This window comes from Melanerpes formicivorus, unplaced genomic scaffold (genome assembly GCF_026170545.1).
Source record: "Melanerpes formicivorus ecotype bairdi unplaced genomic scaffold, bMelFor1.0.p_v2 SCAF_113, whole genome shotgun sequence".
NCBI classification, from domain to species: domain Eukaryota; kingdom Metazoa; phylum Chordata; class Aves; order Piciformes; family Picidae; genus Melanerpes; species Melanerpes formicivorus.
In genome coordinates this window covers 279,389-414,189 of record NW_027142465.1, presented here as the reverse complement: position 1 = coordinate 414,189, position 134,801 = coordinate 279,389, and the positions used below count along the sequence as shown (strand labels likewise).

The window sequence follows — 134,801 nt, the reverse complement described above, 5'->3', positions numbered from 1 at the left end:
GTGCTGCCCACAGCTGGCATCTGGGATGGTGGTGGCCGGGGGGGGCAATCCCTCATGGGCAGCCTCTGGCTGCGGCTTTGCAGCCCACCTTGCACTGAGCCGATGCACTAAGGGGCACCAGAGGAGCAGTGCAGAGAACAGCAGTGCCCTGCTTCTGCTGATGTGCCCACCACGTGCCCAGGGTGTGCCTGCCATGTGCTCAGGGTGTGCCCATGATGTGCCCTGCTGCCAGGCTCTGGGTTGTTGGGGGTTAGCCGAGGTGCTGAGGTCCCTTGGGAGCCCAAAGCCAGCTCAGTCAGCAGAGGACAGAGGCTCAGTGCCATGCCCTAAGGCAAAGCCCTTCTCTGGCCCTGCCATAACAGTTCCAGCTCCCTGTCTATGCTGAGGGCTCCAGAGCTGCCCCAGCACTGCAGGGGAGGTCTCAGCAGGGCACAGCAGAGGGCAGAAGCCCCTCCCTGCCCCTGCTGCCCACACTGCTGGGGCTCAGCCCAGGAGAGGCCTGGGGCTGGGCTGGCTCCTGTCCAGCTTTTCACCCCCCCACATCCCCCTAAGCCCTTTTCCACAGGGCTGCTCTCCAGCCCTTCATCCCCAGCCTGGGCTGGTATCAGGAGGTTGAACTTAGCTTTGTAGGACTTCCTAAGACTGGCATTGGCTCAGCTCTGCAGCCTGCCAAGGTTCTGTCACCCATCACCACAGAATCCCTGAATGCCAGCATGGAGGGGCTGGGAGAGACCTCTGGAGACCATCCAGCCCAACCCCCTGCTCCAGCAGGGCTCCCACAGCAGCTTGCCGAAGGGCACAATGGCCAGGGGGGGTTGGGAGCTCTGCAGAGAAGGAGACTCCACAACCTCTCTGGGCAGCCTGCTCCAGGCCTCCAGCAGCCTCAAAGTCCAGGAGCCTCCTGGGGTCCAGTTTGTGCCCATTGCCCCTTGGCCTGTCCCTGGGCACCACTGAGCAGAGCCTGGCCCCAGCCTCTTGCCCCGAAGCCTTTAGCTCTTGCTGAGCATTGCTCAGCTCCCCTCTGGGGCTGCTCTTCTCCAGCCTCTCAGCCCCAGGGCTCTCAGCCTTTGCTCCTCCCAGAGCTGCTCCAGGCCTCTCAGCATCTTCAGAGCCTCCCCTCTGCAGCAGTTCCCTGTGCCTCTTGAACTGGGGAGCCCAGAACTGGACCCAGGACTCCAAGATGTGGCCTCACCAGGGCAGAGCAGAGGGAGAGGAGAGCCTCCCTTGCCCTGCTGAGCACACTGCATTTGTTCTCCTGGCCACAAGGGCACACTGCTGGCTCAGGGGGAACTTGGCCCCCAGCACTCCCAGCTCCTGCTCCATGGAGCTGCTCTCCAGCAGCTCAGCAGCCCCTGCAGGGGTTGCTCCTCCCCAGGGGCAGGACCCTGCCCTTGCCCTTGCTGAGCTTCCTGAGCTTCCCAGTGCCCAGCTCTCCAGGGCTCCCTGAGTGCCAGCACAGCCAGGCAGGGCTCAGCCACTGCTCCAGCTGGGTGTCATCAGCAAACTGCCTGAGGGTGCAGCTCCCTGAGGAAGATGTTGAACAGGACTGGAGCAGCACTGAGCCCTGGGCAACATCTCTGGCACGGCTCAAGGAGCTGAGCAGCACTGGGAGCCTCGGGGCAGCCTCCCTGGCCAGCAGGATTCCTCTTGTGAAAGCTGAAACCCCCAACCCACATCCTGGGGAAAAGGAGTGGGGCTGAGCCCCCTGGGCAAGGCCTGCTCCGTGCTGAGCACCAAGCAGGTGGCCACCTACAGCCTGCAGAGATGCCAGGGATCCTCTGTGGAGGGTATGCACCATAGCTCTGGCAGGCACAAACATTGGCTCACAGCTCTGGGCTGGGCTGAAAAAAAAACAACCAAAGCCCAGAGAAACTCCTGCAGGGAGTCAGCACTCACTGGAATTGATTTTTTTCCTTCAGAAGTCAAAACATCTTTAACCCAGAGCTGAAAGCAAAGGCTTCAGAGAGTCACAGAATGTGAGGGCTTGCAAGGGACCTCAGGAGATCATCAGGTCCAACCCCCCAGCTGGCTCCAGGGCAGGGGGGGGCAAGGCTTTGTCCAGCCTCAGTCCCCTCCTCCACTGCTTCCCCTCCCTGGCTGACCTTTTTCTCCTGTCAGAAGGCTCAGGACTTTCTAGCCCAGAGTTGTGTCCTCAGGTGTTCGTCAACCAGTGCTGTCCCTAAAGCACTGCTGTGCCTCCAACCACTGCTGTGCCTCCATCCACTGCTGTGCCTCCAACCACTTCTGTGCCTCCATCCAGTGCAGTGCCTCCATCCAGTGCTGTGCCTCCATCCAGTGCTGTGCCTCCAACCACTGCTGTGCCTCCATCCAGTGCTGTGCCTCCATCCAGTGCTGTCCCTAAAGCACTGCTGTGCCTCCAACCACTGCTGTGCCTCCATCCAGTGCTGTGCCTCCATCCAGTGCTGTGCCTCCAACCACTGCTGTGCCTCCAACCACTGCTGTGCCTCCATCCAGTGCTGTGCCTCCAACCACTGCTGTGCCTCCAACCACTGCTGTGCCTCCATCCACTGCTGTGCCTCCAACCACTGCTGTGCCTCCATCCAGTGCTGTGCCTCCAACCACTGCTGTGCCTCCATCCAGTGCAGTGCCTCCAATCACTGCTGTGCCTCCAACCACTGCAGTGCCTCCATCCAGTGCTCTGCCTCCATCCAGTGCTCTGCCTCCATCCAGTGCTGTGCCTCCAACCACTGCTGTGCCTCCATCCAGTGCTGTGCCTCCATCCAGTGCTGTGCCTCCAACCACTGCTGTGCCTCCATCCACTGCTGTGCCTCCATCCACTGCTGTGCCTCCAACCACTGCTGTGCCTCCAACCAGTGCTCTGCCTCCATCCAGTGCTCTGCCTCCATCCAGTGCTCTGCCTCCAACCAGCACCATCCTGGAACCAGTGCTGTGCCTCCAACCACTGCTGTGCCTCCATCCAGTGCTGTGCCTCCATCCAGTGCTGTGCCTCCAACCACTGCTGTGCCTCCATCCAGTGCTGTGCCTCCATCCAGTGCTGTGCCTCCAACCACTGCTGTGCCTCCATTCACTGCTGTGCCTCCATCCAGTGCTGTGCCTCCAACCACTGCTGTGCCTCCAACCACTGCTGTGCCTCCATCCACTGCTTTGCCTCCAACCACTGCTGTGCCTCCATCCAGTGCTGTGCCTCCATCCAGTGCTGTGCCTCCAACCACTGCTGTGCCTCCATCCAGTGCTGTGCCTCCAACCACTGCTGTGCCTCCATCCAGTGCTCTGCCTCCATCCAGTGCAGTGCCTCCAATCACTGCTGTGCCTCCAACCACTGCAGTGCCTCCATCCACTGCTGTGCCTCCAACCACTGCTGTGCCTCCATCCAGTGCTCTGCCTCCATCCAGTGCTCTGCCTCCAACCAGCACCATCCTGGAACCAGTGCTGTGTCTCCAGCCAGCACAGTGCCCTCAGCCTAGCTCCCCTGTCCCCATGGTGCTGGTCCCCCCCCTCGGGAGGGCACTGTGGCTGTCATGGTGTGAGTGCAGCCTCCTGCCCCCAGCGAGCATGAGCTGGGCACACAGCACCCAGTATTGAAAGCTGCCAACCAGAACCTCCTCATCTTCCACGTGGAGGAGTCTGGTGGTCCCTCCAGCAGTGTGCTGCCCACTCACAGCGCCAAGCAGCAGGGCAAAGACCCCAAGACCTTCTTCAGCTGGGTTTGTGACAAGCAGGGCATGCAGGAGGTGTTCCAGCACACTCTGGAACCAGTGCTGTGCCTCCAGCAAGCTTTGTGCCTCAGCCCAGTGCTGTGCCCTCAGCCCAGTTCCCCTTTGCCCATGGTGCTGGTCCCTCCTCGCCAGGAGGGCACCGTGGCCGTCATGGGGCGAGTGCGACCCCCGGCCCCCGGCGAGGGAGCCAGGCGGCACCCGGTGCTGAGGGTGCTCGACCACCACACCCTCCTGTTCGACCCTGAGGGCTCTGCTGGTGCCGCCGGCGGTGTGCTGCCTGCTGGCCGCAGCCAGAACCCAGGGAAACCTCCGAAGTTCCTCTTGGAGCGGGTTTGTGCTGAGCAGGTCCCCCAGGAGGAGGTGCTCCAGCACACCACCCGGCAGATGGTCGACACTCTCCTCGATGGCTACACCTGCTCTGCTGGGACCTGGCAGCCTGCTCTGGTCCCTGCAGGAGCTCCTGCCCCGTCTGCCCCTGCTCTGGGTGGGCTCAGCAGAGCTGGGGCTTGACTCCAGAAGCCTTCTAAAGAGCTTCCCCAGGCTGCTCAATCCCAGCTCCCAGCTTGGCCTCACGGCTGAGGCTTCAGAGGAGCAGCTGCAGGATCCCTCCCTGCTGCCAGGCAGCTCCGAGCGGGCAGCAGCTGCGCTCCTGTCTCGCCCTGCTCCGGGCCGGGCGCTGGCACCGCAGGAGGCTCTTCCTGGCTCTCCGGCGCCCTCGGCCAGCGGCTGGAGGCTGCTGCCGCCCCTGTGCCCACCTGGCAGGCAGGGCTCCTGTCGGCATCGGCACCCAACAGCTCCAGGAGCCGCCAGTGAGGGGCAAGAAGCAGCGAGGGCTGATCATGGGGACAGGGAATGAGACTCTCTAGCAGAGGGTATCCTGCTCCGGGGGTGACACTTCAGAGAAGCTGCTGAAAGATGGGGGCAGGGAAATGAGATGAAAAAGGAAGAGGAAAGAGCTCCTGCTGAGAGCTGGGGGCACAGGGCTGCTGGGCTTGTTCAGGGGGAAGGGGACCCTGAGAGCAGGGGAGGGCTTGGGCACTGCTCCTGCCCCTGCTAAATTAGAGAGGCTGGGAGGAGAAAACAGCTTGGACTGAAGGACGGTGAAGCAGGGAGGGGAATGAGCTCTGCCTTGTCTGCACAGCCTGGCAGGGACCCTGGCCCTGGGCTGGCTGCAGGAAGCTCTCCTCTGCCCGTGGCTGTTCCCTGCTCTGTTAATGAACGCTGGTCTCAGGGCTCCTCCCTTGCTCCAGTCCTGGGGAGAGAAAAAAAAACAACTCAAATTTTTGTCTTGTCTTCTCCTTTGTACTCAAATGGCCTCCAAAAAGTCTTTCCTCCTGCCTCAGCTCCCCCAGGTCCTGCCCTGGCAGGGCTCCCAGTAGTCCCTGCACAAGGCTGGCAGCCTCCTCACTCCTGACCTGGCCTGTGAGCAACTGCAGCCCCTGGCCCCTCAGGAGGCTGCTGCAAGCCAGGAGCAGGCTTCATCCCCAGGGAGGGCTGCAGAGGTCAGCAGGGCCAGGCCAGCCCAGAGGAGCCAGCAGGGCTGTGCTGCTGAGGGTGCAGGTTTGTGCTCTCTCCTCTGGCTTAGGGTCTGATGCAGGCCTGGGGACTGGAAGGGGGGAGGGGGCAGTTGCTATCTGTGGGCACAGGGCAGGGAGAGAAGTTTCTTCTGTTCTGGCACCCAGCAGGTTCTGCCCAGGGCTGGTCAGGCCCTGGTAGCAGCTCTGGTAGCCCAGGGCATGGCAGGGGCTGTGAGCAGCTCATGTCTCAGAGGAGCTCAGCAGCCTGTGCCAGTCAGCTGGGAGGGAAGGGACATTTCTGCTGCAGGAGACCACAGCAGCACTTCTGAGCCTTCCTTTTCCTCCTGTTGGTTACTCCTCTGGGGTGCATCTGAGTCAGCCTGGCTGTAGCCTCACCGATGGCTTTCAGCCCCATGAAGAAGGGAAGAAGATTGCCTGAGATGCCAACTTCTTCCCAGCTGGCATCTCCCTGCAGCCTCTACCTGTGGGTGAGATGCAACTGGAGGTGTGGGAAGCCAGCAGAGGCTGCCAGGGCAGCACAGAGCCCCTCCAGCCCCTGCCCCCCAGCCCCTGCCCCAGCAGCCCCTGTGTCCCTGCCAGCCTGGCCCTGCAGCTCCAGGCTGTGCCCGGGGAGGCTCTCCCGGAGCTGCCTGCCCTGGGTGCCGCTGGCAGCTCCCAAGGGCTGTGCCCTGCCCCGGCCCCCAGGCCCTGACCTCGATGGCACCTACCAGGTGTGCCCTGGGCCCTTGGGCTGCAGGGGCCTGGAGCCCCCTCACTGGCAGCACAGCCAGGGCCTGGTGAACCAGCAGGATGCCCTCTCAGTGCCCAAGTGAGTGCTGCCCTGGGGCCCTCCCTGTGGGTTTGGGGACCCCTCCATGGCTGGGTGACTCCTGTGTGGATGGCTGCAGCTCTGTGGGGAGGGAGGGTGGGCAGCAGGCACAGGGCCAGGGGATGGGCAGCCAGCCTGGTGCCTCAGGAGTACCAGTGCCAAAGGCTTAACAGTGCCAGCTGATAATGGTGCCTCTGCTTGGGCACAGGCTGAGGCTGGGAGCAGCCTGGCTGCTTCCTGGCAGCTGAGGCCAGGCTCCTGAGCTTGCACTCCCCCAGCCTGCACTCCAGGGGCTCAGCACCCAGCTCAGCAAGCTCTGGCTCCCCAGTCCCACCGCTCCTCATCCTCAAACCACACTTTCCCCACCTACAGCCACCCTCCCTCCACCTGCCAAGGCCACCCCGTGCCCCCCGGGCGGGAGGCCCCCGCTGCTCACTCACGTCCTGGTCGTAGCGCTTCCGGATCTCTGGGTGGGTTTGCTCTATCAGGCAGTCGACAAAACAGGTCTGGAAAACAGCAGCCCCGGGGGCAGGAGGGGGCTCAGGTCACACAGGCAGGGACAGGCACAAGGCCTCCCCTCCAGCACCGCCACCGCGCTGGGCTGCTCCTCCGGGCCACGGCGGGGCCGGAGGAAAACCTCCCTGGGGGTGCCCAGGCCGGCAGAGGGGCGGCAGAGGCTGCTGCTGAGCCCCGGGGGGCGGTGGCAGAAGCCTGGCCCAGCCCCTGCCCGCTGCCCACCGCACGGGGGGCACCCCGGTACCTTGCCGTGGTGCAGGTGCCCGCACAGAGTCACGTTCCGGATCAGCTCCGAGTTGTCCATCAGGTCTGCCAGGAAGCTGCAGGAACCAAAGACAAAAGGCTGTTGGAGCCTTCTGCTGTGTCTAAGAAAAGGAGGTGCTGCTGCAGCCTGGCTCCCTCTCCAAGGTGCCCCCTGAGCCCCCTCCCAGCTCTCGCTCTGCCGCTGCCCTGCGTTGGCAGAATCCTACTCCCAGGCGCGGAGGAGCAGAGAGTTGGAGGCCTTGGCAGATGGCAGTGGGTGGAGGATATGGAGCTGGCAAAGATGCCAGCAAGGCAGAACTAGGGAAGCTTTTGCTTCCCTCCTAGGCAGCCTCAGGTGCTGCAGAGCTTCCACTCACACAGGGGCAGGCCCCCAGGTATGGCACAGAGCTGGGAACCAGCCCCCCCCGGGGCCGCAGAGGCAGCCACAGGGCCCTGCAGACCTGCTGGGCTCAGGCACCGCAGCAGAGAGCTCCTCAGGGGCTGCAGGGAGCAGCAAGGGAACTGACAGGCCTTAGGATCAGCAGCTCAGCTGGCCAAGGATGGCTCAGTCACTCCTGCAGGACCCTGGCCCAAAGCTCCTCAGCGACACCTGAATGGCCCTGGCACAGAACAGGAGCCTCTCAACCAGGGCCCCACTGCTGCAGCTCTGCCAAAACCAAAGGCTGCCAGAGAATCTCCTTTGACACAGCCCTGAGCTCACTCACCTGGGACCTTCTCAACGGCCAACTCTTTGATGAAGAGCTAAAGGACAGCCAGATCAATAGCAGTGCTGATTGAAAGCTTCCCACTGCTCTCCAAACAAGGCTAAATGGGAAATCGATGCCTTGCTCACAGCTTTCTGCCACAGCCTCACAAGGACTTCTCTGGGCCCCACCCTAACCACTGAGGCCACAAAGAGGACCAAGAGGAATCCATCCCAGACAGAAGCAGCAGAGGACACAAGGCTCAGGAGAGCTGCAGGTCATGAAGAGTGCAGCTGATGGACTGAGAGCCCCAGGGGCTGCTCTTTGGGCTCTACCTGGCTGTGTCTAAAGCCTCTCTGCTCAAGGAACAGACCAAGAGCACCAGGGGACAGCCCTGGGCAGCAGCTGTCCCACTCAGGTCCTCAGCACACCAGCAACCAACCAGGTGAACAACAGCTCCGGGGCAAAGATGTGGCTGCAAAGGAAAAGGACCCAAGAGGATCCTTGGGGACAGCAGAGGGAGGCCCAGGCTGGCTCTGTCTGCACACAGGGAGCTGCTGCTCTTGGCCTCTGTGCCTGGAGATGACCTTCAGCACCTGGACAGAGCTCTGACTGGTCAGCAAGTGGAGGATGGAAAGGGCCCAGGGAGCCCCGAGGGCAGCTCAGCCTTGGTCATGCCCAGCCAGAAGGCAGCACACAGAGGCACTGCCCAGGGAGGATGCAGAGCCCTGCACCCAGCAACCAGTGCAGGCTGTTCGAGGATACAGGCTCAGTAAAAGAGACACAAACCAGCCAGGGAGCACCAAACCCAGATAGGGAGCACCAAACCCAGACAGGGAGCACCGAACCCAGGCAGTGAGCATCAAACCCAGCCAAGGAGCACCAAACCCAGCCTAAGCTACAGAAGGGCCAGTTGGAACCATGCTTGGCAGGACCAAGTCCACTCTGGTCTGCAGGACTCAAACTCCAGCAGTGGGCAGAGCCTCGCTGCAGAACCAGAGCCTGGCAGGGACAGGGATGCCTGGCAGCTTGTGCAGAGCGAGGGCTCAGCCCTGCTCCCGTGGGGGCTACAGGGCAGGATGAGTCTGCACCAGCCTCCCCTGGGATGCTGCCCCCATCCCATCCCATCCCATCCGACCCCCACCCCTTGCCTCATCCAGATCTTTCAACTCTGCTCAATTCATCGTTGTCATCGCCGGGGTCCAGCTCCGGCCGGTGCAGTTCCCAAGCACATCACCCAGGTCGGTGTCCATGCTGGAGGCGGCAGGCTCTGCCCCGAGCTCCCCCTGCCCGAGACACTCACTGAGCCCAGCACCGCGCCCAGCACCGCGCCCAGCATCGCGCCCAGCACCGCACCCAGCGCTGCGCCCAGTGCCCAGCGCCACGCCCAGCACTGCGCCCAGCACTGCGCCCAGCACCGCGCCCAGCGCCCAGCACCGCACCCAGCACTCTGCCCAGCACCGCGCCCAGCACCGCACCCAGACTGCGCCCAGCACCACGCCCAGCACTGCACCCAGCACCGCGAACAGCACCCAGCACTGCGCCCAGCACTGCACCCAGCACTGCACCCAGCACTGCGCCCAGCACTGCACCCAGCACCGCGCCCAGCAACGCGCCCAGCACTCCACCCAGCACTGTGCCCAGCACCCAGCACTCTGCCCAGCACTGCGCCCAGCACTGTGCCCAGCACCCAGCACTGCGCCCAGCACCCAGCACTGTGCCCAGCACCCAGCACCGCGCCCAGCACTGCGCCCAGCACTGCGCCCAGCGCCCAGCACTGCGCCCAGCACTGTGCCCAGCACCCAGCACCGCGCCCAGCACCGCGCCCAGCACCATGCCCAGCACTCCACCCAGCACTGCGCCCAGCACCCAGCACTGCGCCCAGCACCCAGCACCGCGCCCAGCACCGCGCCCAGCACCGTGCCCAGCACTCCACCCAGCACTGCGCCCAGCACCCAGCACTGCGCCCAGCACTGCGCCCAGCACCCAGCACTGCGCCCAGCACCCAGCACCGCGCCCAGCACCGCGCCCAGCACCGTGCCCAGCACTCCACCCAGCACTGCGCCCAGCACCCAGCACTGCGCCCAGCACCGCGCCCAGCACCGTGCCCAGCACTCCACCCAGCACTGCGCCCAGCACCCAGCACTGCACCCAGCACCCAGCACTGCACCCAGCACCGCGCCCAGCACCACGCCCAGCACTCCACCCAGCACTGTGCCCAGCACCCAGCACTGCGCCCAGCACCCAGCACTGCACTCAGCACCGCGCCCAGCACCACGCCCAGCACTCCACCCAGCACTGCGCCCAGCACCCAGCACCCAGCACTCTGCCCAGCACCGCGCCCAGCACCGTGCCCAGCACTCCACCCAGCACTGCGCCCAGCACCCAGCACTGCGCCCAGCACTGCACCCAGCACCGCGCCCAGCACCACACCCAGCACCGTGCCCAGCACCGCGCCCAGCACTCCACCCAGCACTGCGCCCAGCACCCAGCACCGCGCCCAGCACTCCACCCAGCACTGCGCCCAGCGCCAAGCACTGCGCCCAGCACTGCACCCAGCACCCAGCACCGCGCCCAGCACTGCACCCAGCACCCAGCACCGCGCCCAGCACTGCGCCCAGCACCACGCCCAGCACTCCACCCAGCACTGCGCCCAGCACCCAGCACTGCGCCCAGCACTGCGCCCAGCACCACGCCCAGCACCACGCCCAGCACTCCACCCAGCACTGCGCCCAGCACCCAGCACCGCGCCCAGCACCGCACCCAGCACCATGCCCAGCACTCCACCCAGTGCTGCGCCCAGCACCCAGCACTGCGCCCAGCACCCAGCACCGCGCCCAGCACCGCACCCAGCACCATGCCCAGCACTCCACCCAGTGCTGCGCCTAGCACTCTGCCCAGCACCGCACACAGCACCGTGCCCAGCGCCCAGCACTGCGCCCAGCGCTCAGCACCGCACCCAGCACCGCGCCCAGCGCCCAGCACCGCGCCCAGCACTCTGCCCAGCACTGCGCCCAGCGCCCAGCACCGCACCCACCACCGCGCCCAGCACCGCGCCCAGCACCGCGCCCAGCACCGCGCCCAGCACTGCGCCCAGCACCGCGCCCAGCACCGCGCCCGGCACTGCACCCAGTGCCGCGCCCAGAGCCGCGCCCAGTGGCCAGCACTGCGCCCAGCACCACACCCAGCACTACGCCCAGTGCCCATCCCCGCACCCAGCACTCTGCCCAGCACCGCGCCCAGCGCCCAGCCCGCCCGGCGCTCCAGGGCCCTGCACCGCCCATCCCCCGGCCTGCCCATTGCGCCCCGGCCCCTCCGGGCACAGGGTCGGTCTCGGCAGGACGCCGGTGGCTGAGGGCAGCTCCCGGGCTTGGGCTGCACTGTGCTGAGGCTGGAGCGGGGCTGGAGCAGGGCTGGGGTAGGGCTGGGGCAGGGCTGGAGCTGGGCTGGGGCAGAGCTGGGGCAGGGCTGGAGCTGGGCTGGAGCTGGGTTGGGGAAGGGCTGGAGCTGGGCTGGAGAAGGGCTGGGGAAGGGCTGGAGCTGGGCTGGGGCAGGGCTGGGGAAGGGCTGGAGCTGGGCTGGGGAAGGGCTGGAGCTGGGCTGGGGCAGGGCTAGGGAAGGGCTGGAGCTGGGCTGGGGAAGGGCTGGGGAAGGGCTGGAGCTGGGCTGGGGAAGGGCTGGGACAGGGCTGGGGAAGGGCTGGGGCAGGGCTGGGACAGGGCTGGGGAAGGGCTGGGGCAGGGCTGGGACAGGGCTGGGGCAGGACTGGAGCTGGGCTGGGGCAGGGCTGGGACAGGGCTGGAGCTGGGCTGGGGAAGGGCTGGGGCAGGGCTGGGACAGGGCTGGGGAAGGGCTGGGGCAGGGCTGGGACAGGGCTGGGGCAGGACTGGGGCAGGGCTGGGACAGGGCTGGAGCTGGGCTGGGGAAGGGCTGGGGCAGGGCTGGGGCAGGGCTGGGACAGGGCTGGGGCAGGACTGGAGCTGGGCTGGGGAAGGGCTGGGGCAGGGCTGGGGCAGGGCTGGGACAGGGCTGGGACAGGGCTGGAGCTGGGCTGGGGCAGGGCTGGGGCAGGGCTGGAGCTGGGCTGGGGAAGGGCTGGAGCAGGGCTGGGGCAGGGCTGGGGCAGGGCTGGGACAGGGCTGGGGCAGGGCTGGGGCAGGGCTGGAGCTGGGCTGGAGCTGGGCTGGGGCAGGGCTGGGGCAGGGCTGAGGCAGGGCTGGATCCGGAGCTGGCAGAGGAGCCCTTAAGGAAGGACTGTGAAGGGCCCTGCCCGTGTGGGGCTCACGGTGGGGCAGAGCAGGGGCTGAGCTCCTGGGTCCAGCTGGATCAGGACAAAAGGGCAGCAGGGCCTGAAGCAGATGAAAGCACTGCCCAGCACCAGGGGGATTCAGGCTGAGCAGAGGGCTTCCTTCCTGGGGCACAGGACAAGAAGGTCGTTCCCCTCAGGGCCGATGCTTCTTGCACTTTTGCTGCCTGTTCTTTTAACCCTTACATGTCAGCTGAGCTCTTTCTTTGGGGAAAACACCTTTGGCACCCCCTCACCCCAGCACCACTGACCTGACCTTGGAAGGGGAGGAAGCTGTATCTCTGATTCTGCTGCTTTGCACTTCCTTGCAGCACCTCCAGCAGCTGGGAGGATCCACCCCAGCTGAACTGCAGAGCTTGCAGGGCCAGCACTGGCAGCAGACCCCACAGACTGGGGAGCACAGCACCACAGAATGGCTTGAGAGCTGGGAGGCACCTTAAAGATCATCCAGCTCCAACCCCCTGCCGTGGGCAGGGACACCTCCCCCCAGCCCAGCTTGCTCAAGGCCTCATCCAGCCTGGTCTTAAACACTTCCAGAGATGAGGCAGCCACAGCCTCCCTGGGCAGCCTGTGCCAGTGTCTCCCCAGCCTCACTCTAAGAGATGCCTTCCTAATGTCCAATCTAAATGTACCCTGCTCTGGGAGCTCCTGGTCCTGCCACTCCCAGCCCTTGTCCAGAGTCCCTCCCCACCTCTCCTGGAGCCTTTTCAGGTACTGGAAGGCTGCTCTGAGGTCTCCCTGGAGCCTTCTCTATTCTAGGCTGAACAGCCTCAACTCTCCCAGCCTGTCCCCATAGAGGAGGTTCTGCAGCCCTCTGATCCTCTTTGTGGTCTCCTCTGGGCCCACTCCATCAGCTCCAGGTCCTTCTTGTGCTGGGGGCCCCAGAGCTGGAGGCAGTCCTGCAGTTGGGGGTTGAGCAGAGCAGAGCAGAGCAGAGGGCAGAATCCCCTCCCTGTGCTGCTGCTCTCCCTGCTCTGGATGCAGCTCAGCACTCAGCTGCCTGCTGGGCTGCCAGGGACCATTGCCAGCTGATGTCAAGCACCTCCTCAACCAGTCCCCCGTGGTCCTGCTCTGCAGGGCTGTTCTCCACCCCCTCCTCACCCAGCCTGGGATCGTGCTTGGGACTGTCCCGGCCCTGGGGCAGGACCTTGCCCTCTGCCTTGTGGAACTTGCTGCCCGTGAGGCTGTGCCGAGTGCTGGGCCAGGAATTCCCAGATGAATATCAAGCCTTTGGGGTAGGAAGCAGCATCCTGAGTAACATTCACAGGCTTAATGTAACACTAGGAAAGGGTTTTTGGGGGTAGGAAGCAACACTATGAGGAACAATCTGTGCTGGCACCGACTCCCCATCCACAGGATTATCCTCTCTCAGGTCACCAAGCCCACAGAATGCAGCCATGACCTCTGAGCCACCAAGCTTGAACTCAGTGTGGTTTGGGATTTTCCCCTTGCTGGATTGCTGCAGGTGTTGACCTTTGCTGGGATTCTGACTGTGGTTGCTTGCTCTGTTTGGGTGCACTGAGAACACAGCAGCCAAGGCAAGGCCTGGGGAGCTCTGGCAGAGGGGATGAAAGGCTCTCACGGGGTCAGTGGGGGGATTTGAGGCTGGAAGAACAGAGCTGAGAAGTTTGAGGCTGAATAAGCTTCTCCTGGCCTGGTGTGAAGCCCAGCAAACAAGAAGGGAAGGTCCTTAAGCCTAAAGGCTGGGATGACCTCCAGAGTTAAAATAACCAGGAACAAGGCACAGGAATTAAGAGCAGCATCTAAATGCGGGAAGATTCTGTCAGCTGCTGTAGCTAATCATGTCTGGTTCTGGCTTCTTGACAGGAATCAGAGACAGATTGGGACACAGATCAAACCACTGAGGTGTCAGTGGGGATTTTGATACTAAAACACAGCCCTCAAGGAGGAGAATTTCAGTGGCAGTGGAGGGCCCTCCCCCCCCCCAGTGTAATGAGTGATGGAGCTGATGGAGCACACAGACAAAGCCCAAACTCATAAATGAGAGCTTCACTCTTTTATGCTGGATACAAACTGCTGCTGTTTCAGCTAGGGAGGTGCTGGGATTGTGGAACTCCCCCCAGCAGCCTTCCCTCTGCAGAGCTGGGAGGGAGAAAGAAAGATACCTCTGTCCTGAAGAGCTGCTGCACAGCAGGTGAACCACCCTGGGGTAATGCTGCCACGACTGGGGCGGCAGGAGTGGGGTCTCTGAGGACTGTCACAACAGGAGTGGGGTCTCTGGACCCTGAAAGGACTATCACAAGAAGAGCAGGACCTACAAGAAGGCTGGGGAGGGACTGCTCAGGCTCTCAGGCAGTGATAGGACTAGGGGGAATGGAATGAAGCTGGAGGTGGGGAGATTGAGGCTGGAGGGGAGGAGGAAGTTCTTCCCCATGAGAGTGGTGAAGCCCTGGAATGGGTTGTGCAGGGAGGTGGTTGAGGCCCCAGCCCTGGAGGTGTTTAAGGCCAGGCTGGCTGAGGCTCTGGCCAGCCTGATCTAGTGTGGGGTGTCCCTGCCCATGGCAGGGGGGCTGGAACTGGCTGATCCTTGTGGTCCCTTCCAACCCTGACTGATACTAGGATACTATGAAACTATGATCTCTGCTCACCTAGAGGTGTTCCTATCCCCCACAGGCTGCAAATCAATGCCAGGACTCCCCCTGCCCATGCCCCTGTTGTGATGAGAGTGGTGTCCTTGACACCCCAGGGCTGGGGCATGAGCTGCAGAGTTGCCCTCCATGTGCATGGCCTGCTAGGGCTGTTCCAACAGGAGCGGCTTGGCAGGGCAGCACAGCTGGCCTTGGGATTCCCCCAGAAGGGCACAGCCCCCTGCCACAGAGCTGAGGTGGGACAGAAACTCAGCCCTGGGTAAGGCTGGAGATGCCTGAGGGACAGGATCCATCCAGAGGGATCTGGACAGGATCCATCCAGAGGGATCTGGACAGGCTGCAGAAGTGAGGCCATGTGAACAGCATGACACTCAACAAGGGCAAGTGCAAGGTGCTGCACCTGGGTCAGGGTGAGTCCAGTGCCAAGCCAGGCTGGGGATGAAGGGCTGCAGAGCAGGGACATGGCCATGGGGGTGCTGGTGGGGGAGAAGCTGGGCATGAGGCAGCTCTGAGCACTGCCAGCCCAGAGCCAGCCCTGTCCTGGGCTGATCCCCAGCAGTGTGGGCAGCAGGGGCAGGGAGGGGATTCTGCCTCCCACCAGCCCTGGGCCTCCTTCAACCTGCTGGGCTTGCCATGGCTCCACTCCTCCAGCCTGTGCAGGCCCCTCTGGATGCCACCCGTGGCCCAAACTCAGACCTTGCCTCAGAGAAGAAGCTCAAAGCTCTGAAGGATTTGCTCTGATCTGCTTTGCTAAGTGTCAGATCTGCTGCTGGTTGCCTGCAGGAACATTGTGCTGGCATCACACCTGAAGCCCCTGCAGAAGAAGGACAAAGTGGAGAGGAGGAGGCAAGTGCTGTGGAATCCCTGCACAAGCCAGGCCAAGGCCCCACAAGGCAGCCAGGTGGAGATGCCCCAGGTGAGGGAGATGCTGCCAGGGGCTGTGCCCACAGCTCACAATTGCTCCAGAATCACTGGGGGATGATTTGGAAGCAGGAGAGGGACCCAGAGGTGTCTCTAGGTGTGAGCAGCCCTCCAAGGGCCCAGCAAGGTTGGTGCTGGGTGACCCCAGGGCTCAGCCTTGGCCCCACTCTGTCTCTGCTCCCAGCCTGCAGCAGCTGCCTCGGGAAGGCTGCAGCAGCCCCGGGGGAGCCTGAGAGCAGCTGCAGAGCCTCGGTGCACAGCTCCCAGCTCCCTGCCTCTGCTGCTGGCTTCCTGGGGCAGTGCCCTGCCTTGCCCACACTCCTGCAGCTGGCTGCACTCTGCAGCCCTTGAGCCAGGGCCCTGCAGCTGGCTGCTGCCACTGCACAGCCACGGGGAGCAGATGTGCTGCAGTGCAGCTGCTGCTGCTGCACCCCAGGGCTCGCTGGGGAGGAGATGGCCAAGTGCTGGCTGGGCTGCAACCTGCTGCCCACTGAGTGCTTCCTCAGCTCTGGGGAACAGGGACTGAACACTTTCTGTGCAGGTCCTCTGGGAGCTGGGTGCCATCTGCCCTGCCCCCTCCAGGGGCCTCTGCCCACGCTGGACAGTCCTGGGCACTGGGTGTGTGGCTGGGGATGGTTCCCATGGATGCTTCTCACAGAGCTTTGGGACACTGGATTCCATTTCCCTCTTTCTTGTGAGATCTTTCTGCAGCTCTTCCAGGCAGCTTTGTGCTTTCTTGGTCTGAGCAATCATCTCCCCTGAGCAAATCCTCTCAGAATCAAAGGATCATAGAATCACTGAGGTTGGAAAAGCCTTCTCAGATCATTGAGTCCAACCACTGCCCCAACCCCACCATGGCCCCAGGTGCCATGGCCATGTGTGCTCTGAACCCCTCCAGGGATGGGGACTCCATGTCCCAGGGCTTCACCACTCTCTCACTACAGACATTTTCCTAATGTCTGATCTAAACATCCCCTGCTGCAGCTTGAAGCCATTTCCTCCTCCCCATCCCTTCAGTGCTTGGGCTCTGCTCTCCAGGGCATCTCCATTCCTTGTTTAGTCCCAACCTGATGTTGCTCTGGCTAAGAGCCACAGCATCTGACCCCTGCTCAGCCCATGCCTCAGCTCAGGCAGCAGGATGAGTTCAGCAGCTCAGGCAGAGTCTGGGGAACAGGATTTCCCTTGCCCTGGAGATGCCACCCTGAGCTTGGCTCTCTCCAGTGCCAGCTCTGCCAGGGACCCTGAGGAGTGCAGCTTGAGAGCTCTGAGGCCCTCTGTGTGTTTCTGGGGTTTGTGTCTCACCTCTGTCAGCATTCAGCTCAGAGTGAATGGATTGGGTTGCAAGGGACCTTTAAAGCCCAGTCCAACCCCCCTGCAGTCAGCAGGGCCAGCCCCAACCAGAGCAGGCTGCTCACAGCCCCAGACAACCTCCCCTGCAATGGTGCCAGGGATAAGGCAGCTCCCAGCTCTCTGGGCCAGGCTCTCCCCACCCTCACTGTCAAACATTTCTCACTTCTCTTCAGTCTGAACCTCCCTCTTAGCTCCAAACCATCTCCATTCCATGTTTAGTCCCAGCCTGATGTTGCTCTGGTTAAGAGCCACAACATCTGACCCCTGCTCAGCCCATGCCTCAGCTCAGGCAGCAGGATGCGTTCAGCAGCTCAGGCAGAGTCTGTGGGGAAAGGAATGGACCTGAGATCCATGGGGGAGTCCTGTTCCATGCTGAGGAGAAAGCAAATGGCCACCTGTAGAGATGTCATCCTCTTTGGATGGGAAAGAACTGAGGGAAAGGAAACCTGGCTGGTATTTTGGGAGGAGAAGCCAAAGCTCACACAGTTCCTTCCCTTCCTCATCTCTGTTATCAATCAGAAGGTTTGAGGCATGTCATCAGTGACACCTGGTGTTTGACTGAGCAGCCTCTGAAGGGAGAAGGGGCTGATGGAGGTGGAAATGCTTGAGCCAGGGCACGGGGTGTACCTCAGAGATGCTGTCACCTCCTGCTCCTGTGAGCTCTGTGCTGAAGTTGCACATCAGTGGAAGTTTAGGAGCTGACAGGTGTCAGTCCCACAGAGAGACCCTGCTGAGCTGCCCAGTTCTGGGTCTGAACTGAGCCACACTCCTGTTCTGGCTGCAGACCAGACAGTTCCTCCCATGGCACAGCTCAGCACCTACCCTGTAGGATCCTGCAGCGTCTCCCAAGCCTGCTGAGCACCCTGGCTTGTGTTGCATTCCTCATACTGCCTTCTCCTCAGCTCAGGAACAGCTGGCAGGTCCATTTTGTCCATCCAGCAAAGCAAGAGGTAGAGTCACCCTGGCAGGCAGAAGGATCCTTCTCCCACCTGCTCTGTAGAAACCACACAGCACCAAATTGCAGGCTTCAGGCTCATCTCTGAGGCCTGGCTTTGTGGCATCTGTCCTGGGGACAGCTGTGTCCCTGCAGCCTGCCATGGGTGCTGTCTCTCTTGCTTTTGCAAACCTGAGGACTAGCAGGAACCTGAGAGCTGAAGTCTTAAACAAAGCAAGATCCTAGAGTTACCCAGGGCCAGGATGGAGGATGCTGATGCAGCAACAGCCTGGCATGGCTGTTACAGCTCTGGTGGGACCAGATGCAGTGCTCTCTGCAGTCCTGAGGCTCACATCCCCTGCACTCACATCCCCTGTCAAGGTTATGAGCAGCCTGCTGCACCTCCATCACCTGGGGAAAGGCCAAATCCCTATGGTTTGGGGAAGACTCAGGAGAAATGAAGTACAGAAGAGGCTGTGTGAATGTTCAGGGGAGGAGGGACCAGCTGGGATCAGTTTCCCAGTGGTTTCATCCATCATTCCCAGTCCATTGTCTGGCCTGAGCATCTGCTCAAGAAGCTGAGTTGAAGGTCCACCCAGAGTCAGTGGGGAGCCAGCAGCTCACATTGACCTCAGGAAAGATGCATTCAAGGCCTTTAGGGCTGGTTCCAGCAACAGCTCAGGCAAGGGTGGTGTGAACAAAAAAGCCTCCCTCCATCACTCAGAGAGGAGGAGTGTGGAGGGGCTTCAGCACACAAACCCTTGGAAAGCCAGCAGGGAGGATGGAGAAGTCCAAGTGCTGTGTTTGAAACCTCTGTGGGCTGTGGAGGCCTTCTCTGGGTTTGTTGTGCTCAGAGGGGTCAGGGCAGTAATTAGCACCTCCTGCACATGAGGTTTTGAAGCAGGTGGTGGTGTTCCCTTGTTCCCACCACACTTCCCATCCCTGCATGCTCCCTCCACGGCTGTGCTGCACAACCTGCCCCCCTGTTGTCCGGGACACTGGCAGAGAGGAGAGCTTCTAGAGGTTCTAGAGCCCGTGTCCCGGGAGACAGCCTGCCCTGGGCGGGCAGGGAGCACTTCCAGCAGGTACTCAGCTGGGATGGGACACTTCAGCTGCTCTTTGGTCCCTGCAGCAGGAGTTGGGGCATTTGCAGAGCCCATCTTTGGCAAGCAGTGGGAGGTGTTCCTCATCCGACCCAGCGCTGGCACCGCCACCCCCACGCGTGGGCTCCTGCCGTCCCTGCTGGGGCTGGGCTGGGGAGGCTGCCTGGTGTGATGGAGCCGAGGCTGCCAGGAGCTGCCCTTCTCCTCTGCCTGCTGGATGTTCTCCAAGCTTTTGCAAGCGAGGAGATGGGAGATGGCTTCAGGAGAGCAGCCTGCCCCGCGTTCCTCATGTTCGACAACGCCGCTTACTTGGCCGACATGACCTTCGAGCTCCCCTGCCACTGCAAGCCCCAGGAGGTCTCCTCTGTCACTTGGTACTTCCTGGAGAAGATGGGCAGCCACCGGACCACGGTGCTGACGGACTTCGCTGGCACCGTGCTGGTGGACTCCAGCCACGTGGGGGCGGGCAGCGCCGTGCTGCAGCGCTTCAGCATCCGCATGTTCAGCCTCATCGTCTTCCGGGCGCAGGTGAGCGACTCGGGGCACTACCTGTGCGGCACGGAGGAGGGGCACTACTTCTACGGCTACGACGTGGACGTGCAGCCCAGCAGCCACATCAGGGTGACCTTCGTGGACAGGGGCCAGCACGTCCGCCTCGACCACGCGGGGAAGCTCTTCAGGCTCTTCACCGCCTTCTGGGCCTGGAGCCGCTGCGACCGCTGCGGGGTGAGGGGCGAGCAGCGGCGGATTGGCCTCTGCTACCTGCAGGGCGCCGGGCTGCACCCTCGCTACCGCACCGCCGCGCCCGACGTCACCTCCTGCGGCTCCAGGGCCGTCCCCGCGCACTTCCAGCGCCCCCTCCGCCTCCGCAGCCCCGAGGTGGCCATCCGAAGCTGCCTCACCCCTTGCCCGAAGGAGCGGGCGCCCGAGGAGGGCCCCCAGGCCATCTCCAACGTCATCGCCAGCCTGGGCGAGGGGCCCTGGCAGCCGCGTGTGCCCACCCAGTTCCACCGGCAGAGCGTGGGGAGCAGCCTGATCCTCGCCTGCCCGGGGGCCCGGCCCGAGCACGCCGTGGCCTGGGACCGGGGCTCGGTGCGGCTCTACCGCTCGCGGTACCTGCGCGGCCTCAACGGCACCACGAGGATCTTCATCGACCACGGGAACCACCTGCACCTGCGGCGGGTGCGGGTGGGCGACAGGGGCACCTACTACTGCTGGCGCCAGGGCCGGCGGGTGGCCGGCTTCCGCCTCAGCATCGCCCACCCCGCGCGGCGCCGCCGAGCCTTCGACGACCCCGAGACCATCTACGCCGCCAAGGCCATCGGCATCGGCTACGGCCTCATCGCCATCGTCTTCATCGGCATCCACCTGTGCCGCTGCCTCTGGAGGGCGCTCAGGGGCCCTGCCAGCAGGTAGCAGCTCCACCGTGGCCCTGAGGGGACTCTACTCCTTGGACCATCCTCCTGTTATCACCTTCATCATCCTCCAACGTGCTGCTGGCAGCTCCTCAGGGTCCTTGCCAGGAGGTAGCAGCTCCACCATGGCCCTGATGGGGCCTCTACACCATGGACCATCCTCCTGTTATCACTATCATCATCATCATCATCATCCAATGTGCTGCTGCTGGAGGGTGCTCAGGGACCCTGCCAGGAGGTAGCTTCTCCACCATGGACCTGATGGGCACTCTACACCATGGACCATCCTCCTGTGTTCACCATCATCACCTTCATCACCATCCAATGTGCTGCTGCTGCTGGCAGCTCTGCAGGGGCCTTGCTAGGAGGTAGCTTCTCCACCATGGACCTGATGGGCACTCCACACCTTGGACCATCCTCCTGTTATCACTATCATCATCATCATCATCATCCAATGTGCTGCTGCTGGAGGGTGCTCAGGGCCCCTGCCAGCAGGTAGCTTCTCCACCGTGGCCCTGAGGGGAGTCTACACCTTGGACCATCCTCCTGTGTTCACCATCATCACCTTCATCATCATCCAATGTGCTGCTGCTGCTGGCAGCTCTGCAGGGTCCTTGCTAGGAGGTAGCTTCTCCACCACGGCCCTGATGGGGCCTCTACACCATGGACCATCCTCCTATCACTATCATCATCATCATCATCATCCAATGTGCTGCTGCTGGAGGGTGCTCAGGGCCCCTGCCAGGAGGTAGCAGCTCCACCATGGCCCTGATGGGGCCTCTACACCTTGGACCATCCTCCTGTTATCACTATCATCATCATCATCATCATCATCATCATCATCATCATCCAATGTGCTGCTGCTGGAGGGTGTTCAGGGGCCCTGCCAGGAGGTAGCAGCTTCACCATGGCCCTGATGAATCACTCTACAGCTTGGACCATCCTCCTGTGTTCATCATCATCATCATCATCCAATGTGCTGCTGCTGCTGGCAGCTCTGCAGGGTCCTTGCCAGGAGGTAGCTTCTCCACCATGGACCTGATAGGGCCTCTACACCATGGACCATCCTCCTTATGTCACTGTCATCTTCATCATCATCATCCAGCATGCTGGATGGGTGCTGGAGGATGCTCAGGGACCTTGCCAGGAGGTAGCTTCTCCACCGTGGCCCTGATGGAGCCTCTACACCATGGACCATCCTCCTGTGTTCATCATCATCACCATCTAATGTGCTGCTGCTGCTGGCAGCTCTGCAGGGTCCTTGCTAGGAGGTAGCAGCTCCACCATGGCCCTGATGGGCACTCTACACCTTGGACCATCCTCCTGTTATCACTATCATCATCATCATCATCATCCAATGTGCTGCTGCTGGAGGGTGCTCAGGGCCCCTGCCAGCAGGTAGCAGCTCCACCATGGCCCTGAGGGGAGTCTACACCTTGGACCATCCTCCCGTGTTTACCATCATCACCTTCATCACCATCCAATGTGCTGCTGCTGCTGGCAGCTCTGAAGGGTCCTTGCTAGGAGGTAGCTTCTCCACCACGGCCCTGATGGGGCCTCTACACCATGGACCATCCTCCTATCACTATCATCATCATCATCATCATCCAATGTGCTGCTGCTGGAGGGTGCTCAGGGCCCCTGCCAGGAGGTAGCAGCTCCACCATGGCCCTGATGGGGCCTCTACACCATGGACCATCCTCCTATCACTATCATCATCATCATCATCATCCAATGTGCTGCTGCTGGAGGGTGCTCAGGGGCCCTGCCAGCAGGTAGCAGCTCCACCGTGGCCCTGAGGGGACTCTACACCATGGACCATCCTCCTATCACTATCATCATCATCATCATCATCATCATCATCCAATGTGCTGCTGCTGGAGGGTGCTCAGGGCCCCTGCCAGGAGGTAGCAGCTCCACCATGGTCCTGATGGGGCACTCTGCACCTTGGACCATCCTCCTGTGTTCACCATCATCACCTTCATCACCATCCAATGTGCTGCTGCTGCTGGCAGCTCTGCAGGGTCCTTGCTAGGAGGTAGCTTCTCCACCATGGACCTGATGGGGCACTCTACACCATGGACCATGCTCCTATCACTATCATCATCATCATCATCGTCATCATCATCATCCAATGTGCTGCTGCTGCTGGAGGATGCTCAGGGACCCTACCAGGAGCTAGCTTCTCCACCATGGCCCTGATGGGGCACTCTACCATGGGCCATCCTCCTTTTGTCACTGTCATCTTCATCATCATCATCCAGCATGCTGGATGGGTGCTGGAGGGTGCTCAGGGACCTTGCCAGGAGGTAGCTTCTCCACCATGGCCCTGATGGGGCACTCTACACCATGGGCCATCCTCCTTTTGTCACTGTCATCTTCACCATCCAATGTGCTGCTGCTGCTGGAGGATGCTCAGGGACCCTACCAGGAGGTAGCTTCTCCACCATGGCCCTGATGGAGCCCTCTGAGTGCTCAGTTTGGTCCTTTGAGTTTCTCAGCTGGAGCAAAACCCCTTTCATGGAAAAGCTGACCTAATGGTGGGGAGTTTGGGGGTTTGGGTTTGGTTGGCTTTTTGAAGGAAAAAAAATGAAGTTCCAAATGAATCTGAGTTTTCTCTGAGTTTTGGTTCCCCAGGAGCCAGCAATGTGTCCTCCTGCTCCCCTGGGATAGTCCTGAGAGACATTCAATTGCCTAGAGGCAGCCAAGTCACACCACAGAGAGCCCCTGAGGACAGTGAGGCCAAAGGTCTCCCAAGGTGCAGTAAGAAGATTGTGGCCAGCAGGTCGAGGGAGGTTCTGCTCCACCTCTGCTCTGCCCCAGTGAGGCCACATCTGGAGTAGTGTGTCCAGCTCTGGGCTCCCCAGCTCAAGAGGGACAGAGAACTGCTGGAGAGAGCCCAGGGGAGGCTCTGAAGCTGCTGAGGGGCCTGGAGCAGCTCTGGGAGCAGCAAAGGCTGAGAGCCCTGGGGCTGAGAGCCTGCAGAAGAGCAGCCCCAGAGGGGAGCTGAGCAATGCTCAGCAAGAGCTAAAGGCTGGGGGGCAAGAGGCTGGGGCCAGGCTCTGCTCAGTGGTGCCCAGGGACAGCACAAGGGGCAGGGGGCACAAACTGGACCCCAGGAGGTTCCATGAGGAGAAACTTTTGGAGTTTGCAGCTGCTGGAGGCCTGGAGCAGGCTGCTCAGAGAGGTTGTGGAGTATCACAGTATCCTAGTATCAGTCAGGGTTGGAAGGGACCACAAGGATCAGCCAGTCCCAACCCCCCTGCCATGGGCAGGGACACCCCACACTAGATCAGCCTGGCCACAGCCTCAGCCAGCCTGGCTGCAAACACCTCCAGGGCTGGGGCCTCAACCACCTCCCTGCACAACCCATTGCAGGGCTTCACCACTCTCATGGGGAAGAACTTCCTCCTCCCCTCCAGCCTCAATCTCCCCACCTCCAGCTTCATTCCATTCCCCCTAGTCCTATCCCTCCCTGAGAGCCTGAGCAGTCCCTCCCCAGCCTTCTTGGAGCCCCCTGCAGATCCTGGAAGGCCACAATGAGGTCACCTCAGAGCCTTCTCTTCTCCACACTCAACAGCCCCAACTCCTTCAGTCTGTCCTCACAGCAGAGCAGCTCCAGCCCTCTGCTCCTCCTCCTGGCCCTGCTCTGGACACAGTCTCCTTCTCTGGAGAGTTTCCAACCCCCCTTCTGGCCCTTGTGCCCCTGGGCAGGCTGCTGTGGGTGCCCTGCTGGAGCAAGAAGGGTGGGCCTTGGTGATCCCCAGAGTCCCTTCCAACCCCTCCATGCTGAGGTTCTGTGATGATGGGCAGGGTCTTGACAGGCTGGAGAGCTGGTACCAACCTCAGGAATGTCACCAAGGCCATGTGCAAGGAGCTGCACTCCAGTCAGGGCAATCCCAAGCACAAATCCAGCCTGGGCAGAGAGTGAATGGAAAGCAGTGCTGGGGAGCAGGGCTTGGGGGGGCTGGTTCCTGAGCAGCTAACATGGGCTGGCACCAAGTGCTGCCACCCCACAGCCAGTACTGCCCTGGGCTGATGCCCAGCAGCGTGGGCAGCAGGGGCAGGGGAGGGATTCTGTCCAGCTTTGGAGCCCCCAAACTTGCTGAAGCCTTTTGCTATTTGAAGGGGGCCACAGGAGAGCTGGAGAGGGACTTCTGCCAAAGGTGTGGAGTGCCAGGACGAGGGCAGGTGGCTTGGGACTGGGAGAAGCTCTCTCTAGATCAGACATTGTGAAGATGTCTCCGTGAGGAGGGTGGTGAAGCTCTGGAAGAGGTCACCCACAGCTGTGGTGAAGGCTCTGCCCCTGGGGGTGTTTAAGGCCAGGCTGGATGGAGCCTCTGACAACCTGCACCTGGAGGAGCTGTCCCTGTCCTTGTCAGGGGGTCAGAACTGGGCAGTCTCTAAGGTCCCTTCCAAGCATTCCATGAGTCAATGATTCTGTGAGTGGGCCATGGACATGTGAGTGGCTTTGAGGGGGGCTTGGGGACAGGGTGGTCCCTGGGGAACACCATTGGCCTTAGGGATGTCATTGGGCCAGAGGATGTGGCTGCCCTGAGGACATGGGGATAGCAGTCAGCCCTGGGGACATCACTGGCCCTGGGGACATGCTCAGTCTTTGGGCTGTAGCCATGGCAACTCCTCCCCCATCATGGCAGGCTCCAGGAGTCCTGGCTCCTCAGCATTTGGAGGGAAACCTCCTGGTCCCTCTGGATGGGGCAGGGACAGGGAAGACATCCCCCTCCCCTGGAGCCCCCAGAGCCACCCCTGCTTGTCCCACCATCAGGTACCCCACAAGTGGCACTTGGCATCCCCAACCTGCCCCCCCAGGGACAGCCCCAGGGACACTGGCTGTGCCAGCCCACGGGGACAGGGCACCTCCAGCCCCACAGACTTCCTGAAGGCCTCCAGGGGGCACAGCCCTCACAGGGGAGGGGACAGTGGGGGGGCTTCGGGCTCCCCCCTGAGCTCCCCAGCAGCTTCCCAGGGGTTTCTCTTTGCCCAGCTCCTCCCCAGCCAGGATCAAAGCACAGAAAGGGGCACTGGGGGGGCTGCAGGCAGGCAGAGCTGGGCTCTGCCCCTCCTCAGCCCCCTCTGGAGGAGACAAACCAAGGGGGAGGGGGCTGGAAGTGCTCATGAGAAGCTGGCAGCTTGGGAGCAGACAGAGATCTGCTGCTGCCAGGCAGGGAAGTAGGGCAGGAGGAGCTGGTGAGCCTGGGGCATTGGACAGCAGCATGCCCAGAGCTGTGTCCAGCCTGCCCCTCCTGCTCCTGCCATGCTTGGGCACCTCTGAGGGTGGCTCTGAGGAGCTGGTGCAGGCAGGCAGCTGTGTCAGTGCCCAGCTGTGCCCTGCCCTGGCAGGAAAAGGGAGGCACAGGGGGGAGAGGGGACAGGGGTGGCAGAGGAGGGGAAGGCAGAGTGGAGCCCAGCCCAGGCAGAAGGGCCTGACCCAGGCCCACACAGAGGGAGCCCCAGGCCCAGGGTCCCCCAAAGGGAGGCAAGAAGCAGGCAAGAACCCTCCAGCCCTGCGTGTTCTCACTGTCTGCAAGGACCCAGCAGGACCTTGGGGTCCCCACAACCACTCCAACGCTCCTACCCCCACCACGGGTCCCCACAGCCCCTCCACACAACCCAGCCCTGATCCCCAACCCAGGCTCTGCTCCCCAACCCTGCCCTGACACCAACCCAGGCCCTGATCCCCAACCCAGGCCCTGATCCCCAACCCAGGCTCTGCTCCCCAATCCGGCCCTGACACCAACCCAGCCCTGATCCCCAACCCAGCCCTGATCCCCAACCCAGCCCTGATCCCCAACCCAGGCCCTGATCCCCAACCCAGCCCTGATCTCCAACCCAGCCCTGACCCCAACCCTGCCCTGATCCCCAACCCAGCCCTGACCCCAACCCTGCCCTGATCCCCAACCCATCCCTGATCCCCAACCCATCCCTGATCCCCAACCCTGCCCTGATCCCAAACCCTGCCCCTGATCCCCAACCCATCCCTGATCCCCAACCCATCCCTGATCCCCAACCCAGACCCTGATCTCCAACCCAGCCCTGATCCCCAACCCAGCCCTGATCCCCAGCCCTGCCCCTGATCCCCAACCCTGCCCTGATCCCCAACCCTGCCCTGATCCCCAACCCAGACCCTGATCCCCAACCCATCCCTGATCCCCAACCCAGACCCTGATCCCCAACCCAGCCCTGATCCCCAACCCAGCCCTGATCCCCAACCCAGCCCTGATCCCCAACCCAGGCCCTGATCCCCAACCCAGCCCTGATCTCCAACCCAGCCCTGACCCCAACCCTGCCCTGATCCCCAACCCAGCCCTGACCCCAACCCTGCCCTGATCCCCAACCCATCCCTGATCCCCAACCCATCCCTGATCCCCAACCCTGCCCTGATCCCAAACCCTGCCCCTGATCCCCAACCCATCCCTGATCCCCAACCCATCCCTGATCCCCAACCCAGACCCTGATCTCCAACCCAGCCCTGATCCCCAACCCAGCCCTGATCCCCAGCCCTGCCCCTGATCCCCAACCCTGCCCTGATCCCCAACCCTGCCCTGATCCCCAACCCAGACCCTGATCCCCAACCCATCCCTGATCCCCAACCCAGACCCTGATCCCCAACCCAGCCCTGATCCCCAACCCTGCCCCTGATCCCCAACCCAGCCCTGATCCCCAACCCTGCCCCTGATCCCCAACCCTGCCCTGATCCCCAACCCAGACCCTGATCCCCAACCCAGCCCTGATCCCCAACCCAGCCCTGATCCCCAACCCAGACCCTGACCCCAACCCAGCCCTGACCCCCAACCCAGACCCTGATCCCCAACCCATCCCTGATCCCCAACCCTGCCCTGATCCCCAACCCATCCCTGATCCCCAACCCTGCCCTGATCCCCAACCCAGCCCTGACCCCAACCCTGCCTTGATCCCCAACCCTGCCCTGATCCCCAACCCAGCCCTGATCCCCAACCCCTGATCTCCAACCCCTGATCCCCAACCCCTGATCCCTGGCATCTCTGCAGGCTGTAGGTGGCCTCCTGCTTGGTGCTCAGCACGGAGCAGGCCTTGCCCAGGGGGCTCAGCCCCACTCCTTTTCCCCAGGATGTGGGTTGGGGGTTTCAGCTTTCCCAAGAGGAATCCTGCTGGCCAGGGAGGCTGCCCCGAGGCTCCCAGTGCTGCTCAGCTCCTTGAGCCGTGCCAGAGATGTTGCCCAGGGCTCAGTGCTGCTCCAGTCCTGTTCAACATCTTCCTCAGGGAGCTGCACCCTCAGGCAGTTTGCTGATGACACCCAGCTGGAGCAGTGGCTGAGCCCTGCCAGGCTGTGCTGGCACTCAGGGAGCCCTGGAGAGCTGGGCACAGGGAAGCTCAGGAAGCTCAGCAAGGGCAAGGGCAGGGTCCTGCCCCTGGGGAGGAGCAACCCCTGCAGGGGCTGCTGAGCTGCTGGAGAGCAGCTCCATGGAGCAGGAGCTGGGAGTGCTGGGGGGCAAGTCCCCCCTGAGCCAGCAGTGTGCCCTTGTGGCCAGGAGAACAAATGCAGTGTGCTCAGCAGGGCAAGGGAGGTTCTCCTCTCCCTCTGCTCTGCCCTGGTGAGGCCACATCTTGGAGTCCTGGGCCCAGTTCTGGGCTCCCCAGTTCAAGAGGCACAGGGAACTGCTGCAGAGGGGAGGCTCTGAAGATGCTGAGAGGCCTGGAGCAGCTCTGTGAGGAGCAAAGGCTGAGAGGCCTGGGGCTGAGAGGCTGGAGAAGAGCAGCCTCAGAGGGGAGCTGAGCAATGCTCAGCAAGAGCTAAAGGCTTCGGGGCAAGAGGCTGGGGCCAGGCTCTGCTCAGTGGTGCCCAGGGACAGGCCAAGGGGCAATGGGCACAGACTGGAGCCCAGGAGGTTCCACCTGAGAAGCTTTCTCCAGAAGAGCAGACAGTTTGTTCTTCCCTTGTTTGTTTCCTCATCTAAAAGATTCTCACCGAGCTGTTGCCTGAGGACACCCAGCCCCAGGGAGCACAACATCCTCTCTCCACAGCTGACCTTTATTTGTGCAGAGCCACTGCTCTGGGGGACCCCAGCTACAGAGAGACTCAGAGATTCACACATCCCACAGGGACAGGCCAAGGGGCAATGGGCACAAACTGGAGCCCAGGAGGCTCCTGGACTTTGAGGCTGCTGGAGGCCTGGAGCAGGCTGCCCAGAGAGGTTGTGGAGTCTCCTTCTCTGCAGAGCTCCCAACCCCCCCTGGCCATTGTGCCCCTGGGCAAGCTGCTGTGGGAGCCCTGCTGGAGCAGGGGGTTGGGCTGGATGGTCTCCAGAGGTCTCTCCCAGCCCCTCCATGCTGGCATTCAGGGATTCTGTGGTGATGGGTGACAGAGCCTTGGCAGGCTGCAGAGCTGAGCCAATGCCAGTCTTAGGAAGTCCTACAAAGCTAAGTTCAATCCCCTGATACCAGCCCAGGCTGGGGATGAAGGGCTGGAGAGCAGCCCTGTGGAAAAGGGCTTAGGGGGATGTGGGGGGGTGAAAAGCTGGACAGGAGCCAGCACTGTGCACTGCCAGCCCAGCCCCAGCCTGGCCTGGGCTGAGCCCCAGCAGTGTGGGCAGCAGGGGCAGGGAGGGGCTTCTGCCCTCTGCTGTGCCCTGCTGAGACCTCCCCTGCAGGGCTGGGGCAGCTCTGGAGCCCTCAGCACAGACAGGGACCTGGAACTGTTAGGGCAGGGCCAGGGAATGGCTTTGCAAAGGCTGAGAGCCCTGGGGCTGAGAGCCTGCAGAAGAGCAGACCCAGAGGGGAGCTGAGCAATGCTCAGCAAGAGCTAAAGGCTGGGGGGCAAGAGGCTGGGGCCAGACTCTGCTCAGTGGTGCCCAGGGACAGGCCAAGGGGCAATGGGCACAGACTGGAGCCCAGGAGGTTCCACCTGAGAAGCTTTCTCCAGAAGAGCAGACAGTTTGTTCTTCCCTTGTTTGTTTCCTCATCTAAAAGATTCTCACCGAGCTGTTGCCTGAGGACACCCAGCCCCAGAGAGCACAACATCCTCTCTCCACAGCTGACCTTTATTTGTGCAGAGCCACTGCTCTGGGGGACCCCAGCTACAGAGAGACTCAGAGATTCACACATCTGCCAGGGTGAGGCCACAGCCAGGCTCTCAGCCCCTCCTGCACTCTGCTTCTTCTCCCTCAGCTGACCTGGTACCGTCTCATCAGCTCCATCACCATCCTGTCCTCCTCAGCTTCCTCCTGCAACCTGGTGCCCATGAGCTGGCCTTCCCTTTCTGCTCCACAGCTCTGTGGGATGCTGGGGTGGTCAGAGGCCCAGTGAGCCCTGCCCATGGCCTGCAGCTTGCCAAACAAATCCCTGCTGAGGTCCTTCTCGGAGCGGCTCAGCAGCTCCACGCTCAGCCCGAAGCGCCTGGTGCCCGACAGGCTCTGCAGGAGCTGCAGGACAGAGGCTCTGTCCTCAGGGCAGATGTTCTCTGCCAGCACCCTCAGGAACTCCCCCAGGAGGCCAAAGCCCAGGTCAGCCTGAAAGATTCTGCCCAGGGCCTCCCCACCCAGTGCCAGCAGGAATTGGTACTTCTCCTTCTCGCTCTTCAAGCGGCGGCGCCAGGCTCTGTAGAACTCATCAGAGGTCCCAGGCAGCTCAGCCAGCTCCTGGGGGAAGAGGCAACAAGGTGCTTTGGCTTTGGTCCCACCTCAAGGTTTGTATCCCCCCCCATCACCCCTATCAACCTGGGGCTGCCTGAGGTGTTCTGAGTACAGGCTCTGACAGCACAAAGCCTGGGAGGTGGCAAAAGATGGAGCACAACAAACTGAGAGGTTCCTCAAGCCCCAGAGAAGCCAGAGGCCTGCAGGGGACACTAATGGCAGCCTGGAAGAGGCAGGAAAGCTGGTGGGGATGCACAGGGAGCAGGGGTGGGCAACCCAACAACCCCAACCACAGCAACCACAGGCAGTGCTACAGGCTGGGGGCAGAGTGGCTGAGAGCAGCCAGGCAGAGAGGGACCTGGGGGTGCTGGTGGACAGGAGTCAGCAGTGTGCCCAGGGGGCCAAGAAGGCCAAGGGCATCCTGGCCTGCAGCAGGAAGAGTGTGGCCAGCAGGAGCAGGGAAGTCCTTGTGCCCTGTGCTCAGCACTGCTGAGGCCACACCTGGAGTCCTGGGCTCCTCAGGTCAGGAAAGAGGTTGAGCTGCTGGAAGGTGTCCAGAGAAGGGCAAGAAAGCTGGGGAGGGGTCTGGAGCACAGCCCTGGGAGGAGAGGCTGAGGGAGCTGGGGTTGCTTAGCCTGGAGAAGAGGAGGCTCAGGGGAGACCTTCTTGCTCTCTCCAACTCCCTGCAGGGAGGTTGCAGCCAGGTGGGGGTTGGTCTCTTCTGCCAGGCAAGCAGCACCAGAACAAGAGGACACAGTCTCAAGCTGTGCCAGGGGAGGTTTAGGCTGGAGGTGAGGAGAAAGTTCTTCCCTGAGAGAGTTGTTAGCCACTGGGATGTGCTGCCCAGGGATGTGGTGGAGTCCCCATCCCTGGAGGTGTTCAAGAGGGGATTGGATGTGGCACTTGGAGCCATGGTTCAGTTGTCAGGAGGTGTTGGGTATTAGGTTGGACTTGATGACCTCTGAGGTCTTTTCCAACCTGGTTGATTCTGTGATTCTATGATAATCAGAACCAGACATGCTGCCCAGGCTGGATCTACCATCTCTGCTTGGGAAGGCATCTCCTGGAGACAGCAGGAGGTGCTTCAGGGGAACTGGCTGAGCAGTGGCCAGGTGAGTGAACACCTCTGGAGCATCTCGAGCAGGGAGGGGAAATCAGAGCCTGTCAGAAAGCTGGGGACAGAGTTTTGAGCAGGGCCTGTTGTGACAGGAGAAGGGAGGATGGTTTGGAGCTAAGAGGGAGGTTCAGACTGAAGAGAAGTGAGAAATGTTTGGCAGTGAGGGTGGGGAGAGCCTGGCCCAGAGAGCTGGGAGCTGCCTTGTCCCTGGCACCATTGCAGGGGAGGTTGTCTGGGGCTGTGAGCAGCCTGCTCTGGTTGGGGATGGCCCTGCTGACTGCAGGGGAGTTGGACTGGGCTTTAAAGGTCCCTTGCAACCCAATCCATTCATTCTGAGCTGAATGCTGACAGAGGTGAGACACAAACCCCAGAAACACACAGAGGGCCTCAGAGCTCTCAAGCTGCACTCCTCAGGGTCCCTGGCAGAGCTGGCACTGGAGAGAGCCAAGCTCAGGGTGGCATCTCCAGGGCAAGGGAAATCCTGTTCCCCAGACTCTGCCTGAGCTGCTGAACTCATCCTGCTGCCTGAGCTGAGGCATGGGCTGAGCAGGGGTCAGATGTTGTGGCTCTTAGCCAGAGCAACATCAGGTTGGGTCTACACATGGAATGGAGATGCCCTGGAGAGCAGAGCCCAAGCACTGAAGGGATGGGGAGGAGGAAATGGCTTCAAGCTGCAGCAGGGGATGTTTAGATCAGACATTAGGAAAATGTCTTTAGTGAGAGAGTGGTGAAGCCCTGGGACATGGAGTCCCCATCCCTGGAGGGGTTCAGAGCACACATGGCCATGGCACCTGGGGCCATGGTGGGGTTGGGGCAGTGGTTGGACCCAATGATCTGAGAAGGCTTTTCCAACCTCAGTGATTCTATGATCCTTTGATTCTGAGAGGATTTGCTCAGGGGAGATGATTGCTCAGACCAAGAAAGCACAAAGCTGCCTGGAAGAGCTGCAGAAAGATCTCACAAGAAAGAGGGAAATGGAATCCAGTGTCCCAAAGCTCTGTGAGAAGCATCCATGGGAACCATCCCCAGCCACACACCCAGTGCCCAGGACTGTCCAGCGTGGGCAGAGGCCCCTGGAGGGGGCAGGGCAGATGGCACCCAGCTCCCAGAGGACCTGCACAGAAAGTGTTCAGTCCCAGTTCCCCAGAGCTGAGGAAGCACTGAGTGGGCAGCAGGTTGCAGCCCAGCCAGCACTTGGCCATCTCCTCCCCAGCGAGCCCTGGGGTGCAGCAGCAGCAGCTGCACTGCAGCACATCTGCTCCCCGTGGCTGTGCAGTGGCAGCAGCCAGCTGCAGGGCCCTGGCTCAAGGGCTGCAGAGTGCAGCCAGCTGCAGGAGTGTGGGCAAGGCAGGGCACTGCCCCAGGAAGCCAGCAGCAGAGGCAGGGTGCTGGGAGCTGTGCACCGAGGCTCTGCAGCTGCTCTCAGGCTCCCCCGGGGCTGCTGCAGCCTTCCCGAGGCAGCTGCTGCAGGCTGGGAGCAGAGACAGAGTGGGGCCAAGGCTGAGCCCTGGGGTCACCCAGCACCAACCTTGCTGGGCCCTTGGAGGGCTGCTCACACCTAGAGACACCTCTGGGTCCCTCTCCTGCTTCCAAATCACCCCCAAGTGATTCTGGAGCAATTGTGAGCTGTGGGCACAGCCCCTGGCAGCATCTCCCTCACCTGGGGCATCTCCACCTGGCTGCCTTGTGGGGCCTTGGCCTGGCTTGTGCAGGGATTCCACAGCACTTGCCTCCTCCTCTCCACTTTGTCCTTCTTCTGCAGGGGCTTCAGGTGTGATGCCAGCACAATGTTCCTGCAGGCAACCAGCAGCAGATCTGACACTTAGCAAAGCAGATCAGAGCAAATCCTTCAGAGCTTTGAGCTTCTTCTCTGAGGCAAGGTCTGAGTTTGGGCCACGGGTGGCATCCAGAGGGACCTGCACAGGCTGGAGGAGTGGAGCCATGGCAAGCCCAGCAGGTTGAAGGAGGCCCAGGGCTGGTGGGAGGCAGAATCCCCTCCCTGCCCCTGCTGCCCACACTGCTGGGGATCAGCCCAGGACAGGGCTGGCTCTGGGCTGGCAGTGCTCAGAGCTGCCTCATGCCCAGCTTCTCCCCCACCAGCACCCCCATGGCCATGTCCCTGCTCTGCAGCCCTTCATCCCCAGCCTGGCTTGGCACTGGACTCACCCTGACCCAGGTGCAGCACCTTGCACTTGCCCTTGTTGAGTGTCATGCTGTTCACATGGCCTCACTTCTGCAGCCTGTCCAGATCCCTCTGGATGGATCCTGTCCAGATCCCTCTGGATGGATCCTGTCCCTCAGGCATCTCCAGCCTTACCCAGGGCTGAGTTTCTGTCCCACCTCAGCTCTGTGGCAGGGGGCTGTGCCCTTCTGGGGGAATCCCAAGGCCAGCTGTGCTGCCCTGCCAAGCCGCTCCTGTTGGAACAGCCCTAGCAGGCCATGCACATGGAGGGCAACTCTGCAGCTCATGCCCCAGCCCTGGGGTGTCAAGGACACCACTCTCATCACAACAGGGGCATGGGCAGGGGGAGTCCTGGCACTGATTTGCAGCCTGTGGGGGACAGGAACACCTCTAGATGAGCAGAGATCATAGTATCAGAGAATCATAGAATCAGTCAGGGTTGGAAGGGACCACAAGGATCATCCAGTCCCAACCCCCCTGCCATGGGCAGGGACACCCCACACTAGATCAGCCTGGCCAGAGCCTGAGCCAGCCTGGCCTTAAACACCTCCAGGGCTGGGGCCCCAACCACCTCCCTGCATAACCCATTCCAGGGCTTCACCACTCTCCTGGGGAAGAACTTCCTCCTCCCCTCCAGCCTGAACCTCCCCACCTCCAGCTTCATTGCATTCCCCATAGTCCTATTACTCCCTGAGATCCTGAGCAGTCCCTCCCCAGCCTTCCTGTAGATCCTGCTCTTCTTGTGATAGTCCTTTCAGGACATGCTCATGTTCACCAGGAGCAGAAAGCAGATCAGAGCTCAAACCCTACCGGGTGACCTAAGAGAGCCAAAGCTCTGAGCTCCAACAGGAAGAGCTCCAGGACTGCCCCGGTGCTGACACAGCCCTTTGGGGCAGGGCAGCAGCCGACCCCCCCCCTGCCCCGGGTGCTCGTCCCCGGACCTGAACTCCTGGTAGGAGCTGACGCCCTGGCGCAGGGCTCGCAGCTTGGCCTCGTTCTCCCTCGCTCGCTGCTCGTCGGCTGCCACCGCGGCCAGCAGCTCCTGCTCCAGCGCCGCCCCCAGCGCTCCGCCTGCCTCCATCCCGGGCACGGGCAGGGACCTGCGGCCTGCAGGGGCACAGGGGGTGACACAGCGCACAGGGCCCCCCCCTGGGTGCGCAGGGCCACCCCTGGGTGCGCAGGGCCAGCCCTGGGTGCACAGGGACCCTGCTCCTGTCGTGACAGCCCTGCTGGGGCTGGCCTTGGAGACCTCTCTGCTGTGACAGGACTGGGCTCGAGGATTTCACTCCTGTCGTGACAGCCCTGCTGGGGCTGGTCCCACTCCTGTCATCACTGCAGCCCCAGGACCCCACCCCTGTGGTGCCAGCCCTGCCAGGGCTGCCCTCAGAGAACCCACTCCTGACACGACAGCTTCACTCTGTCTCAATAGTCCTGCAGGGACCTGCCCTGGGATCCCACTCTGTCGTGACAGCCCTGCCAGGACTGGCCCTGGGGGCTCTGCTCCTGCTGGCACAGCCCTGCCAGGCCAAGCACGTGGAGGGCAGCTGGGACCTCACTGCCGTCCCGAGAGTCCTGCCGGGCCCCGACACACCTTCGGCCCCGGCCGCCCCTGGCTGTATCGCGACAGCGCGGCGGTGTCGCCCCGGCCCCTGCCGCCCCTGGCTGTATGGCGACAGCGCGGCGGTGTCGCACCGGCCCCTGCCGCCCCCGGCTGTATCGCGACAGCGCGGCGGTGTCGCACCGGCCCCTGCCGCCCCCGGCTGTATCGCGACAGCGCGGCGGTGTCGCACCGGCCCCTGCCGCCCCCGGCTGTATCGCGACAGCGCGGCGGTGTCGCACCGGCCCCTGCCGCCCCCGGCTGTATCGCGACAGCGCGGCGGTGTCGCACCGGCCCCTGCCGCCCCCGGCTGTATCGCGACAGCGCGGCGGTGTCGCACCGGCCCCTGCCGCCCCCGGCTGTATCGCGACAGCGCGGCGGTGTCGCACCGGCCCCTGCCGCCCCCGGCTGTATCGCGACAGCGCGGCGGTGTCGCCCCGGCCCCGGCCGCCCCTGGCTGTATGGCGACAGCGCGGCGGTGTCGCCCCGGCCCCGGCCGCCCCCGGCTGTATGGCGACAGCGCGGCGGTGTCGCCCCGGCCCCGGCCGCCCCCGGCTGTATGGCGACAGCGCGGCGGTGTCGCCCCGGCCCCTGCCGCCCCTGGCTGTATGGCGACAGCGCGGCGGTGTCGCACCGGCCCCGGCCGCCCCTGGCTGTATGGCGACAGCGCGGCGGTGTCGCACCGGCCCCGGCCGCCCCTGGCTGTCGCCGCGGTCCCTCCGCCGCGCGCGGGCTCCGTTGCCGTAGCGACAGCGCCGCGCGGCGCAAGGCCCCCGCGGGGCTGCCCCCAGCCGCGCCTGACAGAAGCGGCTCCGCTGCCCGGCCCGACCCGGGGCCTCCGGGACCCCCGCCGAGACCGATCCCGATTCCCTCCGTCCCTCTCGTTCCTTCCCCCGCCGGGTCGGCGCTGCCCGCGGGAGTGTGGGACTCTGTCGCGACAGGCGGCAGGGGCAGCCTGGGGCCTTCCTCAGCGGTGTCGGCGGCGCCGGCGGCGAGGGGCGCGCGGCAGGTGAGAGCGGGAGCGGAGCGGGGGTAGGCCCGGGGGGGTCAGCGGGCGGGCCGCGGCCTCGCGGCGGTGCGGGACGCGGGAGGGGCGGCGCCTGTGGGGGGTCTCACGTGGGGCGACACGCGGGGCCGGGGCCGGGGTCAGGGCCGGGCAGCAGCCCCAGGCCGGGCAGCAGCCCCGGTGCGGCGCAGGGCAGCGCAGCTCTGGGTGCGGGGGAGGGTCTCGGGCAGGGGCCCAGGAGTGTGCGGGCAGAGCTGCAGCTTCCAGTGTCCCCCTGCCCCCCCCCCCCCCCCCCCAGCATGGACACCGACCTGTACGATGAGTTTGGGAACTACATCGGGCCCGAGCTGGACTCCGACGATGACGACGACGAATTGGGCAGAGAGTCGAAAGACCTGGATGAGGTGAGGGGTGAGGAGGGAAGGGATGGGATGGGATGGGGGCAGCGTCCCAGGGGAGGCTGGGGCGGCCTCATCCTGCCCTGTAGCCCCCGCGGGAGCAGGGCTCTGCAGGGCTCTGCACAAGCTGCCAGGGATCCCTGTCCCTGCCAGGCTCTGGTTCTGCAGCGAGGCTCTGCCCACTGCTGGAGTTTGAGCCCTGCAGACCAGAGTGGATTTGGGTTGTGGAGGATTCAGCCAAAGCTGCCCTCCTCTTGCTGTGGTACAGGGAAAGACAGAGTCCTGCCTAAAGCATGGTTCCAGCTGGCCCTTCTGTAGCTCCGGCTGCATTGAGTGGTGTTGTTTGTGCTCCACCAAGTGGAGGATCAGTGTCTGCTCCCCGAGGTCTTCAGGGCTTTGGTGACTTGTGCTGGTGCTGCTGCAGGATGTGGGAGGTGGACTCCTCGGTGCTGAAGGCAGAGCAAGACTCTGCAGAGGGCAGGCAGGGCATCAGGGGCTACAAGGCCTCCATGGGGAAAGCAGTTGAGAGCCGTGGGAGCCCCTCCTGGTCTCCTGGTCCTGCAGTGGTGTCTGAGCCTGCTCAGGGCTGTGGCTCTGCTGCGTGAGTGAGCAAGGGGCAGGAGTGGCTGCGAGTCCTCACTGTGGAGCTGCTGCTCATTTGGTGGTGGGCTGGGGGCTCCCCCCTGGGTGGGGCTGGGCGCTCCCCTGGTCGGGCTGGGCTCTCCCCCCTGGCGGGGCTGGGCTCTCCCCCCTGGTCGGGCTGGGCTCTCCCCTGTGGCCGGGCTGGGCACTCCCCTGGCGGGGCTGGGCTCTCCCCCCTGGCGGGGCTGGGCACTCCCCCCCAGTCGGGCTGGGCTCTCCCCCCTGGCCGGGCTGGGCTCTCCCCCCTGGCGGGGCTGGGCACTCCCCCCCAGTCGGGCTGGGCTCTCCCCCCTGGCGGGGCTGGGCTCTCCCCCCTGGCGGGGCTGGGCACTCCCCCCCAGTCGGGCTGGGCTCTCCCCCCCTGGTCGGGCTGGGCTCTCCCCCCTGGCCGGGCTGGGCACTCTCCCCTGGCCGGGCTGGGCACTCCCCTGGTCGGGCTGGGCACTCCCCTGGCCGGGCTGGGCTCTCCCCCCTGGCCGGGCTGGGCTCTCCCCCCTGGCCGGGCTGGGCTCTCCCCCTTGGTCGGGCTGGGCGCTCCCCCCTGGTCGGGCTGGGCTCTCCCCTGGCCGGGCTGGGCTCTCCCCCTTGGTCGGGCTGGGCGCTCCCCCCTGGTCGGGCTGGGCGCTCCCCTGGCCGGGCTGGGCTCTCCCCCCTGGCCGGGCTGGGCTCTCCCCCCTGGCCGGGCTGGGCGCTCCCCCCTGGTCGGGCTGGGCGCTCCCCTGGCCGGGCTGGGCTCTCCCCCCTGGCCGGGCTGGGCTCTCCCCCCTGGCCGGGCTGGGCTCTCCCCCCTGGCCGGGCTGGGCACTCCCCTGGTCGGGCTGGGCTCCCCCCTGGCCGGGCTGGGCACTCCCCTGGTCGGGCTGGGCTCCCCCCTGGCCGGGCTGGGCGCTCCCCCCCTGGCCGGGCTGGGCTCTCCCCCCTGGCCGGGCTGGGCGCTCCCCTGGTCGGGCTGGGCGCTCCCCTGGTCGGGCTGGGCTCTCCCCCCCTGGCCGGGCTGGGCTCTCCCCCCCTGGCCGGGCTGGGCTCTCCCCCCCTGGCCGGGCTGGGCTCTCCCCCCCTGGTCGGGCTGGGCGCTCCCCCCTGGTCGGGCTGGGCGCTCCCCCCTGGTCGGGCTGGGCGCTCCCCCCTGGCCGGGCTGGGCGCTCCCCTGGGCGAGTTGGGCGCTCCCTGGCCGGGTTGTGTCTCTTTCACCACCCAACACTGAGCCTTCATCCTCTGGAGCAGCCTGCTGTAGCAGAAGGTGTCCCTGCCCTGGCAGGGGGCCGGAGCTTGGTGACCTTTACTGTCCCTTCCGGCCCCAAGCACTCTGGGGCTGTGTTGGTAAAGCATCCTGGTGCTGGCAGCAGCTGACTGTGGGTGCTGGCAGCAGCTGACTGTGGGTGCTGGTTGCAGCTGGAGGATGATGATGACGATGATGATATGGGGGAGCACGATGAGGACCACCCTGGGATGGAGGTGGTGCTGCATGAGGACAAGAAATACTACCCCACAGCTGAGGAGGTCTACGGGCCCGAGGTGGAGACGATCGTGCAAGAGGAGGACACCCAGCCCCTGACAGGTGAGTGCTGGGGAAGCAGGGGCTGGGTGTGGAAGGTGAAGGCTCCTGAGGGCTCCTTGGGGAAGGCAACTTCCCTTCCCTTCCCCTCCCCTTCCCCTCCCCTTCCCCTCCCCTTCCCCTCCCCTTCCCCTCCCCTTCCCCTCCCCTTCCCCTCCCCTTCCCCTCCCCTTCCCCTCCCCTTCCCCTTCCCCTTCCCCTCCCCTTCCCCTCCCCTTCCCCTCCCCTTCCCCTTCCCCTTCCCCTTCCCCTTCCCCTTCCCCTTCCCCTTCCCCTTCCCCTTCCCCTTCCCCTTCCCCTTCCCCTTCCCCTTCCCCTTCCCCTTCCCCTTCCCCTTCCCCTTCCCCTTCCCCTTCCCCTTCCCCTTCCCCTTCCCCTTCCCCTTCCCCTTCCCCTTCCCCTTCCCCTTCCCCTTCCCCTTCCCCCTCCCCTTCCCTTTCCCCTTCCCCTCTCCGGGGACCCACAGGCTCTTGGTTTCATCTGCACAGGTCCTCGTTGCCTGTGCCCACTCCTGAGCCTGCTGGGCTGAGGGTCTCTGGCTGATTGCTCTTCCTCTCCCCCCAGAGCCTATCATCAAGCCTGTGAAAACCAAGAAGTTCTCTCTGATGGAGCAGACGCTGCCGGTCACTGTCTATGAGATGGAGTAAGTGGGAGGGGTGGGAGCTGCACACAGGCTCCAGCCCTCTGTGCTGAGGCTCCCAGGGTCACTTGTGGGATGCTGGAGGGAATTTGTTGTTCCCTCCCTTGTGGCTTGCAGGCCAAGGTGGGAGCTGTGTGGAGCAGGCAGGTCTGGGGGCTTTGGTTGGGGGCTCTGGGTGCAGCTATTTGCCAGCCTGTGAACCAAAGAGGGGAGGCAGAAAGTACAACAGGTACAGGTCACAGCTGTTTTCCCCCCAAGTCATGCAGCACCATGTGGTGAAAGAGGTAAATCTTCCCCCAGCAGCTGCTGGGAAGTTGCTGCTGGGAAAGCCTGGTGGTGAAGATCTGCTGAGGGCCTTTGGCTGACTGGCTCCAGGAATATTTACACAGGCAGTGCCTGGAAAGCAATCCAAGCAGCCTTAAACTCAGCTCAGCTCTCCCCCAAGGTTGGTGAGGCCTCAGCCCAGCTGTGCTCTCTCACATCAACCTCTGCTCTGGTTGCTGGGTGCAGGGCTCTGCATCCTCCCTGGGCAGTGCCTCTGTGTGCTGCCTTCTGGCTGAGCATGACCAAGGCTGAGCTGCCCTCGGGGCTCCCTGGGCCCTTTCCATCCTCCACTTGCTGACCAGTCAGAGCTCTTTCCAGGTGCTGAAGGTCATCTCCAGGCACAGAGGCCAAGAGCAGCAGCTCCCTGTGTGCAGACAGAGCCAGCCTGGGCCTCCCTCTGCTGTCCCCAAGGATCCTGTTGGGTCCTTTTCCTTTGCAGCCACATCTTTGCCCCGGAGCTGTTGTTCACCTGGTTGGTTGCTGGTGTGCTGAGGACCTGAGTGGGACAGCTGCTGCCCAGGGCTGTCCCCTGGTGCTCTTGGTCTGTTCCTTGAGCAGAGAGGCTTTAGACACAGCCAGGTAGAGCCCAAAGAGCAGCCCCTGGGGCTCTTAGTCCATCAGCTGCACTCTTCATGACCTGCAGCTCTCCTGAGCCTTGTGTCCTCTGCTGCTTCTGTCTGGGATGGATTCCTCTTGGTCCTCTTTGTGGCCTCAGTGGTTAGGGTGGGGCCCAGAGAAGTCCTTGTGAGGCTGTGGCAGAAAGCTGTGAGCAAGGCATCGATTTCCCATTTAGCCTTGTTTGGAGAGCAGTGGGAAGCTTTCAATCAGCACTGCTATTGATCTGGGTGTCCTTTAGCTCCTCATCAAAGAGTTGGCCGTGGAGAAGGTCCCAGGTGAGTGAGCTGAGGGCTGTGTCAAAGGAGATTCTCTGGCAGCCTTTGGTTTTGGCAGAGCTGCAGCAGTGGGGCCCTGGTTGAGAGGCTCCTGTTCTGTGCCAGGGCCATTCAGGTGTCCCTGAGGAGCTTTGGGCCAGGGTCCTGCAGGAGTGACTGAGCCACCCTTGGCCAGCTGAGCTGCTGACCCTAAGGCCTGTCAGTTCCCTTGCTGCTCCCTGCAGCCCCTGAGGAGCTCTCTGCTGCGGTGCCTGAGCCCAGCAGGTCTGCAGGGCCCTGTGGCTGCCTCTGCAGCCCCGGGTGGGGCTGGTTCCCAGCTCTGTGCCATACCTGGGGGCCTGCCCCTGTGTGAGTGGAAGCTCTGCAGCACCTGAGGCTGCCTAGAAGGGAAGCAAAAGCTTCCCTAGTTCTGCCTTGCTGGCATCTTTGCCAGCTCCATATCCTCCACCCACTGCCATCTGCCAAGGCCTCCAACTCTCTGCTCCTCCGCGCCTGGGAGTAGGATTCTGCCAACGCAGGGCAGCGGCAGAGCGAGAGCTGGGAGGGGGCTCAGGGGGCACCTTGGAGAGGGAGCCAGGCTGCAGCAGCACCTCCTTTTCTTAGACACAGCAGAAGGCTCCAACAGCCTTTTGTCTTTGGTTCCTGCAGCTTCCTGGCAGACCTGATGGACAACTCGGAGCTGATCCGGAACGTGACTCTGTGCGGGCACCTGCACCACGGCAAGGTACCGGGGTGCCCCCCGTGCGGTGGGCAGCGGGCAGGGGCTGGGCCAGGCTTCTGCCACCGCCCCCCGGGGCTCAGCAGCAGCCTCTGCCGCCCCTCTGCCGGCCTGGGCACCCCCAGGGAGGTTTTCCTCCGGCCCCGCCGTGGCCCGGAGGAGCAGCCCAGCGCGGTGGCGGTGCTGGAGGGGAGGCCTTGTGCCTGTCCCTGCCTGTGTGACCTGAGCCCCCTCCTGCCCCCGGGGCTGCTGTTTTCCAGACCTGTTTTGTCGACTGCCTGATAGAGCAAACCCACCCAGAGATCCGGAAGCGCTACGACCAGGACGTGAGTGAGCAGCGGGGCCTCCCGCCCGGGGGGCACGGGGTGGCCTTGGCAGGTGGAGGGAGGGTGGCTGTAGGTGGGGAAAGTGTGGTTTGAGGATGAGGAGCGGTGGGACTGGGGAGCCAGAGCTTGCTGAGCTGGGTGCTGAGCCCCTGGAGTGCAGGCTGGGGGAGTGCAAGCTCAGGAGCCTGGCCTCAGCTGCCAGGAAGCAGCCAGGCTGCTCTCGGCCTCAGCCTGTGCCCAAGCAGAGGCACCATTATCAGCTGGCACTGTTAAGCCTTTGGCACTGGTACTCCTGAGGCACCAGGCTGGCTGCCCATCCCCTGGCCCTGTGCCTGCTGCCCACCCTCCCCTCCCCACAGAGCTGCAGCCATCCACACAGGAGTCCCCCAGCCATGGAGGGGTCCCCAAACCCACAGGGAGGGCCCCAGGGCAGCACTCAGGGCCTCAGGCACACCTCACAGGCAGCCTCCCTCAGGAGACCTTCCCCAAGAGCTTCCTTCTGCCAGGACATTGGGGCAGAGACAGCAGCAGATGCTGCCAGGGCAGCCCTGCCAGGGCAGCACCTCGGGGAGCAGAGGCAGCAGCAAAGACCTGGTGGAGGCAGCTTCAGGCCTGACAAGAGGCACTTAAGGCTCTCAGTTGCTGTGCCTGGAAACCTTCCCTGCTGCCATTTCCAGGAGAGATGATCCCATGGGATTGGATCTCTAGGAACCAAATCCCACTGGAGAGGGCAGGCACTGCTCTGTAAGCCAAGACCTGGCCCCACATTGGTAGAGGTCATCCCTGGGGCAGCTACGTGCAAGAGGAGGGTGCCCAAACTGTGCCAGGGCAAGTGGCACACAGGGGTGCCCCTTCTGCTTGGCTTTTTCTCTTCAGCAGCCCATGCCCAGGTGAGCTCAGCCCACTGCTGCCCATGCCCCAGCCCTGTGCCCCCTGCCCACCCTCCCTTCCCCACAGAGCTGCAGCCATCCACACAGGAGTCACCCAGCCATGGAGGGGTCCCCAAACCCACAGGGAGGGCCCCAGGGCAGCACTCACTTGGGCACTGAGAGGGCATCCTGCTGGTTCACCAGGCCCTGGCTGTGCTGCCAGTGAGGGGGCTCCAGGCCCCTGCAGCCCAAGGGCCCAGGGCACACCTGGTAGGTGCCATCGAGGGCAGGGCCTGGGGGCAGGGCACAGCCCTTGGGAGCTGCCAGTGGTGCCAGGGGCAGGTTACTTTGGGTGCCTGGGGGGGCACAGGGTGGCCTTGGCACGTGGAGGGAGGGTGGCTGTAGGTGGGGAAAGTGTGGTTTGAGGATGAGAAGTGGGACTGGGGAGCCAGAGCTCAGTCCTAATTCTGTCTCTGTCACTTCCTTGGCACCTTAACCACGTGGAGAGAGTTATTTGTGAACAGGAGGAGAAACTTCTGTGGTATGAAGGTGCTGGAGCCCTGGAGCAGGCTGCCCAGCAGAGTGGTTGTGGAGTCTCCTTCTCTGGAGGGATTCCAAACCCACCTGGGCCCTGGGCAAGCTGCTGTGGGTGCCCTGCTTTAGCTGGGGGATTGGGCTTGGATGATGCCCAGGGCTCCCTTCTGCCCCCTGCCATGCTGGGATTCTGGGGTGCTGGGATTGTGTCCCCTTGGAACCTTACTGCCAAAGCCTGGTGTCCTGACTCTTGCTTTGTCTTTGCAGCTCTGCTACACTGACATCTTGTTCACAGAGCAAGAGGTGAGTGAGCCTTGTACAGCAGGCAGGGATTCCTGGGCACCTGTGTCCTGCTTTGTCACACTTGCTGTAGATAATTTCCTCTTCCATCTTTTGGGGTCTTCCACATTTTGACTTGTTGGGGTGAGTCCAGGGGAGGCCCTGAGCACCTCTGCTGTGAGGCCAGGTTGAGAGAGTTGGAACAAGGAGAGGCTGAGGGAGCTGGGGTTGCTTAGCCTGGAGAAGAGGAGGCTCAGGGGAGACCTTCTTGCTCTCTGCAACTCCCTGCAGGGAGGTTGGAACCAGGTGGGGGTTGGTCTCTTCCCCCAGGCAAGCAGCACCAGAACAAGAGGACACAGTCTCAAGCTGTGCCAGGGGAGGCTTAGGCTGGAGGTGAGGAGAAAGTTCTTCCCTGAGAGAGTTGTTAGCCCTTGGAATGTGCTGCCCAGGGAGGTGGTGGAGTCCCCATCCCTGGAGGTGTTCAAGAGGGGATTGGATGTGGCCCTTGGTGCCATGGTTTAGCCATGAGGTCTGTGGTGCCAGGTTGGACTTGATGAGCTTTGAGGTCTCTTCCAACCTTGGGGATTCTGTGCATTGTTCAGCCAGGAGAAGAGAAGGCTCTGGGGAGGCCTTGTGGTGGCCTTTCAGTATTTAGAGAGGGGCCACAAGAAAACCAGAGAGGGACTTTGTGCAAGAGCAGGTAGTGATAGGACTGAGGGTGATGGTTGTAAACTGAAAGATTAGAGGATGTTAGGAGTTGGAAAGGACCTCTGGAGACCTTTGGGTCCAACCCCCCTGCCAGAGCAGCACCATAGAATCCAGGACAGGTTGCAGTGGAACACATCCAGGCTTGAAAGTCTCCAGAGCAGGAGACTCCACAACCTCTCTGGGCAGCCTGCTCCAGGGCTCTGGGACCCTCACAGTGCAGAAGTTCCTCCTCATGTTGAGGTGGAACCTCCTGTGCTGGAGCTTGCATCCAAGGCAGAAGTTTTTTATGCTGAGAGCCTGACCCAGGCTGCCCAGAGGGGTGGGAGCTGCCCCATGCCTGGCACCATTGCAGGGGAGGTTGTTTGGGGCTGTGAGCAGCCTGCCCTAGCTGCAGATGGCCCTGCTGGCTGCCAGGGGGTTGTTCTAGATGGACCTCAAAGGTCCCTTCTCACCCAACCCATTTTGTGTGTCCCAGTGTATGGGTAACTCCTGCTTGCTTTGAGAGAGAGAGGTGGAAGAGCTTTGCAGCAGAGGTGGCTGAGGAGAAGCCTTGGTTTCAAAATAGCCATCTCTGAGCTCCCTCTGCCAGGAGCTGCTAGCTGGGTGCTCTGTGGTTTGCTGTGAAGGGGAGGCTGATTTTGTCCTACTTGCTAAATATTGCCATGACCAGCACAGCCCTGGGAAACATTTCCTTCTCTTCATCTTACTGCTCTGCCTTATTCTCTGGGTGATCAGATCTTCTGCTTTGAGGTATCCTCTGACAGCAGCAGAAGGGCAGGGGCCCAGGCAAAGCCACCTCTGCTGCCTTTGGTGGCTCAGCAGGCAGGGCCAGCCTGGAGGGAGGAGCTGGGCTGGGTGCTGCAGCACTCTGAGGCTGATCCTGCCTGGAGGGTTTCTTTCTTTCCAGCTTTCTGGTTTTCCTTTGGTCATCTTTTATAAGAGGGGCATGGAGCTGCTGGAGTAGTTTCAGAGGAGACCATGAAGATGATCAAAGGACTGAAGAACCTCTCCTGTGGGGACAGGCTGGGAGAGCTGGGGCTGTTCAGCCTGGGGAACAGAAGGCTCCAGGGAGGCCTCAGAGCAGTACCTGGAGGGCTCCAGGAGAGCTGGGGAGGGACTTTGACAAGGGCTGGGAGGGACAGGATGAGGAACAATGGCTTTGAGCTGGGAGAGGAGAGACTGAGAGTGGAGAGGAGGAAGGAATTGTTGAGAGTGAGGCTGGGGAGGGCCTGGCACAGGCTGCCCAGGGAGGCTGTGGCTGCCTCCTGCCTGGAGGTGTTCAGGGCCAGGCTGGATGAGGCACTGAGCAGCCTGGGCTGGTGGGAGGGGTCCCTGCCCATGGCTGGGGGTTGGAGCTGGATGCTCTCAGAGGTCCCTTCCAAAGCATCCTGTGACTCTTGAGTCTTTCAGATCTCCACATGGTGGTGTTTGCTCTCCCTGCTAACAGCTCACTGCTCTCTGTCTTGCAGAGGGGAGTGGGGATCAAGAGCACCCCAGTGACCATCGTCCTGCCAGACACCAAAGGGAAGTCCTTTCTCTTCAACATCATCGACACTCCAGGTGACTGTGTGGTCCTGCAAGGCCTGGTTTGGCATCCCCTTGCCTGCTGCTGCCTTGGCTGGGTGGAGGCTTCCCTGGGTACTAACACTGGCTGCTGGCTGAGCCCAGAGAGTGCTGGGGAAAGGAGCTGGATGCAGCTGGGGGCTGCTCACAGGAGCTGTCCCCAGGGCTCAGAGCTGGGCCAGCTCTGTTTGATGTCTCTAGCACTGCTCTGGCTGAGGAGATCAGGGCACCCCCAGGCAGCCTGCAGATGGCACCAAGCTGGGTGCCAGTGGTGAGCTGCTGGAGGGTAGGAGGGGACCTGGCCAGGATGGATCCAGGGCTGAGGCCACTGGGAGGAGGTTCAACAACTCCAAGTGCTGAGTGCTGCACTTGGGGCACAACAGCCCCAGGGAGGCTCCAGGCTGGGGGCAGAGGGGATGGGAACTCACCTGGGGGTGGCTGGAAAAAGACCTAGGGGGGTTTGTCAGCAGTGGCTGAAGGTGATCCAGGGTGTGCCCAGGGGGCCAAGAAGGCCTCCAGCAGCCTGGGCTGGAGCAGCAATGCTGTGGGCAGCAGGGGCAGGGCAGGGATGGTGCCCCTGGGCTGGGCACTGGGGAGGCCACACCTGGAATCCTGGGTTCAGGTTTGGGCCTCTCACTGCAAGGACATTGAGAGGCTGGAGCAGGGCCAGGGAAGGGGAATGAAGCTGGGGGAGGGTCTGGGGAGCAGGGCTGGGGAGGAGCAGCTGAGGGAGCTGGGGCTGTTCAGCCTGGAGAAGAGGAGGCTGAGGGAGACCTCCTTGCTCTCTGCAGCTCCTGAGAGGAGGCTGCAGTGAAGTGGGGGTTGGGCTCTTTGCCCTAGTGACAAGTCACAGGGTGAGAGGGAATGACCTCAAGTTGCACCAAGGGAGGTTTAGGTAGGACATCAGAAGAAACAGCTGCCCAGAAAGGGTTCTCCAGCAGTGGAACAGGCTCCCCAGGGGGGTGGTTCAATCCCCCCCCCTGGAGGTGTTTCAGAGCTGCAGGTTTGTGGTGCTGAGGGCCATGGCTTAGCCCCAGCCTTGGCAGGCCTGGAGAATGGCTGGCCAGGAGGATTCCAACCAAGATGGTTCTGTGGTGAGCAGCTTGATGCAGGGGGCAGAGGCCTGGCCATGTGAGCTGAGGTTTGTCTGATCAGTAAACACCTTTGGCTCTCTGGATAGTGCTGGGGACAGGAGCAGAGCAGTGAGATGAGGACCTTCAGGGAGCTGTCCTGTGGGGCTGGGGTGGGCTCTCAGGAAAGCAGGAGAAGAGTCTGTGCCCTGCAACCTCCCTGCTTCAGCTGCCAGTGGCATTTAGGGGCACTGAAGCCCTGGGAAGTTTCCTTTCCCAGTGGGAAACCCATTCCTTGGGGATTTTGTAGGTGACTCTGGAGGCAAAAGTGCATCAAGGGGATTGTGGCAGGGCAAGAGGAAATAAGCTCAGGTTGTGCCAGGGGAGGTTCAGGCTGGAGATGAGGAAAGATTTTCTCCCTTGCAAGGGTTCCCAGGCACTCTCCCAGGCTGCCCATGGAGGTGGTGGAGTCTCCATCCCTAGAGGTGTTCAAAAGCCACCTGGATGTGGTGCTGAGGGCTGGGGGGCAGTGGCAGTGGCTCTGCAGTGGTGGGGCTCTGGGTGAGCAGTTGGACTTGAGGATGTCAAAGGTCTCTTCCAGTGTCAACAGTTCTGTGATTCCAGGCTGGTCCTGAGCCTTTAGCTGAGCTCACTCCTCTGGAATCTCCTCCAGCTGTGGTGCTGTCAGGGCTGTGCTTCATGGAGGGCTGATGGGGCTGGAGCTGTTCCACTCCAGTGCAGGGCAGCACTGTGGGGCTGGGCTGTCCAGCTCTGGCTGTGCACAGCAGGGACTGTGCAGCTCTCAGGTGCTGGTGCCCCACAGTGAGGCTCTCAGCAAGCTCTCTCTAGCCCCTGATGAGCTCCAGTGGGGGGCAGCCAGCTCCTAGAACCATAGAATCAAGGAGGTTTAAATCAATTGAATCTTGCTTTTCAAGGGAGCACCCTTTCTACTGGATGCTGCAGCAGGGAGCTCATCTAATAAGACCTCAGAATTAATCAAAGGCTGAAAGAAGCACAACATTCCCAAGGAGAGATTTTCTTCTTTGAGTGCTCCAGAGAAGAGATTTGATTTGCTATTTCCTGTTCTTATTCATTCCCTAGAAGTAAGGCAGGAGGAATCTGATGGTCAGGCTGAGAGTTCATAGAATTGTCAGGGTTGGAGGGGACCTTGGGGAGCAGCCAGTTCCAACCCCCCTGCCATGAGCAGGGACACCTCACACCACAGCAGGTTGCTCACAGCCACCTCCAGCCTGGCTGCAAACACCTCCAGGCAGGAGGCTTCCACCACCTCCCTGGGCAGCCTGTGCCAGGCTCTCAGCACCCTCCTGGGGAACAACTTCTTCCTCACAGCCAATCTCCATCTCCCCACTTCTAGTTCTGCTCCATTCCCCCCAGTCCTATCCCTCCCTGACACCCTCAAAAGTCCCTCCCCAGCTTTCTTGCAGCCCTCTGCAGATCCTGGAAGGCCACAATGAGGTCTCCTGGGAGCCTTCTCCTCTCCAGCCTGCACAACCCCAACTCCCTCAGGCTGAGCTCACAGCAGAGCAGCTCCAGCCCTCTGCTCCTCCTCCTGGTCCTTCTCTGGACACCTTCCAGCCCCTCCAGAGCCTTCCTGGCACAGAGGCTCCAGAGCTGGCCCCAGAGCTCCAGCTGTGGTCTCAGCAGAGTGGAGCAGAGGGGCAGAATCCCCTCCCTGGCCCTGCTGGCCACACTTCTCTTGCTGCAGCCCAGGACACAGAGCTGTCAGGGCTGGAAGAGACCTCAAGGCTCAGTCAGTTCCAACCCCCTGCCATGGACAGGGACACCTCACACCACAGCAGGTTGCTCACAGCCACCTCCAGCCTGGCTGCAAACACCTCCAGGGCTGAGGCTGCCACCACCTCCCTGGGCAGCCTGTGCCAGGCTCTCACCACCCTCCTGGGGGAAGAACTGGAGGATGGTTCAGTTCTGGAGGACTGGAATGTTTCTCAGTGACTGCAAATTTGTGCTTCCACCTCTAAGGTGCAAGAGCTGCTTCAGCTTCTGCATGTGCCAGCTTTGCCTTTTCTGCTCAGTGATGAGCCACTCAGTGTCCACATTTGCATCCACATCTGGGATTAAGGAGAGCCTCAGGAGGGGCCAAGGAATCCACCTCCTGCAAAGGGAAAGCAAAGATTACCCAGAATAACATCGAGGCTAGCAAGATACTGCACCTTCCAGAGGTTCTGATGCAGCTGATGGGACTGAGGGGTGGGATGGGACCTCAAATAGGCTCAAGTGAACCCCATGAGGTTCAACAAGACCAACTGCCAGATCCTGTACCTGGGGTGGGGCACTCCTCCATAGCAATACAGCTGGAGGGGTGATGAGATTGAGAGCAGCCCTGCAGAAAAGGTCTTGAGGGTGTTGGAGAAACTGGACATGAGCCAACAATGTGCAGCCCAGGAGGTGATTTGCCATCAGAAGGGGTTTGGAGCACAGCCCTGGGAGGAGAGGCTGAGGAAGCTGGGGTTGCTTAGCCTGGAGAAGAGGAGGCTCAGGGGAGACCTTCTTGCTTTCTGCAACTACCTGAAAGGAGGTTGTAGCCAGGTGGGGGTTGGTCTCTTCTCCCAGGCAAGCAGCAGCAGAACAAGAGGACACAGTCTCAAGCTGTGCCAGGGGAGGTTTAGGCTGGAGGTGAGGAGAAAGTTCTTCACTGAGAGAGTTGTTGGCCACTGGGATGTGCTGCCCAGGGAGGTGGTGGAGTCCCCATCCCTGGAGGTGTTCAAGAGGGGATTGGATGTGGCCCTTGGTGCCATGGTTTAGCCATGAGGTCTGTGGTGCCAGGTTGGACTCAATGATCCCTTCCAACCTTGGTGATGCTGTGATACTTGGTGCCATGGTCTAGTGGGCATGAGGTGTTGGGTGACAGGGCTTGCCCAGCCTTGGCAGAGTTAGAGAGTGGTTGGGCTGGATGATCCTGGAGGGCTCCTCCAACCAAAGTGGTTGTGTGATTCTCTTCTGTGACCCCCAGAGCTCCAGGGCTGAGGTTAATGAAACCTTGGCTGCTGAGGAGCCCTGGCACAGGAGGCACCCAGGGGAAGAGAAGGGCTTCAGGTGCTGTGTGTGTGCCTCCAGTGGCCACCTCAGCAGGCAGAGGGTCAGCTCCTTGTCCTTACACAATCTCAAGCTGTGCCAGGGGAGGTTTAGGCTGGAGGTGAGGAGAAAGTTCTTCATAGAGAGAGTTGTTGCCCATTGGGATGTGCTGCCCAGGGAGGTGGTGGAGTCCCCATCCCTGAAGGTGTTCAAAAAAGGCTTGGATGTGGCACTTGGAGCCATGGTTTAGCTGTCAGGAGGTGCTGGGTGAGGGGTTGGACTTGATGATCTCTGAGGTCTTTTCCAACCTGGTTGGTTCTGTGATTCTGTGAAGGTTGGGAAAGAGCTCAGAGCTCAGCGGGTCCAAGCTGTCACCCAACACCTCCTGACAGCTAACCCATGGCTCCAAGTGCCACATCCAATCCCCTCTTGAACCCCTCCAGGGATGGGCACTCCACCACCTCCCTGGGCAGCACATTCCCATGGCCAACAACTCTCTCTGGGAAGAACTTTCTCCTGGTAAGATGCAAAGGCAGACTTTGGGGAAGAGGCCCTGGGGATGCATCTGCTGAGGTACAGCTCAAGCTGAGGGAGGTTAGAGCACAGGAGGAGACGAGAGGGAGAAGCATCTGTTGTTTCTTGGTGAGAATTCATCTTCCTCCCTTTTCCTCAAGTGCTTGCACTGAGCTGTGAGAAAAACAGTAAGGAATGTGAGGAGCAGTGCCTGTGAAATGAGTTGTTGTTGTTGTGCCCAAAAAATAGCAGCCAAGCTGGAACAAATCCTTGCCCCCAGCCCTGCCAGCTGCTCCTGGGGCCCCGGCTGAGCAGGAGGCTGGCTGTGCTCTGCCTTGCTGGGGGCCATGGCCAGAGCAGGCTGCAGAGCAGAGAGGGTCAGCTTGTCCCCCCCTCTGCTGCTGGTGCCTGGCTCAGCCTCTCACCACCTCTCTGTCTCTGGGCAGGCCACGTCAATTTCTCTGACGAGGTGACCGCGGGCCTGCGCATTTCCGACGGCGTGGTGCTCTTCATCGATGCAGCTGAGGGGGTGAGTGCCAGCCCCTGCCCTGGGCAGCTCCTGCCCTGGGCAGCCCCATGGGGGGGAGTGCCAGCCCCTGCCCTGGGCAGCCCCTGCCCTGGCCAGCCCCATGGGGGGAGTGCCAGCTCCTGCCCTGGGCAGCCCCTGCCCTGGCCAGCCCCATGGGGGGAGTGCCAGCCCCTGCCCTGGCCAGCCCCATGGGGGTGAGTGCCAGCCCCTGCCCTGGGCAGCCCCTGCCCTGGCCAGCCCCATGGGGGGTAGTGCCAGCCCCTGCCCTGGCCAGCCCCTGCCCTGGCCAGCCCCATGGGGGGAGTGCCAGCCCCTGCCCTGGGCAGCTCCTGCCCTGGCCAGCCCCATGGGGGGAGTGCCAGCCCCTGCCCTGGCCAGCCCCTGCCCTGGCCAGCCCCATGGGGGGAGTGCCAGCCCCTGCCCTGGCCAGCCCCATGGGGGTGAGTGCCAGCCCCTGCCCTGGGCAGCCCCATGGGGGGAGTGCCAGCCCCTGCCCTGGCCAGCCCCATGGGGGTGAGTGCCAGCCCCTGCCCTGGCCAGCCCCATGGGGGTGAGTGCCAGCCCCTGCCCTGGGCAGCCCCATGGGGGTGAGTGCCAGCCCCTGCCCTGGCCAGCCCCATGGGGGTGAGTGCCAGCTCCTGCCCTGGCCAGCCCCTGCCCTGGCCAGCCCCATGGGGGTGAGTGCCAGCTCCTGCCCTGGGCAGCTCCTGCCCTGGGCAGCCCCATGGGGGTGAGTGCCAGCCCCTGCCGTGGGCAGCCCCTGCCCTGGCCAGCCCCATGCGGGGAGTGCCAGCCCCTGCCCTGGCCAGCCCCATGGGGGTGAGTGCCAGCTCCTGCCCCTGCCCTGGGCAGCCCCATGGGGGTGAATGCCATCTCCTGCCCCTGCCCTGGCCAGCCCCATGGGGGTGAGTGCCATCTCCTGCCCCTGCCCTGGCCAGCCCCATGGGGGTGAGTGCCATCTCCTGCCCCTGCCCTGGCCAGCCCCTGCCCTGGCCAGCCCCATGGGGGTGAGTGCCAGCCCCTGCCCTGGCCAGCCCCTGCCCTGGCCAGCCCCATGGGGGTGAGTGCCAGCTCCTGCCCTGGCCAGCCCCTGCCCTGGCCAGCCCCATGGGGGTGAGTGCCAGCTCCTGCCCTGGCCAGCCCCTGCCCTGGCCAGCCCCATGGGGGTGAGTGCCAGCTCCTGCCCTGGCCAGCCCCATGGGGTGAGTGCCAGCTCCTGCCCTGGGCAGCCCCTGCCCTGGCCAGCCCCATGGGGGTGAGTGCCAGCCCCTGCCCTGGGCAGCCCCATGGGGTGAGTGCCAGCTCCTGCCCTGGGCAGCCCCATGGGGTGAGTGCCAGCCCCTGCCCTGGCCAGCCCCATGGGGGTGAGTGCCAGCTCCTGCCATAGAGACTCCCATGGAGCAGCATAGGTTGGGGACTGAGCTGTTGGAGTGCAGTGAAGGGGAAAGGCCCTGGGGGTCCTGGTGGGTGGGAGGTTGACCATGAGCCAGCAATGTGCTCTGGTGGCCAAGAAGGCCAATGCCATCCTGGGGTGGATTAGAAGGGCTGTGGTTAGGAGGCCAGAGAGGTTCTCCTCCCCCTCTGCTCTGCTCTGCCCTGCTGAGGCTGCAGCTGGAATATTGTGTCCGGTTCTGGGCCCCTCAGTTGAAGAAGGACCTCAGGGAACTGCTTGAGAGAGTCCAGCCCAGAGCCACAAAGAGGATGAAGGCAGTGGAACATCTTCCTTAGGAGGAGAGCCTGAGGGAGCTGGGCTGGGGCTCTTTATCCTGGAGAGAAGGAGCCTGAGGGTGAGCTCATTGCTGTTGCTAAAGCTGTGCAGGGTGATGCCCAGAGGCTCTGCTGGGGGATGCCCAATGCCAGCCCAAGGGGCAGTGGTGGAAGCTGAGGCAGAGGAAGTGCCATGGGAACAGGAGGGAAAGGTTTTTTACCCTGTGGGGGTGATGGAGCCCTGTGGCAGTCTGCCCAGGGGGGTTGTGGAGTCTCCCTCTCTGGAGATATCCAAACCCTCCTGGATGTGTTCTGGGACTTGGTTGGGTTACAGTCTCACAGTCTCACCAAGGTTGGAAGAGACCTCAAAGCTCATCAAGTCCAAGCTGTCCCCACAGACCTCCTGACTAAACCATGGCTCCAAGGGCCACATCCAATCCCCTCTTGAACACCTCCAGGGATGGGGACTCCACCACCTCCCTGGGCAGCACATCCCAGTGGCCAATCTCTCTTGCTGGGAAGAACTTTCTCCTCACCTCCAGCCTAAGCCTCCCCTGGCACAGCTTGAGACTGTGTCCTCTTGTTCTGCTGCTGCTTGCCTGGCAGAAGAGCCCAACCCCCAGCTGGCTCCAACCTCCCTGCAGGGAGTTGCAGAGAGCAAGAAGGTCTCCCCTGAGCCTCCTCTTCTCCAGGCTAAGCAACCCCAGCTCCCTCAGCCTCTCCTCCCAGGGCTGTGCTCCAGACCCCTCCCCAGCTTTCCTGCCCTTCTCTGGACACCTTTCAGCAGCTCAACCTCTTTCCTAACCTGAGGAGCCCAGAGCTGGACACAGGACTCAAGGGGTGGCCTCAGCAGTGCTGAGCACAGGGCACAAGGACTTCCCTGCTCCTGCTGGCCACACTCTTCCTGCTGCAGGCCAGGATGCCCTTGGCCTTCTTGGCCCCCTGGGCACACTGCTGGCTCCTGTTCAGGCAGCTGTCACTCAGCACCCCCAGGTCCCTCTCTGTTTGGCAGCTCTCAGCCACTCTGACCCCAGCCTGTAGCTCTGCCTGGGGTTGCCATGGCCAAAGTGCAGCCCCTGGCACTTGGACTTGTTGAATGCCATCCTGTTGGCCTCTGCCCATCTGTCCAGCCTGGCAAGGTCCCTCTGCAGAGCCCTTCTGCCCTCTAACAGATCAACTCCTGCTCCCAGCTTGGTGTCATCTGCAGCCTGGGTTAGCAGCCAGGCCGCTGCGCTCCGGCTCGGCCCCGCGCCTGAGGCTCCCCGCGCCGCCTCCCGCGCCCTTGGTGAAGGGCTTCGGCTAGGGGGGGCTGTGCTGCTGTCCCTGCAGGTGATGCTGAACACAGAGAGGCTGATCAAGCATGCAGTGCAGGAGAGGCTGGCAGTGACTGTGTGCATCAACAAGATCGACAGGCTGATCCTGGAGCTCAAGCTGCCCCCCACGGACGCCTACTACAAACTGCGGCACATCGTGGACGAGGTCAACGGCCTGATCAGGTAGGGGGCTGCTGCCTGCTGCCCTGCTCCACTGCTGCTGCTCCTCTCTCTCTTTGTCTGCTGAGGAGACTGAATCGTTGAAAAGCACAGATTCCTGGAATGTTTGTGAAGGAATGAGGTGAGGAAAGGCTCCTTCCAGGGAGAGTGAGCCATGGAGTTGCTCCCAAAGCACTGAAAGCAGTGGGAAAGGGCTTGGCTGAGGTCAGAGCCTCCTGTTGCCATCATCTCAGCAGCCACCAGACCTTCAGCTGGTGCCTGGCTTTCCTCTGCTTCCTGCCTGTGTCTTCAGCACAGGGAAGGTTGGACTCGATGATCCTCGAGGTCCTTTCCAACCTAAGTGATACTGTGATACTGTGAAGTCTCCACACACAGCCAGAGCAAACAGCATCCTGGTGCTCATCTGAGCAGGTGGAGATCTGCTCTCCTGTGGCACAGGTACTGTGCTCTGGGTAGCTGTCCTGTAAGCAGCTGAGTACAGAGTCACAGAATGGAGGGGCTGGAAGATCCAAAGATCATCCAGTCCTGCCCCCTGCCAGAGCAGGATCACCCAGGGCAGGTCACACAGGAGCACATCCAGGTGGGGATTGAAATCCTCCAGAAAAGGAGGCTCTAAAACCTCTCTGGGCAGCCTGCCTCCAGGGTTCCATCACTCTCACAGCAAGGAAGTTTCCCCTCATGTTGAGCTGGGTCCTCCTGGGTTCCATCTGGTGCCTGTTATTCCTTGCCCTAGCACTGGGCACCACCACAAAGAGCCTGGCACCTTCATCCTGACCCCCACCCCTCAGATATTTATGGACATTGATCAGATCCCCTCTCAGCCTTCTCTTCTCCAAGACTTCTCCTCACAGCCCTAGGGCTCTCAGCCTTTCTTCATAAGAGAGGTGTTTGAGTCCCTTCATCACCCTTCTGGCTCTCCATTGGATTCTCACCTCTGTCTCTCTTCCTGAGACGGGAGGAACCATTGGAAATTCCTCTCAGCCAATGTGCTGAACTGGTTGCTTTGTTCTCCCAAGCAACAAGCAAGAGGGCAAGAGGAAACATCCCTGAGTTGTGCCAGGGGAGGTTCAGGTTGGCCATGAGGAACAATTTCTGCCCTGAAAGGGTTGTCAAGGCCTGAGCCAGGCTGCCCAGGGCAGTGGTGGAGTCCCCATCCCTGGGGGGATTTAAGAGCCATGGAGATCTGCAGAAGGGTTTAGTGCTGGCCTGGCAGTGCTGGTTGGACTTGATCTGAAAGGTCTCTTCCAACCAAAACCTTTCCATGAGTCTGAGTTTGGCAGAGCAGCTCTTCCTGAGAGGTTTTGTGCTTCAGCTCTTTTCATCTCCTGTTAGAAGGCAGGGCTGGTGGACATGTCACCAGAGCAGGGAACTTCTGGGCTTCCAGATGTCTCAAATACACTGAAATCTTCTGGGCAGCCTCCCAAATTGCAGGCTGAGATGTCTCAGGCTCCTAATGAGTTATCAAACCAATAGGAGCTCCCTGCCCCAACCCCTAAGCAGAGACTGATACTGCTGTGGACAGATCTCCTCTGAGCAGGGAGAGCCATCTTCAGCTTTCACAGGAGCAGTGCATCAGTTCTGGGGGCTGCCTCTGCATACAGTGATTTCAGAGCAGCATCTCCCCTGCAAATGAGTGTGGATTTGCACACAAGCTCTCCCCCTTGCCTCTGTGCTCCTGGCATCAAGCAGGGTATTCATCCTGTCCAGCTTGCTTGTGGGCTCATTAAAACTGTTTGGATTCAAAGCCATCCCTACTTTATTGCTCTGCTTTCACCCCAGCTGGCAGCTAAGCACCACATGGCTGCTCACTCAGCACCCCCACAGCAGGACTGGGGCAGAAGAAGTGAAACTCCTGGGTTGAGTTAAAGGCAGTTGAATAGGAGAGGAAAGGAAGAAAACAAAGCTAATGGTGATAATGATCAGAGCAGCAGCATGGAACACACAGGAGAAGGGAGGCACCCTGTGTCTGCTCCTGCACCTCAGTTGCACTCCCAGATACCCCAGGCACCCCTGCATCCCCTGGTTGAGGCAATCCCAGGCACAAATGCAGGCTGGGCAGGGACTGGCTGGAAAGCAGCCCTGAGGAGAGAGCCTTGGGGGTGCTGGGGGAGGAGAAGCTCAGCAGGAGCTCTCAGTGTGCACTTGCAGCCCAGAAAGCCAAGCAGAGCCTGGGCTGCAGCAGGAGAAGTGTGGCCAGCAGGGCAAGGGAGGTGATTCTCCCCCTCTGCTCAGCTCTGGGGAGACCCCACCTGGAGTCCTGCCTCCAGCTCTGGAGCCCCTATGACAAGAGGGATGTGGAGGTGCTGGAAGGTGTCCAGAGCAGGGCCAGGAGGAGGAGCAGAGGGCTGGAGCTGCTCTGCTGTGAGGACAGACTGAAGGAGTTGGGGCTGTTGAGTGTGGAGAAGAGAAGGCTCTGAGGTGACCTCATTGTGGCCTTCCAGGATCTGCAGGGGGCTCCAAGAAGGCTGGGGAGGGACTGCTCAGGCTCTCAGGGAGTGATAGGACTAGGGGGAATGGAATGCAGCTGGAGGTGGGGAGATTGAGGCTGGAGGGGAGGAGGAAGTTCTTGCCCATGAGAGTGGTGAAGCCCTGGACTGGGTTGTGCAGGGAGGTGGTTGAGGCCCCAGCCCTGGAGGTGTTTGCAGCCAGGCTGGCTGAGGCTCTGGCCAGGCTGATCTAGTGTGGGGTGTCCCTGCCCATGGCAGGGGGGTTGGGACTGGATGATCCTTGTGGTCCCTTCCAACCCTAACTGATACTACTATGATACTGCCTGCTGACTGAGCAGAGAATCACAGCAGGGTGGGGGTTGGAAGGGACCTCCAGAGATCATCCAGTCCAACCCTCCCTTCCAGAGCAGGGTCAGCCAGGGCAGGTCAGCCAGGAACACATCCTGGGTGAGAAGGAGACTCTACAACCTCTCTGGGCAGCATGCTCCAGGGCTCCAGTACCTTCACACCAAAGAATTTTTTCCTCATATTGAGGTGGAACTTCCTGGGTTCCAGTTTGTGCCCCTTGCCCTTTGTCCTGTCTCTGGGCACCACTGACAAGAGCCTGGCCCCTTCTTGACACCTGCCTCTTCGATAGATATTTATACACATTGATCAGATCCCCTCTCAGCCTTCTCTTCTCCAGGCTAAACTGCCCCAGGGCTGTCAGCCTTTCCCCATCAGACATGTTCCAGTCCCTTCAGCATCCTTGTAGCCTCCATTGGACTCTCTCCAACATTTCCCTGTCCATGTTGAACTGGGGAGCCCAGGCCTGGACACAATGCCCAGCCAGGTGCTAAGCAGCAGCTCCTGGCCAGCTTTCCCCCCAGTTTCTGTGACTCTGTTGGTCTGGAATATCCCTTTGGCCACTCAGGGTCAGCTGTCCTGGCTGTGTCTCTTTCCAGCTCCTTGTGCCCCTCCAGCCTCCTTGCTGGCAGGGTATGAGGAGCTGGAAGGTCCTTGGCTTGTTAGGAGCACTGCTTAGCACCAGCTGCAAACAGGAGGTGGTAGCAGCATCGCTCTCCTCCTGAATCCAAAGCGCAGTACTCTGCCAATTCCTGGCACATTAACTCCATCCCAGCCCAAACAGCCTCCAGTTGCCCCAGGGGAGGTTTAGGTTGGACACTGGGAACAGTTTCTTTCCCTTGAGGGTTGTCAAGGCCTGACCCAGGCTGCCCAGGGCACTGCTGGAGTCCCCAGCCCTGGAGGGGTTTCAAAGCCGTGGAGGGTTTGAAGGCCAGGTTGGATGTGGCTGTGAGCAACCTGCTCTAGGGTGAGGTGTCCCTGCCCATGGCAGAGGTGTTGGAACTGGCTGATCCTTGAGGTCCCTTCCAACCCCAACAGTTCCCTGCTGTGTGGTGCTGAGGGCCATGGTTTGGTGGTGCCCTGGCAGCGCTGACTCTGTAACCTTGAAGGTCTCTTCCAAGCCAAACAGCCCTTGCTTGGCTGACCAATTTTGCTGCCTTTTTTTGTTAGGGTGAGGAAAACTCCACCTGTCAAACCCCACAATTGCTCCAGTTCTAGGTCTTGAAGTGTCTTTTGCCCAGCCCTGCTTTGCAGCTGAGAGCCACCACGACGCTGAGCCCGGCGCCCCGGCGGCGCTCACGCCACAGCCTGCTGCCAGGCGCTCCTTTGGCACCGTGGAGTCCTTCTGCCTGCTTGGCTCTTTGGGGTGGGAGGTGGGTTTTGGGGTCTGCCCTGGTTCCTAGCACTGATGGGATGTTTTCTCTGTCTCCTCTCAGCATGTATTCCACCGATGAGAACCTCATCCTGTCTCCCCTCCTGGGCAATGTGTGCTTCTCCAGCTCGCAGTACAGCATCTGCTTCACCCTGGGATCCTTTGCAAAGATTTATGCAGACACATATGGTGAGGATTAGCCAGGCACCTCCTGCACTCCAGCAGCTCATTCCTTAACCTTCTTCTGCTGAGGCTTTTCAAGCCATTCAGCTTGGACTTTTCACTGCACTCAGGAGGCTCTGGCATGTCTAGGAGTGGAGAAGTGCTGGAAGGCTGAGCCCTGGGTGGTTTAAAAGCAAGCTTCCACTTCCAGCTTGCTTTCAGCTGGAGAGCTTCTCCTGCTGGATGTTTCTGGAGTCAGAAGCCAATATTTTATACATCCTCCTAAGCAGTAAAGCCAAGCCCAGCCATGGCAGCTGAAGGCTTTGTGCTTTTTGCCTCATCACCACAGCTTGGAGCCAAAGCAGTTAAGTTCTGCCTGGCTTCAGAGGAGTCTCCAGAGTCTGAGACTCAGCTGCAGCCAGGCACAAGCTTGGCCCACAAGGTTTTGCACTCTTGCCCTCCTTCTTTTTTAAGAAACTCTCTTCTTCTGGCTTTGATTTAATTTTCTGCTCCCCAGGTGGCCACTCAAGGCCATGTGCCACTTGTAGAAGTGGGCTTTTTGCTGGCCTGAGCCAGCTGCACAGCCCAGGCTTTTGAAGTGTGACGCTGGGGAGTTGGGGTTGAGCTGCAGGAGCCATGGGCAGGGGGGAAGGATGGTGCAGAGCAGCTGGCCTGGCTCTGCTGAAGAACTTAGCCCGAGGGAGGGTGAAGTGGGAGAGGTCAGGGACTGATGTGGCAGGACTCTCATGTGTCCCCAGGACTTTGGAGGCATAAGTGGTGGAGGCTCTGTGGGTGTAGCAGCTTTAACTCAGTGCCTGCTGGGGTGGTGCCCCCTCCTTGGGGGCCTGGTGAGGGTGCAGGCGCAGGGGGTGGGGGATGTGGGGCAGGGGTGAGCTGGGTGAGTGCTCCCAGGCGGAAACAGTTGGTTGTGGCCACGAGGGATTTGATGTGCAGCCACCACACTGCAGCTACCCTGAGTTCCAGGGAGCTCAACTGTCAAAGCTGCAGCCACCATGAAATTGCTGCTGCCTGCTCATCTGCCCACAGCCAAAGCTTGTTGGGAAACTGCTGTGAGTGATCCCTGCTGCTGTCCTCTGTGTGAATTCACCCTGACAGCCAAGCACCTCTCTGCTCCCTCAGCACTTGGGTGCTTAGTGCCCCAGCTGAAACAGGCAAAAGGACCTGGAGATGCACAGCAAGGCAGAAGATGCCTGTGGGGCAGGAGGGGTCTCACCCATCCTGGCACCTTGGCACCGCAGCAGCAGGTCACGGCGTCTGGAGGACAAAGAGATGCCAGTGGGTTCCTGCAGCATGGTGTCTGGCCAGCCAGGCTCTTCTCAGCTCTTCTCAGCTCTAACCCTGCGTGTAGCTGAGAGGTGAAGTGTTCTGAGGGGTCTGTGAGCCCCCAGGCTATGGGGTCAGCCTCGGTGGGCTGTTTCCTGCCCCTTCTCTGCCTGCTCTCCCTGGCTCGGGGCTTAATCATTTGTTCGCTCTCCAGCACTGCCCTGCTAAATTGAATCCTCAGGGTTGTTTCCAAAGCCAAAGCCCAGAGAGCTGCAAGGTGAGAGTAAAGCAGTGACAGCTGAGAGACTTGGCCTTTGCTTTTTGCCTTCAGGAGACATCAATTACCAGGAGTTTGCGAAGCGGCTCTGGGGAGACATCTACTTCAACCCCAAGACGTAAGAGGCCTCTTCCAATGGCTGTGGATTTATGCCTGGCTTTCCCCCTCCTTTCCCTGCTAAACCAGATGATTAGGTGACCACTCAAGGTCCCTTCCAGCAGAGCCTCAGCCCCCAGGGCAGCAGCTTTCTGCAGAGCACCTCAGCACTTCCTGCTGGAAGAGGCTGGGGAAGCTTTCCTGGGGCTGCTCTGAGCATGGCTTAGTGCTGGAAGCTGCAACTCTGAGAGGGCCCTAGGGGTGCTGGTGGGCAGTCACTGACCAGGAGCCAGCAGTGCCCAGGTGGCCAAGAAGGCCAATGGCAGCCTGGCTTGGGTCAGAGCAGGGTGGGCAGCAGGGCCAGGAGGTGACCATCCCCCTGTGCTCAGCCCTGGGGAGGCCACAGCTGCAGTGCTGTGCTCAGCTCTGGGTTTCACTCCAGGCAGGACACTGAGGGGCTGGAGCCTGTCCAGAGCAGGGCAGCCAGGCTGGAGAAGGGCCTGGAGCCCCTGGGCTAGAGGAGGGCTGAGGGAGCTGGGGGTGTTCAGTGTGGAGCAGAGGAGGCTGAGGGAGACCTCCTTGCTCTCTCCAGCTCCCTGCAGGGAGGTTGGAGCAGCAGGGCCAGGAGGTGACCATCCCCCTGTGCTCAGCACTGGGGAGGCTACAGCTGGAGTGCTGTGCTCAGCTCTGGGTTTCACTCCAGGCAGGACACTGAGGGGCTGGAGCCTGTCCAGAGCAGGGCAGCCAGGCTGGAGAAGGGCCTGGAGCTGTCCTGTGAGCCTGTGTCCTGTGATGTGGGAGGGGTTGAGTGTTTGGTGTCAACCCATGTGGGCCTCTCAGATGCTGTAAGTGGGAGCAGAGAGGCTCCTCCGACCTTCTTTTGGAGTAAGCCTGACTCCTGTGTTCCTGGCAGCTTCCTGGCAGGATTGAGGGGGAGAAGAGCACCTGGGAAGAGCAGAGGTGGTGTCTGCAGGAGTGCCTGCAGGCTCCTCATGGCTCTGCTTTGCTCTCCCCACAGGCGCAAGTTCACCAAGAAGGCTCCAACCAGCAGCTCCCAGCGCAGCTTTGTGGAGTTCATCCTGGAGCCCCTCTACAAGATCCTGGCTCAGGTCTGTGGTAGTTCATTCTCCTCCCCACAGCTCCAGAGAGGAGCAGCCAAGAGCTGGAGGTGGGGTGGTGTGCCTGGTGCCTGTGGAACTCCCCTGCCCCATTCTTTAGTGGGATTTTCACAGACTGAAGAGCAGATTGGTGGCTGAGGGAGGTTCTCCTCCCCCTCTGCTCTGCCTGGGCTCCCCAGATCAAGAGAGACAGGGAGCTGCTGGAGAGAGTCCAGGGGAGGCTCTGAAGATGCTGAGGGGCCTGAAGCATCTCTGAGAGGAGGAAGGGCTGAGAGCCTGGAGAAGAGCAGCCCCAGAGGGGAGCTGATTGATACCCAGGAAGGGCTAAAGGCTGGGGGGCAAGAGGCTGGGGCCACTGAGGCTGCTCAGTGGTGTCCAGGGACAGCACAAGGGGAAATGGGCACAAACTGGAACCCAGGAGGAAGAACTTCTTTGGACTTTGAGGGTGCTGGAGCCCTGGAGCAGGCTGCCCAGAGCATCCTTCTCTGGAGAGATTCCAAACCCCCTCTGGGCATTGTGCTCCTGGGCAAGCTGCTGTGGGTGCCCTGCTGGAGCAGGGGGGCTTGGGCTGGATGATGTCCAGAGGTCCCTTCCAACCTCACCATGCTGGGATTCAGGGATGGGGTTTGGGGATGCAGAGCTATAGTGAGCAACTCCTTAACTGCCTTCACCCTTTCTGGTGCTCTCTGGTGTCAGCCCAGGGATGTCTGGAGCCAGCAGCCAGTTCCTTTGGGAGCTCTAAACCACAGCAGGTCAAGAGCCCTGAGGATGGTGGCTGCTCTGTGAAGCTGCACTGGAGAGTGCAGGCTTGGACCCCCTCAGCAGAGCTGAGAGTGGTGTTTGTTGTCTTGCAGGTGGTGGGGGATGTGGACACCACCCTGCCCAGGACTCTGGATGAACTTGGGATCCACCTGACCAAAGAGGAGCTGAAGCTGAACATCCGGCCCCTGCTGCGCCTCGTCTGCAAGAAGTTCTTTGGGGAGTTCACAGGTCCCTGCCCCTTGCCCTCCCCTCAGGGTGTCCTCCTTGCCCTCCCCTCAGGGTGTCCTCCTTGCCCTCCCCTCAGGGTGTCCTCCTTGCCCTCCCCTCACGGTGTCCTCCTTGCCCTCCCCTCAGAGTGTCCTCCTTGCCCTCCCCTCAGGGTGTTCTCCCTGCCCTCCCCTCAGGGTGTTCTCCCTGCCCTCCCCTCAGGGTGTTCTCCCTGCCCTCCCCTCAGGGTGTCCTCCTTGCCCTCCCCTCACGGTGTCCTCCTTGCCCTCCCCTCAGGGTGTCCTCCCTGCCCTCCCCTCAGGGTGTCCTCCTTGCCCTCCCCTCAGGGTGTCCTCACTGCCCTGCCCCCACACCACCACCTGGGGGCTGTTACAGCCACTTGTGTCCACCTCCCCCCCTCCCTTCTCAGCCTAAACACTAAATGCTGAACCTTTGGCCCCAGGGATGGTTTGAGACCCTGCTCACATCTTGCCCCTGGCTGTGGCTGAGCTGCAGCCAGCAGGACTTTGCCTTGGGTTTCTTAGGGGCCTCCAGCAGCCTGGGCTGGAGCAGCAATGCTGTGGGCAGCAGGGGCAGGGCAGGGATTGTGCCCCTGGGCTGGGCACTGGGGAGGCCACAGCTGGCATCCTGGTGTGACTCCTCACTGGAGGAAGGACATTGAGAGGCTGGAGCAGGGCCAGAGAAGGGCAACAGAGCTGGGGAAGGGTCTAGAGAGCAGGGCTGGGGAGGAGCAGCTGAGGGAACTGGGTGTGAAGAGGAGGCTGAGGGGAGGCCTCATTGCTCTCTGCAGCTCCCTGAGAGGAGGCTGGAGCCAGGTGGGGGTTGGGCTCTGCTCCCTAGGCTCAGCTGATAGAATGAGAAGAACTGGCCTGAAATTGTGCCAGGGGAGGGTTAGGTTGAAGATGGGGAAAAGTTTCTTCACTGCAAGAGTGGTCAGGGATTGGCACAGGCTGCCCAGGGAGGTGGTGGAGTCCTCATCCCTGGAGGTGCTGAGGAAACCTGTGGCCATGGCCCCTGGGGCTGTGGTTTAGAGGCCACGGTGGGGTTGGGCTGCTGGTTGGACTGTGTGGTCTCAGAGGTCTTCTCCAAGCAAACCAATTCTGTGATTCTGTTTCTCTCCTCTGTGCTGCTGGCTCCTGTGGTGATGAAGTGTTGCTTTTGCAGGCTTTGTGGACATGTGTGTGCAGCACATCCCCTCCCCAAAGGTGGGGGCCAAGACCAAGATCGAGCACACCTACACCGGCGGCGTCGACTCCGACCTGGGGGAGGCCATGAGCGAGTGCGACCCTGACGTAAGCAACCTCTGCTGCTGGGCTCTGCCCCTCCAGAAGCCTGGCAGAGCCTTGATAGGGCAGCTGCCTCCCAGAGCCTTGACAGGGCAGCTGCCTCCCAGCCAGCCAGCTGCACACATTTGACTTGCAGCACTTTGAAACCTCTCATCCGATACCCAAACAAATCTCTTCGCTCTGAGGACCTTCAGCTGCCTGCCAGGGCAGCCCTTGAGAGAGGAGCTTGGTTGACAGTGAAGAGCAGGACTAGGTCAGGACTTCAGAGCACGTGGGAGCTGCAGGGTGATTTTGGTGTCCTTTTGCTGTCTGTTTTTGTCCCTTTTCCTTGAAGTTTGCTATCTTTTTTTCCCTCTCCAAGCTCTGAGGAAGCTGAGCTGAGCAGATAAGACTCAGCCCACGTTAGCTGGTCAGCACCTTCCCTAGCAAAGCCTTCCAAACCCTCCAGCCTCCCAACAGCTTCTCCTGAGCTGTCATTCAGAGCTGTCTGGAGCCACCAACGCCAGCCAGCAGCTTCCTGAGGGACTTGCCCATGGCTTTTGCTCTAAGGTCTGCAGAGGAAATGAATCTCTCACCTGAAGGAGTGACACCATGCAGTGGTGGCTGTCACCAGACCACCAGGTGTGGAGTGACCTTGTGGGCCTGAGAGCTGTGATCTCTGGAGGCTGTGGGGTGCTCTAAGCTGGTTTGGAAGCCAGCAGATGGCATTTGGGCTCGTGGCCTTGCCCCAGCCATTCTTTATTGCTCCCCAAGAGGAGGGAGGAGAGCTGCAGAAGACTCTACCAAAGTCATTCCAGGGCTCTCCATGTCAGGCTTCCAGTGGGAGGGAGCAGAGAAGGACTTCCTGAGGGTGTCTAGAGACAGGGCAAGGGGGGATGGTTTGAAGCTGAGGGAGAGCAGGGTTAGACTGCAGCTGAGGGAGTAAGTTCTTCAGTGTGAGGGTGGTGAGACTCTGGCACAGGCTGCCCAGGGAGGCTGTGGCTGCCTCCTCCCTGGAGGTGTTTAAGGCCAGGCTGGATGAGGCCTTGGACAACCTGGGCTGGTGTCCCTGCCCAGGGTGGGGAGGTTGGAGTGGATCATCTCTGAGGTCCCTTCCAATCTGAGCCATTCTGTGACTGTATGAATGAGACCTGGCAGGTCAGGAGAAGCGTTTCTGACCCCAGCCCTCTGTACCCAGGAGCCTGCAGCCCTGTGGCTGTTCCTCACCCCTGTTTTGAAGGCTCTTTGCTCTCTCGGGCAGGGGCCCCTGATGTGCCACACCACCAAGATGTACAGCACGGATGATGGGGTGCAGTTCCACGCCTTTGGCAGGGTGCTCAGTGGCACCATCCATGCTGGGCAGCCTGTGAAGGTCCTGGGAGAAAACTACACCCTGGAGGATGAGGAGGATTCCCAGATCTGCACTGTTGGCCGCCTCTGGATCTCGGTTGCCAGGTATGGAGAGCTCTGGCGCTGGGCTCCTCTGGGAGGGGAGGTACCTGGGGGCCCTGCTGCTGGGGAAGGGCTTGAGGCTGGCAGCAGGGAGCCCTGCAGTGATGTTCTCCTGCCCTTTAGGTATCACATCGAGGTAAACAGGGTTCCTGCTGGCAACTGGGTGCTGATAGAAGGAGTGGACCAGCCCATAGTGAAGACTGCAACGGTCACAGAGCCTCGGGGCAATGAGGAGGTAACTGCAGAGCTGCTGCCAGCCTTACAGGGAGCCAGGGTGATGGGACACAGCCAAGACATTGAGGGGCTGGAGTGGGTCCAGAAAAGGGCAGGGGATGGCTAAGGGATCAGGTCCAGCCAACATGGATTTAGGAAGGGCAGATCCTGCCTCTCCAACCTGATCTCCTTCCATGCCCAGGGGACTGCCTGGTGGCTGTGGGGCAGGCTGTGGATGTGGTCTGCCTGGACCTCAGCAAGGCCTTTGCCACCATCCCCCACAGCAAACTCCTGGCCAAGCTGTCAGCCCCTGGCTGGGACAGCAGCTCTCTGAGCTGGGTTAGGAACTGGCTGGAGGCTGAGCCCAGAGAGTGGTGGTGAATGGTGCCACAGCCAGCTGGCAGCCAGGCACCAGTGGTGTGCCCCAGGGAGCAGTGCTGGGCCCCAGCCTGCTCAATATCTTTATTGATGATTTGGAGGAGGGGATTGAGTCCATCAGCATTAAATGTGCAGATGACACCAAGCTGGGGGCAGGAGTTGATCTGTTAGAGGGCCGAAGGGCTCTGCAAAGGGACCTTGCCAGGCTGGACAGATGGGCAGAGGCCAACAGGATGGCATTCAACAAGTCCAAGTGCCAGGGGCTGCACTTTGGCCACAGCAACCCCAGGCAGAGCTACAGGCTGGGGGCAGAGTGGTTGAGAGCAGCCAGGCAGAGAGGGACCTGGGGGTAATGGTGGACAGCAGCTGAACAGGAGCCTGCAGTGTGTCCAGGGGGCCAAGAAGGCCAAGGGCATCCTGGCCTGCAGCAGGAAGAGTGTGGCCAGCAGGAGCAGGGAAGTCCTTGTGCCCTGTGCTCAGCACTGCTGAGGCAACACCTGGAGTCCTGTGTCCAGTTCTGGGCTCCTCAGGTTAGGAAAGAGGTTGAGCTGCTGGAAGGTGTCCAGAGAAGGGCAAGAAAGCTGGGGAGGGGTCTGGAGCACAGCCCTGGGAGGAGAGGCTGAGGGAGCTGGGGTTGCTTAGCCTGCAGAAGAGGAGGCTCAGGGGAGACCTTCTTGCTCTCTGCAACTCCCTGCAGGGAGGTTGGAGCCAGGTGGGGGTTGGTCTCTTCTGCCAGGCAAGCAGCAGCAGAACAAGAGGACACAGTCTCAAGCTGTGCCAGGGGAGGTTTAGGCTGGAGGTGAGGAGAAACTTCTTCATAGAGAGAGAGTGATTGGCCTACTGGGATGTGCTGCCCAGGGAGGTGGTGGAGTCCCCATCCCTGGAGGTGTTCCAGAGGGGATTGGATGTGGCACTTGGAGCCATGGTTTAGCCATGAGGTCTGTGGTGCCAGGTTGGACTCAATGATCTTTGAGGTCCCTTCCAACCTTGGTGATGCTGTGATACTTGGTGCCATGGTCTAGTGGGCATGAGGTGTTGGGTGACAGGTCTTGCCCAGCCTTGGCAGAGTTAGAGAGTGGTTGGGCTGGATGATCCTGGAGGGCTCCTCCAACCAAAGTGGTTGTGTGATTCTCTTCTGTGACCCCCAGAGCTCCAGGGCTGAGGTTAATGAAACCTTGGCTGCTGAGGAGCCCTGGCACAGGAGGCACCCAGGGGAAGAGAAGGGCTTCAGGTGCTGTGTGTGTGCCTCCAGTGGCCACCTCAGCAGGCAGAGGGTCAGCTCCTTGTCCTTACCTGCCTGCAGGCTCAGATCTTCCGTCCTTTGAAGTTCAACACCACCTCTGTCATCAAGATAGCTGTGGAGCCAGTGAACCCCTCCGAGCTGCCCAAGATGCTGGATGGGCTCCGCAAGGTCAACAAGAGCTACCCCTCCCTCACCACCAAGGTACTGCTGCTCCCCCCCTGCCTGCTCCTGGGGGCCACTGAGCTGCAGAATCCCTCCTTTGGCTCACTGTGGCTGTTGTTTGTCCTGGGCTCTTTCCTTGCTCTTGCAGCTGATCTCATGAATCACTTGGAAGTAGCAAACTGTAGATCCAGCAGAGCCTCAGCCCCCAGGGCAGCAGCTTTCTGCAGAGCACCTCAGCACTTCCTGCTGGAAGAGGCTGGGGAAGCTTTCCTGGGGCTGCTCTGAGCATGGCTTAGTGCTGGAAGCTGCAACTCTGAGAGGGCCCTGGGGGTGCTGGTTGGCAGTCACTGATCAGGAGCCAGCAGTGCCCAGGGGGCCAAGAAGGCCAAGGGCAGCCTGGCTTGGGTCAGAGCAGGGTGGGCAGCAGGGCCAGGAGGTGACCATCCCCCTGTGCTCAGCCCTGGGGAGGCCACAGCTGCAGTGCTGTGCTCAGCTCTGGGTTTCACTCCAGGCAGGACACTGAAGGGCTGGAGCCTGTCCAGAGCAGGGCAGCCAGGCTGGAGAAGGGCCTGGAGCCCCTGGGCTGTGAGGAGGAAGCTGGCAGGGTTCAGGCTGGAGCAGAGGAGGCTGAGGGAGACCTCCTTGCTCTCTGCAGCTCCCTGCAGGGAGGTTGCAGTGAGCAGGGCACAGCCTCTGCTCCTTGGTGCCAAGGGCCAGGAGCAGAGGCAATGGTTCCAGACTGCCCCAGGGGAGGCTCAGGCTGGAGCTCAGGAAATCTTTCTGCCCTGGAAGGGATCTCAGGCACTGGCAGAGGCTGCCCAGGGCAGTGCTGGAGTCAGCATGCCTGGGGGTGTGCAAGCAGCAGGGTGAGCTTGCAGTGCTGGGTGGAAGGTTGGTCTGGCTGAGCTTGGAATCTTCTCTGTAATGCTGGGGCTTCCTCAGGCCCATGGAGGAGCCTGGAAGGGGGGGAAGGAGGTGTGAGAGCAGTGATGCTGGCAGCTGAAGCCTCTCCTCTCTGTCAGGTGGAGGAGTCTGGGGAGCACGTGATCCTGGGGACGGGGGAGCTGTACCTGGACTGCGTGATGCACGACCTGCGCAAGATGTACTCAGAGATTGACATCAAGGTGAGGCCCTGGGGGGGGAGGGGGGACAGCCCCCCCAGCTGGGGCAGGGCTTTGTGCCCCTGTCTCAGGAAGGTGGGAAAATTCAATGTGGCTGAAGGCACAGCATGGATTGTGCCATGCCCCTTTAAAAGGCAAAGGTGAAGCTGTTGGGATGTGAGGTAGCTTTGCACCTGGAAACTGGAGCCCTGCAGTTGCTTCCTTGCCCTGACTTGAAGGCAACAATGGTGACAACATCAACAGCTGAGGGGTGAGCAGCTGATGTGGTTTACCTGGGCCTGAGCAAAGCCTTTGGCACTGTCCCCACCACAGCCTGGGCTCCAGGCTGGTGACACATGGGTGTGATGGGTGACCACTGGATGGATACAGAACTGGCTTGATGGCCGCACCCAAAGAGTGGCTGTCCATGGCTCCATGGCCCAGGGGAGGCCAGGGACAAGCAGAGTCCCTCAGGGATCAGCCCTGGGCCCAGGCTTGTTCAACATCTCTGTGGGTGCCATGGACAGTGGCACTGAGTGCAGCCTCAGCAGGGTTGCTGATGACACCAAGCTGTGTGGGGCAGCAGACAGCTGGAGGGAAGGGATCCATCCAGAGGGAGCTGGGCAGGCTGGAGAGGTGGGCACAAGCCAACCTCAGGAGGTGCAACAAGAGCAAGGGCAGGGTCCTGCAGCTGGCTGGAGGCAATCCCAGGCACAAATGCAAGCTGGGCAGGGACTGGCTGGAAAGCAGCCCTGAGGAGAGAGCCTTGGGGGTGCTGGGGGAGGAGAAGCTCAGCAGGAGCTCTCAGTGTGCACTTGCAGCCCAGAAAGCCAAGCAGAGCCTGGGCTGCAGCAGGAGAAGTGTGGCCAGCAGGGCAAGGGAGGTGATTCTCCCCCTCTGCTCAGCTCTGGGGAGACCCCACCTGGAGTCCTGCCTCCAGTTCTGGAGCCCCTATGGCAAGAGGGATGTGGAGGTGCTGGAAGGTGTCCAGAGCAGGGCCAGGAGGAGGAGCAGAGGGCTGGAGCTGCTCTGCTGTGAGCACAGACTGAAGGAGTTGGGGCTGTTCAGTGTGGAGAGGAGAAGGCTCTGAGGTGACCTCATTGTGGCCTTCCAGGATCTGCAGGGGGCTCCAGGAAGGCTGGGGAGGGACTGCTCAGGCTCTCAGGCAGTGATAGGACTAGGGGGAATGGAATGAAGCTGGAGGTGGGGAGATTGAGGCTGGAGGGGAGGAGGAAGTTCTTCCCCATGAGAGTGGTGAAGCCCTGGACTGGGTTGTGCAGGGAGGTGGTTGAGGCCCCAGGCCTGGAGGTGTTTAAGGCCAGGCTGGCTGAGGCTGTGGCCAGGCTGATCTAGTGTGGGGTGTCCCTGCCCATGGCAGGGGGGTTGGGGCTGGCTGATCCTTGTGGTCCCTTCCAACACTGACTGGTACTAGGATACTATGAAGGGAAAAAACCAGCAGGGAGAAAGTAGCCTTTGCCTCCTGAGCAAGCTGATAGCCCCTCCACAGCATCCCTTGCATAACAAAGCTCCAGTTCTGCAGAACAAGGTTGCATGGATCCAGGAAGAGGCTCAGGCTGAGTGTGTGGAGGCTGAGAACTTGATGCTGCACCTACATCTACTGGCAGAGCTCTGCATTTGTGCACACAGCCTCTGCAGCCAACGTCCTTGCACATGTGCTGCTCTGTTCATGCACATCAAGCTGCTGGGTGGCAGGAACCTCTGAAAGGGAAAGGAGCTGGAAGTTGGAAGTGTCCTCAAGGCATATCTGCAGGTGACACCATGCTGAGTGGTGTGGGGGATGGGAGTGGGGGGATGGGATCCATCCAGAGAGACCTGGAGGGGTGGAATGAGGAGGTCTTAGGAGGTTCAACAAGGCAAAGGGCAAGGTCCTGCACCTGGGTTGGGGCAACCCTGGATATCAGTCCAGGCTGGGGGATGATGAGGTTGAGAGCAGCCCTGCAGGGAAAAGAGTTGGAGGTGCTGGTGGGGGAGAAGCTGGACAGGAGCCAGCAATGGGCACTGCCAGCACAGGAGGCCAAGGGCAGCCCAAGGCTGCCTAACCCAGCTCAGAGAGCTGCTGTCCCAGCCAGGGGCTGACAGCTTGGCCAGGAGGTTGCTTTGGGGGATGGTGGCAAAGGCCTTGCTGAGGTCCAGGCAGACCACATCCACAGCCTGCCCCACAGCCACCAGGCATCACCTGGGCATGGAAGGAGCTCAGGTTGGTCAGGCAGGACCTGCCCTTCCTAAACCCATGCTGGCTGGGCCTGAGCCCTTGGCCATGCTCTAAGTGCTGTGTGATTGCACTCAGGATGACTGTTCCATGATCTTGCCTGGCACTGAGGTCAGGCTGCCAGGCCTGGAATTCCCTGGCTCATCCAACCTGCCCTGCTTGTGGCTGGGCACCACCTTGGCAGCTTCCAGCCCTCTGGGACCTCTCCAGTGAGCCAGGACTGCTGACAAATGATGGAGAGCGGCTTGGCAGCTCATCTGCCAGCTCTCTCAGCACCCTAGAATGGATCCCATCTGGTCCCATGGACTTGTGGGGATCCAGGTGGCTGAGCAGATCTCTAACTATCCCCATTTTGGGTTAGGAACTGGCTGGAGGCTGAGCCCAGAGAGTGGTGGTGAATGGTGCCACAGCCAGCTGGCAGCCAGGCACCAGTGGTGTGCCCCAGGGAGCAGTGCTGGGCCCTGTGCTCTTTAACATCTTCATTGATGATCTGGATGAGGGCATTGAGTCCATCAGCAGTAAATGTGCAGATGACACCAAGCTGGGGGCAGGAGCTGAGGGTAGAGAATCTCTGCAGAGAGACCTTGCCAGGCTGGGCAGATGGGCAGAGGCCAAGGGCAGGAGATTGAACACATCCAAGTGCCAGGTTCTGCACATTGGCCACAGCAACCCCAGGCAGTGCTACAGGCTGGGGGCAGAGTGGCTGAGAGCAGCCAGGCAGAGAGGGACCTGGGGGTAGTGGTGGAGAGCAGCTGAACATGAGCCAGCAGTGTGCCCAGGGGGCCAAGAAGGCCAATGGCATCCTGGCCTGCAGCAGGCAGAGTGTGGCCAGCAGGAGCAGGGAGGTCATTCTGCCCCTGTACACTGCACTGCTGAGGCCACACCTTGAGTCCTGTGTCCAGCTCTGGGCTCCTCAGGTTAGGAAAGAGGTTGAGCTGCTGGAAGGTGTCCAGAGAAGGGCAAGAAAGCTGGGGAGGGGTCTGGAGCACAGCCCTGGGAGGAGAGGCTGAGGGAGCTGGGGTTGCTTAGCCTGCAGAAGAGGAGGCTCAGGGGAGACCTTCTTGCTCTCTGCAACTCCCTGCAGGGAGGTTGGAGCCAGGTGGGGGTTGGTCTCTTCTCCCAGGCACCCAGCAGCAGAACAAGAGGACACAGTCTCAAGCTGTGCCAGGGGAGGTTTAGGCTGGAGGTGAGGAAGAAGTTCTGCACAGAGAGAGATTGGCCACTGGGATGTGCTGCCCAGGGAGGTGGTGGAGTCCCCATCCCTGGAGGTGTTCAGGAGGAGACTTGATGGGGTGCTTGGTGCCATGGGTTAGTTGGTTAGGTGGTGCTGGATGATAGGTTGGATATGATGATCTTGAAGGTCTCTTCCAACCTGCTCTGGTCCATTCCATTCCATTCCATTCCATAATGGAATGCAGGAGGCACCCAAGCACCTTGTGCAGGCCCCAGTGGGGTCCATATCCAGTGGGGATCCAAACACTGGCAGCTGAAGCCACCTTTCTTTTTTGCCCCTGCTTCACTTCACCCCTAGCCCCAAAGGGAAGTCCTGGAGACCCTCCCAAACCTCTTGGCTGTTGTTGCAGGTTGCTGATCCTGTGGTGACCTTCTGTGAGACAGTGGTGGAGACATCATCCCTGAAGTGCTTTGCTGAGACACCCAACAAGAAGTAAGAGCCTGTGGGCAAGCTGGGGCCTGGGCACATCATCTTTTAGCCCAGTTTTGCCCATTTCCAGCTCTTTTGTGTGGCTGGGGGATGTGTTGGGATCCCAGAGCAGGTGCCTGAAGGCAGCCCTGGGCTCTTTGGCACCTGCTCTGGGATCCCAACACATCCAAACACTTCATGAGCAAACCTTCTGTGGGTGTTTTTGTGTTGCTTGGTGGTGCCCTGGAGCCTTCCAGCCTGGTCTCATCTGCTTCCTTCAGCATGTGTTGGAGAGAGGGCAAGCTGTGAGGGAGCAGAGGCTTGATTGAGCAAGGGGAAAAGCCAGGAGCAGAGGACCTCTCAGTGCCTGAAGTGGCAGGGCAATGATGATGTGTAGCATGCTGAAGGCAGCTTTCCTGGGTGGTTTCTTGGGTCTGCATTGCCCTGGTGGAGTCTCCCCTTGGGTTTGGGAGGGAGAAAGGTTCCAGGCTTGGGTTGGTCTCTGGGGGGGCAGCTTGGTGGGGGTTACCCAAGGCAATATCTTGTGTGTGTGGGCCATGGTGAGTGGTGGCTCTGACAGACACATTGGGTGCTCCATGGGCTTCCTCCTGCAGCCCTGGGCATCTGACAGGGGGGATGGAGCTGTGCTGGAGGTGGGCAGACTTCAGAGGGCAGTGGTAGAGTGTCTGAGCTGTCCTCACAAGTGAGGGCCATGGGTGGCTTCATCTCCCCAGCTGGAGGGGAGGCAGTGAGGGCCATGGGTGGCTTCAGCTCCCCAGCTGGGGTGGAGGCAGTGAGGGCCATGGGTGGCTTCAGCTCCCCAGCTGGAGTGGAGGCAGTGAGGGCCATGGGTGGCTTCAGCTCCCCAGCTGGGGTGGAGGCAGTGAGGGCCATGGGTGGCTTCAGCTCCCCAGCTGGGAGGGAGGCAGTGAGGGCCATGGGTGGCTTCAGCTCCCCAGCTGGGATGGAGGCAGTGCAGCCCCTGCAGTCCTGCCAGCTCCTCCCACTTCCATCACCCCAGGAGCTAACTGCAGCTGCCTCTGTTCTCAGGAACAAGATCACCATGATTGCTGAGCCTCTGGAGAAAGGACTGGCAGAGGACATTGAAAATGAAGTGGTGCAGATAACGTGGAACAGGTACAGCAGATCTGGGCAGGGCAGGAACCCTTCTAGAAGCAAATGTTTTGGGGAATAAAGGGAAGGCAGAGATCTGCCAAGTGCTCAGCAGCAGCCTCTAGACAGGGCTCCTGGCCCCAGCATTGCTCCCAGCTACTCCAGGAGCATCTTCCCCCGCCACCAGAATGCACTGGGTTGGAAGGGAGCCTTGAAGGTCATCTTTGAATCACAGAGCTGTCAGGGCTGGAAGGGACCCCAAGGCTCAGCCAGTTCCAAACCCCCTGCCATGGGCAGGGACACCTCACACCACAGCAGGTTGCTCACAGCCACCTCCAGCCTGGCTGCAAACACCTCCAGGCAGGAGGCTTCCACCACCTCCCTGGGCAGCCTGTGCCAGGCTCTCACCACCCTCCTGGGGAACAACTTCTTCCTCTCACCCATTCTCAATCTCCCCACTTCTAGTTCTGCTCCATCCATTCCCCTTAGTCCTATCCCTCCCTGACACCCTCAAAAGTCCCTCCCCAGCTTTCTTGCAGCCCCCTGCAGATCCTGCAAGGCCACAATGAGGTCTCCTGGGAGCCTTCTCCTCTCCAGCCTGCACAACCCCAACTCCCTCAGGCTGTGCTCACAGCAGAGCAGCTCCAGCCCTCTGCTCCTCCTCCTGGCCCTGCTCTGGACACCTTCCAGCCCCTCCAGATCCTTCCTGGCACAGAGGCTCCAGCACTGGCCCCAGAGCTCCAGGTGTGGTCTCAGCAGAGTGGAGCAGAGGGGCAGAATCCCCTCCCTGGCCCTGCTGGCCACACTTGTCTTGCTGCAGCCCAGGCTCTGCTTGGCTCTCTGGGCTGCAAGTGCTCCCTGCTGGCTCCTGTTGAGCTTCTCCTCCCCCAGCACCCCCAAGGCCTTTTCTCCAGGGCTGCCCTCAAGCCAGTCCCTGCCCAGCCTATATCAGTGCCCTGCCCCAGCTGCAGGACCTTGCCCTTAGCCTTGTCCAAGCCCCCTGCAGTGAGCAGGGACACCTCCGACTAGGGCAGGCTGCTCAGGGCCCCATCAGGTTTGGCCCTCGGCAGATGAGATGCTCCAGGTGAAAAGCTGAAGCCAACTGATGCCTGAAGGGAGCAGGGTGATAAACAGTGCTGTGAGTGCAGGTCAGAGCCTTGTTTCCTGAAATCCCTTCCCTCCTCCTTTGATCAGGAAGAAGCTGGGGGAGTTCTTCCAGACCAAGTACGACTGGGATCTGCTGGCTGCCCGCTCCATCTGGGCCTTCGGGCCAGACGCCACCGGCCCCAACATCCTGGTCGATGATACTCTGCCCTCAGAGGTGAGAAACACAGGCAGGGAGGTCACATTTCAGTGAGAGGTTTGGCCTGTGATGCCAAGAGGTGACCACCCACCCCTGCCAGAACCTGCAGCAAGGCCCTGATGCTGTTGCAGTGCTCCCTGGCTTGCCAGATCCTTATCCTGCTGGACTTCCTCCACCACGCTCTGTGCTTTTCTCCTCCACACTCCTGCACTCGGCCAGCACCTTGCCTGGTGCTTTGCAGGCATTGCTCTTGGGGCAAACATCCTCACAACTGGCAGTCAAGCGGCCCTGCCTTCCAGGATTGCCAAAATGTGGCCTCTGAGTTTCTCTCTGGGCTGGACTCTAGGTGCCAAGCTCTGCAGGTGATGCTCCTGAGCCGTGAGAGAGAGGAATGGGCACTGGGGTGCCAGGGGTCATTGCTGCTCCTCTAGGAACTGGCTTTTGAGCACTGGGGGCTGTTGATGCCTTGTGATGCAGGTTGGGTGTCTGAAGCAGTCTGTCTGTCTGTCTGTAGGTGGACAAGTCCCTGCTGGGCTCTGTGAAGGACAGCATCGTGCAGGGATTTCAGTGGGGGACCAGGGAAGGGCCTCTCTGTGATGAATGTAAGTAGGACCTGGGGGGAAGTGGAGCTGCTGGGCTGAATTCTGTCATTTCTAAGGGTTGAGCTGGTTTCACTGGTGCAGTCCCTCAGTGGTCAGGTCCCTTCTCACACCACAGCTGGGGACAGCTCTGAGGATCATGGAATAGTAGGGGTTAGAAGGGACCTCCACAGGCCGAGTCCAACCCCCTGCCAGAGCAGGATCACCCAGGGCAGGTCACACAGGAACACATCCAGGTGGGTCTGGAAAGTCTCCAGAGGAGACTCCACAACCTCTCTGGGCAGCCTGCTCCAGGACTCCAGCACCCTCACTCCAAAGAAGTTTTTCCTCATGTTGAAGTGGAATCTCCTGGGTTCCAGTTTGTGTCCATTGTGTTCTGTCACAGGGCACCAGTGAAAAGAGCCTGACCCCTTCCTGACATCCACCCCTTAGATCACAGAATCAGTCAGGGTTGGAAGGGACCACAAGGATCAGCCAGCTCCAACCCCCCTGCCATGGGCAGGGACACCCCACACTAGATCAGCCTGGCCAGAGCCTCAGCCAGCCTGGCCTTAAACACCTCCCCTCTCAGCCTTCTCTTCTCCAAGCTAAACAGCCCCAGGGCTCTCAGCCTGTCCTCATCAGACAGATCTTCAAGTCCCTTCATCATCCTCACAGCCTCCCTTGGACTCTCTCCAGCAGTTCTTTGTCCATTTTGAACTGGGAAGGCCAGAGCTGGACACACTGCTCCAGATGTGGTCTCAGCAGGGCAGAGCAGGGGGGCTGACAAGGCATGGAACTGAACCTCCCCCTTTTCTCTGGCTGTAGATGCCCCCCAGGTGCTGACACTTGGTGTCTGCCTATAAACTTCTTTGGTGTGAGGGTACTGGAACCCTGGAGCAACCTGCCCAGAGAGGTGAGAATAGAATAGAATAGAATAGAATAGAATAGAATAGAATAGAATAGAATAGAATAGAATAGAATAGAATAGAATAGAATAGAATAGAATAGAATAGAATAACCAGGTTGGAAGAGACCTTCAAGATCATCCAGTCCAACCTCTCACCCAGCACCACCTGATCAACTAAACCATGGCTCCAAGGGCCTCATCCAGGCTCTTCCTAAACACCTCCAGGGATGGGGACTCCACCACCTCCCTGGGCAGCACATCCCAGTGGCCAATCTCTCTTGCTGGGAAGAACTTTCTCCTCACCTCCAGCCTAAGCCTCCCCTGGCACAGCTTGAGACTGTGTCCTCTTGTTCTGGTGCTGCTTGCCTGGCAGAAGAGACCAACCCCCACCTGGCTCCAACCTCCCTGCAGGGAGTTGCAGAGAGCAAGAAGGTCTCCCCTGAGCCTCCTCTTCTCCGGGTCGTGGAGTCTCCTTCTGTGGAGACTTTGCAAACCCACCTGGATGTGTTGCTGTGACCTGCCCTGCCAGCTGGCACTGTGGCTCCCCCAGCTGAGGTGCAGCCAGGCCAGAGGGCCCCCTGCACGATAAGCCTCTGCCTGCTCCGTGTTGGACAGGCAGGGCTGGGCCCTGGCCGTGCCCTCCCTGCTGGCATTAGATGCAGGAGAGGCTGTGGTGGCTCCAGGCCCGTGGCTGCTTGCCCCGGGGGTGGGGGTGGCCGGGGCCGTGCCGGGGGTGAGTCGCTGTGCTCTCTGCCTCCCGCAGTGATCCGCAACGTCAAGTTCAAGATCCTGGACGCGGTGATCGCGCAGGAGCCTCTGCACCGCGGCGGGGGCCAGATCATCCCCACGGCTCGCAGGGTGGTCTACTCTGCCTTCCTCATGGTGAGCACCGAGCTGGACCCCCCCAGCCTCAGCCTCCTGTGCTGGCAGCTCCCAGCAGCGCAGCCTGAGCGGCTCTGTCCGCCCAGGGGGCCCTGAGCGGCTCTGTCTGCCCTGTGTGGCTCTGTCTGTCCTGGGAGCCCTGAGCAGCTCTGTCCGCCCTGGGGGCCCTGAGAGGCTCTGTCTGCCCTGAGCGGCTCTGTCTGCCCCGGGGGCCCTGAGAGGCTCTGTCTGCCCTGAGAGGCTCTGTCTGCCCTGAGCGGCTCTGTCTGCCCCGGGGGCCCTGAGAGGCTCTGTCTGCCCTGAGAGGCTCTGTCCACCCCTGGAGGCCCTGAGTGGCTCTGTCTGCCCTGAGAGGCTCTGTCTGCCCCAGGGGCCCTGAGTGGCTCTGTCTGCCCTGAGAGGCTCTGTCCGCCCCTGGAGGCCCTGAGTGGCTCTGTCTGCCCTGAGAGGCTCTGTCTGCCCCGGGGGCCCTGAGTGGCTCTGTCTGCCCTGGGGGCCCTGAGTGGCTCTGTCTGCCCTGAGTGGCTCTGTCTGCCTCGGGTGGCCCTGCACGGCTCTGTCTGCCCTGAGCGGCTCTGTCTGCCCTGGGGTCCCTGAGTGGCTCTGTCTGCCCTGAGCAGCTCTGTCTGCCCCGGGAGCCCTGAGCAGCTCTGTCCGCCCTGGGGGCCCTGAGAGGCTCTGTCTGCCCTGAGAGGCTCTGTCTGCCCCGGGGGCCCTGAGTGGTTCTGTCTGCCCTGAGAGGCTCTGTCCGCCCCTGGAGGCCCTGAGTGGCTCTGTCTGTCCTGAGCGGCTCTGTCTGCCCCGGGGTCCCCGAGTGGCTCTGTCTGCCCTGAGAGGCTCTGTCTGCCCCGGGGGCCCTGAGAGGCTCTGTCTGCCCTGAGAGGCTCTGTCCGCCCCGGGGGCCCTGAGTGGCTCTGTCTGCCCTGAGAGGCTCTGTCTGCCCCGGGGGCCCTGAGTGGCTCTGTCTGCCCTGAGCGGCTCTGTCTGCCCCGGGGGCCCTGAGTGGCTCTGTCTGCCCTGAGCGGCTCTGTCTGCCCCGGGGGCCCTGAGAGGCTCTGTCTGCCCTGAGAGGCTCTGTCTGCCCCGGGGGCCCTGAGTGGCTCTGTCTGCCCTGAGCGGCTCTGTCTGCCCCGGGGGCCCTGAGTGGCTCTGTCTGCCCTGAGAGGCTCTGTCCGCCCCGGGGGCCCTGAGCGGCTCTGTCTGCCCCAGGAGCCCAGAGCGGCTCTGTCTGCCCTGAGAGGCTCTGTCCGCCCCGGGGGCCCGAGTGGCTCTGTCCGCCCCAAGTGGCTCTGTCCGCCCTGGGGGCCCTGAGCAGCTCTGTCTGCCCCAGGCACCCTGAGTGGCTCTGTCCACCCCAGAAGCCCTGAGCGGCTCTGTCCGCCCTGAGTGGCTCTGTCCGCCCTGAGCGGCTCTGTCTGCCCTGAGCGGCTCTGTCCGCCCTGAGTGGCTCTGTCCACCCCAGAAGCCCTGAGCAGCTCTGTCTGCCCTGAGCGGCTCTGTCTGCCCTGAGCGGCTCTGTCCGCCCTGAGCGGCTCTGTCCGCCCTGAGCGGCTCTGTCCGCCCTGAGCGGCTCTGTCCGCCCTGAGCGGCTCTGTCCGCCCTGAGCGGCTCTGTCCGCCCTGAGCGGCTCTGTCCGCCCTGAGCGGCTCTGTCTGCCCTGAGCGGCTCTGTCTGCCCTGAGCGGCTCTGTCCGCCCTGAGTGGCTCTGTCCACCCCAGAAGCCCTGAGCGGCTCTGTCTGCCCTGAGCGGCTCTGTCTGCCCTGAGCGGCTCTGTCTGCCCTGAGCGGCTCTGTCCGCCCTGAGTGGCTCTGTCCACCCCAGAAGCCCTGAGCAGCTCTGTCCGCCCTGAGCGGCTCTGTCCGCCCTGAGCGGCTCTGTCCGCCCTGAGCGGCTCTGTCCGCCCTGAGCGGCTCTGTCCGCCCTGAGTGGCTCTGTCCGCCCTGAGCGGCTCTGTCTGCCCTGAGCGGCTCTGTCTGCCCTGAGCGGCTCTGTCCGCCCTGAGTGGCTCTGTCCACCCCAGAAGCCCTGAGCGGCTCTGTCTGCCCTGAGCGGCTCTGTCTGCCCTGAGCGGCTCTGTCCGCCCTGAGTGGCTCTGTCCACCCCAGAAGCCCTGAGCGGCTCTGTCTGCCCTGAGCGGCTCTGTCCGCCCTGAGCGGCTCTGTCCGCCCTGAGCGGCTCTGTCCGCCCTGAGCGGCTCTGTCCGCCCTGAGTGGCTCTGTCCGCCCTGAGCGGCTCTGTCTGCCCTGAGCGGCTCTGTCCGCCCTGAGTGGCTCTGTCCACCCCAGAAGCCCTGAGCGGCTCTGTCTGCCCTGAGCGGCTCTGTCTGCCCTGAGCGGCTCTGTCCGCCCTGAGTGGCTCTGTCCACCCCAGAAGCCCTGAGCAGCTCTGTCTGCCCTGAGCGGCTCTGTCTGCCCTGAGCGGCTCTGTCTGCCCTGAGCGGCTCTGTCCGCCCTGAGCGGCTCTGTCCGCCCTGAGCGGCTCTGTCCGCCCTGAGTGGCTCTGTCCGCCCTGAGTGGCTCTGTCCGCCCTGAGCGGCTCTGTCTGCCCTGAGCGGCTCTGTCTGCCCTGAGCGGCTCTGTCCGCCCTGAGCGGCTCTGTCCGCCCTGAGTGGCTCTGTCCACCCCAGAAGCCCTGAGCGGCTCTGTCTGCCCTGAGCGGCTCTGTCTGCCCTGAGCGGCTCTGTCTGCCCTGAGCGGCTCTGTCTGCCCTGAGCGGCTCTGTCTGCCCTGAGCGGCTCTGTCCGCCCTGAGTGGCTCTGTCCACCCCAGAAGCCCTGAGCAGCTCTGTCTGCCCTGAGCGGCTCTGTCCGCCCTGAGCGGCTCTGTCCGCCCTGAGCGGCTCTGTCCGCCCTGAGCGGCTCTGTCCGCCCTGAGCGGCTCTGTCCGCCCTGAGTGGCTCTGTCCACCCCAGAAGCCCTGAGCAGCTCTGTCTGCCCTGAGCGGCTCTGTCTGCCCTGAGCGGCTCTGTCCGCCCTGAGCGGCTCTGTCTGCCCTGAGCGGCTCTGTCTGCCCTGAGCGGCTCTGTCTGCCCTGAGCGGCTCTGTCTGCCCTGAGCGGCTCTGTCCGCCCTGAGTGGCTCTGTCCACCCCAGAAGCCCTGAGCAGCTCTGTCTGCCCTGAGCGGCTCTGTCCGCCCCGGGGGCTGTGGCTTTAGAGGGAATCCTTCCCCTGGCAGCACCTCCAGCGCCCCGGGGACTAGCAGAGCAGGTCCAGGAGGTTGCAGGCTGGCTGGAAGCTTGTGCAGGGCATCTGCTCTGCTTCCTCTTTTTGCTGCTGTGTGGCTTGCTGGAGGGGTGGGTGTGGGGCAGAGGGGCCCCTGGCCAGAAGGATGGGTGGAAGGTGAGGTGTGGGAACTGGCATGGAAACAGGAGGGAAAGCTTTTACCCTGTGAGGGTTGACAGAGCCCTGGGACAGGCTGCCCAGGGGGGTTGTGGAGTCTCCCTCTCTGGAGATATTCAAAACCTTCCTGGATGTGTTCTTGTGTGATCTGCTCTAGGTGATCCTGCTCTGGCAGGGGGGGTTGGGGTGGATGAGCTTTTGAGGTCCCTTCCAGCCCCTGAAGTTCTGTGGTTGTGGCTCTGTGATGGAGAAAAGCTCCTCCCAGTGTTTGGGGCTGGTTTGGGCAGCCTTGGGGCAGCAGGAGCCCTTTCATCCCAGGTCAGGCTCTGTGTTAGACTCAAGTGTGCCAGTCCCTGACTCTGACTGGAATCAAAAGGTGTGGGAGCTGCTGGAGGCTCAGTGCTTTGTGTCCCTCTTCCCTCCCAGGCCACCCCTCGTTTGATGGAGCCTTACTACTTCGTGGAGGTGCAGGCCCCTGCCGACTGCGTGTCCGCGGTGTACACAGTGCTGGCCAGGAGGAGGTGAGCTGCTGCCTGCTGGGGTGGGATCAGAGGATCCCAGGATCCTAGGGGGTGGAAGAGACCTCCAAAGATCATCCAGTCCAACCCTCTGCCAGAGCAGGGCCATAGAATCCAGCACAGGGCACACAGAACACATCCAGACAGGGCTGGAAAGGCTCCAGAGCAGGAGACTCCACAACCTCTCTGGGCAGCCTGCTGCAGGGCTCTGGGACCCTCACAGTGCAGAAGTTCCTCCTCATGCTGAGCTGCAACCTCCTGTGCTGGAGTTTAGATCCGTTGCCCCTTGTTCTATCACAGGGTGCAGCTGAGCAGAGCCTGGCCCTGTCCCTCCCTCCTGCCCCCCAGCCCTCAGATATTTATAAACATTTATTAAATGCCTTCTCAGCCTTCTCCTCTGCAGACTGAACAGCCCCAGGGCTCTCAGCCTCTCCTCCCCAGGCAGTGCTGCAGTCCCTTCAGCATCCTTGGAGCCTCCCTTGGACTCTCTCCAGCAGATCCCTGTCCCTCCTGAGCTGGGGAGCCCAGAGCTGGATGCAATATTCCAGGTGTGGCCTCACCAGGCCAGAGGAGAGGGAGAGGAAGCCTCCCTGGCTCTGCTGGCCACACTCCTCTGAATGCAGCCCAGGACCCCATTGGCCTTCTTGGCCACCAGGGCACATTGCTGCCCCATGGAGATGTTGTTATCCACCAGCACTCCCAGGGGCTGGTTGTTTGCAGGTGTTCACAGTCCCAGCACTGCTTGTGGAGCAAGGGGAGGAGGGGAAATCCCTGCCAAGTGACAGCTGAAAGCTTCCTGCACCCATCCCAGCCCCTGTGGTGTGTGAGTAGGGGGTGTCCAGGGTCGCAGGCTGCCCTTGGCTGGTGCCTGGTTAATCCCTGAGTGTCAGAGAGGAAATGGTGTAAAGAGACATGAGACCCCATCTAGAGAGCTGCCCCAGCTCTGGGGCCTCCAGTGTAAGGACATGGCCCACTTGGAGTGGAGGAAGCCACAGCAATGACCTCAGGGCTGGGAGCCCTCTGCTGGGAGGCCAGGCTGAGAGGGTTGGGTTCTTCAGCCTGGAGACCTGGTGGCCTTTGAGCAGCCTGCAGGGGAGCTGGGGAGGAATCTGTGTCAGGAGTGTGCTGACAGGCCAAGGAATAATGGCCTCAGAGTGACAGGAGGTAGACTGAGATTAGATTAGAGGAGGAAATGGTGAAGCACTGGACCAGCCCAGAGGAGTTATGATGCACCTGGTAGCGTTCAAGGCTCTGAGCAACCTGCTCTGGGTGCAGATGTCCCTGCACACTGCAGGGGACTTGGACTGGATGATCTCTAGGGCCCTTTTCCAAGGCCAAGCAGGCTGTGCCTCGGGCCCTGTGGCAGGCATGAGGTCTGATCTCCTGCTGTGTTGGCAGAGGCCACGTGACGCAGGATGCTCCTATCCCGGGCTCCCCTCTCTACACCATCAAAGCCTTCATCCCAGCCATCGACTCCTTTGGCTTCGAGACAGACCTGAGGACCCACACTCAGGGACAGGCCTTCTCCCTCTCTGTCTTCCACCACTGGCAGGTGAGTCCTGGTGAGACAGGGAAGGGCTGGGGTCAGGCACCAGGCAGGGGCTCTCAGTGGAGGGGGAGCACAGGGGGAACATCCTTGCAGCATCTCATGTTGGGGATGCTGTGTGCAGCAGCTTGGATCCAAGTCACATCATCCCTTCTCCTCTTGAGGGAGAGCTAAATGCTGCTGCCTGCTGAGCATATGGGTGAGGTGATCCTTGTCTGGGGGCAAGAGAAGCTGCTTGGATGCATTTGGGGAGCAGAAGCCTCAGAGCAGGGTTTGGACTGGTTGGCCTGAGCCATAGGACACTTCAGCTTTGCCTCTTGGAGGAGGCTTTTTAAACCAATGGAAAGCAGAGTTTGGGTCAAAGCTCTGTCCTCTGGCCACTTCTGTGTCTGGGGCAAATGAGGCCTTGCAGGAGCAGCCCCTGTGAGGTGCACAGCTGCTTGTGGTGCAGCCAGGTGGGAACAGCAGCAGCAGCAGCCTGAGCTCCAGGAGCTGGCTTCAAGGTCAAGATGTAAAAGGCCAAAGCTTAGCTCTGAAAACACTAAGTGTGCCTTGAGTTCTGGAGAGGGTTGTGCTGACCCAGGAGGGTGGTGAGGCACTGCAACAGGCTGTCCAGAGAAGCTGTGGCTGCCTCCTCAACTGGAAGTGTCTAAGGCAAAGCTGGATGAGGCCTTGAGCCAGCTGGGCTGGTGGGAGGTGTCCCTGCCCATGGCAGGGGGGTGGAGCTGGATGAGGTCTTTCAACTCCAACCCATTCTGTGATTCTATGAATCTATGGATTCAAGAGATGATGCCAGGGGAGAAGCCAGACCCAGAGGTCTGGAACCCACGTGGGTGGTTCTGGTGGGCAGTTTCCAGAGGTCTTGCAGTACCCCAGGGGGAGGAAGGCGAGAGGTGCTTGGCCAGGAGAACAGATGAGGTGTTGGGGCTGTCACACCTTGGCTGGGGGTGTCCACAGGGCCCAGGGGGGTTTCCTGTGGCAGTTCAGGGTCTCCAGGAGGTGGAACTGGTCTCCCATGTCCTGGCCCTGTGTTTCAGATTGTGCCTGGTGACCCCTTGGACAAGAGCATCGTCATCCGGCCCCTGGAGCCCCAGCCAGCCCCACACCTGGCCAGGGAGTTCATGATCAAGACCAGGCGTAGGAAGGTAGGTCTGGGAGTGTCTGCAGTGTCCCTCTGTCTGTCTGCCCCACCAGCTGAGCTGTCCCTGCCCCTTGGGCACACCACATCCCCTCTGCTCCCAGACACAACCAATGAGCCTCAGGACTTGCCTCACTCTTCACCCCCCATGCTGTGGTGGTCCCAGGAGCGACTCATCTGGCAGTGGCTGCAGCCCAGAGCAGGCCCTGTGGCATCTGCTGAGCCCCATCTGAGCCCTTGGGGGCCTGGCTTTCCCCACCTGCCCTGCAGAGCAAGGAGCAGAGGTGTTTGCTGTGCTGGTTTTGTGAGCTGGACTGAGAGGCTGGGGGTGCTCCTGGGGCCACGAAGGGAAGGAAGGTCCCTTTGGGAGGGCAGGGAGCTGGTAGATGCTCTCAGCAGCACCAGCCACATGTTTGCAGCTTCCTGAGAGGCTGTGAGATGTCTTCAAGGTGCTGAGGAGCTCCTCGTGCCTTGCCAACTCTCCACCCTCCTCTGGAGCCCCCAGGCTGCTGGGAGTGTGGGAGCCCAGTGTGTCTTGGTGGCCACCTGTGGCTCAGGGGCTGTGCACTGCTGGCTGCCAGAGGAGTGAGCTGTGGCTTTGTGGTCACCCTGCAGGGCCTGAGCGAGGATGTCAGCATCAGCAAGTTCTTTGATGACCCCATGCTGCTGGAGCTGGCCAAGCAGGACGTCGTCCTCAACTACCCCATGTGAGCCCTGAGCCCTGGCTGCTGCCTGCCTGCCCTTCCCCAGCCCCCCTGCCCAGCCCTGCCTCCTGGGACCTGCTCCTCAGGAGGCTGTAGAAGTTTCCCCTGGGCATTCATGGACTGTGCAGCCAGAGCCTGCCCCACGGAGGGAGCAGCCCAGAGTGCTGCTGCTTTGTGTGTGGTCAGTCCCCAGCCCCTGTGGCCTCCAGCAGGAGATGTTCCCTCTGGATCTGCTCTCTCCAGGTTGTCCTCAGCTGCAATGTCAGGTTTGCCAAGGACTGAGCTTAAACTTGCTTTCAGCTTGCTGCTCATCCTCTCCTGCTGCCAGGGGCAGGCTGCCTTGGGCAGAGCACCTGGCTGGGCAGAGCACCTGGCTGGGCAGCCACTGAGGAAGGAGGAGATGCTGGAGGGGTGGGGGAGAAGAGCCAGGTGTGGCTTTGACCTCTGTGTACCTATTTTTTGAACCCTGGTAAATGTTTCTTACAAACTTGCAGGCTCAGTCTGGTTGTGCTGGGAGAAGGCAGCGCTGGGAGAGGCTCTGCCTCAGCTGCTGCTTGGATTTCCCTATCTCCAGCCCAGATTTCCCCTGTCCCTGGGCCCCATATCCCCCAGACACCCTGCCCCTGCCCTGCAGCAGCCAACTCACCACTCCAAGTAGGACCTTGAGGGGTTGGAGCAAGGCCAGAGAAGGGCAACAGAGCTGGGGAAGGGTCTGGAGAGCAGGGCTGGGGAGGAGCAGCTGAGGGGGTTGAGTGTGGAGAAGAGGAGGCTGAGGGAGACCTCCTTGCTCTCTGCAGCTCCCTGTTGGAGTGAGGTGAAGGTCAATGTCCTCACCCAAGGAACAAGTGACAGAGCAAGAGGAAATGGCCTTGAGTTGCACCAGGGGAGGTTTAGGATGGGCAAGGGGCTGCAAGCTAGAACCCAGGAGGTTTCACTTGACCTTAAGGAGAAACCTCTTTACTTTGAGGGTGCCAGGGAACTGGACCAGGCTGGACAGAGGTTGTGGAGTCTCCTTCTCTGGAGACTTCAAACACCCACCTGGACATTGTGATCCTGGGCAAGCTGATCTAGACAAACCTGCTCTAGCAGGGGGGTTGGACTGGATGATCTCCAGGGGTCCATTCCAACCCCTACCCTTCCATGTTTCTGTTGGGAACAATTTCTTCCCCTTGAGGGTTGCCAAGGCCTGGCCCAGGCTGCCCAGGGCAGTGGTGGAGTCCCCATCCCTAGAGGGGTTTCAGAGCCCTGGAGATGTGGTGCTGAGGGCCATGGGTTGGTGGTGCCCTGGCAGTGCTGGGTTCAGGCTTGGACTCACTCTTCAAGGTCTCTTCCAACCAAAACACTTCCATGACTCTCTAAGAGTTTCTTCATTTCTTGCTAGCTCTTAGGCTCCTGCCACATTTCCTCACCAGCTGCTCCTCCCCTGAGAGGTTTTTGGTGTTCTCTGTCCCCTGCCCCAGCTCCTCACTGCCTCCAGACTCAGCCTCTGGGCCACTCCTGAGCTGTGCTGTGAAAATCAGGCTGCTCTACATCACTGGAGCCATTGACAGCCTCTCTCTCCCTGCTCTGCTGGGCCCAGTTCTGCCCCTGCTGGGATGCCCCGGGCTGGGGTGGCCACTGCAGACTGGTCCAGCCCCAGATTCACCTCTGGGAACCTGCACTTGGAGAGGCTCAGGACAGCTTGGGGCACACAGCACCCCTGCATCAGAAGGTGAAGCCAAGGGCACAGCTGCTACACACTCCCACCCTAACCCTTCTGCCAGCTGCCTGTGGAAACTGGGAGGGCCTGGGCTAACACAGGCAGGGGTAGAGCAGTGTCCAGCCCTCCTGCAGCCTGCCAGGGCTCTGTGGAAGCTGGGGGTAACTCTGGGCCCCTGCTCACCTGTGGAGCTCAGAAATGGGAAGGATTTCCTGCCCCATGGCCCTTGTGTGCAGCCCCAGCCCCCTGCCCAGCAGGAGGGCACAGGGTGCCAGGGCTCAGCCCTTCCTGCCAGACAGGGCCAGGACATTCCCCATCCATTACCTTGCCAGCTTCACCTTCCCCCTGTGTCCCTGTGGAAGCTGGGTTCAAGTCCTGCCTGGAACACACAGGAGCTGCCTTATGCCCCTACCAAGCCCACCGTGGCCTTGCCAGGGGTGCTTTGCACCTTCCAGTACAGCCCAGCACCCAACTGGGCCCCTGGGGCTGAGGCCAGGCAGCTCCTGGAGCTCTGCCAGCCCCACACTGCTGCTGGCTGGGCTGCAGCACAGCAGCAGCCGCGGGCTCGGTGCTGCTCGGCACGTCCCGGGGCTCAGGGGATGTGACCCCAGCTCCGGAGCCAGGCCCTTGGCTGCTCTGTCCCAGGGCAGTTTTGTCACAGCGAAGGGACATCCATCATCCCCCAGGGTGGCTCTGATCCCACCCCCTGGCTCTCCAGGGCTGGATACCGTGGCTGGAAGGTCCCTATGGGGGCAGCAGTGCCGATGGGCATTGGTGTTGGTCGCCGCTGCTCTCCAGGGAGCCGAAGCATGGCGCTGCGCTGCCCGGCGGCTGCCGGCGGCTCGGAGCCCTGCGGCGGCTCTCAGCTCGGAGCCCTGCGGCGGCTCTCAGCTCGGAGCCCTGTGGCGGCTGTCAGCTCGGAGCCCTGCGGCGGCTGCAGCCCGGCCGCGGGGGCAGGGCTCGGCCCGGGCCGGCGTGGGAAGGATTCGGTTCTCACGCAGCCGTTCCCAGCAGCTGGAAAACGCTGCCACCCCCCTGCCCCCCCGAGCTCTTGTGGCCCAAATCCCGGCCCCACGCACGAGGGCTGGGAATTTTCCATGGGAAGGCTCTTCCCTGGGAACGGGGGCTGCGGAGGGCTGGACCCCGACCCCAGCCCCTTCCGAGCCGGAACTTCCCCCGGCCGCTGAAGGAGCTGCGCCAGGTGCTGGGCGCTGCACCCCCCGGGCCGTGGAGTGGTAAACTGAAGCATGGGGGCTGGGGGTTCCATCCTTGCCTTGAGCTCCCCAGGGCTCAGCACTGGGACAGGCCGAGGGAGCAAATGGCCTGCACACAACAGGGTCACCAGCAACAAGTGACACTGCACTGCCCCCTTGGCTCGTCCCTCTTTGTCCCCAAGCCACAGTGACTTAGATCATAGATCATAGAATCAACAAGGTTGGAAAAGACCTCAGAGATCATCAAGTCCAACCGATCACCCAACACCTCCTGACTAATTAAACCATGGATGGGTCCCAGGGAGACGGCACTCAATGAGGTGAGGTCCAGCCCTGCTCCCAGTGTCCCTATCCTCATCCTGCTCCTGGTGCCTGTCTGCAACCTTCACCCTCATGTCCTCAGCCCTGCTCCTGCTGTCAGCCGTGTCCTGCTCCCCATGCCCCCATCACCCATTCTGCTCCTGCTGTCCCTGTGCTGGTCCTACTTCTGCTGTCCCCATCTCTGTCCTGCTCCCCATGTCCTTGTCCCCATCCTGCTCCTGGTGTCCCTGTCCACAGCCCTGCTCCCAGTTCTCCTTTCCTGCCCGCGGCGTTCTTGTCCCCATCCTGCTCCCCATGTCTGTCCTTGTCTGCATCCTGCCCCTGCTGTCCTCACCCTGCTCTGTCTCCCTGTGCCCCTCCTGCTTGTGCTGGCACCACACTCGCCCTCTGCCTGTCCCCGTTCGGGAGGGCAGGCAGCACCCCGAGGCCACCGCTCGTGGTCCCAGGCAGTGTCCCTCTGGCCCCCTCCCAGGTGCCCCCATCCCGGCCCCGCTCACTTCCAGCTCCCGCCGCGCAGCGGGGCCGTGCCGGGGGCAGGTGGCGGCGGGGCCGGTGGGTGGGTGGGTTCCGGGGGGGAGGTGGTCTCGGCGTTGCGCATGCGCCCCGCGCCCCCCGCCCGGGCTCGGCGGGCCCCGCCGCGGCGGAGCGAGTGGGCGGCCGAGGGGGCCCCGCCGCCAGCATGGGCCGGAGCCGCGCGGGGCAGCGGCGTGAGTGCGGCGGGGGCGGCGCCGGGGGGCGAGGGGAGGCGAGGGGAGGCGGGAGGCGGCGGGCTCGGAGGGGCTGCGAGCCTCGGGGCTGGGGGAAGGAGGCGGAGCAGAGGGCACCGAACCCTGGCGGGCTGCGGGGGGCTGCGGGGCGCTGAGCGGAGCCGGCGGCTGCGAGCGGGAGCGGTGAGCGCAGGCGGGAGCCCGAGTGCCGCCGCCGGCTCCGAGTGCTGCGAGCAGCTGAGCGCAGCCGCGGGCGCCGAGCGGACCCAGGCGCTCCGAGTGGAGCCGGCGGCCGGAGGGGACCCATCCAGGCTCCCTGAGGGGAGCGAGGGGCCGGTAGGAGCCACCTGGCCGAGGGGCAGGGCCGGCGGCTCCCCGGCGTGTCCCGGGGCCGGGCCCGCGCGTCCCCGCCGCTGTTGCCGGCGGCTTTGTCCCTCCCGAGGTGCCCCGGGAGGCGCCTGGGGTCCCGGCGCGGGAAGGTGGCTCTCGGGGCCGGGCCTTGCCTTGCTCCCGGCTGAGGAAGCGCAGCCCCCAGCGCAGGGCTGTGGCGGGGCCGGGAGGGCTGCCGGAGCGCACAGCCTGCGAGGTGCTCGCACCGCTCTCGGTGGCGAATTTGGCTTTTTCCTCTGGCGCTGAGCTGTTCCGAGTAACAGGTATGGGATTGTTTTACTTCCTGAGCTCTCCTTGCTGAAGCAGCTCGGCCGTGCCCACTCCTCAGCCTGGCAGGACGCTGCTCAGCAGCCCCCCGAGCGTTCGGGGCAGGGCAGCAGGGGCTGCCGAGCACCGGCACAAGCTAAGCGAGCGGCTGCCTGCTCTCCTCGGCCGGATCCACGTCCGTGGTGCTGTTGGTAGCCTGAGTTTGCCCTGTCCTGAGGGCTGGCAGCCATGCCCCAGGTTTGACATTTCCCCGCACTTGCTCTGAACGCCAGAGCACGAGGGAGAAAAATCCATCCCCTGTATCGGGTCATGAAAGTTTTGCCCTGTGCTGGGCCTGCCTGTGCCCTGTCTCTGTGAAACGCCACAGCAATGACATTTGTGCCCTTCCTTTTAGTGCCCTGCTTTGTTTTCCCCTGGTTAGCCAATTCTCTGCCCCCCTGGCAGGAGCCAGCTGTGGCTCTGGCTGGTCGCTGCGACCTTGCTTCCCAGGGAGGGAAATGTTAATTTTGTTCCACCGTCACATTGATCACAGATAGGAGATGGTGCCCAGGGATTTAATTAGGGCATGGATGTGCAGTATGGATTCTGGAGCAACAGTTGGTGACACCGCGGCCAGCCCTTGCGCTGGGGCTGTGCTCGGTGGTTGGGGAGCAGGGGGAGAGCAAAACCCTGGTGTTGGACACAGCACTGCTTATTGCTCTTGCTGGTTGCCTTTTTCGAGCACAAGCCCTGTGAGGAGTGTGCCCAGGGGGCCAAGAAGGCCAAGGGCATCCTGGCCTGCAGCAGGAAGAGTGTGGCCAGCAGGAGCAGGGAAGTCCTTGTGCCCTGTGCTCAGCACTGCTGAGGCCACACCTGGAGTCCTGTGTCCAGTTCTGGGCTCCTCAATTTAAGAAGGACATCGAGAGACTCTTGAAGGTGTCCAGAGAAGGGCAATGAGGCTGGGGAGGGGTCTGGAGCAAAGCCCTGGGAGGAGAGGCTGAGGGAGCTGGGGTTGCTTAGCCTGGAGAAGAGGAGGCTCACGGGAGACCTCATTGCTCTCTCCACCTCCCTGCAGGGAGGTTGTAGCCAGGTGGGGGTTGGTCTCTTCTCCCAGGCAAGCAGCAGCAGAACAAGAGGACACAGTTTCAAGCTGTGCCAGGGGAGGTTTAGGCTGGAGGTGAGGAGAAAGTTCTTCCCAGAAGGAGTAATTTGCCATTGGAATGTGCTGCCCAGGGCGGTGGTGGAGTCACCCTCATTGGAGGTGATCAAAAAAGGCTTGGATGTGGCACTTGGAACTATGGTTTAGTTGTCAGAAGGTGTTAGGTCATAGGTTGAACTTGATGATCTCTGAGGTCTTTTCCAGCCTGGTTGATTCTATGATTCAATGATTTTGCTGCCTGTGAGTCAAGGACAGTCCCCAGGGTAAAGGATCTCTCCCCTTGCTGTTAGGCTTCTGTCAGGGATGTGTTTCACAGCCCCTGTCAGCGCAGTTCCCCAAACCCACCTTCCTCTAGGCCATTGAGAAGGGAAAGCTGCTGGTTTGTGCCAGGGCTCCTGCTGAGGAGCATGGCAGGTGCCCTGCTCTCTACTCCTGGTTGTTTCCAAGGCTGTTCTAAAGTTCCCCTTGTGCTTCCCTGAGGGAGCCAGGCAGCTCTGCTGGGAGGTGCCATGTGTCACAGGTCCTAACGAGACACATTGGGCAGTTCAGCTGCCTTGTGCCTGCCCTTATTCTCCCATCCAACTGCTTCCACCAATCCTAAATCCCCTGGGATGTTCGTGCTGCTCCGGAAGGGCAGGAGGGAGGGTGCTCGTTTGCCCTGGCTGGTGCCTCTGTGGGTGTGGAGCTCGGTGACAGAGCTGCTGTGCCTGACGGATGCGCCGGCCGCTGCCGCCCGGCCTCCTGCGGCTCGGCACAGCGGCTCCCGGCCCGCCGGCGCTCCCCAGGGTTACAGCTGAGCGAGTTTGAGCGCAGGGGTTTCCTGCGTGCCGGCACAGCCGGGCATCCCCTGCGGCCAGAGGTGTCTGACCGACCCTGCGGGCAGGGAGGAGGTGAGCTGCGGGCTGCGGACTTGGGGCAAAGGCTCAGGTGAGCTGGGGGCTGCGTGCTCAGGGTTGGGTGCTCCGTGTGCGTGGCTGCCCTGGGAGCCTGTTGGTGGCTCCTTGTGAGAGAATGGTCTCTTTGTGGTCCCTCTCTGGTCCCTCTCTCAGAAACCAGCGGCTTGGCTGACGTTTCTGGGTAGAAATGGCAAAGGCTGGGGCAGAGCAGAGCGAGGACCGCGTGTGGGCGAGCGCTGGCGCCTCGGAAGCTTCCTGTCCCGCATCTCCTCAACCTTCCTTCACAAGACTCTTTCTCCAGCAGCTTTGTGTGGTGGCTCCTCTTGTTCCTTGCCTGGCTTCACTTGTCCTTGCTGTGCCCTTTAAAACTCTCTCTGGCAGGTTTTGGATCAGTTGAAGCCGTGAGAAGTGATTTACAGTGCCACAGTCAGGGTTTTGGAAGGCTGAGAGGGGCTGCAGCCTTCTCAGCAGGGCGACCTCCAGGGCAGCCAGCGCCGAGGCTGGGAGTTTGTCTGGGGGCTGGTGGAGTTTGTCTGGGGGCTGGTGGAGTTTGTCTGGGGGCTGGTGGAGTTTGCTGGTCGACAGCTCTGTAATTAACAAAAATAACGAAGTATTTTCTCAGCTGTGCACTAACTTGGAAGAGTTGGAGAGGGGCTTGAAGCCATTCACAGGTCAGAACGCCTGAGGAAGCACCAGGAAACGGCTCTGTGCCTGGGGGGGGGTCCCACCAGGACCCATTCTTAGCCCTTCCGTTAGGGTTGGAATCAATCCTGAGGTCTTTTCCAAGCGAAAGGATTCTGTGACTCTATCACTTGGGATTATGTTTGCCTGTTCCTCGGAAGCAGGCATCCAGGTCGTCAGAGATAACTTGCAAGGGAGGCAGATAGCAGGGAGTGAGCGCAGCGAGGCTGCTCGGAAGGAGGTGGTGCGGGGCTGGAGGCGGTGCTGACCGTGAGGGCTTCCAGCAGCCGAGGGGAGGATAAAAGCAAACTTGTCGGGAGTTGGAGTGGGGACTGAGGTGCAGCAGGGCAGCTGCCAGCTTCTAGGCAAGCTCAGACCGACTCGAGGAGTTCAGCAGTGCACTGAGAAGCCTGCATCACAGACAGCCTCCTTCTGAAGAGCTCTCCCTGGTTCCAAAGGGAAGGTTTGGGAACTGTGTTGCTTAGGCAGGACTTCATCTTCAGAGATCCTTCCTGGTTGTGTGTGTGGGTTTATGGCTGATAGAGGCAAGGTGCAAGAGCAGAGCTCTTCCAAGCTGTGAAACCTCATCGCTGGTGGAGAGGCTGTGATGAATTTTAACACAGAGATTTGTGGGTTCTGAGAGTCCCCAAACTCTCCTAAAGTGTCACTTCTTGCCAGGCAGGGGATGAGGTCCAGTGCCTGTGCTGGTAGCTGGGTGCAGTTCAGCTCTCTGGGACTAGCAAAGCAGCCTAGAAACAGCCATCAGAGGTCCTTCAGTCATGGAAGAGTCTTGTTGGGTGGGATAGGGGCTGGGGTTTTGCCCCTCCTGGGCCTCATTAGGTGGGATAGGGGCTGGGTTATGCCTCTCCTATGGCTTACTGGGTGGGGTGTGGGCTGGGTTTTACCCCTGCTGTGCTTCCCTGGGTGAGCTATGGGCTGGGTTTTGCCCCTCCTGTGCCTCCCTGGGTGAGCTATGGGCTGGATTATGCCTCTCCTATGCATCCTTGAGTGGGATATGAGCTGGGTTTTATCCCTCCTGTGCCTTGGTGAGTGGGATGTGGACTGGGTTATGCCCCTCTGGTCCCTTGTTGGGTGGGATATGGGCTGGGTTTTGTCCCTCCTGTGCCTTGTTGAGTGGGATGTGGGCTGGGTTCTATCCCTGCTGTGCCTCATTGAGTGGGATATGGGCTGGGTCATACCCCTCTGGTGCCTCCTTGGGTGAGATATGGGCTGGGTTATGCCTCTCCTGTGCCTCCTTGAGTGGGACAGGGGCTGGGTTATGCCTCTCCTGTGCCTTACTGGGTGGGGTATGGACTGGGTTTTACCCCTGCTGTGCCTCGTTGGGTGAGATATGGGCTGGGTCTTGCCTCTCCTGTGCCTCCTTGAGTGGGATATGGGCTGGGTTCTATCCCTCCTATGCCTCCTTGAGTGGGATATGGGCTGGGTTTTATCCCTCCTGTGCCTCGTTGGGTGGGATGTGGACTGGGTCATGCCCCTCTGGTGCCTTGTTGGGTGGGATATGGGCTGGGTTTTGTCCCTCCTGTGCCTTGTTGAGTGGGATATGGGCTGGGTTCTATTCCTGATGTGCCTCATTGAGTGGGATATGGGCTGGGTCATGCCCCTCTGGTGCCTCCTTGGGTGAGATATGGGCTGGGTTATGCCTCTCCTGTGCCTCCTTGAGTGGGATGTGGGCTGGGTTATGCCTCTCCTGTGCCTCCTTGAGTGGGATGTGGGCTGGGTTATGCCTCTCCTGTGCCTTACTGGGTGGGGTATGGACTGGATTTTACCCCTGCTGTGCCTCGTTAGGTGAGCTATGGGCTGGGTTCTATCCCTGCTGTGCCTTGTTGAGTGGGATATGGGCTGGGTTATGCCTCTCCTATGCCTCCTTGAGTGGGATATGGGCTGGGTTTTATCCCTCCTGTACCTCGTTGGATGGGATGTGGACTGGGTCATGCCCCTCTGGTGCCTTGTTGGGTGTGATATGGGCTGGGTTTTGTCCCTCCTGTGCCTTGTTGGGTGTGATATGGGCTGGGTCTTGCCCCTCTTGTGCCTCATTGAGTGGGATATGGGCTGGGTTCTATCCCTGCTGTGCCTCGTTGAGTGGGATATGGGCTGGGTTATGCCTCTCTGGTGCCTTGTTGGGTGTGATATGGGCTGGGTTTTGTCCCTCCTGTGCCTTGGTGAGTGGAATATAGGCTGGGTTTTGTCCCTCCTGTGCCTTGGTGAGTGGAATATGGGCTGGGTTTTGTCCCTCCTGTGTCTCCTTGAGTGGGATATGGGCTGGGTTATGCCTCTCCTATGCTTCCTTGAGTGGGATATGGGCTGGGTCCCTCCTATGCCTCGTTGGGTGGGATGTGGACTGGGTCATGCCCCTCTGGTGCCTTGTTGAGTGGGATATGGGCTGGGTTTTGTCCCTCCTGTGCCTCGTTGAGTGGGATGTGGGCTGGGTTTTGTCCCTCCTGTGCCTCGTTGAGTGGGATATGGGCTGGGTTATGCCCCTCTGGTGCCTTGTTTGGTGAGCTATGGGCTGGGTTTTATCCCTGCTGTGCTTTGTTGAGTAGGATATGGGCTGGGTCATGCCTCTCCTGTGCCTCCTTGAGTGGGATATGGGCTGGGTTCTATCCCTGCTGTGCCTCGTTGAGTGGGATGTGGACTGGGTTATGCCTCTCCTGTGCCTCCTTGAGTGGCATATGGGCTGGGTCATGCCCCTCTGGTGCCCTGGGCTCTGCTGGGGGGGCTCTGGAGCTGGCAGGCTCTCATGCCATGGCTGACACTGCCTTCTGACCAAGCCAGGATGCTGGAGTCACAACAGGAAGGGCTTTCACCCCAGAGCTGCTGGCGCACCACGAGGTGGGTGCAAGCCAGGAGCCCAGGCAGGCTGTGCCCACCGGGGTGAGCTCTGGGGCTTTGCCAGTGCCCCCCCCGTGGGCATTTGTACCCTGGAGGGGCTGTGTGGCTGGGGCCAGCCTGGGGCCAGGCTGTTGGCACCAAGCTGGGAGTCCTGTGGCTCTTTGCTAGCACTGCTTCAGAATTCCCTCCTAGAGCAGGTTGTGTCAGGTGCCCCCTTCCTGCCTCAGCCTTCCTGCTCTGGCAGGACTGGCAGCAGCAGGAGCCCAGACAGTGCCAGCGGTCATTAAGCAGTTGGAGTAGAATCCCCAGCAGATAATGGCTCTCTTTGTTGTCTGCCTGCTCTGGGGGCCCGGCCAGTGCTGCCCTCTCCTTAGCAGGAAGGTGATCCCTCTCTTCATCCTGCTTTTGGCTTTGTGCTGGCACCCAAAGTGCTGCGTGGAGCTTGTGCCCCAGATTGGTTGATTTGTGATCTGCCTCACAGGAAGGAAATTGCAGGCTGAGGGTGTTGGGGCTCTTCAGCTGGAGTAAAAGTAGGCTCCAGGGAGACCTCAGAGCAGCCTCCCAGCACCTGAAGGGGGTAGAGGAGAGCTGGGGAGGGACTCTTGGCAAGGGCTGGGAGTGCCAGGATGAGGGATGGTGGCTTTGAGCTGGGAGAGGGGAGACTGAGGCTGGAGAGGAGGAAGAAATTGTTGAGAGTGAGGGTGGGGAGACTCTGGCAGAGGTTGCCCAGGGAGGTTGGAGTGGATGCCCTCTCCCTGCCCAGCTGCAGCAACCTGGGCTGGTGGGAAGTGTCCCTGCCCGCGGCAGGGGGTTGGGGCTGGCTGATGTTCAACATCCCTCCCACCCCATTCAGTGACTGTTCCATGACTGTTCCCTGGCGTTGAGCTCCCCCTGAGCCCTGCTGACCTGTGCAGGGAAGGAGGTTCCCTCCCAGCACCAGCAGCCCTGTGCCTGGAGCTCGGCTGCCTGGCTGCAGGGTGATGATCCTCTTTGCTGTGCTCTCTGATGCCTGCAGGGCCCTGTGTCCTTATCCCTCCTTTCAGCTGCTCTGTGGGCAGCAGGAGTGGAACTCCACCATCCCATGCCTGTGCCATGGGCCAGAGCTGTGCTTGTTGGACTGGAGCTGTGGCTGAGAGCAGTCAGGCTCTGCTCAGCACCTTCTCGCTTGGCTCTGGGCAGTGCTGCTGGAGGGCTGAATTGTGCCTCAGAAAAGCCTCCAGATTCAAGGGGTCTGAGTCACCTGCTCACCCTCTTCTTTCTCACGGCTCTGGGGGGCTGGCTGCTGCTGCTTCAAAGCCACAGAAATGAATTTTCTCTCCAGAATGCTCCTTGGAGAGGAAGAAGGAGCTATTAGAGTCCTGCTGGTAGCTTGGCTGTGAGTGGTGATCACTGAGCAGCCCTGCCTGCTGCTCCCCGAGCTGGGAGCTGGGGAAACATTTCACAAGACTCCTGTCATTTCTTTGGTGTAATTACAGTTTCTCTGGTGTGAAAGCAGGGCCATGAGGATGAGCTGAGGGCTGGAAGCCTTCTGCTGTGAGTTCAGGCCGAGGGTCAGGGTTGCTCAGGCAGGGGGTCAGGGTTGCTCAGGCCGGGGGTCAGGGTTGCTCAGGTTGAGGGTCAGGGTTGCTCAGGCTGGGGGTCAGGGTTGCTCAGGCTGAGGGTCAGGGTTGCTCAGGCCGGGGGTCAGGGTTGCTCAGGTTGAGGGTCAGGATTGCTCAGGCCGGGGGTCAGGGTTGCTCAGGCCGGGGGTCAGGGTTGCTCAGGCTGGGGGTCAGGGTTGCTCAGGCAGGGGGTCAGGGTTGCTCAGGCAGGGGGTCAGGGTTGCTCAGGCAGGGGGTCAGGGTTGCTCAGGTTGAGGGTCAGGGTTGCTCAGGCAGGGGGTCAGGGTTGCTCAGGTTGAGGGTCAGGGTTGCTCAGGCTGGGGGTCAGGGTTGCTCAGGTTGAGGGTCAGGGTTGCTCAGGTTGAGGGTCAGGGTTGCTCAGGTTGAGGGTCAGGGTTGCTCAGGTTGAGGGTCAGGGTTGCTCAGGCAGGGGGTCAGGGTTGCTCAGGTTGAGGGTCAGGGTTGCTCAGGTTGAGGGTCAGGGTTGCTCAGGCAGGGGGTCAGGGTTGCTCAGGTTGAGGGTCAGGGTTGCTCAGGCCGGGGGTCAGGGTTGCTCAGGCTGGGGGTCAGGGTTGCTCAGGTTGAGGGTCAGGGTTGCTCAGGCAGGGGGTCAGGGTTGCTCAGGTTGAGGGTCAGGGTTGCTCAGGCAGGGGGTCAGGGTTGCTCAGGTTGAGGGTCAGGGTTGCTCAGGTTGAGGGTCAGGGTTGCTCAGGTTGAGGGTCAGGGTTGCTCAGGTTGAGGGTCAGGGTTGCTCAGGCAGGGGGTCAGGGTTGCTCAGGTTGAGGGTCAGGGTTGCTCAGGTTGAGGGTCAGGGTTGCTCAGGCAGGGGGTCAGGGTTGCTCAGGTTGAGGGTCAGGGTTGCTCAGGCCGGGGGTCAGGGTTGCTCAGGCCGGGGGTCAGGGTTGCTGGGGCCGGGGGTCAGGGTCGCTGGGGCCGGGGGTCAGAAGGCTCCAGAGAGACCTTCTGGTGGCCTTGCAGTGCCTCAAGGGGGGCTGAGGGAAGGCTGGAGAGGGAGGTTTTGCACAAGGGCATGGAGTGATGGGAGGAGGAGCAGTGGCTTTGAACTGACAGAGAGGAGATCTGTGTTAGATCACAGAATGGGTTGGAAAGGACCTTTCAAGGTCACCCAGTCCAACCCCCTGCAGGGACATCTGCAGCTGAAGCAGGGTGCTCAGAGCCCCAGGCAGCCTGACCTGCAGTGGTTCCAGGGATGGGACATCTCCCACCTCTCTGGGCAACCTCTCCCCACCCTCCCTGTTAACTATTTCTTTCTTCTCTCCAGTCTCAATCTTCCTCTTTTACTTTCAAACCATCACCCCTTGTCCACACCTCCAATCCTGGAGTCACTTTTGGGGCCCTGACATTAAGGGGCTGGAGCAGGTGCAGAGAAGGACAACAGAGCTGGGGAAGGGTCTGGAGAGCAGGGCTGGGGAGGAGCAGCTGAGGGAGCTGGGGGTGTGCAGTGTGAAGAAGAGGCTGAGGGGAGACCTCATAGAGCTCTCTTTGCCATGAGGGTGGAAGAGATACTGGAACAGGTTGTCCAGAAAGGCTTTGGGTTCCCCACCTGTAAGCAGTGTTCAGAGCCAGGTTGGATGGTACCTTGAGCAGCAGTCTAGGACCAGGTGTCCCTGGGGTTGGACTAGATGGTTTTTTAAGGCCCCTGCCATCCCAACCCAAGCTGTGAGTGAGATTTAAGGTGGAAATTCCCAGCTGGGCTGTGGGCTGAGTGGACACAGGGCCATGTGCAGCTGGGCAGCCAGGACCCTCCCACAGAATCACAGGAGGTTAGGGGTGGGAAGGGACCTCCAGAGCTCGCCCAGGGCAGGGCACCCAGGAACACATCCAGCGGGGGTTGGAAGCTCTCCAGAGCAGCAGACTCCATCCACAGCCTCTCTGGGCAGCCTGCTCCAGGGCTCTGCACCCTCAACAGTGACAAAGTTTTCTCTCCTGTTCCCCTGGCAGCTCCTCTGCTCCAGCTTGCCTCCAGTGCCCCCTGTGCTGTCCTTGGCCAGCCCTGAGCAGAGCCTGGCTCTGTCCTCTCGCCCTTCACATCTTTATAAGCATCCCTGATGTGTGTTGTGGTGAAGGGAGTGCTGAGATGGGTAAATATCAAAGCCAAAAGCAGTTCCCTCTCCTCCTGCAGCCCTCAAGAGCTTAGCTTCATCCCCCCCAGCCCTGGCTCATAACCCCTTAGTGACTGCATTCCCAAGGAGAGCCCAGGCAGGGCTTTAAGGAATAACCCTGGTCAGGAGGGTTTGGGGCTTCATAAATAGAAAGCTATATTTGGAAGGTACCCAAAGAGTGTATTTCTGGAGCAAAGTGTATGAGGGGAAATGTGATGGAAAAATTGAGTCAGATGAGCTGATGTATGAGGCATTTCCCTCTGGAGTCATTGGGCTGAAAAATGGTTTCTGTGCCTGAACTTGAGCAGATGCTTCAGCACACACACAGGCAGCATCCCCCCCTGTTAGTATCAGCAGCCCTGCTCAGCCCTCTGTGAGCAATGCCCAGACCAGCCTGGCTCTGTCTCCTTTCCAGGGGCTCCTGGGCACTCCCAGCTCAGCCAGGTACTCCAGGCCAGGCCTGGCTCAGTGTCTGCTGCCCTGTGAGGAGCAGGGTTTCTTCCAAGCTTTGCAGCCTGTTCCTAACTCACTGCCCTGGGATTTGCTCAGGTGCTTGCAGAGGGGTGAAGGATTCCTCCTCATTACCTTGCTCAGATGGCAGTGCCTGGGCTCAGGCAGCTTTGTGCCTAAATAAGGCCACGGTACCAGCTCTGGGCTCCTGGGATGTTAGTTCCACCTTGTTAGCTCCCAATTTGTCAGCAGGCAGTTGGGAGAGTGTGTCCCTGACCTCCTTGGAGGGGCTGCTGAAGTACAAAGAGAAGTCATCCATATGGCTGGCCAGCAGCTTGTGCCTACTGCTCTCTTTGGCAGGAGTGTCACATGTGAGCAGAGCTCACTCCAGCTGGCAGCCAGCCCCAGGCTGGCCCCAGGGCTCCGTGCTGGGCCAGCTCCCTTGGATGTCTCTGTCAGTGATCTGGATGAGGGGATCAGGGCACCCCCAGGGAGTCTGCAGGTGACACCAAGCTCAGCAGGAGTGTTGGTCTGCTGGAGGCCCTGCAGAGAAACCTGGCCAGGCTGGATCCAGGGGCTGAGGAGGGTGGGATGAGGTTCAACAGGGCCAGGAGCTGGGTCCTGCACTTGGGTCACAACAACCCCAGGAACACTTCAGGCTTGGGGCAGTGTGGCTGGAGAGTGCCCAGCAGAAAAGGCCCTGGGAGTGTTGGTCAACAGCAGCTGAAGGTGAGCCAGGGAGTGGCCAAGAAGGCCTCCAGCAGCCTGGGCTGGAGCAGCAATGCTGTGGGCAGCAGGGGCAGGGCAGGGATGGTGCCCCTGGGCTGGGCACTGGGGAGGCCACACCTGGAATCCTGGGGTCAGTTTTTAGCTCCTCACTGGAGGAAGCACATTGAGAGGCTGGAGCAGGGCCAGAGAAGGGCAACAGAGCTGGGGAAGGGTCTGGAGAGCAGGGCTGGGGAGGAGCAGCTGAGGGAGCTGGGGGTGTTGAGCCTGGAGAAGAGGAGGCTGAGGGAGACCTCCTTGCTCTCTGCAGCTCCCTGGAAGGAGGCTGGAGCTGGGTGGGGGTTGGGCTCTTCTCGCTGCTAGCAAGTGACAGGACAAGAAGGAAAGAGTCTCAAGCTGCCCCAGGGAGGTTTAGGTTGGACATGAGGAACAATTTCTTCCCCTTGAAGATTGTCAAGGCCTGGCCCAGGCTGCCCAGGGCAGTGGTGGAGTCTCCACCCCTGGAAGGGTTTCAGAGCTGTGGAGATGTGGTGCTGAGGACCAGGGGTTGGTGGTGCCCTGGCAGGGCTGGGGTAAGGCTTGGAGTGGCTGATCTGAAAGGTCTCCATGCTTCTGTGGTGCTGAGCAAGCAGCTGACAGCTGCCTTGTATAGTTCTTGTTTGCAGCCCTGCTCAGCTCAGCCTCATCTCCTCTCCCAGGTGTTGTTACTCACCTGTAGGGCCCTGTGCACAGCACTTCCTCTCCTGGAAGTGTCCCCAGGAGTGCAGCTGCTTGTGGCCTCTTTGCCCTTCTGATGGGAGCTAAACTGATGGTGGACTGTGGAGAAATGACTTCTGGGGCTGACCCCAACAGCTTCTGGGGCTGAACCTAATGACTTTTGTGGGTCCAACCCCAGCACCTTCTGGGGCTGAACCTAACAGCTTCTGGGTCCAAACCCAGCAACTTCTGGGGTTGAGCCTAACAGCTTCTGGGTCCAAACCCAGCAACTTCTGGGGTTGAGCCTAACAGCTTCTGGGTCCAAACCCAGCAACTTCTGGGGTTGAGCCTAACAGCTTCTGGGGCTGAACCTGACAGCTTCTGGGTCTAAATCCAATGACTTCTGGGTCCAAACCCAGCAACTTCTGGGGCTGAACCTAACAGCTTCTGGGTCCAAATCAAATGACTTCTGGGTCCAACCCCAGCACCTTTTGGGGTTGAATCTAACAGCTTGAGTCTGAACCTAATGACTTCTGGGTCTAAGTCCAATGACTTCTGGGTCCAACCCCAGTGCCTTCTGGGGCTGAACCCAACAGCTTGAGTCTGAACCTAATGACTTCTGGGTCTAAGTCCAATGACTTCTGGGTCCAACCCCAGTGCCTTCTGGGGCTGAACCCAACAGCTTGAGTCTGAACCTAACAGCTTCTGGGTCTAAATCCAATGACTTCTGGGTCCAACCCCAATGCCTTCTGGGGCTGAACCCAACAGCTTGAGTCTGAACCTAATGATTTCTGGGGCTGAACCTACCCATTCCTGGGGCTAAACCTGGCTTTAGCTGTGGTGCTGCTGAGGCATGCCTGGCCTGTGGGGGTGAGTGATGGTGCTTGTGGCATCAGGGCATGCTGGCATCCTGGCTTTTGGTGCCAGACGCTGCTGAGTGGTGTGGCCGTGCCAGACTTGGGCAGAATGAGTCCTTGTCTGTGAAGTTCTGTATCTCTCTGCTGCTTAAAATAGCAGAGAGCCTGGGAGGGGGAAGTGTGTCTTGTGTAGCTGTTTCCACACTGCCTGCAGGGTGCGTTTCTGACTCCTTGTTAACTCCTGGAAGTCTCTGCTGGGGATTCTGGGACGTGGCTGGAGGCTGGAGAAGGGCTGCGGGCAGGCATGGGGCTGGGTGGGAGGTGGTGCCCATGGGCTCAGCCCTGCTGCTAATGTGCTTTAAAATGGCATAAAATTGGAGATTAGGAACAATGTCTTTGCTGCAGGAGTGGTCAGGGCCTGGCAGAGGCTGCCCAGGGAGGTGGTGGAGTCCCCAGCCCTGGAGGTGCTCAGGGGAACCTGTGGCCACGGCACTCGGGGCCAGGGTTTGGTGGCCACGGTGGGGTTGGGTTGCTGGCTCTTGGACTCAGGGATCTTAGAGAGCTTCTCTGACCCAAACGATTGTGTGAAGCAAATGAAATAGACAAAGTTCTTAGTGAAATGATGGAAGTCCTTAATGTGTGTCCTGCCTTGGGTGCCTCATGTGAGCTGCTCTGTGTGCTGCAGCCCCTCCTGACACGCTGCTGATTTTCACAGTAAGCACATGGAAGTCCTTGGGGCAGGGCTGGGTTCCACTCACACCAGACCCTCATTCACTCAGCTGATGTTCAAATCTGGAGTCAAGCTGCTGTGAAGTATCACAGAATCAGTCAGGGCTGGAAGGGACCACAAGGATCAGCCAGTGCCAACCCCCCTGCCATGGGCAGGGACACCCCACACTAGATCAGCCTGGCCACAGCCTCAGCCAGCCTGGCCTTAAACACCTCCAGGGCTGGGGCCCCAACCACCTAGTGGAGAAGGATTTTCATGGGGGAAACTGTGATCCCTGGGGTGTTAAAAGAGCAGAGTGGAAGTGGTTGGGAGGAGGCACACAGGGGTCTTCCACAGGGCAGTGAGCTTCCAGCAGCTCTAGGGAGGTTTTCCTGCTCTACTCTGCCCTGCTGAGACCACACCTGGAATACACCTGGTCCACTTTTGGGCTCCCAGTTCAAGAAGGACAGGGATCTGGTGGAGGTTATGAAGATGATTTGGGGGCTTGAGGATAGGCTGAGAGCCCTGGGGCTGTTTAATCTGGAGAGGAGAAGGCTGAGAGGGATCTGATCAATGTCTATCAATATCTGAGGGCTGGGGGGACAGGGGGCAGGTGCCAGGCTCTGCTCAGTGGTGCCCAGGGACAGGAAAAGGAACAACAGGGACAAGCTGGAACCCAGGAAGTGCCACCTCAACAGGAGGAGAAAGTTGTTTGGTGTGAGGCTTCAGGAGGCCTGGAGCAGGCTGCCCAGAGAGGTTGTGGAGTCTCCTTCTCCAGAGACTTTCAAGGCCCTCCTGGATGTGCTCCTGAGTGCCCTGCCCTGGGTGCCCCTGCTCTGGCAGGGGTTGGACTGGATGAACTTTTGAGGTCACTTCCAGCCCCTCACATTCTGTGACTCTGCAGGCAGCGTCAGGCTGAGCCTCAGCTGAGTCCTGTCTCTGACACCAGCCCAGGTGAGGCCCCAGCAGAAGCAGAGGAGAAGGGTGTCAGAACCTCTCTGAGCATTTTGCCTGCCCCCTGCCTAGGGATTCACTGTGGTGTGCAGCACTGCCTCTTCTCCAGGCTCTTGGAGGCCTTTTCCAACCCAAACAGTTCTGTAATTCTGAGTCATTGGCCACTGGGATGTGCTGCCCAGGGAGGTGGTGGAGTCCCCAGCCCTGGAGGTGTTCCAGAGGGGATTGGATGTGGCACTTGGAGCCATGGTTTAGTCAGGAGGTCTGTGGGGACAGCTTGGACTTGATGATCTTTGAGGTCCCTTCCAACCTTGGTGATACTGTGAATAAGAAGCCAGGGCAGCTTTGGCACTGCCACCTTGCCCATGGTTGTGCCCAGAAGGTCTCAGGGGGCTTCTTCCCACCTCCAGCTGTATCCACCACAGCCTCAGCCAGCTGCCTGCAGTCACCTGCCTGGCTTAAGCAGCTGCCACGTGTTTGGGGCTGATCTGCCTGCAATTGGCTGCTCACTCCCCTGACTGGGGGCTGCTCAATGGGGTGCCAGTCAGGTATCACAGTCTCACCAAGGTTGGAAGAGACCTCAAAGCTCATCAAGTCCAACCTGGCACCACAGACCTCCCGACTAAACCATGGCACCAAGTGCCACATCCAATCCCCTCTGGAACACCTCCAGGGCTGGGGACTCTACCACCTCCCTGGGCAGCACATCCCAATGACCCTCTCAGTGAAGAACTTTCTCCTCACCTCCAGCCTAAACCTCCCCTGGCACAGCTTGAGACTGTGTCCTCTTGTTCTGCTGCTGCTTGCCTGGCAGAAGAGCCCAACCCCCACCTGGCTCCAACCTCCCTGCAGGGAGTTGCAGAGAGCAAGAAGGTCTCCCCTGAGCCTCCTCTTCTGCAGGCTAAGCAACCCCAGCTCCCTCAGCCTCTCCTCCCAGGGCTGTGCTCCAGACCCCTCCCCAGCTTTCTTGCCCTTCTCTGGACACCTTCCAGCAGCTCAACCTCCTTCCTAACCTGAGGAGCCCAGAACTGGACACAGGACTCCAGGTGTGGCCTCAGCAGTGCTGAGCACAGGGCACAAGGACTTCCCTGCTCCTGCTGGCCACACTCTTCCTGCTGCAGGCCAGGATGCCCTTGGCCTTCTTGGCCTCCTGGGCACACTGCAGGCTCATGTTCAGGCAGCTGTCAATCAGCACCCCCAGGACCCTCTCTGTTTGGCAGCTCTCAGCCACTCTGCCCCCAGCCTGTAGCTCTGCCTGGGGTTGTTGTGGCCAAAGTGCAGCCCCTGGCACTTGGACTTGTTGAATGCCATCCTGTTGGCCTCTGCCCATCTGCCCAGCCTGGCCAGGTCCCTCTGCAGAGCCCTTCTGCCCTCTCACTGACCAACATCTGCTCCCAGCTTGCTGTCAGCTGCAAACTTGCTGCTGACTGAGTCAATGCCCTCATCCAGATCACCAATGAAGATGTTAAAGAGCACAGTGCCCAGCACTGATCCCTGGGGCACACCACTGGTGCCTGGCTGCCAGCTGGGTGGCAGAGGCTGAGCTCCTGGAGACGTGCAGCGTTCCTGGGGTGTGAGGCATGGTGGGGGCAAGGCTCTGAGCCCCCCCCTTGGAAAAGTGATTTGTGGCCATTCTCAGGAAGAGGAAGCCCAGCTGGTGTGTGCTGTGCCAGCTGGTGTGAGGAAGTGCAGGCAGCTCAGCCCCAGGGCTCCTCCCAGTGCTGAAGTCTTTCAGAAAGTGACCATTTGGGGTCCCTCATTTCACTGACTCATTTCCCATTTTCCCCTCACCAAACCCCTCACTGTGAGTGAATTTCTGTTTGTTTATATCCTACATCTCATCTCTGGCAAGCTGAAGCTGCTGTGGCTCCTGGTGAACTCCAGCTGCAGGGATGTTTCGTGCCAGCCCTGAGCCTGCTCTGATTTACTGTGCTGTTTGCTCCAAACAAATCACATTTAAACCCAATTTCCTGAGCTGAAACTCTTCAGTTGTTTCTGCACTTGAGCAGCACTTGGGAGAAGCTGAAGCAGCAGCCAGCCCTTGGCAGGAGAGCCTCATGGATTGTTGTGGTGTGTAGGAAACCAGTGGTGAGCAGGTTACCTCCTGGCCTGGCTGACTACTGCCCTCCTGAGCTTGGTGCTGTCCCCCTCTGGAGCTGTGTTGGTGTAGGGTCTGCCAAGCTCTCTGCTCCTTGCTGGATCTGCAGATGGAAAACCCTGCCCAGGTTTAGCAGAGCTGCTCTGAGTGCTGGGTTCTGGTAAAGCTGTTGGTGGTGAGGGTGAGCAACATCCTTGACTGCCTTCTGAACATAGAGTCATGGAATGGCTCAGGTGGGAAGGGAGCTGTGAAGCTCATCCAGTCCAAACCCCTGCAGCCAGCAGGGACAGCCCCAGCCAGGGCAGGCTGCTCACAGCCCCAACCAACCTCCCCTGCACTGCTGCCAGGCATGGGGCAGCTCCCAGCTCTCTGGGCAGCCTGGGCCAGGCTCTCCCCACCCTCACTGCCAAACCTTTCTCCTTCTCTCCACTCTCAAGCTCCCTCTTGCCCTTTCCAACCCTCCCCCCTTGGCCTGTCCCATCAGGCCCTGCTCAAAGCTCTGTCCCCAGCTCTCTGCTGGGCCCTTGAAGCACTGCAAGGCCACCAGAAGCTCTCCCTGGAGCCTTCTCCTCTGCAGGCTGCCCAAGGCCAACTCTCTCAGCCTGGCTCCCAGCAGAGGGCTTCCAGCCCTGCCAGCACTGCTGTGGCCTCCTCTGGCCCTGCTCCCCCAGCTCCCTGGCTGTGCTGAGGGCTCCAGAGCTGCCCCAGGCCTGCAGGGGAGGTCTGAGCAGAGCACAGCAGAGGGCAGAATCCCCTCCCTGCCCCTGCTGCCCACCCTGCTGGGGCTCAGCCCAGGCTGGGGCTGGGCTGGCAGCGCTCTGTGCCAGCTCCTGTCCAGCTTTTCAGCCACCAGCACCCACACATCCTTGTCCCCAGAGATTGTCCTCCAGCCCTTTGTTCCCAGCCCCCAAAGGTGCTGTTGAAGGCACTGCCTGGGGTCAGTCTGGGTGCAGGGCGAGCTGCTGCCTGGTGCTTGGCCGGGCGACAGGGCTGGGAAAATCAGTCCTTGAATTGGGTCACAGTGAAGGAAGTGGCAGGCTGCAGAATGGCAGAGCAGGGCTGTTGTGCCAGGCTGTGTCTTGGTGTCTGCTGGCTGTGTTGTTTACCAGCCATTCCTGCTCGGTTTGGAGCCAGCTCTGCCGTGGCTCCTGCTGCCGGCCGCGGTGTGGATCGGAGCTCCTCAGCCCTGCTGGGTGAGCAGGAGGCTTCTGATGAACAGGAGCAGACAGCATTGCTCTCCTTTGCCTTCCCTCTCCTGCCCTGCCATGGCCAGGAGAGTGATATTTGGGTCAGCTGCCTCCAGCATGTCACTTTCCTGTGCCACTCAGCCCTCTGAGCACGGAGGAGGAGGCAGCCAGGACAGGCCGGGGTGGATCAGGAGCGGGCAGCAGGGTGCTGTGGGTGTCCAGGGGCTGATGGCATTGGGCCAGGGGAATCTCTGCTGCCTGCCTGGCACCACGCAGGGAGGAGGGCTCTGCCCTGCCCTTGCTGCCAGGGACACCCAGGTAGGTGCACCAAGGCTCTGCAGCGGCGTGCAGCCCTCGGTGCCCTGGCTGGGGCTGGGGCACACCTCGGTCCTGTGCTCCTCAGTTTGGAGCAGAGACCTTCTGGCTCCCTGCAAAACCAGGAGTTTTCCTTCTTTTCTTGCTGCAGTGCTGTGGGTCTGTGTGTGGCAGTGCCAGGCTGTGGGCCTGGAATGCCAGGCAGGACATCACAGTGCTGGTTCCTTCACGTGCAGAAGTTGTTCTGTGTCTCCTGGGCTCTGCTCTGCCCCTGCATGGCAGTGCCAGGCCTGGCCACCCAGGTTTGAGACAAGAGAGGCTGTCCTGAGCCCTCCTTCCCTCTGCTGTTTGCATCTGAGGAGCACATCCTGACAGGAGGGGAATCTGGGATTTGCTGGTTGCTGTGTGCCCTAACCCCAACCCCGCTGCCCCTCACACAGCTTGGAGTGGGCTTGGTCGCTCAGTACCTGCCCTTTGTCATTGTCCCCATCCCATCTACCCTGCAGTGCCACTCAGTGCAGCTGGGCAGTGCTGCTGGTGTAACAACCTGCTGTGATTCTGTTGTGCCAGTGCTGCTTAGGGTTGGGTGATCCTCCCCCTCTGATGCTGAGGGGCCTGGAGCAGCTCTGGGAGCAGCAAAGGCTGAGAGCCCTGGGGCTGAGAGCCTGCAGAAGAGCAGCCCCAGAGGGGAGCTGAGCAATGCTCAGCAAGAGCTAAAGGCTGGGGGGCAAGAGGCTGGGGCCAGGCTCTGCTCTGGTGCCCAGGGACAAGGCAAGGGGCAGTGGGCACAAACTGGTACCCAGGAGGTTGGATGTGAGCAGGAGGAGAAACTTCTGTGGTGTGAGGCTGCTGGAGGCCTGGAGCAGGCTGCCCAGAGAGGTTGTGGAGTCTCCTGGTGTGGAGAGCTTCCAACCCCCCCTGGGCATTGTGCCCCTAGGCAGGCTGCTGTGGGTGCCCTGCTGGAGCAGGGGGCTGGGCTGGGTGATCTCCAGAGGTCCCTTCCAAGCCCTCCCTGCTGGGCTTGCAGGATTCTGTCCGTGGTCAGAGGCAGGAAGCACACTTCAAGTACCAGCAGACCCCAGCACTGTCTCACCTCTGAGGGGAATTTGGCTCTTTCAGCTTCCCCTGGAAACAAAACCAGCTCAGTGCCCAGCAAAGAGGCAGCTCAGGGGGAAGCAGCAGCACATCAGAGCAGCCCCTGCCCCCTGGGCCTTACACAGCCCTGCCAGTCCCTGTGGCACCCCAGCAGCTGAGCAGGAGCCAGGCCTGCTGGGGGTAGGGCAGCAGCAGCTCCAGCCACTGAGGGTCCTCTGAGCAGGAGGTGTCTGTGGGGGAGGCCACTGGAGGCTGGGAGGAGCAGGAGGCCCTGGGCAGGCTGAGCTGGAATGGGTCACACCAAAGGGTCCTGGGCATTCTGGCACCTGCTTGGTGCTGGGCTTCTGTGTTGGGGCAGTTATCCTGCACTGAACAGGAAGGCTCTTGGGTCACAGTGTCACACTCTAGTGTATCTCAAGCCCCTGTGACTTGCCCCTGCTCCATGGTGTTCATCCTTACAGCAGAAACTGCTTTGCTGCCTCTGTCCCAGGCTCCTCTCAGTGGCACCCAGGGAGTGGTGATGGGCACAGGCTCACCCACAGGACATTGCACTCAAAGTAAGAGGAAGAATTTTTGTGCAGGCCTGCCTGGTCAGCTGTGGGCTCCAGCAGCCCTGTGGGCCTGTGGACTCTCTAGCCTCAAGCTTGTTGAAACCTGGCTGGATGTGGACCTGCCAACCTGCTCTGGGAGCCAGAGCTGGTGGCTGAAAGTGCCAGTGGGTGGAATGTTAGCCATTTCTCAGGGTAATGTGTGTGGGGAGCAGGGGAACCTGGAGGGGAAGCACCTCCAAAGTACAAGCAGAGTGCAGAGGTGGTTGTGTTGGGTGGCACAGAAGCTGCCACAGCTTCAAACTTGGTGGCATTTGGTGTCTTTGAAGGACTTTGGCAGGTGGTAACATTTCTTGTATCTTAACTAGGGTTTGGCAGCCCTGAGTTATCTTATCTGAGAGATACTGAGTTTGGGAACAGCTCCTGGAGAGGACTCCCTGGTCCTGGGCAGCTGAGTGCTCTGCATCCAAGGTCACCTCCTGGAAGGAGCTGCAGGATGCACTGCAGGGTGCAGGAGAACAGGAGCTGACAGCTGGAGTGTTTTGTAGGTCTGAACCCACACTGAGACCACGCTCCCCACTCTCAGGGTCACTTTAGCTGGTAGGAGCAATCCTTCTGGGGGATATCCTCTTGAGCTGTGGATTTAAAGGGGGGAGATGGCAGCCCCTTGGCTGTGCTGTCTGCAGGCAGCCTGGGCTGGTGGTGCAGGAGCTCAGGTTTATTTAGAATAAACCAAACCAGGTTGGAAGAGACCTTCAAGATCATCGAGTCCAACCTATCAACCAATCCAACACCACCTAAACAGCTAACCCATGGCACCAAGCACCCCAGCAAGTCTCCTCCTGAACACCTCCAATGACGGCGACTCCACCACCTCCCTGGGCAGCCCATTCCAATGGGCAATCACTCTCTCTGTGTAGAACTTCCTCCTAACCTCCAACCTGAACCTCCCCTGGCACAGCCTGAGACTGTGTCCTCTTGTTCTGGTGCTGGCTGCCTGGGAGAAGAGACCAACCTCTGCCTGTCTCCAACCTCCCTTCAGGTAGTTGTAGAGAGTGATAAGGTCACCCCTGAGTCTCCTCTTCTCCAGGCTAAGCAACCCCAGCTCCCTCAGCCTCTCCTCCCAGGGCTGTGCTCCAGACCCCTCCCCAGCTTTCTTGCCCTTCTCTGGACACCTTCCAGCAGCTCAACCTCTTTCCTAAACTGAGGAGCCCAGAACTGGACACAGGACTTGAGGTGTGGCCTAACCAGTGCAGTGTACAGGGGCAGAATGACCTCCCTGCTCCTGCTGGCCACACTCTTCCTGCTGCAGGCCAGGATGCCATTGGCCCTCTTGGCTGCCTGGGCACACTGCAGGCTCATGTTCAGCCTACCATCAACCAGCACCCCCAGGTCCCTCTCTGCCTGGCTGCTCTCAGCCACTCTGCCCCCAGCCTGTAGCACTGCCTGGGGTTGCTGTGGCCAATGTGCAGCCCCTGGCACTTGGATGTGTTCAATCTCCTGCCCTTGGCCTCTGCCCATCTGCCCAGCCTGCCCAGGTCCCTCTGCAGAGCCTCTCTACCCTCCAGCAGATCAACTCCTGCCCCCAGCTTGGTGTCAGCTGCACATTCACTGCTGATGGACTCAATGCCCTCCTCCAGATCATCAATGAAGATGTTAAAGAGCACAGGGCCCAGCACTGCTCCCTGGGGCACAGCACTGGTGCCTGGCTGCCAGCTGGCTGTGGCACCATTCACCACCACTCTCTGGGCTCAGCCTCCAGCCAGTTCCTAACCCATTGCAGTGTGCTTCCGTCCAAGCCATAGTTGGGTTGAATGCTTGCCCTTGGTCTCAGGGCAGCAGTGGTTGGTGTTTTCTCTAGCATGGCTTGAGCTTCATGCTCAGAGCCTGACACAAAGGAATAAAATTGCCCTTTTACCTACCCTGTAGTTCCTTGCTTTCAACTTCCAACTAAATTACCCAGGGAGGGAGTTCTGCCTGCTACCAGCTCCTGCACAGTGAGGACCAAGTGCAGGGACCCCAAGGCCAAGAGCAGAGCAGGGCCTGGGGCAGTGAGTGGTGCACAAGGCTGGACTGTATAGGAGCTGCTCAAACCCACCTGGGCTCAGCAGGGCTAAACCACAGGGGAATGCTTTGAAGTGTGTGAGGGGAGAGGGGGAGCCCTGGGGAGCTGGGCAGAGTTAACCCCCAGGTGGGGTTTGAGCTGGGGTGCAGCAGCTCTTCACTGGTGGGGTTGTGCCCGGGAAGGGAGAGGGGCTGCTCACCCTGCTGCTCTGCTGGTGTGAGCCAGGCCTGGCACAGTGAGGAGAGGCTGAGAGCCCTGGGGGTGGTTAGTCTGGGGAGGAGAAGACTGAAAAGGCATTTAGTAAGTGTTTATAAATATCTGAGGGCTGGGGGGCAGGAGGGAGGGACAGAGACAGGCTCTGCTCACTGTGCCCTGGGATAGGATGAGAGGTAATGGATATGAACTCCAGCACAGGAGGTTGCAGCTCAGCATGAGGAGGAACTTCTGCACTGTGAGGCTCCCAGAGGCCTGGAGCAGGCTGCCCAGAGAGGTTGTGGAGTCTCCTGCTCTGGAGCCTTCCCAGCCCTGCCTGGATGTGTTCCTGTGGGACCTGGGCTGGAGTCTCTGCTCCTGCTCTGGCAGGGGGCTTGGGCTGGATGGTCTTTGGAGGTCCCTTCCAAGCCATCCTGTGAGCTGTGATGCAGTGCCATGGTGGTGTGGCTGTGGCTTGGTGCCCCCAGGAGGCAGGGGTTGATTGGAGGCTGTGGTGCCCGGTGCAGTGCCCAGCGTGGTGCCTCGCGCAGTGCCTGGTGTGCTGCCCGGCGGGGTGCCTCGAGCAGTGCCCAGCGTGGTGCCTCGAGCAGTGCCCAGTGGGGTGCCTTGCGTGGTGCCGCGGTGCCTGGTGGGGTGCCCGGCGGGCTGCCCCGCGTGGTGCCTGGTGCAGTGCCCGGCATGGTGCCTCACGTGGTGCCCGGCGCGGTGCCTGGCGTGTTGCACAGTGCCCGGTGCGTTGCCCGGTGCAGTGTCCGGCGTGGTGCCTCACACGGTGCCCGGTGCAGTGCCTGGCACGGTGCCTCGTGCGGTGCCCAGTGCGGTGCCCAGCATGGTGCCCGGTGTGGTGCCTCACACAGTGCCTGGCGCGGTGCCCGGCGCGGTGCCCGGTGTGGTGCCTCGCGTGGTGCCGGCGCGGTGCCCGCTGTGGTGCCTCATGCGGTGCCTGGTGTGGTGCCTCGCACGGTGCCCGGCGCGGTGCCCGGTGTGGTGCCTCGCACGGTGCCCGGCACGGTGCCCGGTGTGCTGCCTCATGCGGTGCCAGCATGGTGCCCGGTGTGGTGCCTCGCGCGGTGCCCGGCGTGGTGCCCGGTGTGGTGCCTCGCGTGGTGCCGGCGTGGTGCCCGGTGTGGTGCCTCACGCGGTGCCGGCGTGGTGCCCGGTGTGGTGCCTCGCGCGGTGCCTGGCGCGGTGCCTGGTGTGGTGCCTCACGCGGTGCCCGGTGTGGTGCCTCGCGTGGTGCCCGGCGCGGTGCCTGGTGTGGTGCCTCATGCGGTGCCAGCATGGTGCCCGGTGTGGTGCCTCGCGTGGTGCCCGGCGCGGTGCCTGGTGTGGTGCCTCACGCGGTGCCGGCGCGGTGCCCGGTGTGGTGCCTCACACGGTGCCCGGTGTGCTGCCTCGCGCGGTGCCTGGTATGGTGCCTCACACGGTGCCCAGTGTGGTGCCTCGCGTGGTGCCGGCGTGGTGCCCGGCGCGGTGCCTGGTGTGGTGCCTCACGCAGTGCCGGCGTGGTGCCCGGTGTGGTGCCTCGCGTGGTGCCCGGCGCGGTGCGCGGTGCCTCGCTGCCCATCTGCCGCCTGCTCATTTTCTCCATTACCGCCCTCCCCATCAGCGGAGCGCCGGAGTCACCCGGGGCTGCCTTCTGCTTCCTGAGAGCTCTGCTCTGGAGGGCACAGCTGAGGAGCAGCCTGCTCAGGTTTGCTCAGCATCTGACAGCTCTGTCCTGAGCTGCTCCGGCAGCGCCCGCCCCGGGAGCTGGCTGTGCCACCCTGCCAGCTGGTGCTGCTCGTTCCCGTGGCCTGGGAGGGACAGCGAACGCTGAGCTTGCAGAAAGGCTTTTGGGCTGACAGACCCCAGGAGGGGTCTCCAGGGTTAGAATCCTGGAATGGTCCAGGCTGGAACAGACCTACAGGGCTCATCCAGTCCAACCTCCCCGAGGTCAGCAGGGACATCCTGGGGGTAGTGGTTGATGGTAGGCTGAACATGAGCCAGCAGTGTGCCCAGGCAGCCAAGAAGGCCAAGGGCATCCTGGCCTGCAGCAGGAGCAGTGTGGCCAGCAGGAGCAGGGAGGTCATTCTGCCCCTGGACACTGCAGTGGTTAGGCCACACCTTGAGTCCTGTGTCCAGTTCTGGGCTCCTCAGGTTAGGAAAGAGGTTGAGCTGCTGGAAGGTGTCCAGAGAAGGGCAATGAGGCTGGGGAGGGGTCTGGAGCACAGCCCTGGGAGGAGAGGCTGAGGGAGCTGGGGTTGCTTAGCCTGCAGAAGAGGAGGCTCAGGGGAGACCTTCTTGCTCTCTGCAACTCCCTGCAGGGAGGTTGGAGCCAGGTGGGGGTTGGGCTCTTCTGCCAGGCAAGCAGCAGCAGAACAAGAGGACACAGTCTCAAGCTGTGCCAGGGGAGGTTTAGGCTGGAGGTGAGGAAGAAATTCTTCCTAGCAAGAGAGATTGGCCATTGGAATGCGCTGCCTGGGGAGGTGGTGGAGTTGCCATCATTGGAGGTGTTTAGGAGGAGACTTGATTGGGTGCTTGGTGCCATGGTTGAGTTGATCAGATGCTGTTGGGTGATAGGTTGGATGTGATGATGTTGGAGGTCTCTTCCAACCTGGTTTATTCTATTCTGTTTTATCCTCCACTAGATCAGGTTGCCCAGAGCCTCACTGAGTCTTACCTTGAATGTCTCCAGGGATGGGGCCTCAAGCACCTCCCTGGGCAACCTGTTCAGTGCTCCACCACCCTCATGGTAAAGAACTTCTTCCTAGCATCTAATCTCAGTCTGCTCTTCTCCAGTTTAAAGCCATTGATTGCCCCTGGTCCTGTCCCTGCAGGCCTTTGCAAACAGTCTCTCTCCATCCTCCCTGTAGCCCCCTTCAGGTGCTGGCAGGCTGCTCTTAGGTCTCCCTGCAGCCTTCTCCAGGCTGAACACCCCCAGCTCCCTCAGCCTGTCCTCATAGCAGAGCTACTCCAACCCCCTGAGCATTTTCATGACCCTCCTCTGGACCTGCTCCATCAGGTCCAGATCCTTCCTATACTGAAGGTTCCAGCCCTGCACACAGCACTGCAGGTGAGGTCTCAGCAGAGCAAAGTGACAGAATCCCCTCTCTGGGTCTCTGGCAATGCTGCTTTGGGTGTAGCCCAGGCTGGGATTTGCCTTCTGTGCTGCAGGCTCACACTGCTCCTGTCCAGCTTCTCCCCCACCAGCACCCCCAAGTCCTTTTCCACAGGGCTGCTTTCTATCCCCTCCTCCCCCAGTCTGTATTGACAGTGAGAGTTGTTCCAGCCCAGGTTCAGGACCCTGCACTTGCTCTTGTTGAGCCTCATGAGGTTCACCTGGGCACCACCTCTCCAGCCTGCCCAGGTCCCTCTGGGTGCCCTCCTGTCCCTCTGGTGTATGGGCAGCACCACTCAGCCTGGTGCCACTGCACGCTTGCTGACTCGCTCCTCCTCGCTTCTGCTGAGATAAGAGCCTCTGGAGCCCAGCTTCCATTTGCAGTGAAGCCTGTGGTGGCTGCAGGCTTCTGCTCTCAAGTGAACTGCAGTCAGGCTCCCAGCTCATCCTGTCCCCGTGCTGCCGCCCCGCCGGCCACCGCTCCCCCAGCGGCGGGCTCGGGGTGCTCGGGGTGCCTGGCCCGGGGGTGAAGCCTCCTGCAGGAGTGTGGCTGCTGCAGGGGGAGCTCTGGCTGGCTTGGGCCAGCCTGGCACACGTCGTGATGCCATCTGAGTCCTGTCCCTGCGGGGGGAGTGTTGCTAAAGCTGGCGCTCGGCTTCCCGTGCCGGCCTTACCTGCGGGGGTTCAGCTCCCAGCTCCACGTCCCGGTTTATCTTTAGCTGGCTGCTGGGTGGGCCCGTGTGTGTGTCTGCTGGCTTTCAAAGAGGCCCAGGTTTGACATGGTTTATTTTTCTGACAGCACAAGGCTCTCATTCTGGCCCCTACCTCTTGCCCCTGCTGTGGAGTCCTATTTATATCCGGCGCGGGGTCTGCGGCCTCATGACTCACCCAGGGGCTCTGGGGAGCAGCAGAGCCTCGTTAGCACGCCTGGGACTCAGAGGCACTCTTCACAAATGGTTTCCAAATTGACATTGATGCTGTGGCTTCCTCAAAACCCTGCTCTTTGCCACGTGAGACCTGCCAGATGAGTGAGGATTTGCTGGGAAGGGAGCTGTGTGCCGTCCAGAAGGGCCCCACAGTATCACCAAGGTTGGAAGAGACCTCGAGGATCATCGAGTCCAACCTGGCACCACAGACCTCATGACCAAACCAAGGCACCAAGTGCCACATCCAATCCAGAATAGAATAGAATAGAATAGAATAGGAGTAGAATAGAATAGAATAGAATAGAATAGAATAGAATAGAATAGAATAGAATAGAATAGAATAGAATAGAATAGAATAGAATAGACCAGGTTGGAAGAGACCTTCAAGACCATCGAGTTCAACCAATCATCCAACACCACCCAACCAACTAACCCATGGCACCAAGCACCCTGTCAAGTCTCATCCTGAACACCTCCAGGGATGGGGACTCCACCACCTCCCCAGGCAGCACATTCCAATGGGCAATCACTCTCTCTGTGTAAAACTTCCTCCTGACCTCCAGCCTGAACCTCCCCTGGCACAGCCTCAGACTGTGTCCTCTTGTTCTGCTGCTGGCTGCCTGGGAGAAGAGCCCAACCCCCACCTGGCTCCAACCTCCCTGCAGGGAGTTGCAGAGAGCAAGAAGGTCTCCCCTGAGCCTCCTCTTCTGCAGGCTAAGCAACCCCAGCTCCCTCAGCCTCTCCTCCCAGGGCTGTGCTCCAGACCCCTCCCCAGCTTTCTTGCCCTTCTCTGGACACCTTCCAGCAGCTCAACCTCTTTCCTAACCTGAGGAGCCCAGAACTGGACACAGGACTCCAGGTGTGGCCTCAGCAGTGCTGAGCACAGGGCACAAGGACTTCCCTGCTCCTGCTGGCCACACTCTTCTTGCTGCAGGCCAGCATTACCATCCCCAAATAAAGGGGGAAGGACCTGGAAGCTGAGGCAGAGCAGGGTCAGACTGGAGCTTAGGAAGAGGTTCTTCAGTGTGAGGGTGGTGAGATTCTGGAACAGGCTGCCCAGGGAGGCTGTGTTGAAGGCCAGGCTGGATGAGGCCTGGAGCAGCTGAGCCTAGTTGAGAGGTGTCCCTGCCCATGGTGGGGAGCCTGGAGTAGATGATCTCTGAGGTCCCTTCCAGCCTGAGCCATTCTATGAAGGAGAGAAGTCAGGACAGTTGGGGTTTCACTCTTTGCAGCTTCTCAGGGCTGTGAACACCCCTGAAAAGCATAGGAGTGAAGTTGTTGGTTGAGCCATCATGAGTGGTGGAGGCAGTGAATGAGCCTCTCCCAAGAGATTCACAGATTGCATTGCATTGGAAGGGACCTTCCAAGCTCATCTTGTCCAACCCCCCTGCACTCAGCAGGACAGCTCCAGCTGGAGCAGGCTGCTCAGGGCCACATTAAGTCTCATCTTGAATGTCTCCAGGGATGGAGCCTCCACCGCCTCCCTGGGCAGCCTGTCCCTGTGTCTCACCACACTCCATGTGCAGAACTTCCTCCTGATGTCCAACCTAACTCTGCCCTGCACCAGTTTCAAACCACTGCCTCTCATCCTGTCCCTGCAGGCCCTTCTGAACAGTCCCTCCCCAGCCTTCTGTAGCTCCTCTGCAGATACTGAAATGCAGCTCTGAGGGCTCCCTGGAGCCTTCTCTACTCCAGGCTGAGCAGCCCCAACTCTCCCAGCCTGTCCCCATAGCAGAGGTTCTCCAGCCTCTGATCATCTCCATGACCTCTGCACCTGCTCCATCAGCTCCATGTCTCTCTCGTCTTGGGGGTCCCACAGCTGGACCTGCCCTGAGCATCTCCTCTGTGCCAGGGACAGCTCAGTGGGGCGCTGGAGGCCACAGCCTGGGGAGGGGTTGCTCAGCTGTGCCAGGATGGTGAGGTGGGATGGGAAGGGTGAGCTGAGCTGTTGTCCTCTGCAGGTGAGGTCTCACCAGAGCAGGGCAGATCCCATGTCCTTCCCCTCTTGTTACCCAGGAGGATGAGCAGAGGAGCATCTGCTTGGGGCAGGAAGGTGGCACCAGCAGGACCTGTGCCATGCTGGGACCTTGCTGGTGCTGGGCCTGGCCACCACTTCCTCCTTTCCTTCAGCAGTGGAGTCTCACCCTGTGCCTCCTCAGAGGCAGTTGTACCTCAGACAAGTTCTTACATCTCAATGTAAATGAGATTTGAATGAATAATGCTAATTATTCATTCATCCTAATTCAAATCCTCTTTTAATTAGCCTCTGGGCCCAATTTTACTTTCATGCAGCATGAAACCTCTCTGGATTATCAGCAGTGCTGCCATGTGCTTGGCCTTGCTGCTTTTTGTGCTCAGCACAAGTCCTTCTAAGCTGCTCAAAGCCAAAACAAAACCAATAAATCATTAATAAATTAATCAAATTTCATTAGCATGACCCAGGAGGGGAGGTTATGGGGGGGTGGGGGGGGAGAAGTCATCCTCTAGATGCATTCCCCTTAGTGACTGCTTTGTGGCTACAAAACCTCCCTCCTGCATGTGGTGATGAACCTTGTCTGAGGATGAATTTTGTCTGATCTGAGGATGAACTTTGTCTGAGGAGGTGCTGGTGGCATTCAGAGTGACCCCCAGCTCCAGCTCTGAGAGCTTCAGCAGTTGCTGCTGCCCTGTGCACCTCCTCTGTGCCAGGGACAGCTCAGTGGGCAGCTGGGGGCCACAGCCTGCTGTGCACTGAGCCAGGGGAGGGGGTGCTCAGCTGTGTCAGGATGATGAGGTGGGGTGGGAAGGGTGAGCTGAGCTGGTGTCCTCTGAGTGCTGACAGCCATGGAGGAGAGGGCAGTTGTGGAGTCCTTTCAGTCAGAATCACTGAGTGGATTGGGTGGGAAGGGACCTTTAAAGCTCATCCAGTCCAACCTCCCTGCAGCCAGCAGGGACAGCCCCAGCCAGAGCAGGCTGCTCACAGCCCCAACCAACCTCCCCTGCAGTGCTGCCAGGCATGGGGCAGCTCCCAGCTCTCTGGGCAGCCTGGGCCAAGGTCTCACCACTGTCAGTGTAAAATTTCTCCCTTAGAGCCAATCTAAGTCTCCCTCTGTCAGCTGCAAACCATCAGCCCTGGTCCTGTCACAGCAGGTCCTGGTAAGTGTTTCTCTGTCTCTCTGGACTGCCCATAGGAAGCACTGCAAGGCCACCAGAAGGTCTCGCTGGAGCCTCCTCCAGGATGAATGAGCTCAGCTCTCAGCCTGGCCTCACAGCAGAGGGGTTCCAGCCCTCTGGCCAGTTTTGTGGCCTCCTTTGGGCCTACTCTAACAGGTCCCTGTCCTTTTTTTGTACTGAGGACCTCAGACTGGACACTGTTCCAGGTGTGACTGAACTGCAGCAGGCTAGAAGTGGAGCATCAGCTCCCTCCACCTGCTGGACCCTTCTCTTGACGCAGCCCAGGATAGAGTCACATCAGCCCATACCCAGTTCTTCAGCCTCCAGTGTCCTGCATCATTGACCTCCACCTCACTGCAGCCTCCTCCCAGGGAGCTGCAGAGAGCAATGAGGTCTCCCTCAGCCTCTTCTTCCCCACACTCAACACCCCCAGCTCCCTCAGCTGCTCCTCCCCAGCCCTGCTCTCCAGACCCTTCCCCAGCCTTGTTGCCCTTCTCTGGCCCTGCTCAGCCTCTCAAAGTCCTTCTTGCAGCGAGGAGCCCAGAACTGACCCCAGGATTCCAGCTGTGGCCTCCCCAGTGCCCAGCCCAGGGGCACAATCCCTGCCCTGCCCCTGCTGCCCACAGCATTGCTGCTCCAGCCCAGGCTGCTGGAGGTTTTCTTGGCCCCCTGGGCACTGCTGCCTCAGCTCCAGCTGCTGGCACCCAGCACCCCCAGGGCCTTTTCTGCTGGGCACTCTCCAGCCACACTGCCCCAAGCCTGAAGTGTTCCTGGGGTTGTTGTGACCCAAGTGCAGGACCCAGCTCCTGGCCCTGTTGAACCTCATCCCACCCTCCTCAGCCCCTGGATCCAGCCTGGCCAGGTTTCTCTGCAGGGCCTCCAGCAGACCAACACTCCTGCTGAGCTTGGTGTCACCTGCAGACTCCCTGGGGGTGCCCTGATCCCCTCATCCAGATCACTGACAGAGACATCCAAGAGAGCTGGCCCAGCACCCCCAGGGCCTTTTCTGCTGGGCACTTTCCAGCCACTCTGCCCCAAGCCTGTTGCATTGCAGGAAGGTTCTTGTGACCCAAGTGCAGCACCCAGCACTTGCCCTTACTGAATCTCATCATGCTGACCTCAACCCCTGGCTGCAGCCTGGCCAGGTCCCTCTGTGGAGCCTCCTGACCCTCATGTCCAGCCCTGCTGATGGGCTGGATGAAGCTGCTGGAGAGGAGCCCCTGTGCAGCGTGCCTGCGTGCGAGCAGCAGCAGCAGTGTCAGCAGAACCCCAGAGCTTCCCTGCAGTCAGTCCTTCACCCAAAGCTGCCCTGCAGTCAGTCCTTCACCTAAACCTGGTTTCCTTTGCCACTGTAGCTTCTCCAAATCCCTCTCTGCTCTTTCAGGGTGTCAGAGTCTGCAGCCCTGTCGGGGATGAGCGCTGTGGAGAAGCTCCACTGGAAGTGCTGGGATGAGCTGATGACAAAGACAAGAGATGAAAGTCTCTCTCCATTGCACTTCCTGGCGTGACTTAAATGAGCTAAATCTGCTGACAGTTTGCCTTTTGCAGCTGTGTGTCAGTGTCCATTGCCTTTTCTTTCAAAGAGGGGAAGAGTATTGAGTTAAATGTTTGCAGAGCAACACTTCTGGGAGGCGCCAAGTGTCCGGGAGCTGAAGGTTACTGCCACAGGGCTGGGGACGGCAGTGGCTGTGGTGGTGAGGCAGAAACAGGCCTCTAACCTTGGCCAGTGCCATGCAACTGAAGGGTTTCCATTTCCAAGGCCATAAGCCTGCCAGAGCAGCTCTGCACAAAAGGACTTGGGGGTGCTGGTGGGGGAGAAGCTGGGCAGGAGCCAGCAGTGGGCACTGGCAGCACAGGAGGCCAAGGGCAGCCTGGGCTGCAGCCAAAGCAGCTTGGCCAGAGCTGGAGAGAGAGGATCCTGCCCCTCTGCTCTGCTCTGGGGAGACCTCCCCTGCAGGGCTGGGTCCAGCTGTGGGACCCCTAACACAAGAGAGACATGAACCTCATGGAACAGGTCCAGAGGAGGCCACCAAGATGATCAGAGGGCTGGAGAACCTCTACTGTGGGGACAGGCTGAGGGAGCTGGGGCTGTGCAGCCTGGAGAAGGCTCCAGGGAGCCCTCAGAGCTGCATTTCAATATCTGCAGGGGACCTACAGGAAGGCTGGGGAGGGACTGTTCAGAAGGGGCTGTGGGAACAGGATGAGAGGCAATGGTTTGAAACTGGAGCAGGGGAGATTTAGGTTGGCCAGCAGGAGGAAGTTCTGCACAGTGAGGGTGGGGAGACACTGGGACAGGCTGCCCAGGGCTGTGGTGGAGGCTCTATCCCTGGAGACATTCAGGATCAGACTCAGTGTGGTCCTGGGCAGCCTGCTCTAGCTGAAGTTGTCCTTGCTGAGTGCAGGGGGGTTGGAGAAGATGCCCTTGGAGGGTCCCTTCCAGCCCAGTGCACTCTGTGACTGTTGTGCCTTGGTAGTGTTCAGTTTGGATGGGCTGAACGCCGCTGGTGAAGGAGGGGTTCATGAGAGGCCATCTGGCTTGAACAGAGACGTCTCCTTAAAGATGAGAGAGCTCTGCCTGCTGGTGGATTCTCTCCTGTTTGTGTCAGTAGCTGTGCTCTGGACTCAGGCTAAATTTGGAAGGAGTGTCACTTCCTTGTTGAAGGGATCAGAGCTCCTCAGCAGCTTCCCATCGCTGCTCTCCGACTGGCAGCGGTCGTGGGCGTTCAACACGTGGCTGGGAACCACCTCCTGCCTCCTGGGTGTGTGAGCCTGTGCTCAGTGGCTGTGGGTTTGTCCCCCTCTTTGTTTATGGAAGCATTGAAATGTGCTGAAGGAAGTTCTGAAGCCAGGCTGTGCCCTCCAGCAGCTGGCTGGCAGGGAGCTGGGGGGAGATCCACCCACCCTGACCTCCCCAGAGCTGCTGAGGTATAGGACCCCAGCGCCTGCAGACCTGGGCTCTGCAGGCCTGGGCTCTGCAGGTGGGCAGCTGCTGTGAGAAGCTGAGAAACACCTCAGAAGGGTTGCTTAGCTGGTGAGGTAGAAGCTGGTCTCCAAGTGCATATTCAGTGTCCCCTGTGTCAGTGCACCCAGCACAGATGTCAAGGCTGGGGGTGGCTGCTGAGGAACAAGCATCGACAGCCTCTGCGCGCGGGAAGGCTGCCTCCTGCCTCGGCTCCAGATCCACCCTGGCAGCAGGATTAATTACTTTCAGATTTGCTTAGTAGTTGACATGCAGAAAAGAGTGTGGCCCCAGAGTTATTTCCATAAGGGAAAGTTAACCTTTTCTTCCCCTCCTTTGGGCTCGGTGCTGTTTGCAGAGACAGCTCAGGCGTGCCGGCTGGCCTCACCTGTGTCCTGTCGGTGCCCACGCTGGGCTGGCTGATGGCAGTGGGGGGTCTGTGCCTCTTGTCTCTGTGGTCCCCAGCTCCAGATGTGGGGCTGCCCTTTCTCTCCAGTGTCCTGGAGGCTTCAGGCACCCAGAAAAACCTCCAGACTTGCTCTGCCATGCGTTTGGAGTGAGCTGCTGGGACATGCCGAACAGACAGGTGTGTGGGGCACCCTCTTGCCCCACTTGCAGAGCTGCACTCTGGTGCCTTCCTGCAGTGGGGTTCACAGTCTCACAGTATAGCTAAGGTTGGAAGAGACCTCGAGGATCATCGAGTCTAACCTATAAACACAGACCCCATGACCAGACCATGGCACCAAGTGCCACATCCAATCCCCTCTTGAACGCCTCCCGGGACAGTGACTCCACCACCTCCCTGGGCAGCACATCCCAATGACGAACGACTCGCTCGGTGGAGTTCAGACTGTGAAGCTCCTGCTGCAGTAAGGCCCTGCATGGGAACTGGAACCCTCTGGGCTTCCTGCCTGTTAAAAATGGGCTCTTTCTGCCAGCCCTGGTGTGGGTGCATGGAGGGCAAAGCTCTGTAAGCCTTGGGTTGGCTGCCTGCAGAGTTGGCAGCCGCTAGGCTGATCCGCTGAGGGTCCATCGTTTTCTTCCCACATTTCCCAGCTACACAAATTGAACTTTCTAAATCTCTCCCTTCTAGGCATCTTCCCTGATTTTCAGCTGACTTCAAGACCTGCATATTCCCTCCCTGATGTTTAAGCAACTCCTGAAGGATGCAGACACAGGCACTGAGTGCTGCCTTGCTAACAAGGAGGTAAGGGCCAGCCTCCTGGCTGCAGTCTGGCCAGGACACAGCTCACATTAACCACCTCTGTGGAGCCCCAGCTCTCCGTGAGATGCTCATCCATCAGGACCCTCACTCCCTTCCTCAGTGACTCATCTCCACAGGAGCTGCTCTCTCCTTGAAAGCACCCTGCTGGGCTTGCCTTAGCTGCATGCCTTGGCTGGTTTCGAGCAGTGGGTTTGCTCTGGTGGCCCTCAGCCTCTCCAGCAATCTGGAGAGTTTTTCTGCTTCACTGGTAACTCTCCTCTGTCTCTGTCAGCCTGCAAACTCCTGTGCCATTTGCAGATCTGACAGCAGCCATTTTCTGGTTGAGCCTGGGAAAACACAACCTCCTTTGCAGGCCTGTTCCTGGGCTCTGCAGAGCTTGCTGTAATTACCTGCAATTGATCTCGGTTCTAATGTGGGAATCATCTGTCAAGGTCTTTGTTACTTTAATCCACCTCATTTGGGCTTTTTTAATCCTCTCTTATGCTCCTTTTTTTCCCCCCTCACACTGTCATGAGGTAATAAATCAGCTGTCCCTCACAGCCCCTCCACATGTCTGTGCTGTTGCCTTGCCAAAGCAGCACTGAATTGCCCCAGGAAGGGGAGGGGGGGCAGGAATTACCTTGGTAGCCTTCAACTCTGCATTCATCACCACCCCCCCAATTGCATTATTTTCTCATTAGCACTTTGCATTAAATTGCTTTTATTAGATAGGTGGAAGAAGCTGAAGAGTTGCAAAAGCAGTTTTCTCCCAGGCTCCTGAAATTTCTCTGGCTTAAGAAGGAAATCACCTCTCAGGTCAGAGCGCCAGGGACCCCTCCAGTCCTGCTTTTAGGCTCTTCCCAGCAAGTGGTGGTTGTGCTGTGGGAAGATTCTCTTAGCAGTGCTTGAGAAACTGATGGGCACAGCACTAGAGGGTGAGAGGTGGCTTGTCCCCCGTGCTGTGACAATGCCAAACCTCCCCCCTGGGCCCAGTAGTTTGCCAGTTCCACTCTTTAGAGCGCCAGGAGGGACATTAGCATCAGAGAATTGTCAGGGTTGGAAGGGACCTCAAGGCTCAGCCAGCTCCAACCCCTTTGAGAGCTCCTCTCTCAAAGTTATCTTACAGCCACCTGAGGATGAAAACAGGTTCTGCACCTCAGGTGGACAGCATGAGCTTCATCCTAGTTCCCCCTGCAGCTGCACTCCAGTATAGAACTGTCAGGGTTGGAAGGATCATCCACTCCCAACCCCCTGCCATGCCCAGGGACACCTCACACCACAGCAGGCTGCTCACAGCCACCTCCAGCCTGGCTGCAAACACCTCCAGGCAGGAGGCTTCCACCACCTCCCTGGGCAGCCTGTGCCAGGCTCTCACCACCCTCCTGGGGAACAACTTCTTCCTCACAGCCAATCTCAATCTCCCCACTTCTAGTTCTGCTCCATCACCCCCAGTCCTATCCCTCCCTGACACCCTCAAAAGTCCCTCCCCAGCTTTTCTGCAGCCCCCTGCAGATCCTGGAAGGCCACAAGGAGGTCTCCTGGGAGCCTTCTCCTCTCCAGCCTGCACAACCCCAACTCCCTCAGGCTGTGCTCCCAGCAGAGCAGCTCCAGCCCTCTGCTCCTCCTCCTGGCCCTGCTCTGGACACCTTCCAGCCCCTCCAGATCCTTCCTGGCACAGAGGCTCCAGAACTGGCCCCAGAGCTGCAGCTGTGGTCTCAGCAGAGTGGAGCAGAGGGGCAGAATCCCCTCCCTGGCCCTGCTGGCCACACTTCTCTTGCTGCAGCCCAGGACACAGTTTCTAGTTTCACTCCCTGTGACACCTCACAGTGTGCCAGCCCTGAGCTTCCACTGCTGACTTACTGTTTGGAATTGCTGTTTATTGAGTGGTTTTACTGTTAGGATTGCAAATTCCCTTTGCTCTCCCAACATGTCTGGTTTGGTGGGAGACTCAGTGAGCTGCAAACCCAAACAGGGACTACTAAGTTTACAGGTTGGACTTGATGATCTTTGAGGTCTTTTCCAACCTTATTGATTCTATGACAAGCCACCACAGAATAGATACAGAAGTCTCTTCTGGCCCTGGAAGGGGATTTTTAGCCTCCCTGAACCCAAATCCACAGAGGAGTTGGAGCATCAGCTGGGAAGTCAGAGGGTCAGAGATTGGCACAGGCTGCCCAGGGAGGTGGTGGAGTCCTGGAGGTGCTCAAGCAACCTGTGGCCATGGCACTTAGGGACATGGTTTGATGGCCATGGTGGTGTTGGGTTGGTGGTTGGATTGGGTGGTCTTGGAGGTCATTTCTAACTGAAATAATTCTGTGATTCCTTTGGTCAAACCCTGTCTCTAGGTGAGACCTGCAGGGCACCTTGGGTCACAGTCTCACAGTATCACTAAGGTTGGAAGAGACCTCGAGGATCATCAAGTCCAACCTATCAACACAGACCTCATGACTAAACCATGGCACCAAGTGCCACATCCAATCCCCTCTGGAACACCTCCAGGGATGGGGACTCCACCACCTCCCTGGGCAGCACATTCCAATGGCTAACGACTCTCTCAGGGAAGAACTTCCTCCTCACCTCGAGTCTAAACCTCCCCTGGCACAGCTTGAGACTGTGTCCTCTTGTTCTGCTGCTGCTTGCCTGGGAGAAGAGCCCAACCCCCACCTGGCTCCAACCTCCCTGCAGGGAGTTGTAGAGGGCAATGAGGTCATCTCTGAGCCTCCTCCAGGCTAAGCAACCCCAGCTTCCTCAGCCTCTCCTCACAGGGCTGTGCTCAAGACCCCTCCCCAGCCTTGTTGCCCTTCTCTGGACACCTTCAAGTCTCTCAATGTCCTTCTTAAACTGAGGAGCCCAGAACTGGACACAGGACTCAAGGTGTGGCCTCAGCAGTGCTGAGCACAGGGCACAAGGACTTCCCTGCTCCTGCTGGCCACACTCTTCCTGCTGCAGGCCAGGATGCCCTTGGCCTTCTTGGCTGCCTGGGCACACTGCTGGCTCATGTTCAGGCGGTTGTAAATCAGCACCCCCAGGTCCCTCTCTGCCTGGCTGCTCTCAGCCACTCTGCCCCCAGCCTGTAGCTCTGCCTGGGGTTGCTGTGGCCAAAGTGCAGCCCCTGGCACTTGGACTTGTTGAATGCCATCCTGTTGGCTTCTGCCCATCTGTCCAGCCTGGCAAGGTCCCTCTGCAGAGCCTTTCTGCCCTCTCACTGACCAACATCTGCTCCTAACTTGGTGTCAGCTGCAAACTTGCTGCTGACTGACTCAATGCCCTCATCCAGATCATCAGTGAAGATGTTAAAGAGCACAGTGCCCAGCACTGCTCCCTGGGGCACACCACTGGTGCCTGGCTGCCAGCTGGCTGTGGCACCATTCACCACCACTCTCTGGGCTCAGCCTCCAGCCAGTTCCTCACCCAGCACAGCGTGTAGTGGTCCAAGCCACAAGCTGACAGCTTAGACAGTCGATCAGGTTGTCCTGCCTTGCAGTTGTTTGCTGCTCAGATTTGGGCTGGGGGATTCATTTCTGTCTCCAGGCAGTTGGTGTTGCCCCATGGAGGGAACATTCCCTCTCTGTACCACGGCTGGTGCAGGCTTGAACAGGGCTTGGCCACCTCTGTGCAGTCAAAGTGAATCTCCCTGCTGGCAGTGGGATGCAGCCAGCAGTGGCCATGACATTTCACAGGAGCTTAGCTTTCGATCTGCTGTGCTTCGGAGGCTTCAGCTTCGGTGTGAGTGGTTTTAACACTGAACATGCAGAGCAGCCACATCTTTCCCTTCTGCTCAGGACATCTGGTTCCTGAAATGGCAGTGAACTGCTCCTCTCTTTTGTCACAGACCTCTCAGAAGCCTGCGGAGGAGACGTAGGATCTTGAAGCGAATTGTGGCTGCTGGAGATTCCCGGTAGCAGGTGAGGCTCCAGGTGTGGCTGCTTGTGGAATTCCAGAGCTTTCTGACTCTGTCCATGGGCCAGTCCCAAGCACAAATCCAGGCTGGCTGAGGAGTGGCTCCAGAGCATTCTGCAGGAGAAGGCCTTGGGGGTGTCAGTTGGTGACAAACTCCCCAGGAGCCAGCCCTGTGCTGAGCTGCAGCCAGAGCAGGGAGAGCAGCAGCACAGGGAGGGGATTCTGCCCTCTGCTCTGCTCTGCTCAGAGCCCACCTGCAGCACTGCTTCCAGTTCTGGTGCCCCCAGCACAAGAGGGACTTGGAGCTGCTGGAGAGGGTCCAGAGGAGGCCACAAAGAGGATCAGAGGGCTGAGAAGCTCCTCTGTGGGGACGGGCTGGGAGAGTTGGAGCTGTTCAGCCTGGAGATGAAGAGCAGCCTTAGGGAGACCTCAGAGCAGCCTTCCAATACCTGAAGGGGCTCCAGAAGAGCTGGGGAGGGACTTCGGACAAGGGCTGGGAGTGCCAGGATGAGGGAAATAGCTTTGAGCTGGGAAAGGGAAGATTGAGACTGCAGATGAGGAAGAAATTGTTGAGAGTGAGGCTGGGAGACTCTGGCACAGGCTGCCCAGGGAGGCTGTGGATGTCCTCTCCCTGGGAGGTGTTCAAGGCTGGGTTGGATGAAGCCTTGAGGAACCTGGGCTGGTGGGAGGTGTCCCTGCCCATGGCAGGGGGTTGGAACTGGATGCTCTTGAAGGTCCCTTCCAGCCCAACCCCTTCGGTGACTCTAACATTCGCATTGTGTAGGCTCCAGCTGATAAACTCCTAAATGCTTGGGGGGTGCTGTTTGTTTCTACCCAGGTGAAGCCATTTGAGCACCATGAGTTGGAGCTTCCTGACCCGCCTGCTCGAGGAGATCCACAACCACTCGACCTTCGTGGGCAAGATCTGGCTGACGGCGCTGATCGTGTTCCGCATCGTCCTGACGGCGGTGGGCGGGGAGTCCATCTACTACGACGAGCAGAGCAAGTTCGTGTGCAACACGGAGCAGCCGGGCTGCGAGAACGTCTGCTACGACGCCTTCGCTCCCCTGTCCCACGTCAGGTTCTGGGTCTTCCAGATCATCCTGGTCGCCACCCCCCTCCGTCATGTACCTGGGCTACGCCATCCACAAGATCGCGCGGATGGTGGAGCGCGGTGAGGCCGACAGGAGGCTCCGCGGCAAGGCCTTCCCCACGCGCTGGAAGCAGCACCGGGGCTTGGAGGAGGCCGAGGAGGACCACGAGGAGGACCCCATGATGTACCCCGAGATGGAGCTGGAGAGCGAACGGGAGACCAAGGAGCCGCCGCAGCCCCCCGCCAAGGCTAAGCACGACGGCCGGCGGCGCATCCGGGAGGACGGGCTGATGAAGATCTACGTCCTGCAGCTGCTGGCCAGGACCGCCTTCGAGGTCGGCTTCCTGGTGGGTCAGTACTTCCTCTACGGCTTCGAGGTCAGCTCCATCTTCGTCTGCAGCAGGACCCCCTGCCCGCACAAGATCGACTGCTTCATCTCCAGGCCCACCGAGAAGACCATCTTCCTGCTGATCATGTACGGGGTCAGCTGCATGTGCTTGCTGCTCAACGTCTGGGAGATGCTGCACTTGGGCTTCGGCACCATCCGGGACACCCTGCACAACAAGAGGAGGGAGCTGGAGGACTCCGGCCCCTACAGCTACCCCTTCACCTGGAACACGCCGTCGGCGCCCCCCGGCTACAACATCGCGGTGAAGCCGGAGCAGCTGCAGTACACGGAGCTGTCCAACGCCAAGATGGCTTACAAGCAGAACAAGGCCAACATCGCCCAGGAGCAGCAGTACGGCAGCAACGAGGAGAACATCCCCGCCGACCTGGAGAACCTGCAGAGGGAAATCAAAGTGGCTCAGGAGCGCCTGGACCTGGCCATCCAGGCTTACAACAACCAAAACAACCCCAGCGGTGCCCGGGAGAAGAAAGCCAAAGCAGGCTCCAACAAGAGCAGCGCCAGCAGCAAGTCAGGGGACGGGAAGAGCTCCGTCTGGATCTGACCGGGTTTGGGCAGCGCTGTTTTCTCTCCTAGTTTATCACAACCAGCACCCCCTCGATTAATGGCTTCCATATTCAGTGAGCTTTGGACTCTGCTGATCTTCAGGGATACCGTTGGCTCGTGATTCAGGCCCCTCCGGAGGGCTCTGGACTCAGATCCCAGGGGTTAGAGGACTTTCTTCTTCTGTCTTCCCAGTCAGGAGGACCACTGGGGTCTGTTTAAGTCGTTCTCATGGAAGGGTTTATGCTGTATGTACAGTCTTCTGGTACACTTCTTATGCACAATCTTTTGTACCTGTACACTGGATCTCTGCCCCCCCCCCCCCCCCCCCCTTGTTTCCTACGTGCCCAAGGAGAAGGCAGTGGGGGAGCCCTGAGTGCTTCGCCAGGTCGCTGGCTGCGGTTTCGTCGTCGTTCTTCCTCCTCCTCCTCCTCCTCCTCACCGTCAAAACTCTCAATGCTGCGTTCCCAAAGTGCCTTCAACGTGCAGACAGCACAGAGGAGCCTCTGCTTCTCCAGGCAGCAGAGCAGGGACAGGCTTGGGGAACATCTGTCAGTGGTGCTCTTGACTCTGTCCTTTCCGAGGGTGACTGAGGGCTGCTCCTCAGCTGGAGCTACCGTGGGGCTGCAGGGCTTCTTCCCCCTCACCCCGTGGAAAATTACTCAGAGGAATGGCCCTGTGTGTGAGTTCTTGTGTTGGGAGCCAGAGTGCCAGCCCCAACAGGGGGGAGGGCTCAGGCCTCCCTCCAGGCTTTATGCAACAGGAGGGAAGAGAGAGCTCAACCCCCTGTAAGCCCTCCCGAGAGGAGGCGATGGCCTGGGTAGCTGCGGGTGGCTGTGTGACAGCTATAGGAACGGATGGGTGTGAGCTCTGTGCTTACATAATGCCCCCTCCTCCGGGGCACGAGGTCGTTACCATACCTTTTGGAGGAGATTTCTGTCTTTTCCAAAGTAATTGGGTTGGATGGAGTCGTGGCGATTCTGCTTCTCCCCGCGTTCCACCCGAGGAGCAAACCTCCCTCCCGCCCTCGCTCCCTCCCTCCCCGCGGCGGGGCGCAGGAGCTGTCTGCCGGCAAGGCTCCGAATATCAACGACGCTGCCTTAGCCCTCTCCCCCTCCCCGCCCCCCGTGGCTGAGGCTCTCTGTTCAGACGGGGCCGTGTGCGTGCCGTGGGTTTCTGCTCGGGAGCCCAGCCCGGGCTGGCGCTGGGTGGCTTTGGCCTCGCACTTGAATCTCTAATGAGCAGCAGGCGAGCGCGGGGCCGGCCCTGCCCTGGGCGCTGTCTTCCTGGCAGGGCTCGGAGCTGCGATGACAAACGGAGCTGCTCTTTGCTACTGTCGATGCTGGGCTCAGGACCTCGCTCTGCTCTCTCTCTCTCTCTCGTTTTTTCTCTTGGTTTGTTAGGTTTTCATACGTTCTGGGGGCCTGTTTCCACGCAGGGCTGCTCTGTTTTGAGGCTACCTCCGGCCTTAGTGCCCTGGCCAGGAGCAGGACTGAGGAGCAAGGCTCTGTGGAGGACCCTTCCTGTCCCACGGAGCACTCAAGCTTAGGCTCTGCCTTCAGTTTCAGCTGCAGCAGAGCCTGCAGTTCCTCTCTCCCCAGGCTGTGGGTGTTTTGCTGACTGTTTTTGGTCTCTTTCTCTCCGGGACACCAGGCATTCCAGGCACAGATCCCAGCTAGCCCTCAGCTCCATGGCAGCGAGGCGGAAGCCTGCCCAGAGCCAGTGCTCAGTGAGAGCTGCTCCAGCTCGGCTCCTGCAGGGACCTTTGGAAGGAGCTTGCTGTGTGGCTTTTTGTGGAGCTGTGACCCCTGGCTGCTGCTCCAGGAGAGGAGCAACCCCTGAGACTGTGCTGAGGAGTTTCAGGGTGATGGCTGTAAGGAAGCAACGCTGCAAGAATGCAGCAGCTTTGAAAGCCTGAGTGGGGCTGTGGGCAGGGGCAGGAGCCAGTGAGACAGGAGGAGCGGTGTGGGACAGGAGGGAGCTCATTAACAGTGCTCCTCTAATTAAGAGGGGACTGGAGAGGAGCTTGCTGCCTCAAGATGGGCAGAGGGGCTTTGCCAGCAGGGTGCTGGAGAAGCTGGGTGGAAAGCATCTTGTCTGAAAGTAGAAGGGAAAGACATTTGGAGCCTGGAGATAAGCAGGGATGGTGCCTGCCATGCCCTCATTATCCTGACACTGTGGCTGGGCTGTTCTCGGCTTCCAGCAAGGGTTGTGTTGCTTTTAACCCTTGGTGGAGGGCTCAGCACAGCCTTTCCCCAGCTGAATGGCAAGGACTGGAAATCCTTTCCCCTTGCTGCTCTCCACGAGTCTGTGTTAACAGCTTAAAGGCCGGTCCCTGAGGGCTGCCTCCCCCCTCATTCGCATTGACCCTTCTGAGGCGATGACCAAACCATTGCCCACCTGGAGCTGCTGTCCTGGGCCAGCCCTGTGAGCTGTCCCCCTACCCCACCGTGCCCCATCAGTCAGCAGAGTGTGCAGAGCATCCCCAGCCCAAATCCCTTCCCAGAGCACAGCAGTGGGGCTGGGTTCTGCTCCTGGTGGTTTGTTTCTGTCTCACTGGTGTGTGACCTGCAGGTTTGCTTTGGAGCTGGGTGTCCCTTGGTGGTGGTGGTGGTGGGTGTCTGGTGAAGCTCCACACATCCCTGCCCATGGCTGTTTGGTTTCAGAGCAGGGGGGGGTCAGGTTTTCCTTCCTCAGAAACAATTCCTGCCCTGCCAGTGCTCTTTGCTTTGGCTGCATGCAGGCCCCTCCAGAACAAAAGCAAGAAGTACTGCAGGGCACTGAGGTTTGTGGTGATGTTCTCTGGCCTGGGAGGAAAATCAGTTCAGTAATCATCTGTGAAATCCCAGGGGATTGCTGCAGCCTGAGTGATGAGAGGCTGCTTCTTCCAGCAATACAAAATGTGAGGGGAGGGGGGGAGAGGGATGTTTGGATGTTTTGTCTTAGAGCCATGACTTGGAATTTAGTTCTCTTTGACCTTGTTTAGCATAATAAAGAGTTGCTTAGAAACTAACCCTGCCCCTCCACGTGTCCATTGCTTTTGGGTGGCAGGGGGGCAATGCTTTGAAACTGGAGCAGGGGAGATTTAGGTTGGCCAGCAGGAGGAAGTTCTGCGCAGGGAGGGTGGGGAGACAAGGGGACAGGCTGCCCAGGGGGGTGGTGGAGGCTTCATCCCTGGAGGCATTCAAGTTCAGACTTGAATAGAAGAATAGAATAGAATAGAATAGAATAGAATAGAATAGAATAGAATAGAATAGAATAGAATAGAATAGAATAGAATAGAATAGAATGACCAGGTTGGAAGAGACCTTCAAGATCATCGAGTCCAACCTATCATCCAACACCACCCAATCAACTAAAGCATGCAACCAAGCACCCTGTCAAGTCTCCTCCTGAACACCTCCAGAGATGGTGACTCCACCACCTCCCCAGGCAGCACATTCCAATGGCCAATCACTCTCTCTGTGTAAAACTTCCTCCTGACCTCCAGCCTGAACCTCCCCTGGCACAGCTTGAGACTGTGACCTCTTGTTCTGGTGCTGGGTGCCTGGGAGAAGAGACCAACCCCCACCTGGCTACAACCTCCCTGCAGGCAGTTGGAGAGAGCAAGAAGGTCTCCCCTGAGTCTCCTCCAGGCTAAGCAACCCCAGCTCCCTCAGCCTCTCCTCCCAGGGCTGTGCTCCAGACCCCTCCCCAGCTTTCTTGTCCTTCTCTGGACACCTTCCAGCAGCTCAACCTCTTTCCTAAGCTGAGGAGCCCAGAACTGGACACAGGACTCAAGGTGTGGCCTAACCAGTGCAGTGTACAGGGGCAGAATGACCTCCCTGCTCCTGCTGGCCACACTCTTCCTGCTGCAGGCCAGGATGCCCTTGGCCCTCTTGGCTGCCTGGGCACACTGCTGGCTCATGTTCAGCCTACCATCAACCAGTACCCCCAGGTCCCTCTCTGCCTGGCTGCTCTCAGCCACTCTGCCCCCAGCCTGTAGCACTGCCTGGGGTTGCTGTGGCCAATGTGCAGGACCTGGCACTTGGATGTGTTCAATCTCCTGCCCTTGGCCTCTGCCCATCTGCCCAGCCTGCCCAGGTCCCTCTGCAGAGCCTCTCTACCCTCCAGCAGATCAACTCCTGCCCCCAGCTTGCTGTCATCTGCATATTTACTGCTGATGGACTCAGTGCCCTCATCCAGATCATCAATGAAGATGTTAAAGAGCAGAGGGCCCAGCACTGCTCCCTGGGGCACACCACTGGTGCCTGGCTGCCAGCTGGCTGTGGCACCATTCACCACCACTCTCTGGGCTCAGCCTCCAGCCAGTTCCTAACCCATCGCAGTGTGCTCCCGTCCAAGCCATGGGCTCAGCATGGGCCTGGGCAGCCTGCTCTAGCTGGAGGTGTCCCTGCTGCCTGCAGGGGGTTGGACAGGATGCCCTTGGAGGGTCCCTTCCAACCCAGTGCAATCTGTGAATCTCTAGGAACAAGAACCTTGAAGGTCAGAGCTCAGGAGGTGCCTCTTGGGAGGCCATGGGAGCAGCAGTGACTGTGCCTGTGAGCGCAGTGCCCAGGGCAGGGTGCAGCCTCCGCTGGCCTCCAGCACAGCAGTGCCCAGGGCAGGGTGCAGCCTCTGCTGGCCTCCAGCACAGCAGTGCCCAGGGCAGGGTGCAGCCTCTGCTGGCCTCCAGCACAGCAGTGCCCAGGGCAGGGTGCAGCCTCTGCTGGCCTCCAGCACAGCACTGCCCAGGGCAGGGTGCAGCCTCTGCTGGCCTCCAGCACAGCAGTGCCCAGGGCAGGGTGCAGCCTCTGCTGGCCTCCAGCACAGCAGTGCTCAGGGCAGGGTGCAGCCTCTGCTGGCCTCCAGCACAGCAGTGCCCAGGGCAGGGTGCAGCCTCTGCTGGCCTCCAGCACAGCAGTGCCCAGGGCAGGGTGCAGCCTCCGCTGGCCTCCAGCACAGCAGTGCCCAGGGCAGGGTGCAGCCTCTGCTGGCCTCCAGCACAGCAGTGCCCAGGGCAGGGTGCAGCCTCTGCTGGCCTCCAGCACAGCAGTGCCCAGGGCAGCACAGGGAGCTGCTGTCCAGCTCAATGCTTGTCTGTGCCACCCTCAGCAGGTGGCTTTAGTGCCTGTCCCCTGCTGCCCCTCACCACCGATTTGGCCTCAGAGCAGGGCTTGTTCGGTCTTTTTAGTCTGGAAAGAGCAGCATGAGTGGGGTCTCAGTGCTGATCAATACTTACAGGGTGGGTGCCAGGCTTTGTTCAGTGATGCCCAGGGGCAGGACAAGTGGCACAAAGTTGAACATAAGGAGTTCCATCCAAACATGAGGAGGAACTCCTGTAATTGAAGGGTGACAGAGCCCTGGGGCAGGCTGCCCAGGGAAGTGGCAGAGTCTCCACCACTGGAGGTGTCCAAAACCCACCTGGATGTGTTCTGGGTGACCTGCTCTAGGTGAGGCTGCTTTGGCTCTGGATGATCTCCAGAGGTGCCTTCCAGGCCTCACCACCCTCAGGGGGCAGTCAGTGGTGTGTGGTCCTGCAGCTGCGAGGAAGGGAGAAGTGAGATGGGTTCAGCAGGTTGGGCTTGGAGTAAAGAGCTGTTTGGGTGGAGTTCAAGCCAAAAGTATGGACAGGGGCAGCGCTGCTCCTGCTCCCCGAGCAGGGCGTCCCCGAGAGCAGGGCGTCCCAGAGCAGGGTGTCCCCGAGCAGGGTGTCCCAGAGCAGGGTGTCCCAGAGCAGGGCGTCCCAGAGAAGGGTGTCCCAGAGCAGGGCGTCCCCGAGCAGGGTGTCCCCAGAGCAGGATGTCCCAGAGCAGGGCGTCCCCGAGCAGGGTGTCCCAGAGCAGGATGTCCCAGAGCAGGGCGTCCCAGAGCAGGGTGTCCCTGAGCAGGGTGTCCCAGAGCAGGGCGTCCCAGAGAAGGGCGTCCCCGAGCAGGGTGTCCCCGAGCAGGGTGTCCCAGAGCAGGGTGTCCCCGAGAGCAGGGTGTCCCCGAGCAGGATGTCCCAGAGCAGGGTGACCCAGAGCAGGGTGTCCCCGAGCAGGGTGTCCCCGAGCAGGGTGTCCCAGAGCAGGGTGTCCCCGAGCAGGGTGTCCCCGAGCAGGATGTCCCCGAGCAGGGTGTCCCAGAGCCGCAGCGCCGGGAACCGGCGGCAGTCACCGAGGTGACAGTCGGTGACAATCCTGTGTCTGTGTCTTCATTTCTCAAGTTACCTGAGCGTCCCACTGCCTGCACGGTCTGGGAAACGCAGGGCAGTGCCCCGCGGCAGCTGCCAGCCCCGTGCCCAGGCAGGGCAGCGCTGGCAGAGCCGCGGGGCTGGGGTTCGAGTGCCTGGAGAGCCAGGGGGTGCCGCGGGGCTCGGGTTCGAGTGCCCGGAGAGCCAGGGGGTGCCGCAGGGCTGGGGTTCGAGTGCCCGGAGAGCCAGGGGGTGCCGCAGGGCTGGGGTTCGAGTGCCCGGAGAGCCAGGGGGTGCCGCGGGGCTGGGGTTCGAGTGCCCGGAGAGCCAGGGGGTGCCGCGGGGCTCGGGTTCGAGTGCCTGGAGAGCCAGGGGGTGCCCCAGGGCTGGGGTTCGAGTGCCCGGAGAGCCAGGGGGTGCCGCGGGGCTGGGGTTCGAGTGCCCGGAGAGCCAGGGGGTGCCGCGGGGCTCGGGTTCGAGTGCCCGGAGAGCCAGGGGGTGCCGCGGGGCTCGGGTTCGAGTGCCCGGAGAGCCAGGGGGTGCCGCAGGACTGGGGTTCGAGTGCCCGGAGGGCCAGGGGGTGCCGCGGGGCTGGGGTTCGAGTGCCCGGAGGGCCAGGGGGTGCCGCGGGGCTCGGGTTCGAGTGCCCGGAGAGCCAGGGGGTGCCGCGGGGCTGGGGTTCGAGTGCCCGGAGGGCCAGGGGGTGCCGCGGGGCTGGGGTTCGAGTGCCCGGAGGGCCAGGGGGTGCCGCGGGGCTGGGGTTCGAGTGCCCGGAGAGCCAGGGGATGCCTCAGGGCTGGGGTTCGAGTGCCCGGAGAGCCAGGGGGTGCCGCGGGGCTGGGGTTCGAGTGCCCGGAGAGCCAGGGGGTGCCGCGGGGCTCGGCTCCTGCCGCGGGGCTCGGCTCCTGCCGCGTCCCCTCCGCTGCTGCCGGCCGCCTGACCTCGCCGCTGCCTCCAGGCATGTGCTGGCCTGGCCATGAGTCGCGGCAGGCAGCGGCAGGCAGCCGGCCCAGCCTGTGCTGAGTGTCTGGGAGCGCAGAAGCCTCCAGCTCAGCTCCCAGCGGATCCCCGCCCGGCGCCGCGGGCTGCGGTGCCCAGCCGGAGCCGGCAAGGATGGGGACGGCTGCGGCGCTGCTCGCCTGCCGCTCGCTCCTTGGGAAGTCACCTCCCAGAGCCGCCAGGTGCTGGCTGTGTCTGACCCTGTGCTCAGAACCAGGCTGGGAGCAGAGAGTCCTGAGGTCGTGGCTGGGGCCGTGCGGGGCTCACCCCCGGCGCGGTTCGGTGGCTCCCTGCAGACGCTCCCTCGGTGCTGCTGGAGGTGCCCCTGGGTGTTTGTGGCCTCCAGCTGCTGCTCCGAGGGCAGACGTCTCCCAGGGACCCTGTGACACATCTGCCAGCCCTGCACAGATGCTGCGGGTCCCCCCCTGACGGCATCACGGCATGATACATCTGATCCTTCGTGTCACTGGGCAGGCAGCCGCAGCTCCAGCTTGTTTGCCTTGCCTGCAGAGGGAGGATAGGGTAGGGATTGTGCCCCTGGGCTTGGCACTGGGGAGGCCACACCTTGCATTCAGTTTGGGCTTTCACTGCAAGAAGGACATTGAGAGGCTGGGGCTGGTCTAGAGAAGGGCAACAGAGTTGGGGAAGGGTCTGGAGAGCAGGGCTGGGGAGGAGCAGCTGAGGGAGCTGGGGGTGTTGAGCCTGGAGAAGAGGAGGCTGAGGGAGGCCTCATTGCTCTCTGCAGCTCCCTGAGAGGAGGCTGGAGCCAGGTGGGTGTTGGTCTTTGCTCCCAAGGAATAAGCAATAGGAAAGAGTTGCCCCAGGGGACATTCAGGTTGGGCATGAGGAACAATTTCTTCCCCTTGAGGGTTGTCAAGGCCTGGCCCAGGCTGCCCAGGGCAGTGGTGGTCTCTCCATCCCTGGAGGAGTTCCAGAGCTGTGGAGATGTGGTGCTGAGGGCCGTGGTTTAGTGGTGCCCTGGCAGTGCTTGGACTTGCTGAGCTGAAAGGCCTCTTCCAACCCAAACAACTCTGTGGCAGCACAGCTGATTTCCCACCAGGTATGGCAAGTGGGATCCTGCCTGGGGAAGTCACTCTCCTGCCAGAGCAGCTTTGGGGTTTAATGCCAGCAGCATGCAGTGATCCTGCCTGGAGCCTAGCTCCAGTCCCATAGCTGCTCCTCCATTCTCCTGGGTGGGTGGTTAATGATTCAGGAACCCTTTCTCCCTGCACACAAATTGCCAGCCAGGAGGTTCCTTTGGAGAGGA

At 60.9% G+C, this 134,801-nt stretch overlaps 4 protein-coding genes and 1 long non-coding RNA gene across 8 annotated transcripts; 3 read left to right on the top strand and 2 right to left on the bottom strand.

Annotated features, from left to right (window-relative positions):
* Nucleotides 1-4,872: 4,872 nt before the first annotated feature.
* LOC137455946 (uncharacterized) lies at nucleotides 4,873-6,884 on the bottom strand. Its single transcript, XR_010990934.1, has 3 exons — nucleotides 6,805-6,884; nucleotides 6,485-6,550; nucleotides 4,873-4,950 (listed from the first exon to the last, which is right to left on the bottom strand). It is a non-coding gene; the product is annotated as an uncharacterized lncRNA (long non-coding RNA).
* Nucleotides 6,885-18,901: 12,017 nt separating this feature from the next.
* Nucleotides 18,902-20,146, top strand: FAM187A (family with sequence similarity 187 member A). The gene has a single exon (XM_068167173.1). The coding sequence runs from the start codon at nucleotides 18,902-18,904 to the stop codon at nucleotides 20,144-20,146; it is 1,245 nt and encodes a 414-aa protein (XP_068023274.1).
* An 8,812-nt stretch (nucleotides 20,147-28,958) lies between these two features.
* CCDC103 (coiled-coil domain containing 103) lies at nucleotides 28,959-35,385 on the bottom strand. Of its 3 annotated transcripts, none has more exons than XM_068167135.1 (4): nucleotides 35,354-35,385; nucleotides 34,015-34,180; nucleotides 32,552-32,684; nucleotides 28,959-29,780 (listed from the first exon to the last, which is right to left on the bottom strand). In XM_068167135.1, exons 2-4 carry the CDS (start codon nucleotides 34,152-34,154, stop codon nucleotides 29,307-29,309), a joined length of 747 nt encoding a protein of 248 aa, XP_068023236.1. In that variant the 5' UTR covers nucleotides 34,155-34,180; nucleotides 35,354-35,385; the 3' UTR covers nucleotides 28,959-29,306. The 3 variants fall into 3 exon arrangements, with proteins under 3 accessions (XP_068023236.1, XP_068023235.1, XP_068023237.1); XM_068167134.1 differs by having other exon boundaries at nucleotides 35,305-35,384; XM_068167136.1 differs by lacking the exon at nucleotides 35,354-35,385 and adding an exon at nucleotides 34,665-34,718.
* A 212-nt stretch (nucleotides 35,386-35,597) lies between these two features.
* On the top strand, nucleotides 35,598-83,784 carry EFTUD2 (elongation factor Tu GTP binding domain containing 2). 2 transcript variants are annotated; one of them, XM_068167201.1, is made up of 28 exons: nucleotides 35,598-35,679; nucleotides 35,975-36,080; nucleotides 38,109-38,274; nucleotides 38,836-38,914; nucleotides 40,777-40,852; nucleotides 41,107-41,172; nucleotides 42,843-42,878; nucleotides 45,032-45,122; nucleotides 50,209-50,291; nucleotides 53,328-53,494; nucleotides 57,720-57,844; nucleotides 59,433-59,496; nucleotides 60,493-60,583; nucleotides 61,447-61,582; nucleotides 62,747-62,874; nucleotides 64,109-64,302; nucleotides 64,423-64,534; nucleotides 66,194-66,334; nucleotides 67,318-67,419; nucleotides 71,209-71,291; nucleotides 72,318-72,404; nucleotides 73,575-73,701; nucleotides 74,198-74,285; nucleotides 75,935-76,053; nucleotides 79,818-79,912; nucleotides 81,308-81,461; nucleotides 82,493-82,600; nucleotides 83,209-83,784. In XM_068167201.1, exons 2-28 carry the CDS (start codon nucleotides 35,976-35,978, stop codon nucleotides 83,302-83,304), a joined length of 2,919 nt encoding a protein of 972 aa, XP_068023302.1. In that variant the 5' UTR covers nucleotides 35,598-35,679; nucleotide 35,975; the 3' UTR covers nucleotides 83,305-83,784. The 2 variants fall into 2 exon arrangements, with proteins under 2 accessions (XP_068023302.1, XP_068023303.1); XM_068167202.1 differs by lacking the exon at nucleotides 35,598-35,679 and adding an exon at nucleotides 35,685-35,702.
* A 2,454-nt stretch (nucleotides 83,785-86,238) lies between these two features.
* Nucleotides 86,239-129,384, top strand: GJC1 (gap junction protein gamma 1). Its single transcript, XM_068167127.1, is given in 5 exon segments — nucleotides 86,239-86,530; nucleotides 120,329-120,442; nucleotides 124,272-124,344; nucleotides 125,178-125,454; nucleotides 125,456-129,384. Coding segments are annotated over 2 exon segments (1,185 nt in total). The 5' UTR covers nucleotides 86,239-86,530; nucleotides 120,329-120,442; nucleotides 124,272-124,344; nucleotides 125,178-125,196; the 3' UTR covers nucleotides 126,383-129,384.
* The last annotated feature ends 5,417 nt before the right edge of the window (nucleotides 129,385-134,801 follow it).

Coding starts and splice junctions, on each gene's coding strand:
- EFTUD2 (XM_068167201.1), top strand. CDS start 35,976: ATGGACACCGACCTGTACGATGAGTTTGGGAACTACATCGGGCCCGAG. Junction 40,853..41,106: donor GGCACCTGCACCACGGCAAG/GTACCGGGGTGC, acceptor GCTGTTTTCCAG/ACCTGTTTTGTCGACTGCCT. Junction 62,875..64,108: donor TGAGCGAGTGCGACCCTGAC/GTAAGCAACCTC, acceptor TCTCTCGGGCAG/GGGCCCCTGATGTGCCACAC.
- CCDC103 (XM_068167135.1), bottom strand. CDS start 34,154: ATGGAGGCAGGCGGAGCGCTGGGGGCGGCGCTGGAGCAGGAGCTGCTG. Junction 32,685..34,014: donor AGCTCCTACCAGGAGTTCAG/GTCCGGGGACGA, acceptor GGTTGCCTGCAG/GAACATTGTGCTGGCATCAC. Junction 29,781..32,551: donor GCCAGGTGGAGATGCCCCAG/GTGAGGGAGATG, acceptor CTCTTCCCCCAG/GAGCTGGCTGAGCTGCCTGG.
- FAM187A (XM_068167173.1), top strand. CDS start 18,902: ATGGAGCCGAGGCTGCCAGGAGCTGCCCTTCTCCTCTGCCTGCTGGAT.